This window comes from Vitis riparia, chromosome 19 (assembly GCF_004353265.1).
Source record: "Vitis riparia cultivar Riparia Gloire de Montpellier isolate 1030 chromosome 19, EGFV_Vit.rip_1.0, whole genome shotgun sequence".
Lineage (NCBI taxonomy): Eukaryota > Viridiplantae > Streptophyta > Magnoliopsida > Vitales > Vitaceae > Vitis > Vitis riparia.
In genome coordinates, this window is record NC_048449.1 from 7,644,715 (window position 1) to 7,767,238 (window position 122,524).

The 122,524-nt window shown below is 35.0% G+C and overlaps 13 protein-coding genes across 18 annotated transcripts; 9 read left to right on the plus strand and 4 right to left on the minus strand.

Annotated features, from left to right (window-relative positions):
• The first annotated feature begins 2,130 nt into the window (after window positions 1-2,130).
• LOC117908620 lies at window positions 2,131-4,531 on the plus strand. The gene is made up of 4 exons (XM_034822277.1): window positions 2,131-2,551; window positions 3,228-3,677; window positions 3,755-4,076; window positions 4,174-4,531. Exons 1-4 carry the CDS (start codon window positions 2,153-2,155, stop codon window positions 4,308-4,310), a joined length of 1,308 nt encoding a protein of 435 aa, XP_034678168.1. The 5' UTR covers window positions 2,131-2,152; the 3' UTR covers window positions 4,311-4,531.
• A 15,587-nt stretch (window positions 4,532-20,118) lies between these two features.
• LOC117909484 (EH domain-containing protein 1) lies at window positions 20,119-25,799 on the plus strand. Its single transcript, XM_034823525.1, has 16 exons — window positions 20,119-20,374; window positions 20,461-20,540; window positions 21,568-21,636; window positions 21,711-21,768; window positions 21,939-21,994; window positions 22,076-22,118; window positions 22,205-22,266; window positions 22,939-23,052; window positions 23,222-23,324; window positions 23,411-23,460; window positions 23,896-24,024; window positions 24,110-24,361; window positions 24,483-24,562; window positions 24,796-24,922; window positions 25,078-25,221; window positions 25,322-25,799. Exons 1-16 carry the CDS (start codon window positions 20,290-20,292, stop codon window positions 25,505-25,507), a joined length of 1,638 nt encoding a protein of 545 aa, XP_034679416.1. The 5' UTR covers window positions 20,119-20,289; the 3' UTR covers window positions 25,508-25,799.
• A 1,579-nt stretch (window positions 25,800-27,378) lies between these two features.
• Window positions 27,379-28,851, plus strand: LOC117909663 (cytochrome P450 714C2-like). The gene is made up of 4 exons (XM_034823761.1): window positions 27,379-27,557; window positions 27,665-27,912; window positions 28,023-28,374; window positions 28,461-28,851. Exons 1-4 carry the CDS (start codon window positions 27,543-27,545, stop codon window positions 28,743-28,745), a joined length of 900 nt encoding a protein of 299 aa, XP_034679652.1. The 5' UTR covers window positions 27,379-27,542; the 3' UTR covers window positions 28,746-28,851.
• A 774-nt stretch (window positions 28,852-29,625) lies between these two features.
• Window positions 29,626-31,964, plus strand: LOC117908647 (upstream activation factor subunit spp27). Its single transcript, XM_034822313.1, has 3 exons — window positions 29,626-29,825; window positions 30,701-30,902; window positions 31,573-31,964. The coding sequence occupies exons 2-3, from the start codon at window positions 30,729-30,731 to the stop codon at window positions 31,699-31,701; spliced, it is 303 nt and encodes a 100-aa protein (XP_034678204.1). The 5' UTR covers window positions 29,626-29,825; window positions 30,701-30,728; the 3' UTR covers window positions 31,702-31,964.
• Window positions 31,965-32,436: 472 nt separating this feature from the next.
• LOC117908727 (GDSL esterase/lipase At4g26790) lies at window positions 32,437-34,908 on the minus strand. The gene is made up of 3 exons (XM_034822415.1): window positions 34,439-34,908; window positions 33,349-33,838; window positions 32,437-32,715 (listed from the first exon to the last, which is right to left on the minus strand). The coding sequence occupies exons 1-3, from the start codon at window positions 34,802-34,804 to the stop codon at window positions 32,522-32,524; spliced, it is 1,050 nt and encodes a 349-aa protein (XP_034678306.1). The 5' UTR covers window positions 34,805-34,908; the 3' UTR covers window positions 32,437-32,521.
• A 2,166-nt stretch (window positions 34,909-37,074) lies between these two features.
• Window positions 37,075-40,022, plus strand: LOC117908687 (mitochondrial pyruvate carrier 4-like). Its single transcript, XM_034822364.1, has 5 exons — window positions 37,075-37,258; window positions 37,583-37,681; window positions 37,942-37,994; window positions 39,206-39,279; window positions 39,825-40,022. The coding sequence occupies exons 1-5, from the start codon at window positions 37,204-37,206 to the stop codon at window positions 39,883-39,885; spliced, it is 342 nt and encodes a 113-aa protein (XP_034678255.1). The 5' UTR covers window positions 37,075-37,203; the 3' UTR covers window positions 39,886-40,022.
• A 733-nt stretch (window positions 40,023-40,755) lies between these two features.
• Window positions 40,756-42,725, minus strand: LOC117908633 (mitochondrial pyruvate carrier 4-like). 2 transcript variants are annotated; one of them, XM_034822293.1, is made up of 5 exons: window positions 42,536-42,725; window positions 41,980-42,078; window positions 41,817-41,908; window positions 41,188-41,261; window positions 40,756-41,099 (listed from the first exon to the last, which is right to left on the minus strand). In XM_034822293.1, exons 1-5 carry the CDS (start codon window positions 42,588-42,590, stop codon window positions 41,054-41,056), a joined length of 366 nt encoding a protein of 121 aa, XP_034678184.1. In that variant the 5' UTR covers window positions 42,591-42,725; the 3' UTR covers window positions 40,756-41,053. The 2 variants fall into 2 exon arrangements, with proteins under 2 accessions (XP_034678184.1, XP_034678185.1); XM_034822294.1 differs by having other exon boundaries at window positions 41,817-41,869; window positions 42,536-42,724.
• An 8,648-nt stretch (window positions 42,726-51,373) lies between these two features.
• Window positions 51,374-55,477, plus strand: LOC117909652 (grpE protein homolog 2, mitochondrial-like). 2 transcript variants are annotated; one of them, XM_034823745.1, is made up of 6 exons: window positions 51,377-51,632; window positions 53,283-53,484; window positions 53,563-53,750; window positions 53,846-54,013; window positions 54,270-54,398; window positions 54,997-55,477. In XM_034823745.1, the coding sequence occupies exons 1-6, from the start codon at window positions 51,510-51,512 to the stop codon at window positions 55,081-55,083; spliced, it is 897 nt and encodes a 298-aa protein (XP_034679636.1). In that variant the 5' UTR covers window positions 51,377-51,509; the 3' UTR covers window positions 55,084-55,477. The 2 variants fall into 2 exon arrangements, with proteins under 2 accessions (XP_034679635.1, XP_034679636.1); XM_034823744.1 differs by having other exon boundaries at window positions 51,374-51,632; window positions 53,283-53,750.
• A 692-nt stretch (window positions 55,478-56,169) lies between these two features.
• On the minus strand, window positions 56,170-59,738 carry LOC117908461. The gene is made up of 3 exons (XM_034822056.1): window positions 59,397-59,738; window positions 57,561-57,716; window positions 56,170-56,645 (listed from the first exon to the last, which is right to left on the minus strand). The coding sequence occupies exons 1-3, from the start codon at window positions 59,673-59,675 to the stop codon at window positions 56,484-56,486; spliced, it is 597 nt and encodes a 198-aa protein (XP_034677947.1). The 5' UTR covers window positions 59,676-59,738; the 3' UTR covers window positions 56,170-56,483.
• A 692-nt stretch (window positions 59,739-60,430) lies between these two features.
• LOC117908931 (trigger factor-like protein TIG, Chloroplastic) lies at window positions 60,431-67,222 on the plus strand. The gene is made up of 13 exons (XM_034822787.1): window positions 60,431-60,793; window positions 61,396-61,479; window positions 61,952-62,080; window positions 62,593-62,681; window positions 62,872-63,055; window positions 63,585-63,675; window positions 64,550-64,704; window positions 65,399-65,491; window positions 65,594-65,686; window positions 66,138-66,218; window positions 66,415-66,564; window positions 66,720-66,815; window positions 66,971-67,222. The coding sequence occupies exons 1-13, from the start codon at window positions 60,506-60,508 to the stop codon at window positions 67,046-67,048; spliced, it is 1,611 nt and encodes a 536-aa protein (XP_034678678.1). The 5' UTR covers window positions 60,431-60,505; the 3' UTR covers window positions 67,049-67,222.
• A 118-nt stretch (window positions 67,223-67,340) lies between these two features.
• Window positions 67,341-80,341, minus strand: LOC117908933 (phosphatidate cytidylyltransferase 1-like). The gene is given in 13 exon segments (XM_034822788.1): window positions 67,341-67,599; window positions 68,043-68,126; window positions 68,893-68,949; window positions 69,063-69,191; window positions 69,692-69,702; window positions 69,705-69,777; window positions 69,868-69,915; window positions 70,880-71,036; window positions 77,202-77,343; window positions 77,679-77,830; window positions 77,905-78,158; window positions 78,679-78,809; window positions 80,165-80,341. Coding segments are annotated over 12 exon segments (1,299 nt in total). The 5' UTR covers window positions 78,754-78,809; window positions 80,165-80,341; the 3' UTR covers window positions 67,341-67,482.
• Window positions 80,342-102,964: 22,623 nt separating this feature from the next.
• LOC117908839 (65-kDa microtubule-associated protein 1-like) lies at window positions 102,965-111,283 on the plus strand. Of its 4 annotated transcripts, none has more exons than XM_034822626.1 (12): window positions 102,965-103,075; window positions 105,856-105,907; window positions 106,029-106,101; window positions 106,223-106,317; window positions 106,458-106,661; window positions 106,755-107,003; window positions 107,102-107,317; window positions 107,634-107,789; window positions 107,899-108,210; window positions 109,666-109,753; window positions 110,374-110,522; window positions 110,698-111,283. In XM_034822626.1, the coding sequence occupies exons 4-12, from the start codon at window positions 106,246-106,248 to the stop codon at window positions 110,998-111,000; spliced, it is 1,749 nt and encodes a 582-aa protein (XP_034678517.1). In that variant the 5' UTR covers window positions 102,965-103,075; window positions 105,856-105,907; window positions 106,029-106,101; window positions 106,223-106,245; the 3' UTR covers window positions 111,001-111,283. The 4 variants fall into 4 exon arrangements, with proteins under 4 accessions (XP_034678517.1, XP_034678519.1, XP_034678518.1 ...); XM_034822628.1 differs by having other exon boundaries at window positions 106,073-106,101; XM_034822627.1 differs by having other exon boundaries at window positions 105,879-105,907.
• Window positions 111,284-121,029: 9,746 nt separating this feature from the next.
• Window positions 121,030-122,433, plus strand: LOC117909376 (protein HOMOLOG OF MAMMALIAN LYST-INTERACTING PROTEIN 5-like). Its single transcript, XM_034823395.1, has 3 exons — window positions 121,030-121,158; window positions 121,284-121,384; window positions 122,053-122,433. The coding sequence occupies exons 1-3, from the start codon at window positions 121,065-121,067 to the stop codon at window positions 122,206-122,208; spliced, it is 351 nt and encodes a 116-aa protein (XP_034679286.1). The 5' UTR covers window positions 121,030-121,064; the 3' UTR covers window positions 122,209-122,433.
• Window positions 122,434-122,524: the final 91 nt, after the last annotated feature.

Consider the following 122,524-nt stretch of genomic DNA (forward strand, 5'->3'; position numbering starts at 1 on the left):
AAATAAATTTTCATTAGAGTCTCTCTTTTATAGGAAGTTACGAAAATATATAAATCATATAATTTATAAGTTTCTATAATGTTATAAATTCTCATATTTTGTGACATTTTAACTAATATTTTATATTTGATTTATAAAAATTAGGAAGATCTTCAAACAAGGGACGAGAGGACAAATTTCAAGTGAACCATTTTATATCATGGGGAATGGTACAATAAAAAAGTATCTTACAATTCCGGGAAAAAAAGAACCCAAAAAAATTCAAGGTACAATGCTGGTGCATTTTCACTCCAAGTTGGTAGGCATTTGGGTAGGATTTTAGTGGGTAATGCCAAAACCAAACCCACCTACCAATTTGGAGTGTGGCCAATCAATCACTTACAAGCCATGGGCTTGTACTAGCTGCATGACAATTCCGGGGCTCAAATCTTTTAACTAATGTTTTGTATTTGATTTATAAAAATTAGGAAGATCATCAAGTAAATGACGAGTGGACAAATTATTATACTTTACAGACTGGTGGTCGGCACCCCATGTGGCTGCGCCGTGCCCCCACGTCCGCAGTTAGCGGATCACTGCACACCTAGCATGGTGTCTGCTCCTTCACCATCTCCTTACTTCCATTTTTTTATCATTATTTTCTATTTACAATAATATGTGTTACCAAACAAACAAACTATTTATTAAATGAAATTGATTTCTGCCTTCATCATCCCGTGGTGAATTTTGAAAAATATATGATTTTATTCCTATGTCACTGTCTATAAAAGTACGAAAATTTGTAAAAATAAAATAAAATAAAATAAAATGGAATGAAGATTAAAAAAGAAAAAAAGAAGTGTCAACTCATCCACGGAGATAAACTCAAGTGTTTTAAAGGTATTAAGTAAGAGTGTTTTGATAGTGATTTTAATAAGCGTTTTTAATATTTCTAATACTTAAAAAAATTTATCGTTTAACTATTAAAAATGTTAAAAATATTATCTCGACGTACTCTGAGATTGTCTTAAATCTATTTTTATTATTTCATCTTAAAATGAATTAGTGTCTAACAAGGATAGATAGAATTTTTTGCAACCTTGCAAACCTATTCCAAGAACTATCATTTAGGTGACTATCTTTGATTTTGAGAGTTACATTATTATACCATGATAATAGAAATATAATGAGAATAGAAGTTGGTTAGAATATGTGATATTCCACGTTGAATATGAGAAAAAGTTATTAAGTCTATATATATATATATATATAGTTTTAAAGTCGAAAGAATTCTTTTAAGCTCAAAATGGACAACATCTACATGATTAGGTATGAATGTTACAAAATATCAAAGAGAAAAGATGAATTAAAATTTTAATAAAAAATAAATTTAATTTCTATACTAATAAATTTTTTTAATCTTAAAAAATAATCCAAACACAAATGGGAATTCATTCTCTACTTCAACCTTAATGTAATTACATTATTAATGAAAATATTTCAAATACTTTCTAAAATTTTAAGGTTATAGTTGGAAAAAATTATATCAAGCCAAACTTTTTTGTTTTTTCGTTCTTTTTTTAAATAAAAAATTAAATATACCATTTTCTTAAAATGTTTTTAATTTAAGAAATAAAAGTTGAATAAGAAAGTCGTCTATTGTTGTTGAAGTTTCTTTTTAACTTATATTAGAAGTTAGTTTATATTAATTAAATTTCCATTTTTATTTTTAATATGACTTTGTATTTAACCATACAACCAACAGACATAAATACAGTGTACAAGTATTAAAAGAGACACATCATAGATGTGGGCTTAATCTAAAAATCTTTGCAATCATGATGTCTAAAATATCACAAATCATATGCTTACATCTATTGGATTATTAAAAAAAAAAATAGTTACATCAAGGGATCAAAACAATTGACGGCCCAGATTTTACGATTTAAATAAATCCCACATATAGTAATATCTAACCAAGAAGAGCATCACATTTGGATGTGGACCCCACGCGCCGCACGTCAGAGTGAAGCCACCTCATCACGACCTCGCTATTTCCACGGCGGTACTATAAATACCCCGCCCGCATTACCTGCCAAATTGACAAAAACCATTAATTTTGCTTCTCTCTCCAGGAAGAAAAGGGCAAAAAAGACACGATTTTTTCTGAGAAATGGGCGATGAGAGAGAACGCTTGTTGAGGAAGAACAAGTTCCAACGAAGCATCTCATACGCGCAAGACGAGCTTCAGAGCTTCCGGTCGTGGCTCCGATGGATGTGCGTCGACCAATCCACGATCTCCACGGGGTGTCTCTCCTGGTCCGTCTTCATCCTCCTCGCCATCGCCGTGCCTGTAATGTCTCATTTCTTGCTTGCCTGTTCCAGCTGCGATGCCAAGCATCAGCGCCCCTACGATGCCGTTGTGCAGCTGTCGCTCAGCAGCGTCGCAGTGCTCTCCTTTTTGTGCCTCTCGCGGTTCATCAGGAATTATGGCCTTCGGAGGTTTCTCTTCTTTGATAAGCTTCGGGATGAAAGCGAGATGGTGAGGAAGAACTACACGGAACAGCTCAATGTGAGTTTTTCTAGCTCTATCAGGTGTGTTTTGGTCGGGAAGATAGAGGAAGACCCGGAGTTTTGCATATTTATATATTTTCTCTTCAGATTTCTTGGGAACCAAACAGAGGAGAATAGAGTATTTTTTTGTCGACATTAGGTCAAATTTGAAATGATAATATTAATCAATAAAACTTGTTTTCATTAATAGAAATTTTGAATAAACAATTAGACATTCCATCTCATAGATGGGATAAACAAGAAGAAAAAAAAAAAATAAAAATAAAAATTGGAAAGCAGAGGAAAGAAAATCCCATCTCCATTACCAGAGAGGGGAAAAAGAAATTACCAACAATTAATCTTTGAAATAAAAATTCCATTTGATGTTAATGGTTGAAAAGTAAGACAATGATTAACACTAAACAGACTGAAAAAGTCGTTAGTAGAAGCTATCATTTAACTCGCTAGTTGTCATCCATGAGAGTCCTCTTTGCTTCTAGTAATTTCATGGAAGATTTTCTTTCTGTATATTAAAAGAAGTAAAAAGTTAAGCCCAGCTTCTAGCTCATTTGGAATCCATCTTGATGGTTGTACTTGTCCATGTGATACTTCTCAGGAGCTGGGCTCCAGCCATATCCTAATGAGACGGTGAATATGAAACAGATCATAATCACATCTTCTCTTATTTCATCCAGAGATCAATGAAGATCCTCTCGCTCTTCGTCCTCCCATGCTTCGCTGCCGAGGCTACATACAAAATATGGTGGTACAGCAGCGGACGTAGCCGCATCCCATTCTTGGGAAACGTGTACGTGAGCGATGTCATTGCGTGCACCCTGGAGCTATGCTCCTGGCTCTACCGCACATCAGTCTTCTTCTTGGTGTGCGTCCTCTTCCGTCTCATCTGCCACCTCCAGATCCTACGTTTACAGGATTTCGCTCGGGTGTTCCAGGCGGAATCAGACGTGGAGTCGGTGTTGAAGGAGCACCTGCGCATCAGGAGGCATCTCCGAATCATCAGCCATAGGAACCGTGTGTTTATCCTATTTGCTCTTATGTTCGTCACCGCCAGTCAATTCGCTTCCCTCCTCAGTACCACTCGCTCTCGCGCCGACGTCAATATGTTCACCGCCGGTGAACTTGCGGTACGTACACTCTTACAGAAAATTGAGTGTGAGTGGTGCTTCTTTCATTCTGAATGGGGAATTTTGATTCTGTGCAGCTGTGCTCCATCACACTTGTCACAGGACTGCTGGTGTTGTTCCGGGGTGCAACGAAGATCACACACAAGGCGCAGGCCATCACGTGCCTTGCTGCCAAGTGGCACGTGTGCGCCACAATAGACTCATTTGAATCCAACGAACCCGAGAGTCCAAGGATCCAGATTCCCTGTCCACGACCCTTTCCTTCCAGAGCGAATAATGAGAACGATGCAGAATCAGACGGCGAAGACGCTGGTGATGAAGAAGATGACGTGGATAGTACCAAACTCATCCCGGCCTATGCCAGCAGTACCATCTCCTTCCAGAAAAGACAGGCTCTAGGTGAGTCACACATCTGCTTCAGTTCTTGTACAAATATTTTTGTAGTCGATGAGAGGAGCCTTTATTTACTTATGGGGATTTAATTCGTGAATGGCAGTGGTATATTTTGAGAACAACAGAGCAGGGATAACGGTGTACGGATTCATGCTGGACAGGACATCGCTGAACACCATATTCATGATAGAGATGTCCTTGGTCCTCTGGTTGCTTGGGAAGACCATTGGAATTTCCTGAGAGCGAGAGGGAGTGGTAGGTACCATACTACCATACCAGGTTCGCGTTTTGGGGCTTAGGAGAACATTGATTCAAATATTGTATTTTATCATTGTAAATTCCTTATCCTCTTTTTTGGTTTTTATCTTTGGAAGTTGGTTTTTTCAATCAAATTCGTTTTGTATAAGTTTTATTTTAGTGAGTTGATTTTTTCTGGTCTTATTATGCCTACAACTATTAAATTTGGCTACCATATATATTTAGAGATTATTATTATTATTATACTATCAAAGTTTCTAATAATCTTCTACTTTGGAAATAACTACTTGTTTGTTTGGGAATTGGGAGTGATTTTGGAATCATTTCCTTATAAAAATTACGGGTTTAGTAAAGTTTTAGAAGTCATTTTTGACAATTTTGTTTTGAATATTACTAATTCAGATGATATTTTGGTGAGTGTAATGACAATGTAAAAACTGCATGGCCATGCAAATGTTCTTTTTTGAAATTTGGATCAACAACATGCAAAAATGAAAAAAAAAAAAAAAAAAACAAGTGCTCAAGTGCCTTAGGAGCATGAAGGTTTTGCCTTTGTGTGTGTGTGTGTGTGTTTTTTTTATATGTTTGAGATTATATATTGTCTTGACCTCAACCATTAGGGTTTATTTTTCTACATTACTATTATCCTACTAAGACACCCCTAAACTTTTAGACTCGATTTTATATTTGAGTAGAGTTAATGATTAGTCACAACCAATCATAAACTTCTTATTCTCTGGACAATCCCAAATCATATGTCCATGCTTTCCACAACCAAAGCAAGCTACAAATTATTTATAGCAAGGCTTACCCCAATGTTTCTTACCACAAATAGAACAAATCAAATCTGGATTTTACATTGTTTCCCATTTTTTTTCACTCTTAATTGAAACAAACCTTTTTGGTTCTTGGTTATCACGGGCACCATCAATCCTACTCCTCTTCCTTTGTTGTTCTCTGTATTGTTGAAGCTCTTTATTATTCTTTTCCGCTATAAGAGCTTTATCTACAACCTCTAAATAGACACTAAGCTTCAAAATAGATATTTTGTTTTTTAGATAAGACTTCAATCCATCCTGAACTTTAATACCTTTTCCTCCTCTATAGTAATCAATTGTGGAGTAAAATGTGACAACTTTGTAAATTTAGCCTCATACTAGGTGTCACACCCTCTTGAATCACCCTAAAATTTTCACCTGGTGCGCGGTACTAAGAACCCTTCCTTAGCCAACCTTCTCTCCCAGCCTTCTCAAAACGCACACAAACAATAGCAAACCGAAGGAAACAGGAACACAACGAGGTTACAGGAAATCCTTCCCAACTTGTATTAATCTCAACTACAAGATACAAAATTGTTTCCCTGAATCAGAGAGCAATGCTTACATCCCAAGCATTCAGAGACTACTTTCTCTCTTCTCTCTCCTCCTACTCTCAAGGCTGCAGGAGCCCTTTTAAAAGACTCACCCTGCAGTTTTTCCCTTGGTGGTTATGCAACCGTCCAGAACCGCCTTGAACTGCTTGCACAACCACCCACTGTGGGATCCTCCCTAAAAAAGTGTCGCGTGGCTCCCTCTCTCTTGGACACGCAGACAGCCCATTGTGACACGTGGCATCGCTCATTCCACTAGGACGGGAATCCCTCATTCCACCCGGACAAGAATCCCTCATTCCACTCGGACAGGAATCACTCATTCCACTCGGATATCTCATATCCGGAATTCTGTCCGGCTAGCGTTCTACCTTATCCGGATGTCTCACAGCCGCCATTTTGTCCGACCGACATCCCATCTTCTCCGGATATCTCACATCCGGCGCCTGTTTGGCCAATGTTCCAACTTCTCTGGATAAGCATGTCCGAATCATTTGGTAACGCCTATCCGGAGTGCGCGCTTGACTTGTCCGCGATCCCCACACTTAGCTCCCGGGGTTTGAACCACCAAACCTCCGGGCTTTCCTTGCTTTCCGCCTAAGCTCTCATGGGTGCAAGGCCTACCCATGAGGCCTATTTCTTCGAGTCTGAATCAAGTGGCTAAGGGGCTGACAAACCCACCCCCGCCTGCTGAAGTCGACGCCCTCGTCGACTTAGACTGCCGGTATGCCTGGACTTCCTTCTCAAATTGCCATAAAGTAACATCTCTTTCCCATTAAGCTTCGGTTTCTGAAATCCCCTTCCACTGAACCAAGAAATAAGTTCGTCGGTTCTTTTTGCTGTGTCCCATGGTCCTGTGATCCAAGATCTTCTTTATCTCCCGATCAAATTGTTTCATGACCAAGAGAGGGGCTCGCTTTGTCTGCACCCTCTCTGCATCCAGATCCTTATGGTAAGGCTTCAGAAAGCTTACATGGAAGGTCAGGTGAAGCTTAAGCCTTTCAGGCAGCTTCAACATGTAGGCAACCTGTCCAACTCGTTTGATCACCTCGAATGGTCCGTCACCTCGAACTCCTGCCATCGCGCCTGTCTGAGACTCAGCTTCTTCTAGGTCTTGAAGAAGGTGTTGGCCACATTATCAGTGACCACTGTAAAGATACTTCCCAGCAAGAAATGTCTCCATTGCTGCAAGCAATGTACTATAGCAGCCATCTCCTTCTCGTGAGTGGAGTACCTCTGCTCTGCATTATTCAGCTTCCTGTTTTCAAATGCCATAGGGTGCCCTTTCTGCACCAAGACTCCACCCAAGGCTCTATCAGAGGCATCTATTTGGACTTCAAAGGGTAAGTCCAGGTCTGGCAACCGCAGCACAGGCTCAGTGGAAATGGCTTCCTTCAAGCCTTCAAAGGCCATCTGACACTGCATGCTCCAGTCCCATGAGTTGTCCTTCTTCAACAGGTCAGTAAGAGGAGACACCTTCTTGGAATACCCCTTAATGAACCTTCTGTAGTAGTTGACCAAGCCAAGGAATGACCGCAACTCCGTCACTTTGGTAGGGACTGTCCACTCCATTATAGCCTGCACCTTGCCCTTGTCCATCCTGATCAGTCCTGCACTGATTTTATGTCCTAGAAATGTAATCTCCTCCTGAGCAAACTCACATTTCTCTGGCTTCACATAAAGCCTATTCTCCCTCAATCTCTAAAACACCAATCTCAAGTGCTTCTCATGTTCTGTTAGAGTTTTATTGTAAACTACAATGTCATCCAGATACACCACCACAAAGGCATCCAAATAATCAAATAGAACATCATTTATCAAATTACAGAATGTAGCAGGAGCATTTGTCAAGCCAAAAGGCATTACCAGAAACTCATATGATCCATACCAAGTTACACAAGTGGTCTTCCCTTCATCTCCTGCTGCAATTCGAACCTGCCAGTAGCCCGATCTCAGGTCCAGCTTGGTGAAGTAAGAAGCTTTTGACAATCTGTCAAATAGCTCAGCAGCCAAGGGAATTGGGTACTTGTTCTTGATGGTCACCTTGTTGAGGGCTCTGTAGTCCACACACATGCGGAGTGAGCCATCCTGCTTCTTTTGGAATAGCATTGGTGCACCATATGGGGCCCTGGAGGGGTGGATCAGACCTGCATCTAGCAACTCCTTCAGTTGCTTACGTAACTCTAGCAACTCTGCAGGAGGCATCCGGTAAGGGGCTTGAACCGGGGCCTTTGTTCCAAGTAGCAGCTCGATCTTGTGGTCAATGGGTTGCCAGGGTAGCAACTCCTTGGGGAGTTTTGCAGACATCACATCTCTGAACTCCTTAAGGATTCTGACCACTGAATCAGAGACTTCCATTGACTATCCCTCCTTGATCTCGATCAAGGCTGCAACATAGGTCTCCTGGCCCTTCTTCAATCCTTTCTTTAGTTGAATAGCAGACAGCATCTCAGGCTATCTCTTACCACCACTTTCGTCCTCAAGGCCTTCACGAAGCAAGACTGCTTCTCTTCTAGCACCACCAGTCCACCAAGATGGGGAATCAAGGCCACCTTGGCCCTTAAGAGGAAGTCTACACCAAGGATCAAATCAAAATCGTCCAAAGGCACACAAAGTAAACTACACGTACCCTTTCAGTCATCGATCTGCATAGGGACGTTCTTGGCTACCCCTTGGATCTTTTGGGCTTTGCTATTAATTGTCTTGATCCGACTAGTGTCCTCCTCCAATTTAAGTCTCAACCTGGTTGCTTCTCTGGTGGCCACGAAATTGTGAGTGGCACCACCGTCCATTAAGGCCTTCACTTGCACACCATTCACCACTGCATGGATGTGCATCAGAGACTTCTGAACTGGAGTCTCACCATGAATCACGTTCAGAAGTTGTAGGGGATTGACTCTAGGAGGAGTGTCTGGGTCAGAGTCTCCCTTGTCATCTGCAGTCACCAGGGCTGAGAGCTTCTCTCTTTTGGGGTAGTCTTTGGCTCGATATGGGCCATTGCAGATGAAGCATCTTATCATCCGAGTGGTCTGCTGCACAACTTTTGTGGTTTTCTCCACTAGTTTTCCTCTTGGAGCAGGCTTTTTGTTCTGCTTCTTCCACCCAGACTCCTTAGTCTTGCCCTCAATCTTAGTCTTCTTGTCCCCTTCTGACCTGGGTCTCTGCGTGGTGGAGATGGCACCACCCATCTTGTAGTCCACCAAGCAGTCTGCTGCAGCCATGGCAGTAGGGAGATCACGAACTCCTTGCCTCCTGAGTTCCGTTTGAGCCCATCCTTGCAACCCAGACATGAAGTTGAACAGCTTGTCCTCCTTGAACATGTTCTTAACGTCCAACATCAAGGAACTGAATTCCTTGACGTATTCTCTCACAGATCTGGTGTGTCTGAGCCTTTTTAGTGCCTCCCTGGCCACCCAAGCCGTGTTGATGGGAAGGAACTGATCCTTCAATTCCTTCTTCAGAGTCTCCCAATAGGTGATTTGGGGTCTTCTAGACTCTGCATCGTCCTCCATCCTGGTTCGCCACCATAGCTTCGCATCACCAGTCAGATACATGCTGGTGATGGACACCTTCTCGTCATCAGGCACATGAGCAACTTTGAAGAACTGCTCTATGTTCCATAAGAAGTTCTCCAATTCCTTCGCGTTTCTGTTGCCATTGAAGCCTTTAGGCTCTGGGACTCGAACCTTAGAAGAAGAGGCTTCAGGGCCTAACGAGGACCCCTGCAACACAGCATTTTTAAGCACTACAACATCCTCTTCATAGGATTGCAAGGTGTCCTTGAACTCGTCCATTAGGGACTGCATCTCGGTTTTGATCTCAGCCAATTTCTCCTCAAAGAAATTGTCATGGGACTCCAACATGCTCCTCTGCACTTGGACTTCTCCCTTGGTGTGCTCTGCTCACGAAGCCACTATGCCATCCTCACGTGGCCATTCTCCCAGCGCCTCTTCTATTTGAGTCATCCTCTCCCGTAAGGCCTCCATTGCACTATCACCAGCCATCTCTAGTGCTTGCTCTGATACCAACTGTCACACCCTCTTGAATCACCCTAAAATTTTCACCTGGTGCGCGGTGCTAAGAACCCTTCCTTAACCAATCTTCTTTCCCAGCCTTCTCAAAACGCACACAAACAATAGCAAACCGAAGGAAACAGGGACACAACGAGGTTACAGGAAATCCTTCCCAACTTGTATTAATCTCAACTACAAGATACAAAATTGTTTCCCTGAGTCAGAGAGCAATGCTTACATCCCAAGCATTCAGAGACTACTTTCCCTCTTCTCTCTCCTCCTACTCTCAAGGTTGTAGGAGCCCTTTTAAAAGACTCACCCTGCAATTTTTCCCTTGGTGGTTATGCAACCGCCCAGAACCGCCCTGAATTGCTTGCACAACCACCCACTGTGGGATCCTCCCTAATAAAGTGTCGCGTGACTCCCTCTCCCTTGGACACGCAGACGGCCCATTGCGACACGTGGCATCGCTCATTCCACCCGGACGGGAATCCCTCATTCCACCCTGATATCTCATATTCGGAATTCTGTCTGGCCAGCGTTCTACCTTATCCGGATGTCTCACAGTCGCCATTCTGTCCGACCAACATCCCACCTTTTCCGGATATCTCACATCTGGTGCCTGTCTGGCCGACGTTCCAACTTCTCCGGATAGGCATGTCCGAATAATTCGGTAACGCCTATCCGGAGTGCGCACTTGACTTGTCCGCGATCCCCACACTTAGCTCATGGGGTTTGAATCACCAAACCTTCGGGCTTTCCTTGCTTTCCGCCTAAGCTCTCATGGGTGCAAGGCCTATCCATGAGGCCTATTTCTCCGGGTTTGAATCAAGTGGCTAAGGGGCTGACACTAGGCCACTGTCATATCTCCCTATTCCAAACAAACAAACTATCCTACTTTTTGCCATCTAACACTATCGGGGAAATACTTTTTGTAAAATGCCTCCTTAAACTGTCTCCAAACTATAGGTCCCTAATCCTCTAAAAGCCTTTTGGTTATACACCACCAATGATCTATTTTTTATCTAACATAAATGTTGCATAAGAGGTTTTTTGTTCCTCAAAGTAATCTATAACATCAAAGAATTTCTTTATCTTAAGAATCCAACCTTCTGCTTCCATTGGCTCTGAAGTATCAGAAAAGTAAGGAGGACCTAACTTCTTAAAGTCATCAAATGAGCTACCCTTAGAAGATGAGTGTTGTCCAAGAGCTCGAATCTCTATAGCTCTAACCTGATGCTCAACCAAACCAGTTAAAGTCTCAAGATACTTATAAAGCCCTTCTACATTCATGGGAGGCAAACCCTCAAGTGGAGAAGGTACATCATTATTAGCCTGACTGTTTTGGAGAGATGTTGTTCTTCTTGGTGCCATGTTGTCTTATAAAGCATTAGGTATACTTAAATTAGTCACTAAGAAACCAATTAGACAATTTAGATTCATAAGGAAGAATAAGAATTTATAGAAGATGAAACTGAAACTTAAACTAATGTGTCACTCATCTGTCTCCAAAGTAAATAAAATAAGTTCCCAACAAGATCATAACATAGTGCTCTAATACCACTCTGTCATGCCCCAAAACTCACTCCAAATGCATGATAGTCGTTTCACACCTCAAGACCAAAGGCTCAAAGTGAAAACAACACAAACATTTGTATTGTAACTGAAAAAATTTACCAATTACCAAATTCCTGTATAGAGTAGTATGGCAAAATTCTAAAATCTCCAAGTATCAACTTTAAAAAAACTACTATATCAACCAAAGTGTTATTGTCCAAATAACTCCAAACTCAAAATGATTCAAATGATAATTAAGTTTTAACATATAAACAATGTCCAAAATAAAGAGAGTTTAAACAAATGTCCTAATAAAGCCAAATTTCCCTTTTAATGGTAATTCCTTGCTTGAACTGAGGTTACTTGAAATATTATCAACAAAGGGCGATGAACTTAAAGCCCAATAAGGAACATTAATACAATTTCATGGATTAAACATTTTCAATCATGCTTGCAAATAGGAGATATAACATATGCTTATTTTCATAAAAAATTTTGAGTTCAAAATACTAATACATTCAAACTTTTCAACAAAACATTCTCATATCCATTTCAAAATAATTTCTCATCAAAACCAAATCAAATACCTTCAAAATATTTTTACTCTGGTTATCGTATGACAAATGATGCCGAATTAGGTGAGACTTCACAATTGAGTAACTAATTTCAAATTTGTTCCATTTAAAGTGAACAACACCAAATGTCAACAATTAACTAAACCCATAAGGTCAACTATTATAACCCGTTGACTAGGGTCATATAATATAAACTATTATAACTCGTTGACTAGGGCCGAAAATGTCAACAATTATAACTCGTTGACTAAGGTCATATAATCCAGAGTCAAACACTTTATTTCATTAATTCAAACTTACAAAACAAAATATCATATCTCCTCAATTTTTCATTTTTTTTCATAAACAAAGAAAATTCTCAAATATACTTTCCATACAAAACACTTATTTGATTCATACGTGAAAATAAAAAATAATATTTTTACACATTTTTATATAAAATATAAAAAGAAAATTATTTTCTTTTATAAAAATCTGCATTAATTTTCCTTACCTTGAAGAAGCACTTAAAAACTTGAAGTATTTAGCTTGACGAATTTACTCATCACCTAACATAATATCATACACAATTATCTAAAGGTTAAACTTTGACAATCTTAAAAATGTTTTATTTAGTATTAAGGATCCTAATTAATTTCTCATGCAGATATTATTACTACCGAATATTATTTTCAACTTCTTAAACAATAATAATATAATTTAATGAATTTTCAAATTTTTTATAAACTCATATTTCTTCCTAATCTTATTCTAATCATTTATTTCTTTTGTATACATAAACTAAATTAAAACTTTTATTAAAAACAATTACTATTATTATTACTATATTTTTCGATACCCAGTAACATCCAAGCAGCCCTATTGTATGTCACTCACAAGCATCCAAATCACACAATTCTTACTATTATTAATATCATTTCTTATTAATCTCAACTATCATTATTATTATTATTATTATTCTTATTATTCTTACGTCATTTACAAGCATCCAAATCACACCATTCTTCTTCTTATTATTATTAATATCATTATTATCATTATTCTTATTAATCCCAATGTCCCCTCTTACTTAACAAAATACCCCATATACTTTTAACAACTCCAATAATCCCACCAACTCTACTCATTATTATTATTTTAATTTATTCCACTACTACTATTTGCCTCTCACAGTTATTTTATTTTGTCACCCCAACACAGTGTCTTAAATCCAAAATTTAGAAACATGCAATTCTTCTTCTTATTATTTTTCAATCCCTTAAGCCACATATAATCATATATTTATTTACTTATTTAATTTTTAAAATTTCATTGTTTAGATCTATTCATCTAATTTTTTTTAATTTCCCTATTTTCATAAATGAAACAACCTATATTCATAATTTCAATTTTTTGATCTTAAAATAAATTAACTAAACTAACCCTAATCTAAATTAAAATTTTCTAAAGATTATCTAATGTGTTCAAAATTAACTAACGAATATAATTGAAAAAACTCTAGGTGCTTTTGGATCAATTTTCTTTTGTTCTTTTATTCTCATCGGTTGCAAATACATATATACAGATAAGAGATACATCAAGACTCCTAAACAAGGAAAACTCCTAAACAAGGTAAAACTAAACAAGGAAGAATATATGTACAAATTACAAACACAATATTTGCCTACTATGCCAATCAAGGCTTACCAAAAACTTGTCAATCAAGGCTTACCATAATCGGCTTGCCAATCAAGGCTTACCATAATCGCTAATACTCCCCCCACCCCCCAAGTTGGTGCATGAGGATTCCGAACGCCCAACTTGCGAAGAAGAAAGTCAAACTGTCATTTTCCCAAAGCTTTCGTAAAAATGTCTGCGAGCTGCATGGAAGTATAAACATACTTAGTGTGAATATCACCATTTTGTATCTCATCACATACAAAGTGGCAATCAACTTCAATATGCTTTGTTCATTCGTGAAAAACGGGATTAACTGCTATGTGTAAAGCCGTCTGACTATCACAGTACAAATGCATAGGGTCAGAATGCATCACACCAAGGGTAGACAACAATCCTTTCAACCATTTCCATTCACAAGTTGTGGTTGCCATGGACCTATATTCCATTTCAGTAGAAGAGCGAAACGTTGTATGTTGCTTCTTAGTCTTCCAAGAGATTGGCGAATTACCCAAAAGAATAAAATAACCAATCAAAGATCGTCGTGTTAAAGGACAACTAGCCCAATCTGAGTCACAATAAGCATACAATTTCAGGTCGCAATCAAAACGCAAAAGAATACCTTGTCCCGGATTGTCTTTCAAATATCGAACAACTCTCAAAGTTGCTTCTCAATGTTCATCCTTCGGTTGTTGCATGAACTGAGCAAGCATATGCACATAATAAGACAGTTCTGGTCGGGTAATCGTCAAGTAGATGAGCCGACCCACCAAGCGTCTGTATTATCCAGGATCATGTAAATCAGAATTCGCAGCAAGTGCTAATTTATGGTTTTGTTCAAGAGGAGTCCCAACCGGCTTGGCTCCCAACAGCCCAGCCTCAGAGATGATGTCCAGTGTATACTTGCGTTGACATAAGAAGATACCATCTGAGTTCCTCGCAACTTCAATCCCCAAAAAATATTTTAATTTTCCTAGATCCTTCATATGAAAACACCAACTCAAATAATCTTTGAACTATTGCACATCCGTTCCATCATTTCCAAATGTAATTAGATCATCAACATAGACAAGAACATTGAGTTGAATGTGTTGAGCTTCATAAGTAAATAATGAGTAATCAGAATACGACTGCTTAAATCCATAACCTGTTAGCGTTGCTGCTAACTTGGCAAACCAGCACCTGGGTGCCTTTCGCAGACCATATAATGACTTTCGAAGTCTACAAACTTTACCTAGTGTTGGAGACGCAAAACCAAGCGGCATCTACATATATACCTCTTCATCTAACTCACCGTGTAGGAAGGCATTATGTACATCCATTTGATGCAGTTCCCAACCCTTTGCAACTGTAATGGCAAGAAACGTTCGCATTGTGACCATCTTTGCTGTCGAGGCAAAAGTCTCATTGTAATCTATGCCTTTGACTTGTTTGTTTCCAAGAATCACTAAGCGCGCCTTGCATATCTCGATGCTTCCATCAGAATTATATTTAATCTTGTAGACCCATTTGCTCCCGATTGTTTTCTTCCCGTGAGGCAAGTCTTCTACTGTCTATGTTTCATTGTCTTCAAGAGCTTGTATCTCCTTTCTCATCGTCTCTCTCCAACATTCATCTTTTATTGCCTCAGCATAAGTGCTTAGTTCACACCCTGTGGTAACAGATGCTAGAAAGAACCGATGTTGTGTAGAAAATTTATCGCAATTCACATAATGTGCTAAATGATAGGGTGTACCTGAGGATTTTGACTGGAACGATGAACTCGCTGAGGGGCTTACTCGAATGGTATGTGTTTCATAGTCTTTCAACTAAACAGAAGATTGCTTAACCCTTTTTCTCTTGCCAAACTGTTCCTCAGACACCATAGGTCTTGACACGTCGGTGTCCCCCTTGTCTCCTACTTCAGTATTCCCATCAGTAGCCATCTCCATATTATGACCCATCTCAACATCAATCTCGTGCTCTACATCCGAGACAGAAGCCTGTTGCTCCTCCATGTCATTCTGCATATATGGGTCCTCATCATCTACAGAGAAATTCACGACTTTATTCTCAGTCAAGGAAGAGTTAACAACATTGTTGAAGTACGGAAATTCTGCTTTAACAAATATTACATCCCTTGAAATAAAATATTCACCGCTTTCCAAGTCATATAACCACCAACCTTTCTTTCCAAACGGATACCCAACAAAAATACATTTTCGGCTTCGATTAGCAAATTTGTCTTTATCACAATTCTGGTCATGGGCATAGCACAAACACCCAAAAGTTCGAATGTGCTAATAAGAGGGGGCTTGTCTGTATAAGATCTCATATGGTGTCTTACCATCCAATAAAACAGATGGTGTCCTGTTAATCAAATATCTAGTTGTAAGAACACATTCACCCCAAAACTCAATAGGTAAATGTGCCTAAAATCGCAGGGCTCTCGCTACATTGAGAATATGACTATGCTTTCTTTCTACACGCCTATTCTGTTGTGGCGTCCCGACACACGAAGTTTGATGTAAAATTCCATGTTTAGCAAAATATTTTTTCAAACACATAAACTCAGTACCATTATCACTTCTAACAATTTTCACATTTTTTTTTTTCAAATTGTCGTCTCACCATTACGATGAAATTTTTAAGAACACAAGCAACCTCATCTTTTCTATTCAACAAATATATCCACACTGTACGTGAACAGTCATCAACGATTGTCAAGAAATAAATACCTCTACAAGAAGTAGAAACCCTATAAGCTCCCCATAAATCATAATGAATCAGGTTAAAACATTCTTTAACTTTATTATCACTAGAAAAGAACACTTCTCTAGTTTGTTGAGCTCTAAAACAAATATCACAAAACTTATTATTCACACCATCATTTCTACCAATACTATCAACTTCATAAATTAAATCTACTACCCTAAAAGAAGAATGACCCATTCTTCTATGTCAGAGCTCATAAGATGTAATACTAGTTGTCTTGTAAGCACGAATAGGAGCCACTCCCTTCAGAAAATAAAGCCTCTTGCGTTGTTCACCCGCTCCAATCAGCATCATCCAATTACGGTCCTGTATATCACAAATTTTATTAGTGAATTGAACAACAAGATTGGAATCATCAAGAACCTGCGACACAGAAATCAAATTGCATTTCAATTTAGGTACAAACAAAACATGTCGTAGTTTCAATTTTTCTTCAAAAGTCACAGTTCTTTCTTTCAAAGCTTTGGTCTCTGCTCTATTTAGCAACCCAACCGGACAAGGCATAATATCACACACGTCATTCAAACATTCATATGTGTCGGTCATGTGATGCGAAGCCCCTATGTCAATAATCTAAGGCAAAATATTTTGCTTACCTGTCAACCTCTCATTAGCACCACCTTTGCGTGAGTTCAACATGGTAAGAAGTGTGGCCCATTGTTCGTCACTCAACCCACTAATTCTTGTTCTATCAGAATCAGTCACAACACTTATCCCACCATCAGTTCCTGACATTTGAACTGCATTGGCTCTAGCAGTCCCTCCACGTCCTTGATTTCCACCTGTACCCTGTTGAACGCCACGTCCACACCCACCACTACACCCACCTATGGTTGTGCGTGGCCTGTCACCCCATCATTCTGGATAACTAATCCATTGAAAGCAACTATCAACTTCAATTGTCCCTTCCGCTTGCAATTTGAGCAAATCACGGTCTTGTCTTTTCCATCCCCCTAGGTTTCGACCACCAACCTGCACTGCAAACTCATAGGGCTGCCTCTTTCTTCCTTTGTCCGAGTCATGGTCCGTACTCATTCTTGTTGTACGATCATAGCATAAACTCGATTTAGATTCGACAAAGGTTCGGTGCTCAGGATATTGGAACATATTGTCCCATATCCATCTTCATCTAATCCCATCAAGAATTGATGAACTCTTTCTTCTTCCTGCTTCTTCTCAAACTGAGTGGTAATGTTACATTTACACCCAGTACAAGTACATATTGGAATTGAGTCATAATTGTTCAGTTCGTCCCAAAGAGACTTGAGTCGACCATAATAGACAACTATGTCTTGCCCTTCCTGCTTGCAATTCACAAGATTTGATTTCAATTGTTGTACACGTGGACCATTCCCAATAGAAAATCGCTGCTTGATTTCTTCCTAAAGTTCATTTACGTTTTCCATGTAAGATATGGTTGATTGAAGTGTGGGTTCAATGGTGTTAAACACCCATGAGACAAGCATTGAATTGATGGTCCACCAATCTTCAAGTTCTTGTGAATCGTTGTCCAGTTGTTTGATGGATCCATCCACGAATCCATATTTCTTTTTGGCTCGCAAAGTTATACGCATAACACACACCCATTCATCATAGTTCTCACCTTTTAGTTGAACTTGGGTAATTATATTACCTGGATTATCATTGGAAGTCAATGCATAGGGGGTCAGTATTTTTCTATCAGAGTTGGACCCTCCATCATCTCTTTTCTTCCCATCACCAGCCATGTGTATGTTTAGCTCACAATGGCTCTAATACCATGAAAAAACTCTAGGTGATTTTGGATCAATTTTCTTTTGTCATTTTATTCTCATCGGTTGCAAATATATATACATAGATAAGAGATACATCAAGACTCCTAAACAAGGTAAAACTGAACAAGGAAGAAAATATGTACAAATTACAAACACATATTTGCCTATCATGCCAATCAAGGCTTACCATAATCGCTAATAATAATATATTAATCTAGGGTTAGAATCTTACCTGGAAAAATCTGAACTTCAAACTCTAGACCTTCAAACCATTAGCCTTATGTTCTCCAATTCTCAAATTTTTGGTTAATAGAGTTTTCTGAATAAAGAAAACAAAAGGAAAATCTAATTTACACCAAATATTATTAATTGTAAAAAGACTCTTTTACCTTTAATGAGTTTAATTAATTAATTAATTAATTTTTTATTTACTATTTTCTCCCTAAAGTTTATTTTGAGGTGTTACAAATTTACACTTCCAAACGGTTGACGATTCCTCTCTTATAAAGGCTGCTTTCATCAATCGACGCATGAAAACTTGGCCCAAAAGAAAGTCCAATCCAAAACTTAAATTTGATTCCAAGTGAAAGCCTTACGGTAAATAAAGCTAGGCCCAAAATAACATAAATCAAACCCATACAAAAAAGTAATCCAAAGAAAAAACGCAAGCCCAAGTCCAAGTTCAAACATTGTAATTGCCCAAAAGCCCATATTAAAATTTAAAAGGCCTAAATCCATGTCAACAATTAAGGAAACTTGAACAAGCCCATACAGATAAACTAAATCCAAGTTGGCCCGAAGCAATTATGTAAAGCCCATGTTAAAAATTAAAAGCCTAACCTAAAGCCCATGTCCGAACCTCATTAAAAACAAACCATGGCCTGACCCCGAGTCTCACATTCAAAATTGACAACCAAGCTCAAAGTCCTTACGAAATTAAAACTAGGACCAAAGCCCAACTGAAATTACTGAAGCCCAAATCAAATGTTCTCCAATGCACAAAAAGAAAAGTAGTGATGTCCTACACTTTGATAGAAACGAGGAAGAAGAAGGTTAAGTGGAATATGATTTCTTAGACAAAATGATATCCATGGAAATTGAAATTAATATCAAAGTTGAAGAAGGAGAAGAATATCTTAATAAGTTGATGAAACTTATGCTAATCATAAGAAATAAGTTTCTAAAAAGCTTATTCAAAAAGAATTTAGTTTCAAAAAAAGGATAAAAAATCATGATTATAAATTGAATGAAGTGATGGAAGAAGAAAACCTCAAGGGCATAATTTTGTCTTTTGTATTTTTGTTAAATGTAATCGGGAAGCCAATTTTGATGGGACGTGAAAAAATAATTTCAAATATTGTGAGAGGGATTTCAATTAAATTAATTGTTAGGGATCTTAAGCTCCATAATTATAATTTTTTCTTGTCATTATGATAACATACCTAATCAAACTATTATCCACTTTGTGATACCAAAACAAATTAATAAGTCGTGTCTTTAAGAACACGATTATCATTGTTCTTATAAACACGAACAATAAGTTGTTTTCATAAGAACATAATCATAAGTCCATGTTCTCATAAATATGATTACTAAATAACACGATCATTGTTCTTATAGACACGAATAATAGGTTGTTTTCATAATAACACAATCATAAGTCTATATTCTCATAAATATGATTACTAAATTACAAGCACTTAAAAATGAAATTGTATTCATATAAATATGATGATGAAGATTCCGATTATATTTTTTGTTAAGAATCATAAAAGTTTGTCACTTAAAAGGCAATATGTGGACTCATAGTGAAAGATAAAATTTGAAATGTTCTAGAAGAAATTAATTGAAAATTCAATGCGAAAACAAGCTTCACTTCGAAAAAATGATTTTCATACTTAAATTCTCGTAATTAAAAAGGTAGAGTGTGTTTAAAATCATGATTTAGAAAATACGTCGACACTTAGTGGCACGCGTGGCTTCCAACACACAGCGCAATGACAGGTGAGGCTCCATTAATACGACGCGTTTCAGTGGGTTGCCGCCTTCCCACTTAAAACGACGCGTTTCACGAATTGGACCTCCCGACAACGGCGTCGTTTTGCTAAACACTCTCCTGAGTTTCCTCAGTACGAAAGGAATCTCGTTTTCCTGAAAGTGCGAAAATACAGCAAAATCAAAACAAAAAACAATTTTAAATAAAAAAAAACGTTTTTTTGAATCTTTTTGTTCTCCGAAATTCCGAATCGCCCTACAACAAGCCGATCCGTTCGATCCTTTCCAATGGAGATCGACTCGGGTCAGATTAGTTCGTGTTCTAAACAGAACCAGATGATCTATCAGGAGTGGTTCAATTTCGCTGATTCAGGTTATCGTTTTTTCCAGTTCTTGTGATTTTTTTTTTTTTTGAATTTGCAAGGCTGAAATTTATCCTGAATTTTCGGTTTTGATCAGATTCCGATGGCCGCATTACTGGAAATGACGCCATAAAGTTCTTCTCCATGTCCAATTTGCCTCGCCCGGATCTCAAACAGGTTCTCTCTTATTGCTGTGTTTTTTTAGTTTGGGTTGGTAGAATCTGTCTTTAAAGAGAGTTATAGGCTTATATGAATGCTAATGCCGGAGAGGTGTGAGTTTTTGGGTTATTTGCGTGCAGTTTGCTGATTTGGTGGAGTGTTTAGATGATAGTAGCTTGGAAACTGATTTTATAATTCATATGAGGGTATAAGTGTGTGCTAGTCTGCATGGTGATTTGATGTCGAAAGAATGATAAAAGATGGAGTGAAGAAATCTATGTTTAATTAGTCAACTGCAGAAGTCATAGGCTGCTTCAAAAGAGTAGAAAGGCCTTTGAAAACAATCAGAATGAACCCTAAAATGGGATTTCCATAATTAATATAATTAAATTTTGTGCAAAAGGACTTACCTAATTGCACTCTTGGTGCCTAGTAAGCTAGGTAAGACTTAGTAAATTTTTGGACCTGATAGCATGGTTCTGGTTATTGGTATCCGGTAAGGTATTGGAATTCTGAATACAGTAGTCTTAATTAAACAGGGTCATGTGTTGCTAATTGTTTCAGAAGGATAAAATCCAGGAATGAAATTTCTTTTGTACCAGCATTTATAATTTTCTCTTTCTGTCTAGATGCTACTTTCTCTTGAAGTGATTGTTTTAGGAAAATCTTATATGAACTCTATTACATATTGAATCAAGAACTAGGGAAAAAGAAAGTTGGCACAAATGTTCAAACCAAGAAGGTGAACTTGCTTTTGTACCTTCTTTGGTAATTTCCATTCACCAAAAAGCAGGGATGTTACTAACTTTCCCTTCAGGGAGTTTGTGAGAAAACCCTACTTGTATAATTTGTATGATGAATATAGTTACTTGTCTCCACCCTTGGCTCTGGTTGTTTCATGTTAACATTTGGTGCATCTAGCTAACACTTGTGCTCTGTTTTCTAGTTAATTTTTTAACTTCTGTTTAATGGTTTTCTTTTGTTTATTCTGGGTTTCTTTTGCTGAGTGGATTGTGACTTGTTTTTTTTCCTCCTCTTCTCAAAGGTGTGGGCAATTGCAGATACCAAACGACAGGGTTTTCTTGGTTTAAAAGAGTTCATTACTGCCATGCAGGTGTGTTTAGATATTTTTATGTGTTTCTGTAGCAATTCATTTCTTAGAACCTGACCCTTCTTTATTTTATGTAGCTAGTTTCCCTGGCACAAGCTGGACATGCAATCACACAGGATCTCCTGCACAGTGAAGGTAAGCAGTTTATTTCAACTTTGTCTGTGTCTTTTTTTTTTGTATGCTTGGAATGGTTAAACTACATGTTTAAGTCGAAAACTAGAAGTTTGTTTCCTTATTGGCAAAGCATATCATCCAGTTATTTAGTTATTAATTTTTTAAGGTGTTTGTCTCTTAATGTGTTGCAGTTGACTTGGGAAACTTAAATCCCCCTCAAATGGAAGGCTTGGCTGCGTTACTAGCTGTAAGTCTTGTTTCTTCTTAATTTTATTTTCCATCTATTTCCTCCTCTGAAAGTTCTGACTTGTTTATTAAAAATATTTAGAAGAAAAAGCGTGCACACAAAACAAGTGATCCTGATATAAATGGTAAGAAGTTTCTTATTTTTAATAACAATAATACCATTATTGCTTTTATTCTTTTGGCACAAGTTCATTGTTTGGCAATGATGCAGGTAGTTCTCAACCACAGCCATCACCAACTGCTAGTTGGTTCACTTCAAAATCTTCGAAGAAGGTACTATTCTTTTGTGCTCTTGTTATGCTAGGAAAAGGAATCTTTTTTGTCACTCCTTATGGACTTGCTATCCACTGCTTACTTGTTTTATTTTTGTTAAATGTATTTTTATTCCAGCCTGGTTCATTAAGGCCTCTTTGGGCTATGGTTATATAACTGGATAGTTAATGATACTTCTGATTTGTGTATAGGATGAACTAATTCTTGTTACGTGATGCATGCTTGTCTATTTGTATCCTCTTTACACATAATTATACATTGCAGATAGAACTCACCCCAACTTAGATTTCATATTAATATAGTTATGTTTTACCAATTGAAAGAAGGCCCTCACCAATAATGATGTATCCTAGCATATTTGTCTTTCTGTACTATATAGTATGAAGGATTATGTGGCTGACCACCATTTTTTCTTGTAGGTCTTCCTTTTTATTTCTGGATATTTCTCTAATATCCCCAATTTCTTTTATTATGATATTATAATTGACTCAATTCATTTTATGTCCAGAGAAGATGTGTTGCATATTTCCTTCTGCTGTTGGTGTAATAATCATGACTATTCATGTGATCCTTGTCTTAACTTGCTCTTTCATTTCTAATGAGTTTCCTATGCACTTCTTCTAGTTTCTAGCCTGATCCGTTCTTTCCCTGTATTTCTTTGTATGTGCTCAGGTACCTCTATCTTCCGTTACATCAATAATTGATGGCTTGAAGAGGTTGTACATTCAGAAGCTAAAGCCATTAGAGGTTACATATCGTTTTAACGATTTTGCATCCCCCTTGTTGGTAAGTGAGAAATACACCCAGCTTTTAATTGCTTTCATCCTCAGAAATAGTAAAATAATCTTGATTCTAATAAATGTTTGTTTGATTTACATCTATTGCTATATTTTAAACCATGGACAATGATATATAATGAGCTTATCACTTGCTGTTGATGTGTTATTTGTTGCAGACAAATAGCGATTTTGATGCCAAACCTATGGTTATGCTTTTGGGTCAATACTCAACTGGAAAAACTACTTTCATTAAACATCTGCTGAAGAGTAGTTATCCAGGTGAATTATTGTTCTCTCACACCTTCCCTCCTTGTGCACGTGTGAAAAAGTCAGCTCTTGTTTATTATTTTCTTCATTTTGAACAGGAGCACACATTGGACCTGAACCTACTACTGACAGATTCGTTGTCGTTATGGTATCTACTGAACCATTATCTATTACCTTGTCATTCATATAGTCTTCAATTTTTTATTAATAAACAAAATAAAATAAAATAATTTTATGTTTTTAACTATTTATAAAAGCCATTCAATTTCCCTTGGTGAGCTCTTTAAGAAATGAAACCTAGTACCTTGCTTTCTGTTTCATATAACCTCGGTACAGAAATTAAAGTTCTGACGAAATAATTCCTTGCATTTGGTCAGCTAACTTGACCATTTTCTTGTTCTTACTGGAACCTCTAGCCATATTTTAGTATTAGAATGGCTGTCTGATGTTTTAATAGTTGGTGTGGTCTCCTAGTTTTGTTTGGCTTTTTTACTTTTTAGTTTGATTTTAAAAATTTTTTTTCTCTGTCCATCTTTCCCAATATTTTTTTTCATCTTCACTCACTAATCCTGCTTTTATACAGTCTGGACCTGATGAAAGAAGTATTCCTGGAAACACAATTGCTGTTCAAGCAGACATGCCTTACAGTGGTCTGACAACTTTTGGAACGGCATTTTTGTCCAAATTCGAGTGTTCTCAAATGCCGCATCCTGTGAGTTATTACTCTATAATTATCATGGAAATTTCTAGATTATCATTCTGTAGCACCTGAAACTTAATCTTTTATATGATCAAAGCTACTGGAGCACATCACGTTTGTGGATACTCCTGGAGTTCTATCAGGAGAAAAGCAACGAACACAGCGAGCCTACGATTTTACTGGTGTAACATCATGGTTTGCTGCAAAGTGTGACCTCATTCTACTGCTGTTTGATCCTCATAAACTTGATGTTAGTGATGAATTCAAGCGTGTGATTTCATCTCTTCATGGCCATGATGACAAGATACGTGTGGTTCTGAACAAGGCGGACCAAGTGGATACTCAGCAAGTAAGAATTTGTGCTGCTAATTAGTTTTATAGGTTATTTTTATAGATATTTCACTACATATTATTGTTTAGTGTCTTTTGACAGACATTTAACTTGCTTTCTGATTGGCTTTGTATTGTAGCTTATGAGGGTTTATGGAGCACTGATGTGGTCACTTGGGAAGGTTCTAAATACTCCTGAGGTTATGCGTGTTTATATTGGGTAGATTCTCTATCTATATAATAGTTCACTGCAATAGAAGCAGCTTCAATTTATTTGTTTGTTATATTGCATGCTTTTATTGCTATCCTATATTTCTTTAAGAATATATAAGATGAGACGTTTTCAAATCGATTGGTTCTCAACTTTACCTTTGCCCCTCATTTTACACATGAACCTACCATTATTGCATTGGTCTTATCCTGCCAAATTAATGTCTCTCTTGGCATTGTCAGCTCTTTCAACGACAAACCTGTAAAAGAAGCTGCTGTTGGTCCAATTGGGAAAGAACTTTTTGAAAAAGAGCAGGAAAACCTTCTTTCTGATTTAAAAGATATCCCCAAGAAGGCTTGTGATCGCCGAGTAAGTTCAGTAGTATTCACTTCTGCTTCTTTTCTTTTCCATAAATGGGATTTGTAGGATTCACTGGCAAAACACACTTGTTAGGGCATGAAAGGCAACCCAGGTTGAGAAATATTTAATCTCCAGGGGATTCTGATGACCATTGTTTTTCACAGATCAATGAATTTGTAAAACGGGCCCGAGCTGCCAAGATTCATGCCTACATCATCAGCCATCTAAAGAAGGAGATGCCTACTATGATGGGCAAAGCCAAGACTCAGCAGAGGCTTATTGACAATCTGGAAGATGAATTTGCAAAGGTTCCACATCTCTCTCCTGCAAATAACCTTGTAAACCAACACATTCAATTCACCATTCATACATTAATAGTACTCATCCTTGGTTAATATATATATACAGGTCCAGAGGGAGTTCCATCTGCCGGCGGGGGATTTCCCGAACGTTGACCATTTCAGGGAGGTACTGAGTGGTTACAGCATAGACAAATTTGAGAGGTTGAAGCCTAAAATGATACAAACCGTAGATGACATGTTGGGTTATGACATCCCGGAGCTCCTGAAGAGTTTCAGAAATCCATACGATTAAATGGATGCGGGCAGTTCTATGAGATACATATCTTGGATGAAGACCCAAGTGACTGGAGGCATGTACAGAGCCACCCTGCTTCCCTTCCATTGATATTTTGAAACTTGTCTGAGCAGTTCCTTGGCTCCTCCATGATGTCAGTCAGTATCATATGAATTATCACTCCTTTCCCTTTCATCAGAGGATTAAGTTGTAGTAGATATTGTTTTCTTTTATTTTGTCATACACAGGCAATGGAATAATGATCATCTTCATAATATCATGAATTCAAAGTCATTCTAAAAATTTGATTCATGGGTGCATCTGCAATATTAACCACCCGTTAGTGAAGATGAACGCAACTCTTCCTTAATACCACAATAAAATCCATGGATGAAGCCAACAATCATAGGGAAACAAAAAAGAGAGTACAATATAACACATACCCGAACACTCGTTCCTCAAATCAGATCATCGGAGACGCCTCTGCAATCTACTCTCCCTTCTACTTCTCCAGTCATTGGTAAGATTTTTAGGACATGGAAATTCAAGATGATGGGTGGAGAGTGCTAGTCACAGAGATTTGGGAATTCTCTCTCAAATCTCGACTTACAGATAATGGAATTCCTACTTTTTTAGGTTAACAATTTTGGAGTTTCTAAGATTTTAGGTTCAATTTCATAGATTTGGGGATTATTGAAACTAAACATATGAAAATTATTTTTCTGACTTTTTTTTTTCTTGGCACTTTCCAAGACCAAAGATAGCTTTCAAGTTTGCATTTACTCAAGAAACGAAACTAAGTGATTGAATAAACTCTTCAAGTAGGATGTGGAGAATAGTAAATGATCAAATAGAGGCTTCAAGTTTAAGAGTATTGAAAAAGAAACATAATGTGGATTAAATTTATTCAAGAAATAAAATAATATGATTAAGTAATCTTCTAGTTTAAGACTATGTTTGATTTCGTAAAATACTAAGGATAAAAATTGTTAAGAAAAACAATTTTTTCATGTTTCCTTTCACTAAGAAAAATAAGAGAAAATTAAATATAATTAAAATTAATTAAAAAATTATATATTTTAAAATAATATAATCAATAAAATGAATTTAAAGAAATATATGAAAATAATTTATTAATTTTAAATTTAATTTTTATGTTTCTTTATTTTCTTTTTGTTGTACTTTTCCTCAATTTAGGGTACTAAAAAAAAAAAGAAAGAGACCATGGATAGATTTTCTTCTTGAAATAAAGCGATAAGATTATTGAATAGACTTTTCTTCCCGGATGTTAATGACTTGTTTATCAGCTTTTCTTACTGGCTTGTGGGGCATTTTGTTCGTACGTGTTTTTAATGATATTTTGGTGAAGCCCAATGTGATCCCGTGGAAGCTTAGAAGGCAAGGAATTAGAGGTCTCCCTCCATCCTTTGTAACGGGTAATATTCCTGAGACGAGGAGGATAATGTCAATGGCAAAGGCTCCCTCCAGTGAATCACCACCGCCACTTGATTTTTCTTCGCCCGAATCTTCCCATATTTCAGTAAATGGACGAAGCAATATGGTATTTACAGTGAACTTAGTTGTTTTTTTCTGGCCTTTCAAATTTTCAGAAATAACCAAGATGGCCTGATCAATCACATTTGCACTCGGGGATGTGCAACTTCTATACGTGGCTGATCCTAAACTGGTGAAGGAAATGGGAAAATTGGTCGAACCGGGGAAACCACCTTATCTGCAGAAGGAGCGAGGGCCTTTACCGGAGAAGTGTGACATCCCACATCGGATAAGAGGAAAGTTTCTAACGCTATATAAGTATGGACTCCTCGTAATCCTGTATACACATTTTAAAGTCGTGAGAGCTCCTTTGGGTTCGTAAGGGGATGACGTTCGACATTGTGTGTCCTCCTAACCCTTAAACGCGTTTTAAACCCATTTGAGTCCAAAGCGGATAATATTTACACAGTTGGGAGCGAATTGTTACAGGAAGGGCATTCTAACCACGGATGGTGCAATTTGGTCGCACCAGAGAAAGACCATAGCCCCTCAGCTCTACATGGATGAAGTTAAGGTAAAATTCACACTTTTAGAAACTGCTCCTTCATAACATTTTAGACAAAGAAGGGGAAAAAAAATGATGGTCATTACATATATCCATCACACTATATATGATTGCAGGCTCGGGTGGAGATTATGTTGGAATCTGCAAACAAACTGGTGAGGTCATGGGAGAGTCTGATTGAAAATGGGGGTGGGAGTGCAGATATAGAAGTGAAAGAGTACGTAAGAGGCTACACCTCCAGTGTAATTTCAAGCGCTATTTTTGGAAGCAACAACTCCAAAGGGATTGAGTTATTTCCTAAGTTTAGGGCTGTCATGAAGGTCATGCATAGCTCAACATTACTCGAGGGGCTTTCCATCCACAGGCATGTGCTTTAATTTCCCACCTTGTTCCTGCACAAAACTTGACAATGAATATATGTCTTCATTTATCACAATCAAGTTTCATTTTCTTTTTTTCTCAATGAAATATTAGATATCTACCAACCAAGGATAATCGGTATGCGTGGGGATTAGATAAAGAGATTACCTCCTTCATCTTAGACATGACAAAGGAACATTCTGAAGCTGTATCTAAAGAACAGCCACAGGTCATCATGGAGAGCACCAAGACTGGTGAACTCGGGCCATTGACCCCGGAGCAATACATAGTTGATAACTGCAGAAACGTATACCTGCCAGGCTTTGAAGTGACCGCTGTGGCCTCAATGTGGGGTTTGATGCTGTTAGCTTCACATCCTGAATGGCAGGACCGAATTCGAGCTGAGGTTGCACAAGCATGCGCAGGCCGTCCCCTAGAGGCCAACATGCCTGGCAAGATGAAAGTGGTATGTGATTCACCAACTTGAAATAAATTAAATGTATTAGTTAGTGGGAAATTGACCTGGGTTTGATTTGCCATGGATGGATGCAGTTGAAAATGGTGATTCAGGAGGTACTGCGGCTTTACTCAGGAGTGGCCATTTTGACGAGGCATACATTGAAAGATGTTCAGCTTGGTGATGTTTCGGTTCCAGAGGGTGTCGGTATTTGGGTTTGGTTACCAGCATTGCACCAAGATTCTGAGTTCTGGGGACCTGATGGAGCCAAGTTCAACCCTGAGAGAGGTTTGCTAATCGTATTTCTGGGGCCTGCAACCCTTCCAGTGCCTACGTCCCGTTTGGTACTGGAAACAGAGCTTGTCCTGGCCAGGGCCTAGCCATTGCAGAAATAAAGGTCTTGAATCCTGGCACGAGCTTTGGCATGAATCATGACACTAGTTATGACACACGTCACAGGCTATGGCATGGGACATAATAGGGGTCATTGAGGTGAGGTCCACCAAAAAAAAAAAAAAAAAAAAAAAAGTGTTTTTATCAATTTATATTGAGATTACAATTACATTGAATAAAAATATATTAGGCAATATAAAAAATTTAGAAGTTATATCTAACATGTATTTTAGTTTTCACTATGAGATTGTAACAAATAGGCATGACTTGTAAAATTTAAAATAATAATAATAGAAAGACATTTGACAACAAGAAATATATTTATAGATTATATAAAAAAATTAGGAAAATAAAATATTATCTTTTAATCATAAAAATAATAATAATAACTTGTTTTTCAATAAAAAATTAATATTATCTTTTTACTCTAGATTGTTTATATATTTTTTTATTCTTAAAAATTATAAATTGAATATTTTAAAAAACTAAGAAACTTCAATTTTCTATGTATTGTATTTTATTCGATGATTATTTATATTATATATTATCATTTTTTGTGATTAATCCTGCTCAATAAAATAATTGAAATCAATAAATATGAATAAATATTTAATTAAAAAAGTTCTAAAAGGAAAATTGTGATGGTTTTGATATATTTTAAAAAATAAAAATAAATAAAAAATGGAAAAAAGTATTAAAAATAACTTATTTGAACAAATTTTTTTATTTTTTAAAAACAATTTATCATACATCTTTATTTTTTTTTAAATGCTTTTATTATTAAATTTATAAATAAGTAATGTTCATTTAAGTTTATTTTTGGTTTTTATTTATTTATATTCCTCTTCTTCTTCTGCTCCTCAGCATTTTTATTTTCCCCAACCAAGCATAACCAAAAGTAACCTTCAGCTTATGAAATTTACCTGTGGAGATCGTATGTGAAACTTCCCAAGATCAAAGGCCAATTTTGGATCGAAGGTGCATCTCAGGCAAGCGTGGTTCAGGTGAAAGCAGAGACTAGAGACCACGTATCCACCCATAGTCTCAACTTTTTCTTTGTGTCTGAGGTATGATTGTTTTTAAGCTATTTTCTTCAAAGCTTTGAGGTAGATTCATTACGTTCAACTCTGTAATATGTTATAACTGTTCTAATCTGCACTGTAAAAAAAACCCAGTGGAACAAAACTACTAATGATTATGGTAGGGGAGGTGAAGTTTAATAATGGATGGTGTATGCCAAATGTTTGGTGAAATGCCTCAAAGAGGTTATGTGTTTTTAGTATATTGAATGTTAGAGAAAGTGGCCCTTCTTGAACTGGGTGTTTAGGAATTGGTTGGAGCAACAAGGTTTTCCATACAATCAATGCAAGGTGGCACCTGGCTGGCTGCTAAAGTTTTTGGGAGGAGTGTTCTGGGTGGGGAATGATTAGGGTTTACGGTTTAGTCCAATATGTAGCACATTATTGAGTGGGACCCAAAAGGGAAAATCAATGAATATGTTTGTTCCTTAATGCAATTGTGTAGGCTGTGGTCGAACCACTTGATGCAAAAATGTTGGAAGTTAAGTTTAATGCTGGTCAGCTGAACTCGAATTTTTTTGCAAATTATTCTGTGGAATTAATGGCTAAATTCATTACGGTGAATTGGGTCGTGGGAGAAAATGGAAAATCTATACCATTGATGGTATACAGGACCATTTTGTTGAATGGAATTTGAAAACTAATACTGAGTGTAATCTTTGTTTGGAAAAGAGAGGGGACACGTGTTCTCATGCATCTGTCAATTATGCTATGACTGTCGGTCACAAAGTGAGGGGCCAGATAAGCACATTTCAGATGATTAAGAATTTATCTTTCTGTTATTCATATTGATATCAGTGTAATGAAGAAGAAGCGGCTAGTTTTCAAACTTTTCAGTAAGAACTTTATTGGACTGTAAACAGGAAGAAGTCAGAGACGAGAGTGAGAAGGATGCTGCCACAGCGTGTGAAGAGGGCCATCACAGAGAATCCAAAGAAGCTAGCAAATTTGATTGACCTTGCAAATCTGCCTTCAACACTTCGAGAATTTGTGGGTCAGTCTCAGATTTCACGTTTGGGCTGTTTCATGCGCGTCTGGTCATACATCAAGGCCAACAATCTTCAGGTTTTGTATCTCTCTTTCCATGTTTTTATAATTGATAATGAAGAGGAAGTTTGTCTTCCTTATTGTCTCTTTATAGGGATGTGTCTGTGTGCAAAAGTAATCTTTGATATGCATATTATTTTTGCATCTCCCTTCTTATCAGTTATCACATGGAACCTAACTATAATCATTGTTTGGAGTGAAAATGATTTATATAATCATTGTTTTTTCTTACCCCTAAGTATCTTTCTTCATTATTTTGTAGGCTGTATATGATTTTTTTTTTTTAAATATTTTGAATTTTGACGGAAGTTACACTATTTCCAGTTAAAGTTGTTTTTAGAGGGTGGATTAATTGGAATGAGGTTGGACCCGGTTAATTAAACAAAAGAGCAGCTTTCTAAGAGTTTCTAATAACAGTGACTCAGTTTTCCTTAGTGATGATGTAATCGTGTAAGGCACTGGTTGATGGTTAATAAGAGACAGTTACTATATTGTTTAACCACAAGCACACACATAGATGAAATACATTCATATTACCATGATTGCTAGAAGCAAATGGAAGACCATATAGTAGCTTTATTCTTTCCTTCATGCACTTAAAGTAATTAATGTTGCAAGAGTTTTTATTAATTTAGTGTATTTTCCTTATACCTGAATGGAACTGTGGGCTGCACTGTTTCTTGTTCAGGATCCAAACAACAAGAATGTGGTCATTTGTGATGACAAGCTCAGGAGTATTTTGTTGGGTAAGCCTCGTGTTGAGCTAGCTGAACTTCCTGCACTGATCAAACTGCATTTTCCCAAGGAGCGAAAGTGATTTGAGAATTTGAGGTTAAGGTGCCTATATTCCCTCAAAAAGTAGCCTCTCCCTTCAGCATACACTTCCTGAAATACAGCTGTTTCATGTTGTAGCAAATTGATTGTTAAATATTTGAATATTATGGAGTCCTAATCTGTTTGGATTCATTGAGCTTTTAAGTATTATCTATATGGACCCCCTAAAACCTAATGCTGAATCTATGTTCGTTGGCTATTTATCTGGCATTGGTTTATTAATATTAGAAGATAATTTTCTTCAAATCCTCCCTCTCTCGTGGTAAAGGAACTTACTTGTATAATGCTTCTGAGAATTTCAGCTTTTGATGGATATATTTTGTATTTCTTATAAAGGATGTTTCATATCCATGCAGAGATGGACAGTTGATAAATTATAAATATGCTTAGCTCTCTCTCTCTCTCACTCTCACTCAATTGTGATGAACTTGCAATTTCAGGAAGAAAACATGAATGCTAAATCTCATCCAATTAGAACTGGTGGTTTTAACCGAATGATTTTGTGAGACCTGCAATCATTACTGATTCCATAGATGAGTTCATGGCATCCCATCAACCTGTGCCACAAAGGGCATATCTAAATTCTCAAGGAATGTTTAAAGTCAAATAGAATGGTTTATTGGTCTTTAGAAATTGCACTTTGTTGAGAAACTTGTAGTTAGAAAACAAAACTTAGTTTGGATGATCCTTTATGATATTGGTTTTATGGAGAATTATCGATAATAATGATCCTAGTAACATCAATACAGAAACGCAAATGATGAGTGGGATTACTGATATTGTGCATTATATTACATGACTAATCATAGGAACTCTGCTAGGGAATGCTTAACCACATGATCAGCAACAATCCTGTTGGTTTTCTCTGTTGGGTGGAAAGCATCCCAAAATACATATTTATCCGCATCTGCACATGTGAGTGGGTTAAATTTATTACACATGTACCCCATTTCAACCAATCCAGTTGCGCAACATGCTACTGCTGCTTCCTCAAATCCTGCAAATTAGGAATTAGGTTACTTTGATTAACTTCAATCACAGGCATACAAAATGTAATTATGTATCAAGGAAATAAGGCCTATAAAAAATTGTACATAAAAATTAATTATGTATTAAGGCATTTTGATGTTGTCAAGATTAACCCTAAGAAAGAAAAAAAGAGAGAAAAGCCTGGAGTATGTCTGCATGCTCAAAAGATTGAGCAAATATGGAAAGGAAGTAGTTGAAAAAAATCTAATCATTTGCAAACTATTAGAAAAGTTAGCTTTGGTGCAATGGAATGGTAAAACAGTCTATGGGAAATCCAAGCAAGAAAAGCCAAAATAAAATAAAATAATAGGAAATAAAAATCCTCTGATCTAGATTATCACTAGCAAGCTAAGCACAATATATCTAACCTAAGCTACCTACAATCCTTCAACCTTAATAAATAGTTAAAAATGAATGCAGGTCATCTTGTCTATTAAAGATTTTAAACCACCCTAATATTGCCAATAATATTATGAGACATGTCAATTTTAGGATGCTCCACATGGCAACCGATGACCTAGGGCTTATGTTGCATGATCCTTTTTCATGCACAGTATGCCATGTTGCACCAGTTGTGGTAGTGGTCAGCCAGAAAATTTACCAAAAGAGTGTGGACTCTGAATGATCTCCAAGAGAATATCAAATGGGTTTGTTAGCACCAATCTGATTCCAGAAAGCTCATTTTTCAGCTTCACAACCAGTTCTTGCAGCTTCCCATTGAAATCCCAGGCCACAATATTGTACTTCTCCACACAATCCCTCCCAGATAAAATATTTGTGGTTCTTTCCAGTGGCAAACAACCCATAGGAGGAAGACCACTCAGAGAGATCTTTCTAGCTCCTAATTGGAAGAGCTCTGTAATGAAATTTCCAGCAATCCCTACAAGAAAACTCTGGTACTCCTCAACAGAGAACTTTAACCGCCTGCCTGGAAGTAGGTAGTAGTTTTCTAAGAAATCATTGGTTCCTAAGCTTATTAAATACAGTGATTCACTCAGAACCTCATTAGCTTTCTGATGGCCAAGATAATCTCTGAGCTGCTTCTGGTATTCCTTGTAGTATTCAAGTTCCTTCCAGAAAGGTATCACTGACTGCAAGTCCAAATCACATTGAAAATTAGTTATTTCGGTAACTTGAGTCAGTCACCATCTTTTGCAAAAAGAAATGGAAGAAAAAGAAAAATGGAAAACATAGTCAAACCAAGATAGCTAGGTGATTTTTCTTGTGGAAGGTAACCAACTTGAGATGATCTTTCTTGTGGAAGGTAACCAAATTGAGATGATCTTTCTTGTGGAAGGTAACTAAATTTAGATGATTTTCTGTTGGAAGGTAACCAAATTGAATTGAAATTAACTAAAGTTCTTAAAACTTTGTTGAATGAACTTACAACTCAATTTAGTTTTGTCTGCATCAAGTTTTACTGAGTTGAGTTAAACCATGAGTGAGATGGTTTCTGAAACAGTAATCAGACTAACACTTTGGCAAAGAATGGTAAGGGGTACAAGAATCCAAGGTTCTTGTCCTGGATCTGAGTTTCAGCTTGAGGGGCCCTATCTTCATGATTGATCCACTTAAAGATGATCTATGGGTCTGATCATGATGTGCAACAGGATTTCTATGTATCAATTAGTAAATAATTTGGCATATGTTAGAATACTAGGATCCAATGTAAGTTCTATTAAGGAACATACCAGCACGTTGGAGGTAGCATTATCATAACCAGTTCCAGCAGAAGCAAAGCAAACTCCAGTGGCAAAATCTGTAATACGATAAGTGGGATCCAAGTAAGCAGGTACCACTGGCTTGACCCCAAAAGCCTCAGAAATGAAGTCTGGTGGAACCCGACCATTAGAAAACCGTCCAGTGGGTTGGCCACCATTGAAATCACGCCCATAAGGCTCAAAATTGCTCTTTAGAATTGTTTGTACCTGGTTGTTGTTCCCTGAGTCCACAGAGGAGTCCCCAAAAACAATAATGGCTGGAACTTTTGCATGGATCCTTAGGATTTGGATCAGGAGCTGAGCTAAGAAGAGCCAAGCCATGACCTTATACATCATACTTTTATGTCCTTACTCTCCACTTATAAAGGGTTGGAGGGGGTAATTGGAAAGGGGTTGGGAATGCTAGCATGAATTATTATGAGGTTGTTGGGAGGGGGTTGGGAGTGCTAGTAGGAATGATTATGAGGAACTTAATTCAAGTTGGAACTGAAATAGGTTGGTTGGTTGGCTGTTTACTACTTGCATTAGTGGTAATCATGTGGAGGTTCAGGAAAATGGGGGATAGGTTGATGAGGACACTACAGAAGTTTACACAGCAAGTTATTCTCATTCAATTGAATTGACATCCTAACCATAGTTTTGCATGATTTTTGTAGTGAGAACAGAATGCTAGTAATTGTTCCTTCAAAAAGAAAACCAGGTAATGACACTGCTGTGTGAAGATTCCTTGTTATGAAATAAAAAATAGGAGCCATATTCATTCATGCTCCAGAATTGTTTATTTTGGAATAACATTGCTGCTAGTGAAAATCCCTGAAATGTTAATTCTTTCGTGATACTATGATTTAGATGTCCTAATTTACTTGAAACTGTCAGTGAGGTAAGTGATGGTAGTTGTTGTCTTGTTGAAATGTTCACTTCTATGTGCTCAAGATAGATTTGGATGGTTGTGTGTAAAGTCCATCACTGGTGAACAGAATCAAATTGCCTGAATTGACAAGCATTTCTGGAAGACTGATCTTTACAAACAAATGCTCCATGGATCAGAATGCTTGACTGGTATTTTCTTCAAGACATGTAATACTGTTATGTAAAATAGGGAGAAGGGCATATATAATATAACAGCCCAAAAGGACTTGGACAATTTTCTTGTTGTGTGGTGGTGAAATTAGGCATGGGGATGGTTGAACCACAATTTTCATGTGAGAAACCAAGTGATGCAGCTTCTTTATTTGACCATGCTTCCCATTAAGGGAGGTCTATCCCATCCTCTTGTCCTGTTCTTCGTCCTCTTCATGAGATGATGATGTACAGCAGATTTTCAATTTTATGATTTGGGAAGATGTTTATCAGCTATCACTTCTTTTCCATGCCATTCCATACTATCCCATATGGTGCTCCAAGTCTTAACTCTTAACTAACTGCATATTAGGAAAATGTTGCTCTTAATAGAAAATCCATGGCTATTGCCAAAAGACACTTCAAGAGAAAATGAATAAAAACAAAAAAATCTCAATCTAGATTTATTTTTAAAAATATTCTTCAAAGTAGTGTGTTTATGCCACATCAGCATTTATATATTATTTTTTATTTTTTATTTATATCAAAATGATAATTGATGACTATAATTTCCCCCCCTTTTTTTTTCTCTCCTTAGAAAGCTAAACCTAAACATCATTCCACTCCAAATCTGCCTAATTGGAACTTTTCAACTTCAAATTTGCATAATCACCATCACATTTATTAGCATTGATATATTTTATATACGATATATTCTTACTATGACATGAAATGATAATAAAATTTTTTTATATATATAATAGATAATAATAAAAATACAATCTTATATGATAAATAATACAATTGATAATTTACCATGATATTTAGGTGAATTTAAAAATTATGTTTTATGGTTTAAAGGTTTAAGACATGGGATTCAAGTTAACAGTGAATTTTTTATTTTGTAGATTAATACTAAATAAAACATTTATTTATTTTTATGATTTCATCACATATTTCTTTTTTTCTTTTAAATACAATCATTTGAACTACTATAAAAAATAAAAATAATAAATAATAAACAAAAATTTATTTGAAGACCTTAAGTATTTTTAATCTATTTTTAATATTTTTAAATATATTTTAAAAATAATTTTTATATTTATTTTTAATCATTTTACATTTTTTATATAATTATTTTTTAAAATAATTATAAAAAAACAACTAAAAACTAAAAATCATTTTTAATAATAGATCAAACATTTTTTTTTTCTTTTTGTTTTGAAGAGTAGAAAACATCTTTTCAAAACAGTAGTCAAACAAGATTTTTAATGATTTCTTTTCCAATCGAATATCCCGAAACAATGAGGCATACCCGTCAAGTGAGTGGGACTAGGACATGAACCGATAGGCATGGAGTTCCCAAGAATCCCGATTCCCAACCCACCACGTTTCTTTATTTCTCTTATTTTTTATTTTCATTTTATGGAAATTTAAATCTAGATCATTGATGTGCATGGATATATGAAGTTGAAGAATCGTTCAAAAAAAGTGTACAATCCACAACCATTCCGGGTGAGTGGGACGTGAAAGGCCTGACAATGGAGTTGCCGGCCCACCAGCCTCACCTGTGTCTGCTATCAATGTATATCTACATAATATTATTAAAACCGAAAAACAAAAGGAAGCCAAAGACAATAGTGTTATTGTAATTTGTAAGGACCAGGGAGATATTCATGGCAGCTTCAAAATTCCAAGCTTTGTGGAACCACCCTGTTGGCCCCAAAACCAGTGAGTTCTCTCTAAGCAAATCAACCCTCTGCTGTTTCATCACTACTCTTCTTTTCCCAGGTTTTCTTGTCGATCAAACATGGGACCTCTTTGATATTGTTAGAATTCATATTCAAAGTTGTTGATTCCGATGAAGGGGCTTTTGGTTTCACTTCCATGGGCAGAATCTGAAAATCTTGATTCTGTTGAGAAATTTGTTTTTGGGGATTTGGGGTTGAAGGGTTTCCTCTGTAAATCCAAACAGTCGAATAGGTTGTATTTTTGCATAATATTTTCTTGTCAATAATAATGTTTGGTGTGTGGTGAATCTACTAATAATTGCAGTTCACTTCTGGGCCCCGACATTTAAATGGGGTCTCAGCATAGCAAATGCTGCTGACTTCTCAAAACCACCAGAAGAACTCTCATATCCTCTGCAATTTGGTATGCCCATGGTTCTCTGTCATTTTTTTTTTCTTTTTCTTATTTGATTTAACCCAATATTTAGAATTTGGTTTGGTAGTGATTACAGGGAGCATTATTTTCAAGTGCTAGGAAGGTTGGAGACGCTTTTAAAATCACTACCAAAAAAACTTTTGTTTTGACAAGTCAACTGTTAGTATCAGTTTTGGTAGGACTATTGTTGAGGGCCTAGTTCATCAGATTTTAATAAATTTTTCCTTGTACTACACTATGGTTTGCAGCTGTTGCTTGCAGTGGCCTCATCTGGTCTCGCTATTGCACAGTTATTACCCCGGTAAGAAGGATGATTTCCAGCTTTTGAGATGTGTTCAGGTCTAAATGCTTATTGAATGTTTCTTAGAGTTCCATTGTGTAATTAGCTTGTTTTGTGCCCTCCTCACTCTAATTTCTCATCCTGTGATTGGAAGTTACTTGATTGCTTGATCATATCTCCAGCTTTATGGAGAGATTGATCAAGTTTGGATTTCTCAGTTTGCCTTTCAACTTGTCTTGAATCTCTAGTTCCACTTTCCCAGCTAACCAAGAGAACATAGGATGTTTAAGACGAATTTCCATGTTGCTGGTGAAGTCTTAGATTCTCTTGCAACATCTATGAAATAGAAATTACGTATCTCTCTCTCTCTCTCTCTCTCTCTCTCTCTCTCTCTCTGTATATATATATATAGACAGAGTAGACCTTTGAGGGCATTAATGCTAAATTTTCTTATATAAGAAGGGATAAATTTTATTAAGAGGGAGGTGCCTTGCCAAGGAAAAAAAGAGAAACAAGGCTTCTCCAAAGGGCCAATCTGAGATTGAGTCATGGTGTAATGGAAGTTACCAATACGGGAAGTCGGGTTATGAGTTCCCTATGTAACCAAGAGCCCCTCTAGTGAGAGGGCAATATCGACAGATCCCACTGAGATGAAAATATATCTCAATGGGTAGGTCAATAGAGGTATTGATGCTTACCAAACCTCATTTGTCAAATCTTAGTTGTGATTGTGATCATTTCTCCACATAAAATAGAAAGAATCTCAGCCTTCTTCTATAAGAGATGGATTACTGCTGACCTTTGATAGGTACTCATCTATTGAATATGATTAAGCTGGCAATCATTGAAACCATGAGTATATAATTTACCTTAGTGGGGGAAAATTTTCTGGCATGGGCTTCTGTAGTTTCATTACAGATTATGTTCGGTTTTAGTTGAAAATCATTCTCAAATCGAATTTATGTTGCCTAATTGTCCAAAAGGGAAACCATGAAGCTTAATTATGCAGTTACCTAGACATAGTTGTGCTTTTTTCTGCAAAATCAAGTCCCTCAAGAGGCATTAAAGATCTGTGCATAGTTTTGTTAGTAAACTTATTATTTAGGAAGTTCCACTGTTCCACCTTCTTTACCATTTGATTTGCCTCTCTCTCTGCCCTGCAGAGGTTTTCTTTTTGGGCTGTCTTGGAGCTTACTCTTACATTTCCGTTTATAATCATTTCGGGATTGCAGAGAAACTGGAATCTTCTCGGCGTTAATGCTGCAATGGCTGGAACAGGCGTGTATCAACTGTCACGCAAAATTTGGTAAGTCGGTTCAGATTCGATACTTCCATTTGCAGTTTACTAAGGTTTTAGACATTTTTACCATACCAAATCTTCCACCCTGGAGACAAGATTGGAAAAGTCTCTGGTTGGAGAAATCTAGAGCTGTTGGGTTACCAACTGATACTACGCTTTTCAAAAGTTAAGAAGAATTATGGTTCACCAAACTAGGTTGAACCGTTGTTTGAACCAACCAAGCAGCTTTCACAATCGTACTTAGCAAAATAACAGCACCATAACCTGTAACTTGGCCTAGGAGCCAAGGCAAGTCCATAAGCATCATGCTTATGTCCTGGCTGACATGAATTTGACTAGTCTCACTGGTCGGATTTTTTTATATGCTATGATGGTATGATAACGATTGGCCTGGACAAGCTGTTTCCTTCATATTAGAAGTTTGAGCCGTACAAGCAATTTGTCATCCAAAAATTTGAGCAAGACAAGAATGCTGTCATTTGTCACTTAAAGCTACACATTAGGAGTTCATGTATCTTACGTTTTTGTCACCTCTTCCTTGCATTTTTCAGGCATGACTACTCTTCCAAGACAGAAGCAGAAATAGCAAATGAACAAGTACAGGTCAAATAATAACAACCACTTGGTGAAGACAATTGTGATGTATGTGAGTAAATAATCTCACCAAACAAATAATACCCTTTATCCAAATTCGTATATAATTTATTGCTAGGTGCATCCAAATGCAATAATTGAAATTATCGACTAAATTCAATTCTACTCGAAGAGAAATAAAAATCAAAACAAAATATTCATTCTTATGAACCAAACATAACCTAACCCATCGGATTTGGAGTCTGTTTCGAAGAGCAATTTGCAATTTTGTGCCTTCTAGAATTAAATTGGCGCCATCAAACTCGATATTCTCTTCCCTTTCCAAATTATTGGGAGTCCACTGACTATCACAACTGGCGTGATGCCGCAAGACATGCACATGGAAGTCTGGCTCATTGCTTGCCTTGTGCAACTTTTAATTGATTTAATTTTAGTTATTAAACCCATTTGATATATTTAATATAATAATTTAATATTATAACTTAACCCGAACCCTTGGGTTTAAAAAAAAAAATCTCAAACACGATTTGAAATTATTTATTTTTATATAGTGAGACAAGTACTCAAAAAAACCCATCAGCCATTCGGACCAATGAAAAGAAGACAAGAATTTAAGACTAGCGTGTGAGATCCTTGCCATTAGTTAATAAATGAATTCAAAAGCTTTCAAAAAGTTTAGGACAAAAATCAAACTATCAAATTTTATTAAAATTGAATGAAATTCTAGTTGAATTCATGGGGTTGGAGTATCCATTAAATTAGAGTACCATTTCTCTATGAAAAGACAATCGAAGTATAAGAAATCATTTAGGTTTTGATCAATGGTGGATCTGGTTTAACTTTTCAAAACAATTTTATTGACATATTTTAGAGATACAAGCAATAACATAAACCAAAACAACAAACCAAATTTGGCCCCAAAAAAGCTTCGTGGTGATCATCAAATGTGTGGTTGGACAAAGGATCTTAGTAGTTGGGTGCAATTATCTACTCTGTACTGACCAGATGGGGGTAGAATTTGGTCAAGGTTTGAATTCAGAGTGATATATGCACCTTCAGTTCATCAAACCAGTAGAATGGAAAATATGCAAATCAACAACAAATTAACCAAACCATCTACAATCCAAAGCCATATTCAAATTCTAGAGGAATTCATAAGACATAAACCCCTGTAACATATTTGTAGTCATTCGTTTGTGATTTCTGCTTCTGTTTTGGAATGGTAGTCATGCCTGAAAAATACAAGAATGAGGTGTCAGAAATGTTGTTCTTGGGCTGGGAGATTTGGCATGAATGGATGGTATCTGAACCTTCACTTACTGAATTTTGCGTGACAGTTGATACATCCCTGTTCCAGCCATTGCCAGATTAACACTGAAAAGATTCCAGTTTCGCTGCAATCTCAGCATGATATAGCAGAAAATTCAAGAGTCAACTGCTAGACATGCATGGCCCAATGAAAAAAGTACATCAAATATCAGTAAATAAGTATGTATTAAGGGTTTTTTCCTTGTTATATATAAGAAACCATGTCGGCATATCCTCAACTTTTATCTCAAAGGTTGTTGCCAATAGTTAGGCTTTTGAAGTACTCAATACTTTATCGATCGTTTCCAACCGTGTAGATATTATCCATGCTCGAGGCTGTAACATGAAGATATCGTTCACTCTAAACCCAAAAGACCCTCAAACTTTTTCCTCTTATGTGATGTAGGATATCATAAACATTTTTATGTAGACATGAAAACCCTTACACGAACGCAACGTTCTAATTGTGTCTTATGAAATTATCCGCTCTAGAACCGAAAAGGCCTTATGCCTATATATATCTTCAAGAACATTTTTTTCCCTATCCTATTTGGGCTATTACATCACCAATAGCATGGATTTCTTAGACATCACCAATAGATTGAAGACTAGCTAAAAAGCTGGAAATTAATAGACCTTACCGGCGTGATCACCATGCCATATCGACTCCAAATAAGCCCACTGCATGCAACAACTGCAGACCATATTCTCAACAAAGGCCTCCATTGCAGAACTGATACTAAAAATTAACTATTTGCTTAAAAAAAAGAGAAGAAAATGACAGAAAAGAGTGAGCATATGTACCTATTTGCAGAGGATATGAGAGCGTTTCGGGTGGTTTTGAGAAGTCTGCAACATTTGCTATGCTCAGACCCCATTTAAATGTCGGAGCCCAGAAGTGAACTGCAGTCATCAGTAGATTCACCACTCAGTATTATAATTCAAAAGAAAAAGATCATATAACCTATTCCTATCTTCAGCAGATTCATCTGTTTGGATTATGAACCAGTGGAAATCCTTCAAGCCCAGATCCTAAAAACCAATTTCTCAACAGAATCAATATTTTCAGAAAATCCAATCCAATTCTGTGGAACCAAACGCCCCTTCAGTCTGACTGCTGATAGAATATCATTGATTTTTTCCTTCTTTTTTTTTCCTTTCTTTTTTTTCTATGTGAACTAGCCACTATGGTTGACTTTATCCGACCAGAAAATGAATCTAAGAATATCCACCAAGCCCCAGGATTCCAAGAAATTTTAAAAAAAAAATTATCTGCCTCAATAATTTTCCGTTTGATTGCCCAGAAAAAAAACAGAGAGTTGGATTTCATTGGGCATGGGATTAAGAAGAGAAAACTCACTGGTTTTAGGGCCAGCGGGGTGGTTCCACAAAGCTTGGAGTTTTGAAGCTCCCATGGAATTGGTCTCCAATCTTCCTGCAAACCCACAGTGTCTCTCTTTGGTTCACAAAGCTTGGAGTTTTGAAGCTCCCATGGAATTAGTCTCCAATCTCCCTGCAAACCCAGAGTCTCTCTTTGGTTCATGTGTAGATTTGGACATATATTTAACGGTCAAGCTGGTTCGTTAGATTAGAACTCCCTTTCTTATCTCATGTATTACTCAGCTGAGCAAATTAGGATTTGGCTTCTTTTCTATAATAATATTTGGTAGCCTGCATTTTTGGAAGAAAATTATTTAATAATTAACTTTTTGGATAAAGATAAAAGCATTTTTTACAAATGGGTGACATGTAAAGATAAACTTTGCCTTTATTTTTTATGGAAATAAATCATAAAAAGTAAGCATAATAGCATTTTTTTTTATGAAGGGTGACCTAATGACATGAACAATTTTTTTTTTAAATATATATATTACAGACACAAAATTATTAAAAATACTTAGAAGTTAAGACAATTTTGATTGATTTGAAAAAAAAAATTCGGGTGTTGAACAACCAATTCAACACGTGACTCCTAAACATGGAATGAAAGGTGGTTCGAACTCATTGCATCGAGCAAACTAAATTATGATTATGTTGAATTACCAAATTTCTTAACTGGTTTTTTAAAAAATTGAAAGAAAATATAAGGGAAAAAAATAAAGAAGAAAACTAGAAGAAAAGAAAAAGTGAATGAAAGTAAAAATTATATTTAAAGTTAATAAATTATTTTCATAAGTTTAGTATATTTATTTTAACTCTTCAATATAAAGATTATATGATTTGAAAATGCACTCATTCTAATCATATTTGATTTTCTTCTTTTTTTATATAGTACAGTCAAACATGAGAAACTAATTTTTCTTAATCCTTTTTTTCTTTCTTTAGTACTTTTTGGAAACCAAACATAGCCTTAAGGTTATGTTTGGCTTTCTCATATTTGATTTCATCATAGAAAATACAAAAAAAAAAAAAATCAAATATAACTAAAATTTGTAAAAAATGTATATATTTTAAAATTATTTAATCTTTATATAATAGTAAGGAATAAGTAAAATGAGTCTGAAGAAACATATAAAAATAATTTATTGAGTTTATACCTATTTTTTATTTTCTTTTACTTTTCCTTTCCTTCGACTTTTCCTCTATTTTCTCTTTCCCTTACATTTTCTCTAAATTTTTTAGAAACCAAATATAAAATAAAGTTTAAACTTGTAGGATTTAGGTTCAATATGTAAATCATACTCCTTAACACACCAATCTACACAACTCGGAAGTTTGATTCCCTGTTTTTAACCATAAGTGCATTTAATAAAAATATTTTATGAAAATTGGGATGAGGGTAATAAAATAAAAATATTTTAAAAAAAGAGATTAATTTTTTATTCTTTTCAACCAAAAAATATTAAAATTCATTTTATTTAATGTAAAGAGTTTAATTGATATTTTAAAATAAAAAGTTAAAATACTTTATTTTAATATTTTTATAAATTTTTTAAAAAATAAGTGACCTATACTTGAAAATAATGCATATACATCCTTTTTCCCACTTTAAGTTATTTAGCTTTGAGAAAGTATCGAAAAAATAATAATAATAATAAGAAAATATCATTTTTGATATATCATAAAAAAGTATAAAAGAAAATGAAATAAGCTTAAAATTAATTAAATATTATATATTTTAAAATTATTTAATTTTTGTATAAAAGAGTTAAAATAAAGAAAATAAATTTAAAATACCATATAAAAATAATTCATTAACCTTTTTTTTTTCATTTTTTTCACATTTTATTTTAATTTTTTTTAACCCTTTTTTTTCTTCTTCTTTTTAGTATTACAATCAAAGTAAATGTAATTTATTCGATTTTAAGAGATAAAAAGAGAAAACATTTTTTTGACATTTTTGAATTCTATACGTTATTTTGTATATTAATTGATTTTTGTTGTAAAACAAAGTGAAAGAAGAAGAAAGCAAGAAAGAGAATATTAGAATGTAAGAAGAGAATATAATCAATTTTCATTAGAGGTATCTCCCTTTTATAGGGAGTCACAAAGAGATATACATCAATATAGATGATCATCCACAAGTTCTCATAATCTAATAAATTCTCATATTTTATAACACTCCCCCTTTGATAATAATAAGAATATGTCTCATTAAAACCTTACTAGGAAAACTCTATGGGAAAAACTCTAGTGATGGGAAAAACTCTAGTGAAGGAAAAAGAGTATAATATTCTTTTAAATTACTACAACCACCTTATTAAAAACCTTGTCAGTAAAACCCAATGGGACAAAACTTGAACGAAGGAAAAAAGAGTGCAGTGTAATGATATTCTTATCAATTAGCACCCTCCCACCCCCCTCATGTTGACATGATTATATTTTCTCTAGTAGCACAGTATGAAGATATTTGAGTCCGTGTATTCCAATGAACTTCTAGAGTATTGCAGTTGACAGTACCTTTGTGAATAGATTTACTAAATTGTCACTTAATCTTATTCGTCGAATAGCAATTTCATCACTCTTCTAGAGTTAATGAAAGTAAAAGACTTGGACAATATATACTTAATTCTATCACCATGAATGTATCATTATTTAATCTGTGCAATGCACGCAATATTATCTTCAAATAATATTGTCGGGTGACCTTTGATAGAGAAGAGTCCACCTGATTCCCGAATATGTTGGATCATAGATCTTGGCTATATACATTCACGACTTGCTTCATGAATTGCTAGTAGTTCTGAATGATTTGATGATGTGGTCATCATTGTTTGTTTGACAAATCTTCATGAAATAGCAATACCATTGTAATTAAACACATACCTTGTTTGTGACCTACTTTTATGTGGATCTGAAATATATCCTACATCTGCATATCCAAGCAATTATTGTTTTGATTCTCTTAAGTATAATAGACTCATATTAGTAGTTCTGCGAAGATAACGCATTATATGTTTGATATCATTCCAATGTCTTTGAGTTGGAGCGGAATTGTATTTTGCTAATAAATTGACAAAAAAAACAATGTCTGAATGTGTACAATTGGCAAGATACATAAGTGCACCAATAACACTAAGATATGGTACTTCAGGACCAAGTAATTCTTCATCTTTTTCGCAATGATGAAATGGGTCTTTTTTCACATCAAGTGATCTGACAACCATTGAAGAACTTAAAGAATGTGTTTTATCCATATAAAAACGCTTCAAAAACTTTCTTAATGTATGTTAATTGATGTACTAAAACTTCATTTGAAAATGCTCAATCTGCAGGCCGAGATAAAATTTTGTTTTTCCAAGATCTTTTATCTCAAATTCCCCTTTTCAAGTAATTTATTATTCTTATGGGCTCTTCAGGAGTTTCAACAAGATTTAAGTCATCAACATACACTGCAATAATTGTAAATCCGGTCTCTGATTTCTTAATGAAGATGCATGGGCATATAGGGTTATTCATATACTCTTCTTTTAGCAAGTATTCACTAAGATGATTGTGCCACATGCGTCTAGATTGCTTTAATCCATATAAGGATCGTTATAACTTGATTGAGTACATTCTATGAGGCTTTGTACAATTTGTTTTAGGCAATTTAAATCCTTCAGGGATTTTCATGTATATATCATTATCCATGGATCCGTATAAATATGTTGTAATAACATCCATGAGACGCATATCTAGTCCTTCTAGGACTGTCAAACTAATTAAGAAATGAAATGTGATTGCGTCTATGACGAGAGAGTATGTTTCCTCGTAGTTAATACTAGGTCTCTGCAAGAAACCTTGTGCTACTAATCACACTTTATATCTTATGATCTCATTATTCTCAATGTGTTTTCGTACAAATACCCATTTGTACCCAACAGACTTTACATTTTCAGGTGTTTGGACTACAAGTCCAAAAACTTCTCGTTTTGTTAATGAGTTTAACTTTGCCTGCATAGCTTCTTTCCATTTTGACCAATCATTTCTATGTCGACATTCTCCCACATTTCATGGTTCAGGATCTTCATCATTTCTTATGATATCGGAGGTCACTTGGAAAGTGAAAATATTGTTAATAATAATATTATTTCGATCCCATTTTTCTCCTGTGTATATATAACTTACTGAGATATCACAATTTTCAGGTACATGTGCCTCTTCAGGGGCTTCTCGTTCAATATGTGCCACTTCAAGGGCTTCTTGTTCAATATGTGCCTCTTCAGGGGTTTTCTGCATTACTTATGCCTCTTCTAGAGCTATAGATTTATCAATTTTAAACTGATCAATCATTTTGATGGTCTCTTTTAGAGTATCAAGTTTTTCTTGGGTTCTCATCTTCTGGGGAGTTACATCCTTTGAGCCAACAAGTCTACCACGCTTCAAGCGTATCTTAGATTCATTTGTTAACTATCCTATAGGAACATCAATCCGTGTTGAAGTATTTGCAGCCAAGATATATGACTTTGTCACTTTCTTTATATCAATGAATGCATTTGATAATTGATTTGCAAGATTTTGCAAATAAATAATCTTTTAAACTTCCAGTTCACATTGATTGGTACGAAGATCAAGATAAGTCAAAGTCAATGCATTCCAAATAATTTCACGTCATTCTTCTAGAATTGTCTCATTAAAATGATAATCTACACAACATGTCATTCTACATTTTAAGTGTATAGGTAGACTAGTCACTAAATAAAAACTTTTGGTTTTAAAATGTACATCCATACGACTTTTTACCCCGGGGAACCAAGTTGGTCTTACAAGATTCTTCTGGATCTAGTATCGTATAAAGTGTCATTCACATGGAATCAAATACTATTAGTGACATGGTATAAGCTCTTCTGGAGCCTTTAATCAGGTTTCTATCACCTGATATAGTATTAACATTGTCTATCATCAATGTTGTGTAATTAATGAGACAAAAGTTTCATCAAAATAACAAGTCATAAAACATTGTCATAAAGACCTCGACTTTATAGAATTGAAGAAATATTATTATAGAGAAATAGTTAAAATCAATGGAAAAATATTAGTCATTGATGATGACTTAACTTAATAAGTTGTGTAAAAACAATGAGAGTATATATAACACAATAAAACAAATATGAAAAGATAATTTATAGTTATATATTTCTTAAATATCTCACATATTTGATTTTGTAAGTGTGAAGCAATTTATACATGAAATAACTAGGAAGTATTTTCATAATCAAACTAATTGTAGTGATAGATTAATAATTTTATTCAAAATATTATTATGATCTAAATCAATGTGCAAAAATTAATTCATAAATCAAAATTTAAAGAGAACATATCATGATTTAAAGCATCTTATTGTCTCAAAATTTTAATTGAAATACTACAAATCCATCTGAACATATATGTAAAGATATAACATAATATATTGAGAACAATAGTTAAACCTATTGTAATTTCAAAATTATTTTGGATAATGAAATTATTGCATTAATAAAAATATCATATGTGGCAACATGCAATAATATATGTTATTTTATATAACTCAAAATTTTTCAATCATAAAGACATGCTATAAAGAAAATTGACATGCAAAATCAATTTATTAATCATATGACCAAGTTATAAATTTCACATGTATCCAAAGAATCTCAATTTTCTAAATCAAAATATTATTGTGTATTAAACAACTAGAATAAAAAAATATATTCCATACTATATCACCTTTAATACAAAAATATCATGCAATCCAAAAGTTCACATCTATATCTAAATTTTTCTACTAACGACAGTATAACTTCTAATAATATAAATTTATAAAAACTATTAAACACTTACCTATTTGTATAACTTGATGTACAAAATATTAATCCTTTATAATATGTAAATATTATCTATATGCTTGTTATCATAGCTTCAAGTTATAATATATTCCATTATAACTTTTGCTTATATAAATTTCATAAAGTTGTACAAAATTGTTAGTTAACAATTTTGTTCTTTATAGCATCTAGCTATAAGAAAGTACATATTAGCAACTTTGACATAACCTTTGATTAGCACAAAAAATATTAATTTTCTTATTTTCATAACTTTGAGTTATGAATAATGATATTTATATAATTTCTGGTTATATAAAAAAATTATGTAACTTCTAGGTACATAATTGTTCATTGACAATTTTGTTTTGTATAACTTTTGGTTATACAAGAGAATTAGAAATTGTATGCATAACTTCTGGTTATAAAACAATTGTTAATAAAAATTGTTTTCCATAATTCCTATTGTGAAAAATGAGTGAGTATGAAATAAAAATTAAAAGCCAATATTTTTAGAAAATATTCAAATTTGTACATGGCTTCAGGCTATGAACTATTTATGTATAACTTCTAGTTACACAATATAATTAAAAGAAATTAAATAAATTAAAAGTTAATATCTTTCATAACTTCAAGCCATGGTTATTTTGTCAGAACAAGAAAATATTTAAATTTGTACATAACTTCAAGTTATAAACTGTTTATATATATATATATATATAAATAAATTTGTGCATTACTTCGAGTTATAAACTTTCATTATATAGATTTATACATAACTTCAGGTTATGAACATTTATTTATTTATTTATTTTATAACTTTTGGCTATATAATATTGTTTAGTAAAAATAAATAATTAGGGATCATATGCATAACTTTTGGTCATATTTTGTAATTTTGTAATTTTTCCCATAATTTTTAGATATAGGAATTGCACATATTTTTTCATAACTTCTGGTTATAGGGATTGTACATATTTTTCATAACTTCTTATTATGAAATTACTCTATAATTTATAATTTATCCCATAACTTCTAATTATAAGGATTGTACATATTTTTCATAACTTCTGGTTATAAATTTACTTTATAATTTATAATTTATCTCATAACTTTTTGTTATAGGAATTATGTATATTTTTGTATTCAAATAAAATAAGTGAAAATAGAGAGTCAAATGGTAATAAAATAGAAAATCATGATAAAAGTTTAACACATACCTTTTTGTGAGAAAGAAGAGAGAAAAATCTTTCTATTTCTATTAAAGGAAGAACGTCTTTCTATTTCTCTAAAGAGAATAACGTCTTTTTATTTTTCTAAAGAGAAGAACGTCTTTCTTTTTCTCTGAATAGAGAAAAATCTTTATATTTCTTTTGTAGAGACTATTCGTGCTGATAACGTGTTGTAAAACAAAGGAAGAGAAGAAGAAAGTAAGAAAGAGAATATTAGCATGTAGGAAGAAAATATAATCAATTTTCATTAGATGTATTTCCCTTTTATAGGGAGTTGCAAAGAGATACATGAATATGCATGATCATCCACAAGTTTCCATAATCAGATAAATTCTCATATTTTATAACAGTTTTTCATTTTTTAGTTAATTTTTTTCCAAACCCTAAATAATTTTTTAAGCATATTGATTTTGTGGTAGTTGTTTTGTATTTTATAAAATAAATTACCTTTTATTTGGTCAATAAAAAAATAAAAAAAAAATTATTTTGATCATATCTTCTCTTTGTCTATTGTTATTATTAGTAAAAATACGAAATAATGAGTTTTTATTTGACAATTGTTTTTTAAAATGATTTTCTATTATCAAAAAAAAAAAAAAAAACATATTTGATAACTAGAAAACATTTGTTGTTTTCTATTCTTAAATCAATAATTGTGATGTTTTACATCTTTTAGTTGTTTTCATTTATTTTCTTTAAATTGTTTTAAAAACTAATTATACAAATGGAGAATAAATACAAATAAATCATTAAATATAAAAATTATTTTAAAAATATTCAAAACAAGTTAAAAATATTTCAAAATTTTAAATTAATTTTTTTTATAAAACATCAAATAATAATATATATATAAAAAAAAGCTATCTTTCAGAACTGTTTTCCAAAATAGTTACCATGACTTAAGATTGCCCATATGATTTATTTTCTCAATACTATCATTAAATAAAAATATTTAAAAAAACACTAGCTAAAAAACCAAATTAAAACAATTTTTTTTTTAAAAAAAAAGAATAATCCCAATAATTTATTGATTAAAACAAAAAAAAGTTTCTTAAAATAATTTTATGTTCTTCAAAAAAAAAAAAACATATTTAACATTTTTCTGTTCTTAAAATATAAAACATACCAATTTATGAGAATATATTTTAATTATTTTTATTTATATTTTGGTGATTGTTTTAAAAATAATTACATCAATATAAAAATTAATTACAAATAAAAAAAAAATACAGGAATCAGTTTTTTAAAAATTTCAAGTTTGCAATGGAATTTATGTTTTATAAATATTATAAAACAATTTCAAAAACCATTTTCATAACTACTTTTGAAAAAAAAAGACTTCTCAAAGGAGCCTAATAATTTGGATATAAAAAATCAAATCAAAACATAAAAAAAATTATTAGGGAAAAGCTAAGATATAATCTCACAGCAATAGTCTACTTTCACCGAAGAAAAGCTGGTAGTGCGAAATTCGCAGCAGATATTTCCTAATAATTAACGAATTTTTTTAGTATATACAAAACAAATCTCTAATAGAAAATGTTAAAATTTAAGAAATTCATTTGACTAGTGGGCCGAGTGATGGTTCCAGAGGCTTCTGAAGCCACACAATGGAAATGGACTATATTACCCTTCTAATTTTCTCAAACATTCTCCATGGAAAACTCAGAAAAGTATCTAAGAACGACACCGTTTAGACAGAAGACAATACGACAAGCTTCTATTGCGCAATAATTTTCCTACCCTTTCCCAACTTTCCACTGGGTTTCTTTCTTTCCAAGCACCCGCCTCACTCTCCTTTTTTTCTTTCTCCTTAAAAACCTCTCTTTCTCTCTCTAGATTCCTATTGCTGCCTCTGTAAACCCTTCTTCTTTCAGAAATGTTTGCATCTAGGGTTTTGTTTCGCTCGACGAGGACCCTGCTGGCACAGGGTCGCACGTCCTCCCTTCTGGCTCCTCAGAGCCACCTCAATACCTTCCTGATCGGCGAATCCACTGACAAGGTACCAAACCCTTGTTTTTCGTTTCTTGTTATGAATAGGGTTTTGTTAGGGTTTTAGGGTTTCTATTATTTCCATCTGTTTTTATTGTCAAAGAGTTTATTTTTCGTGTTCTAATGATCTCTGTAATATTTTTTTTTCTTTTTTGGAATTATTTTGAGTTTCTTTTAATTCCTTGTATTTTCAGAGTTCCATTTTTATTTTTATTTTTTGTGTGGGGTGGGGGGAAAGGATAGAGAGGGTGGAACTTTTTCAAATGGGTTAGATGTGATGTGATTTCAAGTTGTGCAAGTGAAAAAAATAATTTTTGTATTTCTAATAGCCTTTGAAACAAGTTCATTGTGGTTCTGAAATTATATGGGAGCTTAGTTTTGTGTACTATGTGATGAATTTACAATTGATGAGTGGAGGTGCGGTTTTTCCCACTCTTTCACCCCGTTTTGTAATTAGAATGAGGAAGAAACTGGACGTGAAATAGATAACAATGGAGTTTGTAATTTTACTTGAAACATTGGAAATGTGGCTTCAAGCTGGTGTTGAGATATTTGGATTTGTGGTTCTAATTGTATGTAAGATTCAAATTTAGGGTGTCTTTGTTACCGGAGACCACAACCTTTTTAAGTAGTTATTTGATTTGACACTGTGGTTCATATCATGAATCGTATATTACGGGGAACATCAGTTTAATCATGAACACCTGTTAGTACTTGGCATTTTTGTTTGTATAGTGGGCAGTGCATTTATTTATTTATTTTTTTCGGTTCTGGGAAGCTCTTTGTATGCTTGGGTGGCGGATGTTTTGGATGATCTGGGTGAGGAGGGTTCACTGGAATCCATGTTTCATTAGACATTAATGATTGGAAGCAGGATTTCTTCTCAAGCTTCAAGGAAAGTCTATGAAGAGGGAAGTTAAGGATAAAGTGGTAGGGATGGATTTTAGGAATGGAGTTTTATCTCTCAATTACAATTCCCTTCCCTATGGCCATCATTTGGATTTCATGGGTCCCTTCAAAAGCGTGTTTTTTTTTTCTTTTAGCATACGAATCTAGTTGGAGCAAAGTGTTGATCATGGATCAGATTCAGAAGAGAGGGTAGGTGTTGGCAAAGAGATGTGTTCTTTGCAATTGCAAAGATGAATCAATAGATCACATTCGCATTCATTGCGTCATAGTAAAGGCGCTAGGGCAACTTCTATTCTCTTTGTTTGGCATTGCTTGGGTCCTTTTTCCTATGGTTAGAAACACTCTTTTAGGTTGACATGTTTTTTCTGTGGGGACGAATCGTAAGACAGTTTGGAAAGCTCCTCCCCTTTGCATTTTTGTGGACAATGTGGATGGAAAGAAATCAAAGAGTGTTAAAAAATAGGGAGCAGCAGATGCAAGCAATGAAACGCTAATTTTTTTATAGCAATCTTGTGCCATTGGTTAACTTGTACATAAAAAGAAGGTTCAATATCTCTTATTTATTTTGTAGATTGGGTTGGTTCTAGTTGAGGGCGATAGTGGTTGTTTTTTGTATCCTCTCTTTCTGTGGCAACGCCTTTTGGTACCCATTGTATATGTCCTATATACCCTCATTTATAACATCCTTTTTTCATATCTATCATATTTATTGATTTAATTATAAAAAATACTTATGCTTTTCTATTTCTAGGTGGTTGCAACCCAGGTGTCTCTGTTGCATCACCTGGTCCACAATGCCTCCATCTTTCAAAGATTTGGAATCTCTTCATCTGCATCTCCTCAAACTAATGAAAAGGAGACAACCCAGTCTGGAAATGAACAAGGCACTGTAGAGAATGATGGTGCTCCTGCTGATGCTGAGCCTGCAAAAACAAATCAAGCAGAAGAATCAGGTTCTAATTCAAAACCTCAATCTGAATCTGTGAAAAGAAGGGGAAGGGGTACTAAACGAACTGCGTTTTCTGATTCAGATTCAGAGGGTGACCTGTCAATGGATGATCTGATGAAACTTGTGGTGGAGAAGGAAGAACTTCTGAAGATGAAGAACAAAGAGATTGAAAAAATGCAAGATAAAGTTCTCCGTAGTTATGCAGAAATGGAAAATGTCATGGAGAGGGCAAGACGCGAAGCAGAGAACTCCAAGAAGTTTGCCATACAGGTTTGTTTGTTGATCTTTTTCAGATAACTGTTACTTTGTTCCTCGTGGGAAAGTTTGTCTTACCCTTTTTTTTTTACTTGCAAATTATGCTGCAGAATTTTGCAAAAAGCTTATTGGATGTTGCAGACAATCTGGGAAGAGCCTCTTTGGTAGTCAAAGAAAGTTTTTCAAAGATTGATGAATCTAAAGATACTGCTGGAGCTGTTCCACTTTTAAAAACACTTCTGGAGGGTGTTGAAATGACTGAAAAACAGCTTGGAGAGGTAAACACATTATTTTTCATTTGTCATCTGTAAGTGCTCAGCCTTATTACCACCTTTACAAGTCATTGATTAATGGTTAAACAGAGGTTCATATACACACACATGCACATGTCAGCCAATTCAATTTCAGCCTATCAAGTGTGTTATATTTGCTAAGTTCACAATCTACCATTCATTTAAATATGCGCTAAAAGTTCTAAGATTTGTCATGTGATTTGGAAGTGTGCTTATGATTTATGGTTATTTTTTATTTCAGGTTTTTAGAAAGTTTGGCATGGAAAAGTTTGATCCAACAAATGAACAATTTGATCCACATAGACATAATGCAGCATTCCAAATCCCAGATCCTTCTAAGCCTTCTGGTACTGTTGCTGTGGTTCTGAAGGTAATAATAGCTAACAGCTTAGTTGTTTTCTAAATGATTAAAAAAACTAAAGATTCTTGCATGCTCTTTTAAAGAGAAGCAGCGCTAGTGTCGTGTGTGTGCTCATTTTTTTGTTTTCCTTTTTTTTCTTTCTATATTGTTGTGGTGGTAGGGGGTGGAGTTTTGTGTGTGCATATTGGGTTTGGTGGGGTGTTGAGGTAGTTGATTTGGTTGCGATGCTTTTTATTTTGTATAGGGGGGTGTCAATTCAGTGGTTGTTTTCTGTTCAAAGAAAACACGAGTATTAAATATAGTGGCATTTCTTAGAAGGGTGCATTTGGATTTTGAACATAACGTAAAATTAACCTCGTCATTTTTGTTTCACATTGTGATTAGAACAATTAGGTTGTTTCGCTTATGTGTGTTGTAAGCAGTTGGGATGGTATTTTGGTTATTGATGAATGATTGATACTGTTGACTTAATTTCGTATCAATTTCCAGTATCATTTTTAGTGACTTTTCAGAGGTGTTTGATTTTTGTTTCAAAGAAATGTCCAGATGGCTAATTATGTATTATAAGCAACATGACTAAAGTACTCTCTTTTGGTCTGGGATGCAGGCGGGATACATGCTCCATGATCGGGTTATTCGGCCAGCTGAAGTTGGCGTGACCCAAGCGGTGGACAACAATGTAACGGAGGCATAAAATGGCACAGTAGAGTTTTTTACTCATAATCCATCTACAGTTTTGCACCTCTTTGTGGAAGTACTGATTCAATATTTTCCCCTATTAAGATTAGCTTTAGAAACTGTCTCATAGAACAATTTTTTTTCCCCAATCTGAGTCGTTATTGATTGTTCATCGATATAAACGGAGGGCAGGCGTCACTTATGGTTGTCCCAATCTGAGCTAGATGTGGGCTAATATCATGGAAAGTGCACCGCATGAATCGAGTAATTATTGGTAGTGCTGGGTAGTTAGCCCTGCAAGTAACACTGATTTTTGGAGTAGACACCATCAATGGCCTGTTTTCTAGTTCTATGGAATAATGGAAGCTAACATCATTGTGTTCTAAATTTCTTACGAGTCTCTCTCATGTCATCTTAGCTATGCATTTTGGATACTAATTCTTGTTGATGGTGCAACATATTTGAACATAGCCCAACATCTAGTTCCGTTTTAATTAATGTGCATGACTTCCCTTTAACTAATGAAGATGGTTTAAGGGGTTATTTTTAAAATTCTGTTAATTCCATTCATACCCATTTAAGTTACTAAGTCATCATTGATCTAAAATCTTGCACGATATTTAAGACCAATGTTGAATTCTTTTTAAAATTTCGTAAATTGGTAAAATTTAAAACCAATGGTAGTGATTAATAAACAAACTAAATTCAGAAAATAAATTTATTTTCAACAAAAAACTAAAAAAACAAACATTTAGAAAAAATAAAAAATTTATATATTTTAAAATTATTTATCTTTACATATAAAAATTAAATAAATGAAATTAATTTAAAATTAACCTTTTTATTTTTATTTTTACTTTTACATTTTTTTTCTATTTTTTTTCCTTCATATTTTTCCCTGTACTTTCCCACAACCAAACATAGCCTGAAGTGGCATCATAGGATTGGTATTACAGAGTACAGACTGCACAAGAAACTGTTATTTCTCACTTAGAAATAATAAATCAATAAGCTTCCAGGTCCAATACCTTATTTGCCAACTACTGGAGCTCTGTTCCCATGGCTGAAATTGTATACTTGACAAACTTCTTCTACCGCCCTATCGCAAGAAAGTGCCAAAATATGAATAAATAATGACCCTCATGGTGCACTAGAGGCCTGACTGCTGCGCAGAATAATTTACATACATAAAGCAGTAAAATAATGTAACTGCGTTACATCCTTCTTTCCCTGTGTACCGGTGGCAATATCAAAGCCTAAGCTATAAATTAAGAGAAACCATAAACCAACCCTATAATTTAATTACAAGATGAAGATACATTCCAATCCCCTATTTCCCAAAGCAAGATTGTAGGATATGCATTGGGCACCATTACATGTTGCCAAATGATGTTAGTGCATGACAACTTCTGTGTATCAACCCATTTTTTCCCTTAGCCCACCTTTGTCCATTTTCTCCAACACCCCCTCCTTGTTTTCATCTTTAGAATCATTGCTGTCATTATGGCCTATCAAGCACAAACCCAAGTCTAAGCCGCCTTCCGATTCTTGTGGGGAAAGAACATTTCTGTCTGATGCCTGCATTGCAAAACAATCGATCAGATCCTGGAACTATTTGCCTGATTGTCATGAACAATATTAAATACAACAATCTTCCAATGGAGTTAACAACATAGACCCCCGTAATTTCCTAGTTGTCGGAAGGGGGAATGACATGTGGGAAGAAATTTCCTTTTTTATATTAACTGGTCAGCTTAATTCCAACACTTCAGTAAAACTAGATCATTTTAAGCAAAATCAGAATCAATAACCAAGCACATGCAAACAGTCCGGCAATCCAGGAAACCTAATGTAGTTTGTTTCTCATTCGTTTTTGTTTTTGTTTTACTGTTAACTTGCACCATATTTGGTAGGAGAGGAGAAGAGAAAGGAAATATTTTTTATAAAAAAAAAAAAAAAAATCCCTTTTATGTGGTTTGATTTGGTTCACCGAGTCATAGAGAGAAAGAGGAGAAAGGGATAAAAGAAATACCAATATAAAAAATTTTCCTCCCAGGCACCTAAATTTCCAACTTAGAAGAGTATGAGAGAGTTCAGAACAGAAGCTATGGTATGACATTTGATATGATGTCCTGAAGGGTTTGGATATCTTCCTGTCTCCATTATCTCTTAAACAAAGGAAAATACCAAAGTGCTCTCTTCTGATTCTCCTCATATTTTTTGTTTTCCTCTATTTTTCATGACCAACCAAATGCTACCATTAAAAAAACAAATTAAGGTGCGAAAGACGAATCTAGAAGATGAGAACATTCTCAACTATAGGCAAAGGAAACAATAACCAGCACCACGTAGAGAAGAGAGAAAAATATAAACAAAATAAAGATGAAAGGTGGGAAAAAAAAGGGAATCTGAGGACTGTTGTAAAAAGGATGACACCAATTGCTGGAACTGAGACTTGCGGACGAAAAAGGAAAATTAGTGTAAGCGTGTTACCTCAGATTCTTCCATTAAAATATTGTTGATGTTAAACTTCCCATCAAAACCATCAATCTTGGATGTTGGCCTTGTTGTAGATTGGTTATTGCTGGCTTGAACTCCACCTTCAGCCTTTCTTGCAGCCTCCTTTTTCTGTTCCTCTAGCACAGAAACCTGTACAATGAAATTTATAAACTTGCTAGTAATATTCATACTAGCCAAGAGAAAATGACAGCTATTATATAAAATATGCCTTTTATTTCCAGCCTTACAATACCCTGCCCTCAGTTGGATATACAGACCAGGTCTGCAACTTGAGCAGGTTGAACCTGACCTGATCCCCAAAATGTACAACTCTGGGTTGATAAATCTCAACATGTCCTAATGTTGGCTTGGGTTTGCTTGGGGCCTTATCAATCCAAGCTCAACCCCAAATCAACCAGAAATGTACATCTATTATCATTTTATATATGCATTATTCATATGATTTTTTTTATATAAATATTGAAAGCGTGTCAATGGGGAGCAGCAACCCTATTGCAAGTTCTTATGTTGTTCTTAAAACAGATTTTAACTTCTATCTATGAAGGCATTACTATGGTAAAAACAACATTCTTTTTACGTATATTTAATTCTTTGATTATGTTTTAATTGACACAATAAGGAATGCAAAGGACATAATCTTTAAAAAGGAGAGTTTTTTTTTTTTTTTTTGTTTAGTCAAATCAAGTACTGGAAAACCCACTCGAACCCAACCAAACCTGATCATGTGTTGAGAATCTCCAACATGAGGTGAGATTGGGTATGCTTCCAATTTATCCCAGTTGCAGCCCTAATAAATACATCAAGTTTTCTTTGTCTTACATATAAAACTTTCCTTGGCCTTCCAGAACATATGGCCACACTGGCAATCAACATCCATTGTGGCCAACCCTCCCACATCACTTGGCTTCAGTCAGTAACTAGGTATCACTTCCTACCACAGTGGTTTCATGGACCTCTGTTTGTTTCAGCAGAAAGTAGTTCTAGCTTGGACAGCAGTCAGTGTCTCTTCTAGGTTAGCTTTGGAAAAGGCTTCTTTTAAATCCCCGTTTTCCCCCTTTTGATAGCTCAAGAAAATAAAAATAACACAAAATTTAGGGTTCCATTTATCCTGATGATCACTTGATCATGAACCCTTGTGGAAATTCTTCATGGTAGTCTGGTTACCTTCACAGAAAAACATTCTCTCTTCTCAGGCTCCTTTCCCTTTGCAGGAACTGAGGGGATAAAAAAAAGGAAGAAGAAGTTCACAAATTTACCTGAATTCATTGTAGGAACTATTTTCCATGGAAACAAACAAACAGGAAAATTTTTGCGCAGATATTATAATGCCACGTTTTTCACTCATAAGTTCATCCTGATCCATTTTTCACTCAGAGGTGCCAAAACCCAAACCCTACCTAAACCTTAAACCCTAAAGCCCTAACTCAGAAAAAAAAAAAAACCCAGAGGGCCGTAATCAAACTAACAAAATCATAAACTCTTCATTAAATGCTTAGCTATGAACACAAAGCACGTTTCTTTTCTTTTGAAAGCAAAACTTGCATTAAAATTTGCCTCCAAAAACAAAGAAAAAAAAGTCCAATCTGTCGTATATCAAAAACCCGTAAAATCCAAACACGTAAAGAAAAAAAATACAAAATAATTGTACATTTAAAAAAAAAAAAAATTCTCTTACTCAGGAGAACTATAACTCACATCTCAAGCACTAAACCCTACCCAAACCCTAAGCCCTAAACCCCAGAAGAAAATACCAAAAACTAGAAACGATTAAAACGATTAATTCTGGAGTTTTGGAGAACGAAAGCTTACCGGAGTGTACCGGAACTTCCTTCTTGGCGGCTCCTCCGGCTTGCCGAAGCTCCTCTCGGCGTCGCCGGAGGTCAGTGGGGTCCATTTACAGAGCAGGAGGCGAGAGCCGGTGTTGCTGTTGTGGCCATTGGATTGAGAGTTGTGATAAGACACGGTGGACGATGACGACGATGACACGTGGACCCACTTCTTCTTCCATCTTCTCACCGGACCGTTGAACACGGTAGCGGGGCTGTAACGGGACGATGCCCGGCCTAGTCGGGACCCGACTCCTTCCATGTACCCCCGAAATATCGGGTTTTCGGCTGTTTATGAGTATCGTTGGGGTGAGAGATCGAGCACCAAGCCAGATTTTTGGTGTCGATTGGATTTGTAGTGGGAGTTGAGTAATTTGAAACCACGTGGCACTTGACTACTATTCCACGTATAAAAGCATTAATATTTTAAGGTTTCTTTAACATACAAAATATTCCTTGGTATGATATCTTCATCAAAGTTTTCCACGTTATTTAATTTTCATATCCTTCCTTCTTATTCTATTCTATTCTTATGCTTATTTCCACGTATCAAACACGTATTCAAAAGTTTTTTTTTTCAAAAAAAAAAAAAAAAAACCTTAAAAAATACAAAGCTAACAATAACAAAGAGAATAAAAAATGTAAGATGATGATTCCACGAGATAATTGTTTTTAAGATAGTTTTCTATTCTGTAAAATAAAAATCAAGAAGACACGTTAAATTATTAAAATTTATTTTATATTTTTTTGTTCTTAAATATAAAATATGATGTTCTTAAATAATGTTTTTTATGATTATTTTAAAAAATGATTATATAAATATGTTAAAATAAAATATTTAATGTAAAAATTTAAAATATTTTAAATTTGTAAATATATTATTATAAAATAATTTTTAAAAATTATTCTCCAAAATTGTTTTTGAAAATACAAATTGTTTCCTTCTACATCCGAAACGCACCGTTTTCGATATATAAACTAAGCCCCACTTCATCAAACAAACGGTGTCGTTTCATCCCTATCACATTCTTCTTCAAGCCTCCCTATCTTCAATACACCAGACAGCCATTGCCATCTCAGAAGCCAACGACAATGGAGCTCCACTTCTCCACAACGCTCCTCAAATTCAGACCACCTCTCTCTCTCCTCTCTCCCATCACCTCTCTCTCCCTTACAACCCCTCTTCTCCTTCAACCCAAAAAAAAACTCTCCAATCTTCACACACTCTCTTATTCTCGCCAATTCTTTCATCCCCAACACCCATCTCACAGAAATTCAATCCATTTCACAGCTTTTTCATCTCCTGCTTCCGTAGCTTCCGCAAAAGACCGCTTACCGGCTGATGTTGAGGTCACGGAAACTGAAGAACCCAATTCAAGAGTGAGTCTCCAATGATAATTATCACTGTGTTCCCATTAATTTTCTGTCCCATATTTCTTTGAGTAGTATGCTTTACCATAAATTTTTGTTTTAAGGATTCAACATGGTCGTTTTTTTTTTTTTTTTTTTTTTTTTTGCTCAATTTTCATTATGATGAACTATTCAGTCTGTCATTATCTTTTTCTCTGAACTTTAGCTAACCCTTATTTTTTAAGTTTTCTTCTGCAACAATTCAAAATTTGTGTTTTCCATGTTATTGAATTTTTATAAACCAATCCAACTGCTTTTTTTTTTTTTTTTTTCCCTTCTTGTTTTTTTTAGTATAGGTTTTTTAAATCTTGTGCCCAAATCAAGATGTATATTTCCTCTTTATTTTTCATTAGCTCTTGAGTATACTTGTTGATTTGGAAGGACACCTATGCATATGTTTGTCAATTGTCATTGAAAATGGTTGAATCACCAACTCCCCCAACAACCCCCTTGGTATATCTATGGCTGAAAAAATGCAAATAAAAGTTTGAACTTAAAGATGCTCTGGTATTGCAATTGGATCTGATGGGTGTTTTCAAGATCCATAAATTCACATGGATTTCTCTGTGCAGGTTAGGTTGAGTGTAGAAGTTCCGGCAGTTGTTTGTGAGGATTGTTACCAAAGGGTCATACGTGAATTTACAAAGCTGGCAAAGGTGTTTCTCAGCTACACCAATTAAGTTTCCACTTCATATAAATTGGTTTAAGATCACATGGAGTAATGAGAAACAACACCACTAGGAATTACATTGTTTAATCAAGCAACCTTTCATCAAATTTTTGGTCCTCATCAATTTTCTGAATCAGTGCAGCAGTACTCATGAGTCATGAGTAAGCCTATATAGTGACTTTTTTTTTTTTTGAAGTATAAAGTCAAATGTTTCAATTGTGAAAGTTTGAAATGCAACTTTCTTGTAACAATAACCTTTGAAATTTAGCGTCATTTGTCATTGCAGATCTTGTATTAAGCTCTCAATATCATTCATCTTTACAACTTGTGGGATCACTGTTTTACTCTATATAAAATGTAAAATGGAGTGCTAGGATATGTCAATTTATTTGGTCGTGGTTTCTGGATTCTGAAAAAGAGAGAGTGATTCATGCCACAAATTTGTTTCATGTACACAGATCCCTGGATTTCGCCCTGGGAAGAAAGTTCCAGAGACTGTTCTTATAAATCATATTGGGAAGAAAAATGTTCAAAAGGCTACAATTGAATCTATATTGAAGAGGACCTTTCCACATGCCATGTCTTCGGTACGTTGTTCTAACAGTTCGTTACACCTTTTTTCTTTTGTTTATACTTTTTGGCTATGTTATGAAGAGAGCATCTTCTAGGCGTGCTAATTTGAATCTAACCCTTGAGATTGTCTTGGGTTCTGCTTCACTAGTTGCATTTATGTCTGTAGATGCTGACATGTTCAAAGTTTGTTTCCCATAAAAACAAAAATTGCCTCATATTAGTTTAATTGTGCACACTCCAAAGAAGGAAAATAATCATGCATTTACCATTAACAGTTTTTAGACCTGTTAAACTGGCATTAGCTGTCTAGACGAAAACCAGAAACCTTTTAGCATTGAAATGCTTTTTTCGGTTGGTAACTGTTCTAACTTCTAAGAACTTTAGCATGCTTTCTTTCATGAGAAACAGTGCAACGAGTCTTCCAACTTATACTTCTTTTTTTTTTCAAGAACTTCAATACTGAGATATTGAGTCATATTTTGATTTGAGTTGTTAACTGTGGTCTTTTGAGCGTTTTCAACAATAGGTGACTGGGAGGGCTCTGAATGACTCCATCCGCATTGTAACCAAATTTTCAGATATGGAAGAAACCTATTCTTCACAAAAATCTCTGAGGTATGTTAGATATGCATCTTTTATGGCACTATTCATTTGCAAGCTGATATCAGTTTCTTATTACAGCAATACACACAATTGCTACCCGTCACTGTCTTCTATCTCTGTAGCATTGAACAGAGAGGAGACAGCATATCTATTTGCAGTATACATGCATAAATATTTGGATCTGATTTGATTTGTGGTCTAGATATGATATCATTGTTGATGTGGCACCTGAAGTCAAATGGGTTCCTGAAAATGGATACAAGAACTTGAAGATTGTTGTTGAGATAGACAGTGACATAGATGCTCAGAGAGCTTCTGAACAAGAGTTAAAACGTCGTTACAAGTCTGTCGGTTTGCTGAGAATTATAACTGACAGGGGACTACAGGTAAAGCATGTTTAAGCTAGTTTATTATTTTTATTGTTAGTCTGATATATATTACAGGTCTATATTGTAACAACTTAAGCTTTTGGGAAAGTTGGTAACTTAAGATGGTGTCAAAGTGATGGTTAACTATTTAATTAAGGATTGTCTGAACTATTAAGATTTGGAAGAAAATGTGTTTAAATAGGTTTCCAAATATGGTTTTCAAATTTCCGAATATGAAAACATGTCTAAACTTCCGTATGTCTTCCCAGTTGCAAAACACAGGAAGTTATTAAGTTGCATCTTTTATGTGTTAGTTTGGCAAAGATTGTGATATGTATTGTGAGTTAGAGGCTTTATTATTCTATGGGTGGTAAAGTTTCTTCCTATTTTATCCTGAATTTAGATGTGCTTTGCATTGTATTGATCAGAATATATTTCATATTCACTGAGGTTCAGTAAAGCAGCTGAACTAAATTGATCGCATATGAAGCCCTTTTGTATTTATGATATGAAGTTTGAAATTTATAACAACTTGAAACTTTCACAGATTGGTGATGTTGTTGTCCTTGATATATCAGCAACAACAATAGACCAAGATGAATCAAATGTTCAGAAAATTCCATCTGCAGAGAGTAAAGGTTTGCCCATACTCATTTAAGGTTGCCTTTCATATTACATCATGTTCTCCTTCCTCAACTATATTTTCCATTGGTCTTTCTTGATATTTACCTTATATGTAATCTTGGCTGCAATTCCTACCAACATTGATGCCTAAAGTTTCCTAGGAAAACACAGACACAGTTGTCCATGAATGGCATGGATGTCAGGTGTCTAAACCTCAGAAAGAAAAGGAAAAAACAAAAACCCAAAAGTACTAAGTTACAGACAAGTAAATGAAAATAATGAGGTTGATGTATGAAGAAGCCATCAAAATGCTCAATTTCAGTTTTGGAGAGATATTAACCTAATTGATATGTAACTCCTGGCCACATGATATATCTTTTTTCTGTCATGATAAGTGCTGAAAAAGAGAATCATGTATTGAATGACCATGTGTTTCAAATTGGACTACTTGGCCTATTGGTCACCTGAGGAACCTATCAAGTGATTGGTCCAAGGAATAATTGATATATCTGGGCTGCATGGCATCCAATCTGCTATAACTCTACTTGCTGATAATAATTTTTTATCAATGAGACATAGAGTAAGAAAATGTATTTCACTTGTATGACAGGCCAACATTATATCAGTTGGTGAATACTATTGCGTTGCACAATTAAAAGCCTCAATTGTTCTGCTGCATTTTTCCTCTATTGCTGTTTATATTCTTACTAATTAAAAGTTGGTTCAACAAAGTTCCATGTTAATATCAAGGATTTATTTCTGTGAGTTTAAACATTATCTAACATGTAAGGAAGTTGTTTCACCTCCAAAATGCATCAATGATTATTTATTCTATGGGGTCTAGCTCCCAATGAAGTGTCCGTTACCTCATTGCTGTTCTTTTTGCAGGTTTTCACTTTGATACAGAAGATGGTGATAAAGTCCTTCCAGGCTTCCTTGACTCAATAATTGGCATTCGACAAGGTGAAACAAAGTCCTTTCCACTAGTATTTCCTGAATCATGGAGACAAGAAAATCTCCGTGGTGTTCATGCTCAGTTTACTGTGAGTTCCTTTTGGCTATATTTTGTCTATATTTCTATGTACAACTAGGCATTTTAGTTTGTGAAATTGTGGCAAAGTATTTTCTTGCATCGAGCTGTTATTTTTCCTTGAATTGCTGAGTTTCAGGAAAATGTGTGTTTCAAGCAGTTAATTTTTTCTATCCTACTTTTCCCAATTATGGATGAGCCACATACCCAAATTATTAGGTACAGTTTTGCAAATTAATGAATTTTTTTTTTCCAAAATTGGTAAATTTCATTAAGAAAAGGCTGAAAATAGGTAAGTTCTAAGGCTTTGTTTGGGATGCAGTATTGCTAAAAGCTCTTTTTGAAGCCCAATAAGAGCTTCTAGATATGTTGAGATGATTTCACGGAAAGGGCTTTTGGCTTGGAAAGAGTTCAATATGGTAGTTAGAGCAATGTTGCTTATTGGAAACGCTTTTTTTTAAAAAAAAAAACTTGTGTAGAAAGCAGCATACCAAAATGACTCCTTTGAAATTATTGCTTTCACTTCTACTCCAACTTTTAATTAAAGTTAAAAACAAGAAGCTATCCCAAAAGGAGGCCTAAGTATTTCAACTTTGGCTTTGAGCTTTGATTCAAGACGTGATACAAATCCAAATTTACTTCATTTTCAATTGAAGTCAAAATTTTGAAACCATGATGTTAACTGTTATTTTCTTTTCTTTTTTTAGGTTGAATGCAAGGAATTATTTTATAGAGAGTTACCTGAATTAAACGACTCCCTTGCTGAGAAGCTTCTTCCTGGATGCACCACCTTGGAGCAGGTAACCCTGTACACTCTCACACGGTCTTCTTATACATTTCTGGTTTAAATTTCATATCGGCTTTGACCCTGCAATGAAAACTTCTGCTGTGTGAATCTGCAGGTCAAGGAATCATTGTTGCAAAGATGCCTAGAGGTGGAGCAAACAGCTAAAGAACAAGCAACAGATAACGCAATTCTAGACCAGCTTCACAAGGTAATCTTTTTTGTTCTGAAAGAGAGGCACTCAGATTTGATATATCTCATGGGTTTCAGTTAGTTTTTCCCCCTTAATAAAGCTTTATGCCACTTTTTCCCTCTTCTCAGTTGGTTATGGAGAAATTTTATTTGCGAGGGTTTATTATTTCCTGATAAAACCCAAGAATTTGTAAAGAATAACTCAATTTGACATTCATGATTGACAAATATAATGTTCCTTTGTGTGCTAAGAAAAATGCTAGAAACCATTGCATGAAATTCATTTGACACTGTTTTGTTTCTTTCCATGTATGTGTGGCATAGAGATGTACCTGGTTCCTTGTCCATAGACTCTTTATGGATCGCATTTGGAAGATTTATCTGGATGATATCCTCCCCGTATTTGTGTATAATATTTTCTCTTTTACATCATCATGATGGTTTTTTTTTTTTTTTTTGGTTATTTTCAGATGATTGAAGTAGATATTCCTCAATCCTTGTTTGAGGAACAGGGCAGGCAGCTCTATGGAGCCCAGCTTTTACAGATACAGGTGGGCTCTTATAAAATTACAGTTTCCTTAAGGAGAACAAATTTGCCAGCCATCGCTAATCTCCAATAGTATAGATTTCAGGCTAGTTATTTTTGTCATGAGCTCATTTCGGTAGCTCATGGTCCAAAAAATCCACAATGTCTCCCAGAAATCAACATTATCTATACGGATTTATGACTGTTTCTGTGTGACACAGGCAAATATGAAGCTTAATGAACAGCAGTTGGCATCTCTGTCAAGTCCGAAGGCCGTGAATGAATACCTGGAAAGCCAGAAGGAGAATATAACAAGTGTGATCAAACAGAATCTAGCAGTGGGAGACATATTTAGACGTGAAAATTTGCAGGTCAGCTTTCCTTTGTAAATATACCCACTAGTCTCTGCTCAATGCTCATCAGTGGGCTGCTTCATGTTGTGTTGTTTCCATTTAATATGAACAGGATCTCATTTACAAGTTACCCATATACAAACAATGAAGGATATGTTTGCTTTGTGTTGCAGTTTCCAACAGAGGAGCTTGTCAAAGAGGTGGAGAACTCCATTTCAGAATTCAAACGTCATAAACAAGAATACGATGAAGAGCGTATTAGAGAACAGGTTCGTCTGTTCTACCCTGTTAAAGTTTGGGCATGCTGTTGTCATTTCTCATTTGGGTTATTGGCTTATTCCTAGCTGTAAGAAACTGATCATCATTGAACAAAAAGGAATGGAAAGCATGTATAACTTTTTTCTTTTTCTTCCACATTGTATAGGTTCAGGAGGTGCTGGAAGGGGCGAAGGTCCTTGAATGGTTAAAAGAACATGCAGAGATTCAGTACAAAACCAGGTGAAAGAAAGCTGGGTTAGAAGATCAGGGAGAATGCAATGATTTTATTTGAATTTAAAAAATAACAATTTTGGAAATTTTGTCATCCCAGCCTAATGTTGTAAATACCATCGGACTTGTAGTCTTCACCATTGTAAAAGATACTCTTAGATCATATATGTTCTGATTTTTCCATGAACTCTTGAAGAGCACTTGGGTTTTAAATTGAAATGCTTAAAACAAATAAAACAAAAGCTGTAGCGCCTGCCTTCTGAAAAGATTGAACCTTGGACCTCACCTAGTTAGGAGCCAAGAAATAAGAATAACTAAGTTTTCTACCATATGTTAAACGGGTTTGGGTCAACCATTTAGTAAACATAAAAAATGGATTGTCACTATACATTTCAAATGGGTTGCTCTTGGGAAGACACAATACCAGATGCACGGGATGCTGGATGATTACATTACATAAGAGGACATGCTGCTAGAAGAAAGCCCTAACTGCCTCTCCTGGAATATCTGCCCAAGCTTCATGTACAGCGCGTGCTGCTCCTCGAAAGTAAGGTTCCTTAATATCTACACCACAAAAATCACATGTTTAGGGACATGAAATGACAAACATTTGTTCCCTTCACTTATTGGAGGGTTCAAGACCACAAAAAAGACTGTTCAATTATGTTTTTCTAGGCATCCTGTTATCCTCAGCATTCCAAATGACTAAATTTCAATTTCTTGGCAACTCCTTGGAAGCTACTGGAGTTGGCTTTCTATGGAAAAGAAGAATAGTCATCCATCTGGCTTTGAGATTATTTTACAACCAGATCAGATTATGAATCCTGTATCGGTTGATACAAGGCAGTTGGTCACAAAGTGGGCTTCAATAACCTTGGTGAGACCAATTGGCATATAGGAAAACCCTCCCCCTTGTTTATGGGATTAGACCCATGTAGGTGATAGCAATTTTCTCGTTCCCTGAGGTTACAGGTGGCCCCTATAGTTATCAACAATGCAAAATTTACCTGGTTCAAAATCATCTCAACCGAATAGCTTTGAGGAACAACAAATGACTGGTGGTAGATGTAAGCAAACACGGCCATCACCATCTGCAGAAATACATAGCCTTATGCTCACATACGTGTAAATCAACTAGCATTATATGCACAATAAATATAGAATTTAGATTTCTTAGTGAAAAGGCAATCTAGATCTGACATGCGGCCAGAGTGAAGGTGTTATGGTGGCAGAGAAGGGCTAAAATAGACAGCACAGAAAATAGTGAGGAGAGAGATGACAGCCAATGATTTGAAGAAAACATGAGCTTTCAATGCATCAGAATGGCAAAACAGGATCCATCTAGCCAATCCCAAATTATTTGGGTAAGGCAGTAAGCTGCATCTAGCTGGCCATTTTCAGCTAAAATATGCTAATGCACAAGTGTTTTTGTCTTGTCTCATGCCTATACCTTTATAATGCAGCATTCAAACGCTATAATGCTAATGACATATGCACAGCCAGCATCGGTTATAACATTTTCCCTTCAAGGCAAACAGTGCCTTAGTGTGTAACCAAACCCACCCCCTATTTGAATAAGGCTGGAAAGAATGTCCGCCAAGTTCTGATAAGGGAATGCTTCCCCCAACCAATAAAGGAAAGGTTATATATATATTCTTATAAGGCTGCACAAAACAAGGATTCAGAAAATACATCTCAGAGGCAACATAAACTAAAAATAAAATCAGGTCATGCCTGCAAACTATATTTCTTAGTTAATGACATGGTTTTTTGTGGGAATGTCAAGAATAACATTAAACAATGATGATAAAAAACATGATTACTATGAATAAATCAGTATAAAATTTTCTATCTTACCTGACAATCCATTCTGTCTGTAATTCCACCGTGTCCAGGAATACTATCTCCAAAATCCTGTAAAAATTCAGAGAAATCCTTATTTTTAATTTATTGTTGTGAGGTGGAGATAGGGAGCTCATTTCACATTAGTATAACTTTAAGCAACTGTGTTTAAAACAAGGGTGGACCTTGATTTTGAAAGCTCTCTTGAAACCACTAGCAAAAAAGCCACCAAAGGGTGCTATAATTGATGCAAACAAACCCAAGCATAAAGCATGCCACTGCACCGGCAAAACTGAAATCTCTTTCCAAGGAAACTGCAAGTTATCACCAAACATAGTTAATTTTCTGATAAACACCATGCATAAATTAAAGGTTAAAAAGAGGGAGTGAAACCTACCTGCATATTTACACAAGTTACACTAATAGAGAAACAAATAGAAGAGAGGGACAACTAAAAGGGCCCCAAACTTCATACCTTGCATGCACTATGCAAGCAGCCAAATTAATATAATAGTTTTAGGTATTCATGAGACAAAAAGGCTACATAAAAAAAAATAAAAAATAAAAAGTACAGAATTTTAGACACCAAGAGGAATTCAAATAGCAACTCTATATAAAAAGACCATGTGACCCAAAATATGGATTCTGGACAGAGTCACAGTGTTACTAATTTACCATCTAATATTCAAATAAACATTGTGTATTGCAAACAGAGTAAGACAGCTTAAAATTATTTTTCTCCCTTGCTCACTCATTTCAGTTAAAGAGTATAAGCAAAAATTTTAGTATAAAAATCTCTAGATAACTGACTCACCCATTGTGGAACCATTCTAGTAAAGGATAATGCTCTGGCTTAAAAAGTGGGTCAGGATCACATCGAAGCCAACCAGTTGATAAATCCTGCATCCATTTCCACCATAAGAGCATTGTTTGAAATAGTACAGGCATATTTCTTCAAACATGATGAATTTACCCTGTCAAAAGAATTACCTTCCTCGGACATGTCAGCCACGGGAAATGGCCCAGAATGTTTGCGAGCTGCATACAAATATACAAGTATCATGTTGATGGATTCCCAATCTCATAAAACCAATATCCGCCAAGCTAAAAAAGAATCCTAAAAACTCATCCTAGATCCACACTAGTTGATCTATGTACTTCCAGTACCAATCAAATATACCCAAAGAATGCATTATGAGTGATTGCAAAAACACCAAGCATTATGAGTGATTTAAACACAAAAATAACAAAAATTTAACAAAATCCAGATAAAACAAAATCATAGGGCTCTAGCATACAAGGCTATCAATAAAGGAACAAAATCCTCTGTGCAGAACAGAGGAGAATCCCAAGCGCATGCTGCTATTCCCTAATATAAGTTCATCTGCTTGAAAATAACAGTAAAGTCAGGCCACAGGAATTCCTAAACAATTGACTGAGGGAGAGGAAAACATATTTTACCTTCTAAAATCAATAGGAAATTCCAACATAAAAGAATGAAATTAGGATATATTAAGGCAAAATATGAATGCAATAGAAGTAATAAATCGGGACATACTAAGGCAAAAAGGGAATGCAATTGTGAAAATGAATATTCTGCTAATGATTTGGCAATCATCAGAACACATTCATTATCATACCACCAATCATATTTTAGGGAAAAAGAAGGAAAGATATAATTCCTCCTCATTAACCGATCAGTAATTATTATACAGAGTCTACAGCATGACACTACAGAATGTACAGATTCAACAAATCACTCTTTGTGATTACATAAGTACTTGGGAAGGTGCAATCAGTATAATAACTTCATATGATAAAAGAAAAACCAAAACCAAACTGCCCAAGTAATGCTTCCTCAAGATTGCTAACTCAGCTGCCCCCTTCCCCCAGTAAAAAATGATAATTAAATAAATAAATAAAAGGAAGCGGGGGCCTGGAAGGAGGAGCAGAAGGAGAAGCTCAAATATCGACTTCAAAGGAGTCAGTGAACAATACTCACCACAAATGCTGAGATCACAGTTGCAACTGATCCTCCAATAAAACCTTCCCATGTTTTCTTTGGAGAGAGTTTGATCAAAGGCGTTTTTCCAAAGAAGAAACCAAAGAAATATGCAGCAATGTCATTAATAACAATAAGTGATGCCGGGAGAAGGAACCTGCATCACTATCCAACCATGTTAGATCCAACAACAAAAACAGTTGCCAAAAAAAAAAAAACTCAATAATGCAATATTAATAGGAAGTGAGAAACAACTCATACTTAAAGTTAATTCAATTAGATTGAGAGAGGATGTGGGAGGTTCCAGTTCCCACAAGGAGGAAATTGTGACCCATCCAAAAAAAAAAACCTTAATGCAATTAATCTCAAGCAAAATTTTCAAACTGTTCTACTGATCAAAAAGAAAAACTGAGATCTTGAATTCAAATTATGCCATTTGAATTTTTATACAAATATAATGAGTTTTAGGATAGAACCCTTAAAGCATGACATGATGTAATGGATTTAAAATTAATTATTCATTTAATGATATTTCAATTTCACTTTTATCTATTCTTATTCCATGCATTATACTTTTTTCTTTTATAAGTAAATGAAAAGGGAAAATGTAAATATTCCATGCATTATACTTTATGAGCATTCTGGCTTAACATCTCTTACATTATACATGACTTGGGTGCATTAAGAGTTGCACGGAAGAACCAAGTTATGGGTTCCTTGCAAGTAAATAATTTGTTTACAGTCAATTCATGGACTTAGGCAATTCATTTGAGGTTTTAGTACACCATCTCCTAATTGTAGGGATGGCTCGTCTTGGTCATTAGAATGGGGTTCCAAATGTGAGTGCACTAATATATATAGTTATACATTGAACAAGACCTATGGTGAGTTATGACATAAGGCTATTGGATAATCATGACTTCACCAAGCTGATATGTTGTATTGTCGTTTAACTTTGAGAGAATACTGAGCTTATGCCAAGTTAGTGGTGACTTTGACCTATGGGTGAAATCCTAAAGTAATCATATATTCCCTATAAATTGGATCACTATTTATGGAAGTTGGTAATAATAAGTATTCTCAATAGAGGCACCATAATATCTCATGAACTTTGAGACAATGTGTTCCCTTGGGTGATCCTAGGGACATGTGATCATGAAAGATGTGGGCTCATAGTAATTCCTTTAGTTGAATTTGACATATGCTCTTAATGAGCAAGAGTATATCATTTAATCATATAATATGAAGATTTATAACTCAAGAATGGTTGAAGTAATCTTGAAAGGTTGATAACTTTCACCTTGCTAGAAATTCCCTCTTCAGATCACTGTAACAAGAGATTTGGAGAGGGAGAAATCCCCTTGGGTGAATAAAAAATTTCTTTGGTTCTACAAGTCTGTGGGGGTTTCAATTGAAGGCTTCAAAGATGATATTTTGAGAATCCTTATGGAGATTGAGAATAGGAGGTGCTCTACCAATAAGCCGAAAGGAAGCAAAAGGGGAACAATGTAGTGCTCAAGGAAGGACAGAGAGTTGAAGAAGCTCGTTAGCACCATTAATTATGACGGCTTGGCTAGAAGAGAAGCAGAATGATGGGGAATTAGGAAGGCAAGTTACTATGGTCCCTTTTGAAGCTTAGGATTTTATCTTGGAATGTTATAGGATTGCATGACCCAGATAAAAGGATGGTCATTAAGTCGATGGTTAGAAAACATAAGCCAGATTTGGTGAGTTTTCAGGAGACAAAAATGAAGGAGATGTCTGATAGGTTTGTTAGAAGCTTAGGGGTTGGTATGAACTTGGGTTGGGTGTCATTAAATGCAAGAGGCACGGCGGGAGGGGTGTTATTACTATGGGATAAGAGAGTTTTGGAAAGGTTGGAGGTTGAAGTGGATTCTTTTGCTATTTCTTGTCGCTTTAGAAATTGCGAGGAGGGGTTTGTTTGAGTGTTCTCTGGGTTATATAGTCTGCTTAAAGGAAGGGAGAGGAGGGAGTTGTGGGAGGAGCTAGCCGCTATCAAGCGGCTTTGGAATGAGCCTTGGTACATAGTAGGGAACTTTAATCTGGTGCAGTTTCCTAGAGAAACGAGTAATGATAGGCAGATGTCAACTGCTATGAGAGAATTCTCCAGCTTTATTGATGAATTCAAACTAATAGACCCGCAATTGGGTGGTGGTGCCTACACTTGGAGTAGAGGGGAAGAAGGTTCGCTAAAGGCTTGGTTGGATTGCATTTTGTTTTCAAGAGACTGGGAGGATATTGTTTCGGGGGCAATGCAAATTCTTTTACCATGACCAGTTTTTTATCATTGCCTCATTTTGTTAGATTGCGAAGGGGTGAGAAAAGGTAAAAGCTTTTTTAGGTTTGAAAACATGTGGTTAAGGGTGGAAGGTTTTATGGATAAATTAAAAGAGTGATGGCAATCTTACAATTTTAGGGGAAAGTCGAGCTTTGTGCTTGCTAAGAAATTACAGACTTTGAAATGTGACATGAACAACAAGGTCTTTGGTAATGTGTCAACTAGGAAGGATGTTACCTTGGAGCAATTAAACCATTGGAACAATTTAGAAGGGCTAAGACCTTTCTCATGGGAAGAGACGAATACGGTCACTTCGCCATCCTTGAAGAAACTTCCTAGAGGCAGAAATCAAGGGCTTAATGGTCGAAAGAAGGAGAAAAAAATACAAAGTTCTTTCATCACATGACTAATGCAGGGAAAAGGGGAAATTTTATCAATAGCCTTACAGTTAAGGGTGTACGGTTGAATAAAGAGGAGCTTAAAAAGGGGATTGGGTCCTACTTCAAATCCATGTTTGAAGAAACTCAAGTGAGAAGACCTGTTGTGGTTTCAAGGCTTTTTAGAAATCTTGACTCCTTGGACAATGAGACCTTGGAGGGGTCGTTTTAGAGGAGGAGGTAACTAAAGCTCTCTCAGATTTGAGGGGTGACAAGGCGCTACGGCCGGATGGTTTTAAGCTAGCTTTTTGGAAATTTTGTTGGCCTACAGTTGGGGTGTAAGTGATGCAAGTGTTTTGAGGAACTCCATTCGCAGAACGCCGTTTTTCATAAACTGGTTTAATGTGCAAATTGGACATTGAAAAAGCATACAATCACGTAAACTAGAATTTCCTTTTATCAGTTTTGGAGAAAATGGGATTTGGCCCTAAATGGAGAAAGTGGATTTTTTTTCTGCATTTCAACTATGAGAATGGCAGCCTTAGTCAACGGCACTCCTACAAATTTCTTCTCAACATCTAGAGGCCTAAGACAGGAGGACCAACTCTCACCTTATTTGTTTGTGCTGATTATGGAAGTGTTCAACGGTCTAATTGCAAAAGCTAAGGAGAAAGGTTTCATTAGGGGTTTTAAGGTGATGGGGAGAGGTGGAGAAGAGGTTAATGTCTCTCATTTATTGACGACACCCTTCTTTTTTGCGAGGATAATTGTGATCAATTGAAATTTTGGAAATGAGTTGTTACTTGTTTTGAAGTGGTGTCAGGCCTAAAAATAAACCTGCAAAAAAACGAAATTATACCAATGGGGGGCACAGAGGATGTGGTTAGAGCAGTTACGTTATTTGGATGTAAAGTAGCGAAGCTCCTTACTACTTATCTAGGTTTACCCCTTGGAGCACCCTTATAAATCAAGTAGAGTTTGGGACGTTGTAGAAAAGAGATTCAAGAGGAAATTGGCTGCTTGGAAAAAACAATACTTGTCAAAAGGAGGAAGACTTACCCTTATTAAGTGCACTCTTTCAAACCTCCCAATCTATTTTGTGTCGCTTTTTGTAATCCCAAAGAAAGTGAGAATCAAATTGGAGAGAATTCAAAGGGAGTTTTTGTGGGGAGATTTGGAGAAAAGAAGAAAGATCCATTTGGTAAGTTGGTTATTTGTAAAGATAAGAAGCATGGGGGGTTGGGGTTAAGGCACTTGGAGGGTTTCAATCAAGCTTTGCTAGGAAAATGGCTTTGGAGATTTCCCCTAGAAAATGAGAGTTTTTGGAGGAAACCCATTGTTGGAAAATTTGGAGAGGTGGAAGGGGGCTAGACCACTAGAGAAGTAAGGGATTCTTATGGGGTGAGTCTTTAGAAAGACATTAGAAAAGGATGGGAGGATTTCTTTCTTAGAACTAGTATCTGTATTGGAAATGGTAGACACACAAGATTTTGTTGGGACATTTGGGTTAAGGATTCTAAGTTGAAGGATCTTTTCCTTACACTGTTCAGAATTGCAGCCCATAAAACTGCTTCAATGGCTGACCTATGGGGGAGGCAAGGAGGTGAAGGCAGATGTTGGGAGGTGCACTTTAGAAGATCCTTCCAAGATTGGGAATTGAAGGAGGTGACTCATTTTTTGGAATATATTTCTGCGGTAAAGGTTCAAGAATTGGAGGATTCCTTAGTTTGGAAGAACGATGGGAAGGGAAAATTTAATGTCAAATCGTATTATAGGTCTTTAAGGGTTGAGAATAGCCTTTTATTTCCAGCCAAAGAGATTTGGGGTTCGTATACCCCTCTTAGAACTCGTTTTTTTGCTTGGGAAGCAGTTTGGGGAAAATTTTTAACAATGGACTTTGTAAAGACAGTAAGGAATTGGCGGACCGTGTTCTGATTCATTGTGGTAAGATGAGAGAACTATGGACTCTACTGCTATCATCTTTTGAACTAGTGTGGGTGTTCCCGGCTTCAATGAGAAATCTTTTTCTGGAATGGAAAGTTACGGGACTAGGGAAGAAGAGGAAAGCAGTTTGGAGATTGGCGCCTATTTGTCTTTTTTAGTGTATTTGGGGAAAGCGAAACCGAAGAACATTCCAAAAGGAAGAGTTGTCAGACCAAAGCTTGGGGAACCTCTTTTTCAATTCACTTCTAGAGTGGTCTCATTAGTTTTTGGATTTAGATTTTCCCTCTTTTCTGAATTTTTTAGGCGATTGGCATGGTAGCTAGCTTTATTTCTCTCTAGTTTCTTTCTTTCTTTTTGCAGCCTAGTTTTGGCTCTTTTTATATACTACCTGTATACATAAGGTCCGCCCCCTGTTTTGGCGTCTTCTTAATTCAATCTACCTTTGTCTAAAAACTTTCACCTTGCTAGACTACGAACAACTAGTTCATGGAGAGACTATATACAATAAATAGCAAATCACGGATCCAAGCACTTGGTGTCTTATTGTATTAAAGTGACTCTCCGTAATAGGATGTTGAGTCAACTTCATAATTGGATTCTAAAGGAGTCGGTACTGTCTTATGGGTCCAATGGTCCCCGCTTGGGCTCAAATTCCTTGATGGTACAGTTTACAAGGGTTAGATGGGTTTTTACTTCACTTATATGCATAAGAGCGTTTTGGTAATTATACAAGATTGCATAAAGGCAAGTGAACAATATCTCTGGACTGGGTTAATTGATTAATTGGAGCCTTATTGGGTTAATTAATCAATTAATAACCTTTTTGGGTTAGATTAAGTGACCCAAGCCCATAGTGGACTTAAGTCACTAAAGCCTCTCCCTTCAGTCCAAAGAGAGTCGTAGCCTCTAACCTAGAGATCTCTACAATCTTAGCACCTAGACTCAAGGAGAAGCCATAAGGTGGAAGGCTATTGCATTTACAAGATCGTCTACAAATTTAGAGCATTCTACTATGGCAAGAATCAATCTGGAAACATCTAGATCACAAGAATCGTACTATTCTTTGGATCTATGGTATTTTTATTGGGTTTTGAATGTTTAGTTTTTGTTGTGTGATAGATCTAGAGAGCCTAGGATAAAGTTGCATGCCCCCTAATGATTCTAAGGCTTAGGAACAAAGTAATCCGGGTATCCCTACAATGAAGGCCATGTGTATTCACATAAATTGAACAACAACTCAACAAAGCTTTATCTAATTAGGGGCTAACCTCGCAAAATCCTTAGTCATCTTCCAATTCCTTACTAAAGCAATAGTCTTTGGATTTATTTTTATTTTATGTTATGCACCAATATAAATAGAGACCTTCATATTGAATATGAGACGTAAATCATATGTTAATAAAATCTCTAGGCCTTTGCCAGCACCACTCTTCTTAATAGTGAGAATAAAAGGAAAAAACTGAAAAGAAACTGAATTACTAGAATCTGGAAATCAGAGAACCATAAATAGATTATCAAAGTTCAGGTCAATGTGCAACACTACGTCTTTGTTGAAACAAAAGAACACAGGATGGAATTATAAAAGACAAGAGAAAGGGTAGGCAGGCACCAAAAAGAAAGAGTAATGACATTAATAATTGGAATTATATAATCATAGATCACATTAACATGAAAAATAAAATTATCTCAAAAGTCGTTTTACCAGAAAATCCCTTCAAAGATATTGCCTACAATAAATGAGGACTGTGTGAACACCACAATAAGAATCATGTGTGTCCATGCATACTGGCCAAATTGATACTTGTACATCTTCTTCTTTAATGTAAGAATAAACCACATGAAACCTGAAATAACACAAAAAGAGTAACCATACCTTCAGTAATAATATGTTATAAAAAAAAAATTGGTAGATCCGTGAACTAACTGAACAAAAATCACCAAACCATGACAACCAAAAGACAGCATGAAGAAATAGATAGAAAGGTACAACTCCTCTTATTCTCGAGGGGCTAGAAAAGCACAAGAAATGGAAAACTAGAGGCAAGCTTGATGGATATATCTACTGCATTTGAAAGCACAGACATACAACTATGTTTTATATATATATATATATAGATAAAAGATATCATGATGTCTTCCTTAATTAAAAAAGAAAAAAAAATAAAGGCAGTGAACAAACCTGCAATATATAAGAAATAACAAATAACCATCTGATACTTGAGAAGGCCGCTCACGAGCTTATAGAAGAATTTATCCGTACTCATAGTATTCACAAGCTGTTGACTGAGAATACGGCCATATACGAACAGCATTGCTGTGAAGAAAAAATGCCTGGAATAACATGTAAAGCAATCATCTAAATGTATCAGTCACTTGAAGAGAACATGTAGAGACCTAGTCGTTACCAATTCAAGAGCCTGAATCCTGGAAGATGCTTATCTTCATGTGCTCTTCTTAGCAGATTGAATAGTTCTCTTGCCATAAATATTTGGATAACAACAACCATGGCCCAAATATAAAGATGACCCAAGTAGATAATAGCTATGAAGCCCCCAATCATCCACATGGATGAATAGGCCCGAATCCCCAAAGATTTGTATTTGTTGTGATCATTAACAAGTAAATGGCTTCCATTTGATTTGCCAAATTCAGAAGGAACCTGACACCAAAGAACAACCATTAAACTCCTAACTTTCCCAAAGAAAGCTAAGCAATCCACAATCAATAACATTTTGCTTTCTTCAATTGAAGAAAGAGAAGAATTCCAATAACTGAAGACATATTGGCATAGGAAGGCCCTAGAAATGAAGGAAATTTATCTAGCACCAGTGAGCAGAATATCAATGATCTTAGGAGGAACAATTAATTTTGACGGGTTTGATTCTCAAAATTTAAATTGACCCATGCACATGCAGACACATCTGTGTTTGCAAGTGAAAAGGATAAAATATTTATAAACCCCAAAACCTCAGCCCAAATTGGACCAATAAGTATTTTCCATGCAGTAGCATGATGATCCTTTTGAATTGCACATAATTTACTCTTTATCCCCAAGAAAATTGTTCATGCAAGCACCATCCAAGCTCACATCTGTGCGGTACATATGCTTTTGACATGCACATGCACAATAGAAAGGGAAAGAGTGAGAGCATATATTCATAATTTCATTCATTACCAACCTCATTGGAACGTCTACGATGTCGAATTCGAGCAGTAGGTGTTGGTGACACACTTATATTCTGATCCTTTTGCATTGCACTTGAGTTTATTCTCTACTCCAAATAATATACAATATGCATGAAAACACACCCTGTGACATTGAATCAGCAAAACCTTGTCATCCTCAGGAAGAAAAGATGTGTGCCTCAAACAAATTATAATTCAAAGAATTGCTGAAAGGAAAATGCAATGCTTAAACTGAATGAAGTAAAACTAAAACCACCATATTCAAGTATTTGTAGACATGACATGGACTAGCGTTTACAAAGTTGAATAGCTCTTTAGATGAATATATAACAAGTCACCATTTTAACATTGCACAACCAAGCTAAACCAGTTTAGCCCATGAATAACCTCATCCACTGGAACTCCTAGAGCTTGCCTTGGGCCTTAGGGTCTAAACAGGCATTGTTTGCAGGCAAAAACTAAGTGATGTTGCCTTCTGACATCTGGGCAATATAGTCATTGAAACCTGGCACCTATGTTGTAGCCATTGACACCGGGTCACCTTGGTTGTTAAGCAACAACACAAGCTTTCACCAAGGCTATTTAGCTATAGAAGCACGTAAGAACCATGGTCAGACGATGAATAGAGCACACCTGCAAGTCATCAGGCCTCCTCAACTCAACAAACCCTAATCCCAACTACCCCAGCCACTGGCCAGACTCAACATTTATTGTTAAAGAAATTGGGCAGGCGATGGAAAAGAACATCCCAATTATTGTCCTGAAACAACAAAAATGGATAAACATAATTTATGCTCCATGGGCCACATGTTATTAACTATCCTCCCACATGCTCACTCCGAAATTTTTCTCAGTACCTGTTAAAAATTTGCCCTATCTAGCTCATATTCTATAACCATAACCAAACCATTAGATTTAGAGATTTAATACATACATATATATAAACACATAGAAGACAGAGAAACCCTTCGATATGCTATAAGAAGAAGGACAAGGAGGAGCCTAGATGTATAGTAGTCTGAAAAAAGCAATGTATCTGCTTCATATATGAAATTAGAATTTGATTTTTCTCAGGAAATGGAAGAAAAATGTAGTCTTGAATCTTTGTTTAATTTGTTTTTTCACTTCCAAAAAAAATGGAAACTTAACAAAACCGGATAGTTGTATCGTGCTAAACACAACCTCTTAACTTTTCCAAGCTACCAAACAAGATTCAAACATCAGTTTTTTCCCCCACATTCTCCAGCAACCAAACAGGACAAAAACGTGTTTTTGAACAACATCAACCAGTACTGGGCATGATTAACAAACACCCCAGCTCCCAAACAATGAAAATCCAAGATTCAAAATCTCAGTTTATTTTCCCATCCACGTGCTTTATATAAGTCCTCAAAGCGCTCAATCACAAAAACCAAAATGAAATCACAACAAATCAACAAGATTTAAATAATTTTACTAAAAAAACAAAAACACTCTTACTGTTGAATCTGGAATTGACGAGAGATTCTTTGGCGGTGAAACCCAAAGCTGAGTCCGTAGGATAGGTGTACGAAGAGAGCGACGGAGAGAGAGAGTTGGGTAGACCTATTTGAGATTCGGTAGAAAACGAACTGGGAAGAGGTAAGTGGAAAAGTGTTTTTGTTTTTGTTTTTTCTGTTTCTGGAATCAAATTTGTATACCAGATATCATGCCAGAAAACCACCTCTTGAACCACCTTGGAGCCCCCGGAGCGCCACGTGGACTCTCTTTTTCTATTCCACGTGTGTTACTTTTTTAGCTGCCCAGATCTGAATATTTATTCGAACATTTCATATCGAGGTATTTCCAATTTAAATTTATTTTGCAGATTAATTTTTAAAACTATTATTCAGGAATTTGAAATTTTTAATTTTGATATTTAAAAAATGCATATTATTTATGATATTTTTATAAAATAGACAATACTTAAGCAATTAAAAAGACGTGTATTTCTTTTTCTAAAAAAATTGGGTATTTATTTTTTTAATTATTTGCTAAAAATAATTTATTTTTAGATTTTAAATTGATTTTTTTTTACTTTTTAATAACTTATTATAATTTTTTGGTTGAATAAAAATATTAATTTCTTTTTAAATAAAAATAATAATAAGTTGGTTTTTTTATTTTTTAATATTTAATAAAAATAAAATATTATAAAAACAAACAAATTAATACTTAATATTACCAAAGCATTATTTAGTTTTTAGTTCTATTTATAATTAATTAAAAAATAAATAAACACTTAAAATATTTTTTTCATATTTGTAAATGGATTTAATAATAATATTTAATGATAATGAAAATGTCAAATGGTTATTTAATAAATATTATTAATAATATAAATTACCATCCATTAAATATCAATTTTCAAGATTTTTTTTTATTGATAACTATTTTTTTAACTTTAATATTTATATCATTAGACATTGATAATTAATTTAAGATTGTGTGATGTTGTTGTTAGAGTGGACTTCATTAAATTAAGTCCTTATTATTAAAATAATCAATCATAAGTTCATAACCACCCTTTAACAAATATATTTCCTTTTAAATTTATTAATGTGTGGATCCAAGTTATTTTTTTAATATGGTGAATGTGAATATTTTTAATTACTATAATCATTATTATTTTAATAGTAAAAGACCGTGACTTTCTTAAATGATCACATGTTAGTTTATTTCATTATAATTTCATTTATTTAATTTATGGCAACAATTAGTTTAATCAATATTAAGAAATTAATGATGTTTGATGATGTTTTTTAAAATATAGAAAACTATTTTTAAAATTTTTGTCAAACAGACTTGAACTTCAGACATTATTAAAGGATATATTATTACTAATTGAGGGCATCTTTGTCTTTTTGCATACTACTTTTCTTTCCACTTAGACATAAAATATTTTTCAGGGTGTGTTTGATTGTACCCTCCAATATATATAAGAGCAATAAATATTTAAAACTATAGAATTTTGTAAAATGTGGAATGTTTTGATAATTTTTATTTTTTAAAGCATAGTTTCACAAAATGCTCCAAATGACCCTTCTCATGGGTTTATATAGGGGTAGATGCCGCACGAGCTTAGGAAAATACTAAGGTAGTGTTTGTTTTTTTACTTAATTTTAAATAGAAATTTAATGCTTAATAATGTTAAGTATTAGATTGTTTGTTTTTTTAATATTTTATTTCTATTAAATATTAAAAAGTAAAAAAAAAAAATAACATGTTACTTTTTTCATTTAGAAGAAGTCAAATATTTCTATTTTTTCTATTAAACAAAAAGTTTATAATAAGTCGTGAAAAAATAGAAAAACGAAAATACCTAAAGTTTAAAGACAAATTACTTTCAATAAAAAGTTGAAAAACAAACCTTGTTTACATTTATGACAATAGTTTCTCAAGTGAAAAAATCTCATTTGATTATCAAGTGTTTAATAATAATTTAGCATATACCTTTTTAACAATCTAATACTTCTAATTAAATCACTATGGACCCCGTATTTTGCTCCATGCGTTCCCACTCAATGACGCAACTCGCTTTTTTTTTATTTATTTGTAAAAATTTGATTTTTTGAAAAAGACTTTGAGTCGCTATTTTTAAAAGGAAAAAAAAAATAAGAAAGAAAAACTTTAAGTGTGACTCCTAAAGGAAAAATAGGTCTGTGAAAAACCAAAGTCTAGTCTGAAGGTCAAGTTACCTATTGGAAAAGTACGGTGGTAAGCCATATAACCCCTTTAAGTCCTATAAAAGGTTTCTACTAAATAAGGTGAAGCAAGAGTGACAATTGATAAAGAAATCAATGGATACCAGTGAAATGATCAAATAATAAAACGAATCACGCATAAGAATAAGCAAAGTGAGATTGAGATTATACTTTAGTAGCAAGTAATAGTGTGTTATCATGGAAACAAGGTTATCTCAAATATAAAATTATCATATGCATATCAAAGAGTAAGACAAAAATAAAACATTATTCATTAAGTATAACAGTTGACAATCAGAAGAGATAACTCATATGTAGAGCCCCCAACAAAGCCCAATTGATTTTGCATGAATGAATCTCACAAGTTCTATTGCTTTGGAATTCTGAAAATTGTCTTCATGGTTATTTAAAATCAAGAGAAACAAAAGATTATTTGAAAATCAAGAAAAAATTATGAAAGTGCTTACTTGAAAGAAAAAGTAGCAAGTTTATTAAAAACAAGATTTTTGGTGACCCTAACCTTAAGGAAATATGGAAAATTGAGGATTTAAAATTATTTGAAAACTGAAGTGGATTTAAAATTATTTAAAAAAAAACTGGAGTTTTGAAAATTAACATCTTAAAAAAAAAAATTAAAAAAAACTTAAAAATTGGAATTTTAGAAAAGTATTTGGAAATGGAAATTTTGAAAATTTGGAATTTTGGATAATTAAATTTAGAAATTGAAGTTTTGAAAATTGAAAATTTAAAGATTAAATCTGAAAATTGGAATTTTGAAGAAAAAAAATTGAAAACGGGATTTTTTTTTTAAAATATATATATTTTTTGGAAATTGGAATTTTTGAGAATTATTTGGAAATTAGAGTTTTGAAAATGGAATTTTTTAAAAAAATGAAATTTTGTTGATTAAAAGATGAAGAATTACAAAAGGAAAAAAAAAAAAAAATGAGATATGGTAGTTGGGATTGTATGGCAAAAATGGTCATGCATGAGTGTGGGCCTGATATGCAATTGTGAGATATTTTCCTTGCTGCAATCATCAGTTCTATTGGAAAGGTAGCCCCTAAGTCCTTGATGGCTAAGGTTTTGTCATTTGAACAGAACTTTGGCAGCTCAGCTAGATAAAAAAATAAAAAACCTTTGCCAAACAGGGCTTGGACATCCATCACCTACGAGGCGTTCATCACTCCATTCAACATCAAATCTGAGAAAACAAAGGTTATGCTTAGTTAAGAAAAACACCCAAAAGGTGGGGGGAGGTGAATTGGGTTTTTAAAATCTTTTCAATCACAAAAAATTCAAACACAATATAAGCAAAGTAAAGAGATAGAGTTTAGAGAATTCAAACTCGGGTTTATAGTGGTTCGGCACTTCCTTGCCTACATCCACTCTCCTCAACCTCCTAACCGAGTGAGGGTTCCACTAACTTGAAGCTTCAACCAAGCTTCCAATCTTCTTACACTTGGATTCCGGCTCCAATGGGCTCTTACACAACCTCTTCAAGATTCAACCCTCTTGATGGCTTTAACACTCAGATTTTTATAAGATATAGTCACTCAACCTAACTTAAGGATGGCTCAAATACAAGACAAAGCTAGGATGACACACAAGAGTGCACTAAAGGATATGCAAATGGTGATTTAATGCACTATGAAAGAAATGAGAGCTTTTTGATCAAGAACAGGTAGATAGGCTATTGAATGCAAGTGTTCTCTTGTCAATAAATGAAGTGGAGCTCTCAATTTATAGGTTTCTAAGCTCGGGAGTAAAAAACAAGGTAACCTCATCCAGTCGAGCTAGGGGTCGACTGGTTCACTAGCCGTTGGAGCATTTAATGCATGATAGGTTACCGTTGCCTCAATCGGACCTCGATCGGTAAGAGAAACACCTCGACCGGGAAGAGAAAGCTACTGGGAAAAAGAGAAGGGTTTTGACCTTCCTCAACCGGTTGAGCCGGTTGGCCATAGCCTCGACCGGTTGAGCCCTTTTTGCCCCGAAAACCTTTTTTTTTTTATTCATTTGTTTTCTAACACTTAGGCAAGGTCTTTAGGTAAATTATTAAGTCAATTATAAAACATTTTGCCTAAGGTACATTAGTTAGAAACTCGGGTTTTAATGAAATCGAAGTTTTAAAGAATAAACCGAGTTTTCTAAGATGCATGAAACGTATGAAAATCCTAAGTGCACTCATGCATTCATCTTACATTAGTTTCCTATGATCACAAGTCTTCCAAGAGTCTCGATCTTGTATCCATTTGGTCATTTGATGAATTTTCGAGTTTATACTTGAAATTCTTAAACATTTAAACCAATTTGTCACTTAACCATGGTTTGTTATCATTAAAACCCGATTAGGAGAACCCTTGGGCTAACAATTTCCCCCTTTTTTATGATGACAAACCTTGGTTATCTAGGAGAGAAAAAAAATCTTCCCCTCAAACCAATCATGAATCAATCAAACGATTTTTAATAGGAAGCAATGTAAAACACGAAAACGAACAAGGGATCATAAAAATATCATATCATATATATATGGAAACCTCACATGTACAACAAAATAGACATGACAATGATAACAATGACATGCATAAGGGTCTCCTAGATCTTATAAATTTCTCCCCAGCCTCTCTAGGCTCAAATCCCGGCACAGTGGGCCACGCTTTGGCCTCATACACTCGGAGTCTAACCGAAGGGATGTCGAGAATGCGGTAGATACTCTCAAGACTCAATCTGATCTCAACTCCCCTCACAGTAGACAATACGAGTCCTCCAAGCCCATAGGTCGTCCGGGAATAAAAAACCCGCACCAGAGTTGGGAAAATCGGCTCAGAAATCGTCACAACTGGCAGTCATCCCATTCGACCGAATAGTCCCTCAAACCCGAAGTGCTGAAGTTGGGAGAAATTGACACTTCTCCTTAGGACGACTTTCCTTTGGGCGAACTTTTACTTGTAGTGCTGATAGTCTTCAATCGAACTAAAGAGGGTCATGTCATACCTCGCCTTTCGGCGAGCCTCCGTCTGCTCGGGCTGAGATGGCTTAGCAAGGCGCTTACCCTGAGCCCTGGAGGTGCCCGTCTCTCGCCTTGGTGCCATCCAATGAAACGGAAAGGAGAAGGAGAAGGCCAAAACGAGAATGGAAACAAATAGAAAGGAGCAACCACCAACCCGAAGCCCTAGGTGCAAGGAGATGAAGCTGAACAGACCTTAAGGCACGCGGTGCAGAGAGAAGACGCTCCCAAAAGCTGAAACCCTGGGTTTCAAATCAAAACCCTAGCTCAAATGCGTCCCAAAATCCACTCAAAGTTTTCAATCAGTCCAAAATCCAACCCAAAATGGCCTCTAGAATCAGGTATGTGAAATGGATGCAAGCTATGAAGGAGAAAATGTGAGAAATGAAGCGCGCGCGCGCGGGAGAGGGGGGCTTTTTAAATTCCCAGCCCCGACGAACCGGTTGACCGCCTGGTCAACGGTCATGGTCAACGGTCAATTTTTCCAAATTTTGTTGCATTTTCTTGTCTCGTGATCCTCCCACTACCCTTTTTAGTTGAAATCCCCAATTTTTTATGTCCAATGCCACGGGAATTTTGATTTTTGGTCAAAATTTGACCTATTTCCTAGAATTATTTCTATATGATGCATATGATATGAATTTCACGCAATCATAGGGTATATTCAAGTGTAATATCAACAAGAATTCATCAAGCAATCATTTGATCATAAAGAAATCACCCCTAGTTGTCTTCTAATATCAACAAATTGCTCTTCACTTAGGGGTTTTGTACAAATATCGACAAGTTGATCTTTTGTGTTTACAAATTCAAGTGTAATGTCACCCTTTTGTGCATGGTCTCTAAGAAAATGATGTTTTATCTCTATATGCTTAGTCCTAGAGTATTATACCGGATTTTTTGAAATGTGTATGGCACTAGTGTTATCACATTTTATAGGAACATACTCAAAAATCAAATTGAAATCACTAAGTGTTTGTTTCATCCAAAGGATTTGTGCACAACATAAACCGGCTCCTGTGTATTCGGCTTCCGTCGTAGACAAAGCTACCGAATTTTGCTTCTTACTATGCCATGAAACAAGTGAGTGTCCTAGGAAATGACAAATGCCACTAGTGTTTTTCCTCTCAACTTTACAACCGGCAAAGTCGGCATCCGAGTATCCAATTAACTCAAAGTTATCACCCTTAGGATACCATAGGCCTATGTCCATAGTCCCTTTTAAATATCTAAGAATTTGTTTTACAACACTTAAATGAGATTCCTTATGACAAGATTGAAATCTAGCACATAAGTATACACTATACATGATGTCAGGTCTACTAGCGGTCAAATATAGCAAAGAACCTATCATGCCTCTATACATAGTTGAGTTGACGGGCTTACGTTTCTCATCCATGTCAAGCTTGATGGATGAACTCATTGGAGTCTTCATTGTTTTGGCTTTCTCCACATTGAACTTTTTGAGGAGATTTCTTATAACTTTGCTTGATTGATGAAGGTTCCTTCCTTTAGTTGCTTGATTTGAAGTCCAAGGAAGAAGTTAAGTTCTCCCATCATGCTCATTTCGAACTCACTATGCATGCATTTAGAGAATTCTTCACAAAGAGAGACATTAGTAGCTCCAAAAATGATATCATCAACGTATATTTGTACTAAGAGCATGTCATTTTCTTTGGTTTTTATAAAAAGAGTTGTGTCAATTTTTCCCATTTTAAAACCTTTTTTCAAAAGAAATTTACTCAATCTTTCATACCATACTCTAGGTGCTTGTTTCAAACCATAAATTGTCTTTTTAAGTCTAAAAACATGATTAGGAAAGTTAAAACTTTGAAAACCGGGTGGTTGTTCAACATATATCTCTTCATTTATAAAGCCATTTAAGAAGGCACTTTTCACATCCATTTGATATAAAACAAAGTCTTTAAAACATGCAAAGGCAAGTAGCATCCTAATGGCTTCCAATCTAGCTACGGGAGCAAAGGTTTCTTCATAATCTATCCTTTTTTCTTGATTAAAACCTTGGGCTACCAATCTTGCTTTGTTCCTTATAATTATGTCATTTTCATCCATTTTGTTTCTAAAGACCCATCTAGTTCCAATAACACTTTGATTTTGAGGTCTTGGCACTAATTCTCATACTTCACTTCTTTCAAATTGGTTTAACTCTTCTTGCATGGCAATCATCCAATTTTCATCAACTAGAGCATCTTTTATATTTTTAGGTTCAATTTGAGAGATAAAAGCAAGATTATTGCAAATATTTCTAAGAGATGATCTAGTTCTTACCCCACTAGATGGATTACCTATAATTTGATTTTGTGCGTGGTTGATGACAAACTTCCAATCTTTAGGGAGGTCTTGGCTTGATTCACCTTGCACTTGTTGAGGAGAAGGTAGTGTCAAAGGTGATTCTTCTTTCTTGGGATCCTCTACAACTTCTTCTTGTTGCCTTCTATCTTCAATTTGTAATTTTCTCATGGAAGTCTCCAAGCCTAAATCATCAGCAAAGTTCTCTTTTTCTTGGAGAGAATTGTTAGATTCATAAAAAATAACATGGATGGACTCCTCAACTACCATGGTTCTTTTGTTAAAAACTCTAAAGGCTTTACTTGAAGTTGAGTAACCAAGAAAAATTCCAACATCCGATTTTGCATCAAATTTTTCAAGATTGTCTTTAGTGTTTAATATAAAGCATTTGCACCAAAAGATTTTGAAATAACTAATGTTGGGTTTTTTGTTTTTCCAAAACTCATAGGGAGTTTTCTTAAGAATAGACCTTAATAAAATTTTATTTAAAACATAACAAGAAGTATTAACTGCTTCGGCCCAAAAGTATTTTGGTAAATTGTTTTCATTTAGCATGGTTCTAGCCATTTCTTGAAGAATTCTATTTTTCCTTTCAACTACCCCATTTTGTTGAGGAGTTCTAGGAGCCGAAAAGTTGTGGTTAATACCATGCTCATTGCAATAGTCTTCAAAATTAATATTTTCAAATTTTCTCACATGATCATTTCTTATACAAGTAATTGTAAAACCTTTTTCATTTTGAACCTTGTTGCAAAACTTTGAAAACTCATAAAAGGCCTCATTCTTTTGACTTAAAAATAAGACCCAAGTGTATCTAGAGAAGTCATCCACAATAACAAAAGCATATGTTTTTCCTCCAAGGCTTGGTGTCCTAGAGGGACCAAATAAATTCATATGCAACAATTCAAGAGGCCTAGTTGTTAAAATGAAATTTTTGTTTTTAAAAGAGTTTTTGATTTGCTTTCCCATTTGACAAGCTTCACAAACTTTGTCTTTTTTAAAATTTATTTTGGGAAGGCTTCTAACAAGTTCATCTTTGTTGAGTTGGGAAATGAGGTCCATGTTAGCATGTCCCAACCTCCTATGCCACAACCAACTTTGATCATGCATACTTGAAAAGCATCTATCATGGTCATCATATTTTGAAATATTTATTACATAAACATTATCACATCTATGACCCATGAAGATGGTTTTATCATTTTGAATATCTTTGATGATGCAATGAGATGCTTCAAAAATCACTTTAAAACCTTTGTCACAAAGTTGACTTATGCTCAAGACATTATGTTTTAAACCATCTACTAATAAAACACTTTCAATAAGAGAGGATGTGTCATTACCAATGTTGCCTTGACTAATGATCCTTCCTTTTGAATTGTCTCCAAAGGTAACGTATCCTCCCTTTCTCTTTGTAAGGAAAGCAAACTTGGATTCATCCCCGGTCATGTGTTTTGAGCATCCACTATCCAAGAACCACTTATCCTTCTTTGATCCCTACAAAATAAAATTAAGTTGATTTAGGTACCCATATCTTTTTGGGTCCTTGAGGGTTAGTGACCTTGGATTTCTCAACCCAAATCTTTTTAGCTTTAGCATTTGAGTTTTTTTCAGAACCATTTCTTAAGGGACATGTACTACTAATGTGCCCTCCTCTTCCACAAAAATTGCAAGTGGTAGAAGGACTTGCACTTGCAGATTCTTTTACAAAGTAGTTTTTAAAATACTTTTGATTTTTTGAAGATTTGAATCCTAGCCCTTGTTTGTCAAAGACACATTTTTGGCTAGCCAAGATCATTTCAAAATATTTTTGTCCACAAGAGAAAATTGAAAGAGAGGAGGTTAACCATTCATTTTTCTTTTTCAAAATCTCATTTTCTTTTTTAAGATGAGTTTTAGATATTTCAACAATTGAAAATTTTTCTTTCACTTCTTCAAGTTCCTTTTCAAGTTCTTGAATTTTCTTTTTAAGAGAATTATTTTTCAAACTAAGTTTTTCAAAATCCTCATATAATTCTTCAAAAACATCATGCATATCTTCATCACTAAGGTTAGAGCTTACCTCATCAAGATCATCTATTGCCATGAAGCACATGTTTGCCACTTCCTTCTCATTTTCTTCTTCGGAGGATTCTTCACTTTCACTCCAAGTGGCCATCATTATCTTTTTCATTCTTCTCTTGGCTTCACTCTTGTAGAGAGGACAACCATATTTAATGTGTCCCAATTTTTTGCACTTGAAGCATGTCAAATCTCTTTTCTCATCCCATTTCTCCTTGTCACCATGGGATGAAGATTCCTTTTTAGAAGGATCCCTTCTAGAGGCGAATTTCCTTCCTCTAAACCTTTCACATCTCATGTATTTGTTGAGCTTTCTTGTGATGAGGGCTAAGTCATCATCTTCATCACTTGGCTTTTCTTCTTCAACATCTTTTTCTTCCTTGGTTGTGGCTTTGAGGGCTATCTTTTTGTCTTCACCCTCTTGTAGCTTCTTTGTCAAATTGATCTCATATGTTATTAATGACCCTATGAGCTCTTCCATAGGTAGCTTAGTAAAGTCTTTTGCTTCTTGAATTGCGGTGACCTTGGTATGCCACTTTGATGGGAGAAACCTCAATATCTTCATCACCTTCTCGGATTCTTTGTAGGTTTTTCCCAAAGCTTCAAGACCATTGACAATGTCGGTAAACCTAGTAATCATCTCAACAATAGTCTCAGTTTCTTTTATAGAAAACAATTCATAGTTATGAACAAGTAAATTGATTTTTTACTTTTTCACTTGATTAGTTCCTTCATGAGTTATTTCAAGCAACCTCCAAATTTCTTTAGCCGATTTGCATTGACATATTCTATTATATTCATTTTTATCCACAGCACATTGCAAAGTAAAAACGGTTTTAGCATTTAATTGAAAGTTTCTTCTATCAAGCTCATTCCATTCTTACTTGGGTTTTAGAACCAAAACTCCATCAACTAGTTTAGTGGGAAAAGTTGGGTCATCTTCAATGACATCCCATACATCTAAATCAGTAGATTGCAAATACCAAGTCATTCTAGTTTTCCAATAGGAATAGGCGGTTCCCGTAAAGAATGGAGCTCTATGTTTTGAAAAAATTTCAGCTTGGGATGAGCTTGATGGAATAGCCATTTTCTCTTAGACAATTAAGTCTTTAAAAAACAAGAGGTCTAGCTCTGATACCAATTGAGAAAACAAAAGTTATCCTTAGTTAAGAAAAACACCCAAAAGGGGGAGGGGGAGGGAGAGGGGAGGGGGGGTGAATTGGGTTTTTAAAATCTTTTCAATCACAACAAATTCAAACACAATATAAGCAAAGTAAAGAGATAGAGTTTAGAGAATTCAAACTCGGGTTTATAGTGGTTTGGCACTTCCTTGCCTACGTCCACTCTCCTCAACATCCTAACCGAGTGAGGGTTCCACTAACTTGAAGCTTCAACCAAGCTTCCAATCTTCTTACACTTGGATTCCGGCTTCAATGGGCTCTTACACAACCTCTTCAAGATTCAACCCTCTTGAAGGCTTTAACACTCAGATTTTTATAAGATATAGTCACTCAACCTAGCTTAAGGATGGTTTAAATACAAGACAAAGCTATGATGACATACAAGAGTGCACTAAAGGATATGCAAATGGTGGTTTAATGCACTATGAAAGAAATGAGAGCTTTTTGATCAAGAACAGGTAGATAGGCTATTGAATGCAAGTGTTCTCTTGTCAATAAATGAAGTGAAGCTCTCAATTTATAGGTTTCTAAGCTCGGGAGTCAAAAACAGCAAAAGGTAACCTCATCCGGTCAAGTTAGGGGTCGATCGGTTCACTAGCCGTTGGAACATTTAATGCATGACAGGTTACCGTTGCCTCAACCGGACCTCGACCGATCCTCGACCGGACCTCGACTGGTCCTCGACCGGACAACCACAACCGGTCGACCGGTTCCTCAACCAGTTGAGCCGGTTGGCCATAGCCTCGACCGGTTGAGCCCTTTTGGCCTCGAAAACCTATTTTTTTTATTCATTTCTTTTCTAACACTTAGGCAAAGTCTTTAGGTAAATTATTAAGTCAATTATAAAACATTTTGCCTAAGGTACATTAGTTAGAAACTCGGGTTTTAATGAAATCGAAGTTTTAAAGAATAAACCGAGTTTTCTAAGATGCATGAAACGTATGAAAATCCAAAGTGCACTCATGCATTCATCTTACATTAGTTTCCTATGATCACAAGTCTTCCAAGCATCTCGATCTTGTATCCATTTGGTCATTTGATGAATTTTCGAGTTTATACCTGAGATTCTTAAATATTTAAACCAATTTGTCACTTAACCATGGTTTGTTATCATCAAAACCCGATTAGGAGAACCCTTGGGCTAACAAAATCCATCATCATTCTCAGGCAAGCTAAACTTGACGGCTTTAGGAGCCTGACTTGGGTCTTTGAAATGAGACAATTTCAGATCTTAGAAGCTTTTCATCTCCTGCTGGAGTTGCTAGAGCTGCTGCTGTGGGTTGGGTTGCTTTCCTTTCGGCTAGTTGCCACCATTGTTGCTTCCGCTTTGCAAATATGCTGCTAAAGGCTCAGAAGCAAGAGATGAAACTTCTGAAATGGGAATTCCGATGGCCTTGACTGTTGCGATGACGTACAATGGTGGGTGATCCGCCAGAAATGAGAGCTTGACCTCCATCCTAAGAATCATCATATTTAAGCTTTGGATCCGTGCCTGAGATGTTTAGTCTAATCGCCATTCTCCAGATTTATCCAACAAGAAACTTCTATCTCTAGCTCACTTAGACTGGTATTGACGACAAGGCTCCCCAATCATACAAGAAACCAGTATGAGCAGGTCCAAGTCTTACAAGATATCTCACCTCATACCTTTCATCTAAAGTCTTTCTCACCACCTACCTCCTATTCATTGGACCCTTTTGATCACCTCCAAATCCGTAAGAACAAAACCAAAATTATTCCCTTTCCCATTGGTAGCATCGATGATAGCTGAGAACAAATAAGCAGACCACTGAAGCCATAAAATAAGCATCAGGCACGACCAGACATTATCTTAAAAAATAATGAAACTAAGAGAGGATTGGAAGACCAGGTGCAGAGAGCTAAAGGTTCCAAAACAGAGCATCCATTATCACAATCCAATTAACATCCATGTTTCCTTCAAGCTGATGGTAGACTCCATTTGTTTTATCAATTACAAGAAGCCAATCTACATTTTTGGGTTTTCACTCACAGAAAGAATCTCAAGTGTGGAAGCCAAAACAGAGACCCGGATTAGAACACCCATGTACAAAATAGAGAGAAACATAGGATATAATGGAATGGAGCTTTAAAAGAGAATGAACAAAGACCAAACACCCAACAAATATGAAGAAACCCGATTCATTTTTCTTTATATTTGGGTTTAAAGGTCGGTGGATTAAACCAGGAAAATATCTTAAGAGAAAAATTCATTGATACAAGAAGGTTTTCAAATATGAAATAACCAATCAAAGCACAGTTAGATTATTCTAGAATGAAACCAAAGAAACATAAGCTAGCCACCATAACCAAACCAATGCGACCTCACAAACAATGCAAAATAATCACATGAAAAAAAAATAAGAGAAGTGTGATGATGTAATAATCCATGAACCTGATCAATATTACCAGGTAATGCCCTCCTCCGGCAGGAGTTTGCTTGGCTTCTACCAAACTTCTTCTCCTAGCTTCTTCAAACTTAGCCAAAAGTCATCATCTCTTTTTTCCATTCTCTTTTCTCACACCTAAAAAACCTCTCCTTCCCCTTTGCTCTCTCTCTTCCTTTCTTCTTTTTCTCCGCGTCCTCCCACCCGTTCCACTACTCCTACCATCATCCTTTGAAGCTCACTATGCCAGTCATCATCCTCTATTCAGAGACGTCTCTCTCTCAACCACCACCATGGCAAGATGGTTTGTTTTTTAATGCTTAATAGCGTTAAGTATTAGATTGTTTGTTTTTTCAATATTTTATTTATATTAATTATTAAAAAGTAAAAAAAAAAAAATTAACATGTTAGTTTTTCTATTTAGAAAAATCCAAATATTTTTATTTTTTATATTCAGCAAAAATTTTATAATAAGTCATGAAAAAATAGAAAAATAAAAAACCTAAAGTTTGAAAGCAAATTACTTTCAGTAAAAAGTTGAAAAACAAACCCCAAGTCTATGACAAAAGTTTTTCAAGTAAAAAAATCTCCTTTGATTATCAAGTGTTTAATAATAATTTAGCATATACCCTTTTAACAATCTAATACTTCTAATTAAACCACTTAATCACTTTATTTCGTGGTATAATAATTTAAGGAAGATTGTGTTAATTATGTTAAATAAAAAATAAATTAAATTAAAAACATAATCTAATAAAAAAATGCTATGTGCTTATTTGGATACCATTCTTATTTTTTATTTTTAAAAATAGAAATGAGAAGTAACTTATATATATATATATATATATATATATATATATATATATAATATAATAACTTTTATTTCAACAAATCACATCCACTTAGCTTTCCGTTCATTCACTTAAAAAAATTAAAATTAAAATACTTGTTTCTTCCTAAATAAAACAAAAAATGAATATTTATTACTTTCATAAATATCATATCTTAGTGCAATTGGTGCATGTACTGAAATTCCTCGAACTTGTATAAACATATCAAAGCCTAAATACATAACAATCTTGTCTAGCAAAACTAGAGAAATGACCACTATGATAAGTTGTATTCAAGTTGTCATCTTTTGATATTAATATTAATGTGTTTAGTTATTTAAGTTAAAAATAGTAATTATCTATTAAATTTGAATAAAGTTTAATCTAAAAAAGAAAAAATATATAAATGAATAAAATTTTTCTAAAATATCTAATTATATCTAGACCAAATAAAAGAAACCAAAAAAAAAAAAAAAATCACCCGTTCAATTTCAAATCTACTAAAAGAAAGTAGAGGTTCTCTTACTTGACTAAAAGTTCATTTAGTAATAATTTTAGGAAACATTTCTAACCTTTAAGTTACAAATACTTCCAAAAATCAATGCTAAACATACTCTAAAAGTATGTTTATCAGTGTTTTATTCGAAATATTTTTAGTAAAAGTGTTTTCTCTAAAATTGTTTTTAAGATAATCACATTTCAAGTATTTCTTTAAGAAATATTATAAATATTTTTCAACATTATAAATGATTTTGCAAAATTTTAACTGTTTCATAAATTTGTCATAACACCTGAATTTTTTTCAAAAACATTGTCAAACCAATTCCAAATTATATATTAGTGTAACCAAGTTAAGCATTGATCACTCTTAATAGAGAAAAATTATTTATAGAATATATTTCATAATAATGGACACGTAAAAATGAAGATTTTAGGCATAAAATTTACTTAGATGGGTTGTCCATCTCCCTTGCTCCTTTCTCTAGATCACATAAGATTAGTTAAACATAGTAGAAGGTCTCTTCTCACAACTCATACTTAGACAACAAGAAAATAAAAAAGAAAATAACAAAAAATTAAAGTTTATTGAAAAGAAATTTGAAAACACAAGCCACTTATTATAAAATAACAATAAAAATCTCAAAATTACATCGGAAAAGTTTGATTTTGAAATTCTAAGATGAATTCAAACTTAGAAGTTTGATTTAAAAATATGAATGTTGATTTCAAAATGGTTATTCTCATTTGAAATTAACTACTAAGCTTTATCATAATATTACAATTTTGAAAGGGCTCTCCTTACTTCGAAGTTTTGAAGTAAGGCATTAGTTGTCCTTTTTCTCATTACCACTACTTTATTTTTGAATGTTTTGACTTTGGAATTTTGAATTCATGCATTGACTTCCATGTTTTTGGTTTATTTAGCCACCATTTGCTTCTTCTTGTCAACTTGAGTTGATTTTCATGTCTATTTCTACTTCCATCAACCTCATGAAATACTTTTTTTTTTTCCTTGGAAATCATCTAAATTGGGCTTTTTATTATCTTTTTACTATATTTTCACTAGATTGAAATATTATTACTCAAATGGAAACTTAGCACATGTTTAAGTTAAGATGAACTAACACACACTCAAAATACAATATAAAATCTTTGTTTTAAATATTAAAAAACCTCAATTTTGAATGTTAATAAGATGTATCTTACAAATGTTACATATAGTCCAAATTTAGTGTCTCTATTAATTTGCCAGTAAGATATAATTTTACACCAATGTTCAAGCATTTAAAGTAATACTACACTAATTTAAAGATATTAAAATAAAGTTAATATAACATTTTTGTGAGATAACTAATATGACTTTATTTATTAAAGAGGATAAAAAATGCAATTGCTTTGATATGCAAATATTGATTATCTTTCAAATTTCGAAAAATTTCAATCTCAAACAAGCTATGTGTCTATCCATGGCAATGTTATGGTATCATGGGAATCGACAGAACAAAAAATGATAATAATTTCTTTGAATCATTAAAAAGTATTTGTAATTCATAGAGTAAGTTGAAAACACATATCATTAATACTTGTAATCTAACATATTTGAAAATCATGTGGATTATCCTCCATCAAAGATAGTTTGACATGATACATGAAGATAATGCGTTGTTTATTGCGTGAATAAAAAAAGATATATTAAAAGTGATTGGAATAAGCATATATACTCACAAGTTTTAAAAGAATTGTGTAACTGATGTTTTACAAATAAAATTATGTAACTATCTAACGAATTTATGTGAAGTTCACAAATAGTAAATTTGTGATAATGACTCCAAAGGATGGCGAATTGGGTTATTGTAACTTTTTGAAATTTTTATCAAATTACAATATAATATGTAATAATAACATAAAGCATAATCAATACACTATCAGGAAAATTAAGAGAGATGATGAAAGGGAATGCAAACAATATTTTATCATGGTTTGACAAATCCTACCTATATTTATACTTCCAAGCTTCTTCCCAGCCTTGAGATTTTTCACTATGTCTTCAAGAGCCTTCTAATCGAGATTCAAATACACATACATGGTTTCTTGGTATCAAAGGACCTCTACATTTTCTTGGTGCAATCCTCACACTTTAAAGCTTTCTACAACCTTTGCAAGGTTCTCACAAGATTCTTCCAATTATAAGAAGAGATAGAAGCGAAGAACTCTTTCTTAAGAGTAGACATACATAGTGAAGTATTTGGACTTATGTACAATTAATAAGGTTGCAAGTTGAGGTTTGATACATTATAAAATATACTAAAGTAATAATGATTTGCAAGTTGTTGATCTAATATAAATGAGTTATATTTGTGTTGTGCCCGTTGAAGCGTCAATGTAAGTATATTAATATAAGAACACAAAAAATAAAAAAACCACACAAAAGGTACACAAGGTTTTTATGCAGTTCGACCAATCATGTTTACCTCCATAAATGAGAGAGAACATAAGCCATTTGTATCTCTACCCTTAACCATGAACCCTTTTACTCCACTAGATATTTCTCACTTTCCATCACTTCTATATCCTAGTAAGCTCTTTTGCTCCAGAAGGTGTCTATTGCTCTTCCTTATATCTCTATTTTATCTCTCTCTAATAACTTTACCTAGAATGTTTAAAAAGATATTCTAACTAACTAACTTTCCTTATTCTATAAGGACTCTAATTACAATCACATATTAATTTAGGGAATATTTTATGTAATATTTTTAAATATATATATATATATTCTAAATAAAAATTTGAGATACCTCCCTAACAATCTTCACCTTGAATCAAATTTCATTAAGTTAATTTTCAATCTCTCCATGATTTACAATTTCCTTATGTGCATCGCTCTCCTCGTGTGTCACTGTTCCCTTTGTGCACCACATATTGTTGCACATTATAATCTTCTTGTTTCTTGTATCGCATTTTGATAAGAGAATAATTGATTTCACCCTAACTAAAATTCATTTTTGTAATCATCTTTTGTGTTAAGTTATTCCTTACTCTTCTAAGACTCTTTTAGACATCTTTAACCAAAGTTCTTCCAAACATCTTCAATTCCTTCAGACATCTTCAACTAAGACTCTCCCTTACATCTTTAACCAATACCTTGATATCACTTGTTGAGCCAGCGAAATGTAAACATATTAAAGGAAAATCACTAAAAAATAGTCAATTGGCCAATCAATTCATCGATTACTAATCCGGTAGACATTGACAAGGTGAACCAACCGCCCACTTTGGTCAAATTGTTTTAGTCAACAATACAAAAACTAAAAAATTATTACATAAATGACCTTTAATGACTTGGATCGGCTTTGAAAGTTAAGATTAAAAAAAGCTTTTTTTTAATGATGAAAATGCATATCAAAATATGAGTTTGTATCATTTAAAGTATCGATATCATTTTTCATAAAAAGCATCAATAATGCACAAATGAGTTACTTTAAAAAGTTTACTCTTTTCTACTTAGGGATGCTTACTTTTTATAAAGGTCAATGTTAAGACATATTTATTGTTATTTGAGTACACAAATCCTATCTTAACATGCTTAAGACCATCAAAATCTGATTTATATCTTCAAAAAATCTTCTCTTACTTTCCCTAAGACCTTTTAAATCCTAACTTGACACGCCTAAGATTTTTTTTTTTTTAATAAAACTTGTATTTGTTAATTTTCTTATAAATATTATTTTTATAAAATATTAACAATTTATTTTTACTAAAACATTTAGATATTTTAGTTATTTTGGATCTTCATTTAGTAATGCTATTAATTTAGCATTGTATTTAGATGCATTTCTTTTTCTTAAAAAAAAAAAAAAAAAAAAAGTTAACCTCAATACAAAAAATATAAATTTACCTGATATCCTTATAAAAATTTAAATTCAAGGCAATAAATTTTTTTTTATGCCTTGAATTTTATAAACAATTTTTAAAACCATTATTATTTTTTAACATAAACCTTTAAAAATATCTTGTAAAAAAGTTATTACTCTTTTTTATTTTAAAAACAAAAAATAAGAAATGTATTGAAACAATTGTAAGTTAATTTTTTTTATTATTTGTATATATTTATCCATATTAGGTGATTTGAGCTAACCCTATCAATAATCAACAAGAATATTCACTTTTATTTAATTTAAAATATTATAATTCAAACTATTCATTTTCTTATTTTACAACATTATTATTGTAACAATCTGTATTCATCATATAAATATTATCCGTTTTCGATCATTTTTTTCATGATTTTAAAACACGTTTATATGGTAAAGAAAAACTCATACATATGCAATATTAGGAATTTTTTTTTGGATATCACAATTATTATTATAAAATGAATTTGGAAAAAGACGGGATATAATAAGTGTAAGTGGGTAAGTGGCACTTGAGACATAAAATTTAGTTAGTTAAATAATGATTGAACAGGTGGACCGTTGGACTAATGAATCCCACTGCCTTGGCTCCAACCACTGACCACTAAGCACTAATCAAAAAAGTAGGCTGACTGCTGCAAACATGCATGGGCCTTGTAAAATAGCTGTCCACTCCAAGAAACTCAGAAAAACACATTGATCTTTATCCTAGTTGCCGAGAGTCAAGGTCCGTATAAGCAAGAAGACACCCTGTCCTAACACGTAGGCCACCACCCACCGTCCCACCCTTCACCTATTCATTCCTGCTTGCTCACGTTATGCCCAAAATTCCGGAAATGGCCATAAAGGAAATGCCCACATCAACCTACCACGCAAAAAAGGAAAAAACAAGGAAAACGATTTGATTTTAATTTCCATTTAAAAGGTTTAGAAAAGTAAAATGTTGTTTGTTTTTTTAGAACTTAAAACTGTGTTTAACAAGGTTAAGTATTAAGTATTTTTTGTTTTTTTTTTTAAAGCAAATGATTATTCATTTGCTTCGAAAAAAATTAAGGAATTTTTTGGAAATCCTACAAGATTTATTCGTTCTTTTTTTTTCTTTGATAGATGACCAGAGTTTCATTTCGGCTTGAATCCTATCAAGAGTTCCATTAGAGATTATAAATTGTTGAAAAACAACGAAGTGTTGTCACTTCCTTACGAGAAAACAAAGAAATAGTTAATATATTCAAGATGATTACATTAAAAAAAAACTTATATATTATTTTAGTGTTCAAAAAAATATATATAAAAAACATTTAAAAAATCAGTAATAATTTAACAAAAAGTAAAAAAAAGAAAAAAAAACAGATAATTTAAAATTTGAAAATAAATGACTTTCAGCAAATTGTTAACAAATCTTAAAAAATCATAATTTTTTTAAAACTATCTAAAAAAAAATTAAATTTTTAAAAATTTGAAGATATAAAATAAATTCATGTTTTTATATAAAAGTTATTATATTTTATATACAAATTATTATTATTTTATATTTTTTAAAATAAAAAATAAACAATGTATCCAAATAAACATTAAAATTTTTATTTTACATTCAAGTATTAAAAATAAGATTTAAAATGGATGAGAATTGAATATTTTTTTAAAAAAAAATAAAGAAACCTAAATGAAGCTTGAGAAAATCCCATAACTCAACCCATTAAGACCATGTTAGGGCTTGAAGATTCCAATACAAGAAATCATGTATATGATTGGCCAATGAAAGAAGAAAAGAAAAAAAAAAAAAAAAAGACAGAAAAGGAAAGAGTAGTCCAAAATGCATGTGGGGAGGTTTTTGGCTGGTTCAATGCACCCAAAGAAGCCACCATACATTCCCTGTCTAGCCCACATGAAGCAAACCCTACAAAAGTGTTCCCATGGCCATATGATTTTTCATTAATTTTTATTTTTATTTTTATTTTATTTATTTATATTGCTGGGGCACCATATGATTACTTGCCAAACCCATCCACATGGGGAGTCAAATCATTTGTCAACTGTCATTGCTCAAATTTTCAGCATGGCCCATTAATAATCTTGGAAAGAATTCATGTTTTTTTTTTTTGTTAAATATTTCCCTAATTTACTGTTTTTTCCTCCATTAATATTCACTATATTACTTTAGTAAGTCTTCCCAATTTCTACCCTTTCCCACCGTAATAATAGAAATATTTTACTAATTTACTATTTTTTTTTCTCATTATTTCTGTTTCACATCGATTCTATAAAACCCTCTTAGTCTAAGAAAATGCTTTTGAAAAAAAAATAAAGATGTTGGGATAAATTTTAAAAAACACTTTTAAATATTTAAAAGATTACTTATATTATTAGAAAATCATTTATAACCTTTTTTTTTTATATATAAACACTTGAATTTTGTTAATTGTGAATTTAAAAAGTATTTTTAGCCTAAAAAGTATTTTTGAAAAAAAAAATGTTTTGTTAAAAATCGCTTTGAAATATCTATAGACTTATTTATAGTGTTGAAAAATAACTTGTAATGATGTTGAATAAGAGTGCATTTAACAGTTATTTTAAAAAGTGTTTTTAATTTTTTTAATATTTGAAATTTTTATTTTTTAAGTATCAGAAATGTTAAAAATATTTTTCAAAATTATTACCAAATGCATTTTAAGATAGCGTTTAGTATTGAATTTATGAAGTGTTTTTAACTTTTTTAATATTTGTAAAATACAAATTTTCAAGCCTTATAGTGTTTGAAAACACTTCCTAAAATCACTATCAAACATTTGACAGTAATTTTAGTATTTCTAACACTTAAAAATAATTATTTTTTAAATATTAAAAATATTAAAAACACTTCTTAAAATTACTGTCAAACACACTTTAATGATTCTTTTAAAAACACTTTTTAAAAAATTATTTTCACTAAAAATATTATCAAATACACTTTGATTTTCCTTCAAACGAAACATTCCAAGTAAAAACACTATAAAAAACATTCTAATATTTCCCATATTACTTTAATAAGTTTCCTGATTTCTAGCCCTTTCCTCCGTAATTATGATCCTTGACGTTGGCAAAAAAATATGAAAAAGTATACCAAGGACAAATTATATAGTTATGATTATTTCTTTTGTCTTCATTGATTATATGTTTTTTTTTTTATCTCATTCAAATCTCAAATCCAATCTCATGACCTTTTAATATTTGGATTGTTACTCATGATTTAATATATATATTAATTTACAAGATTAAATCCAATCCTAAATCAACCAACTCATCCATGCCCATCATTATTTAACCCACCAACTCCACCTAGACTCATGGTTTGCTTTCGATGTTCTTCATCGATGTGTACGGACAAAGACTCCTAAAAACCCAAAAAAGAAAAGGCATTTGGCAAAAGTTGGGTTGATCAAAAAATAATAAGATGCCGATTATTTTATGCATCATCCAATTATAAGATAAGATCCAAAATTAAACAAGATAGATATCACTATTGTCATCAAATTTGTGACATTCCATGCTAGCTGATGGATGAAGATGTGGACTCAATAGATTTTTTATGCCACCTAGCAATGACCATGACCCATTGGGCCCAAAATCTTGTTTTGCTTTTCATTGGCAAATGTTTCTTTAATGTGTAGGATTTGCCCACCTTTTTGCCACCAAGTATATGCCTTTCTTCACCAACTCATCTACAAAAATGCCCCTTCTTCTTTATTACTTTTGTTTGAGATTTTTTTAGAGAAACAAATGCTTTCATATTTAGTAGGGATTTGCTCATGCGGGTATTTGAAATTTAAGAGCTTATTTCAAGGTCTTAAGTTTCTCATAAAAACTTAATTTTGACTTATATAATTAGTTTTTTTTAAATTATAATTTTGGGTTTAATTTTTACTTTAAGTTGAAACAAAAATTAAAAATAAAATTAATTTTCAATATGTACTATTAATAGGGCCTAAATTCAATTAATAATATGAAGTGTAGAATGATCGGGGCCTTAAAAATTAAGGGTGAGAAGACATCCATACTTTGAAAATCACCATTTAGTGCAGCTATGGTGTTTGGTGAAATGCTTAAAAGAGGGTAAATTCCAAAAAGTTAAAAATTTTGCATGCTTAAATAAAAATAGTTGCGGACTAAAGTCTAAAACCCAAAAATGAAATCATTTCATTTTAAAGGTACATTAAAAGCCAGACCTCTCTATCATCCGGTCAAACTCCACAAACAGCGACAGTGTCATATCCGTAAATAAATCCTGAAACACGGGCACTAGAAATGCCATATTTTCAGACAATAGATACAGTGACAGGAGTGATATATAAGTCTTCACTCTCCATTTTCGCTCTGCTTTCTCTCCCCTGTCCACTCCACACACAAATCACCGTCTCTGAAACTCTAACGCTTAGATCTGAGCGCACAAACCCCACAAACCCTAACTCCAACCACGATCTGGGTCAGCATTATCTGCTTCGTCTCTGATTTTATCATTTAGTTGCAACTCCTCATTCTTTACTCTTTAGAGTGACTGTTTCTGGGTTCTTTTGTTCAATGCTGTTTGGTTACTGGGTCAGGCTTGTTCAGGGGAGATCCTGTGTGTTTTTTTTGAAGTTGTTCATTTTTTGGTTGTGGTTTATGTAGGGTTAGGGGTAGTATTGGTGTGGATTTTTTCTTACTGCGGGTTTACAGATGTAATTTGATTTGTTTGTCGGGGTTGAGTGGGATGGTTGGGTGGTAGGTTGTTTGTTGATGAGAAAATGGTGAAAGTGTGCGGAAATTGGGAGTTTGGATTTGTTGTTACCGGGATCTGAGAGAACAAAACCTCCCTGGACTTGGTGTTATGAGTTTGTGATTCTGTTTTTAATGACCTAATTTGGTGTATTAATTGGGTTTCAGTGGGATGATCTAGTAGTACTCTGTTTGGTTCCTGAGAAAATGGCGGAAATATAAAGAAATTGGGAGTTCGGATTTTTTGTTGTTAGGATCTGAGAGAAAAAACTTCATATCTTGGGGTTTGGGGTTGTTGTGCTTCTTGACGGTGATGGATGGATGATTTAGGGTTGGTAATTGTGATAAGTACAGAAGGTTGATGATAGTGACTGATGGACATCTTTATAAAATTAAGGGGTGGGTTTTTGTGTTTTGCTTGATTGAGGAGTTTGTGATTTTGTTTACTGCTATATTTTGGTCAGTCAATTGCCTTCTGAGTAAAGTGATCTAGTAGGCGTCTACTTGGCTGCTAACAAAATGCGGGAAATGAAAAGAAATTAGAAATTTGTTAGTTGGGATCGGAAGACTAAAACCTCCTGACATTGGGATTTCGAGGTTGTTGTGCTTCTTGATTATGATTGATATAAAGCTTACAGGTAGTGAGTGTGATAAGTATATGACAGTGATTGATAGACCTTTTTTGATATTAAAAGGGTGGGTTTTTTTATCTTTAGTTCTATAAGATGGTTAGTTTATTGGTTGAGTAGAGTGATCTAGTAAAGGTCTATTTGGTTGCTGAGAAAATGCAGGAAATGAAAGGAAATTACATTTTTGTTTATTTTTATTGTTTGGGGTCTGAGAAAACAGAATCTACAGCTGAATTGGAGTTTTGAGGTTCTTTGTGATTCTTGATTGTGATGGATTTAAGGCTTAGGACTGGGGATTGTGATAAGTGAAGGAGGTAATGAAAGTCATTGACAGATATTTGTGTGAAATTAAGGGCTTGGGGTTGGGTTTGGGTTTCTTGAAGAAGATTGTGCTTGTGTTTTTAGTGCTATAATTTGGTTAGTTAGTTGATTTTGAGTAGAGTGATCTAATAATGGTTGGTTTTGTTGCTGAAAAAGTGTAGGAATGAAAATAAATTAGAATTTTGGATTTTTTTAAAATGATCTGGGATACAAGAGAACAGAATACACATCTTTGGGTTTTCACTCTGTTGTGGCACCTGATTTGATGGATTTATGGTATGTGGGTAGTGGTTGTGGTAATGTAGGGGTCAATGACATTGATTGATGGGCATTTTTTGCGAGAATGAGGGGTTCAGATTATCATTGATCAAGTAGCGTGGTTTGGGTGGAGTGATCTAGTAATGATCTGTTTGGCTGCTGAGAAAATGTGGGAAATGAAAAAAGGAAGTAGAAATTTGAAATTTTTTTGAAGTTCCATTTGAGAGAACATTACGTCTTCTGATGGGTTTTGAGTTTGTCTTGCTTCTTGATTGTGATGACTGTACGGATCCTGGGTAGTGATTGATGCATATTCTAGTAATGGGGTGGTTTTATTTGATTCTCATTTAGTGGTTACAAAGTTTATAGCTTTTTTGTTCTTAGTTCTATAATTTGGTAAATTGAGTAGGTTTTAGTAGAATGAATTACTATCCCCTGTTTGATTGCTGGGTAATGCTGGAAAAGAAAGGCATTAAAATTTTGAATTGGCTTTATTTTTTTTATTACCTTTCTTTCCAGAATCTCAGAAAACATGCTTTTGTTTTGGGACAACCAAAACCTCATTAAAAGATGAGTGTTAAATCCAGTCTTCTTGGTTACCAAAGAAAATTTCAGGTTAAACTGTTTTGAAACTTACAATCTAATAATACTGTTTTCCATTTCTTTTATTATTGATAAGAAATGCTTGGTGAAATCTGATTTGGAACTAATTCATGTGCCAGATTTAGTATCAATTTGATAAGATGAAGTACTTGTTAATTAATTTATTTTGGGCTATCATTTTTTTTTCTCAAAGAAATGATATTGACAAATAGTCTGCCCTCTGGTGGATTTTGATTCCATTATGCAACCAGAGAGGTTCTGCAGTAGATCTGCTTTAAGCCTATATTGACACATTGACACTCAACTGTATCTTATATATATATATATATTTTCACTCATGTTTCAGCTATAAGGGGGTGAGTGTCTCTTTCCTGTACATCTTTGGGTCTATTTTAGCACCTCGTTGTAATATAATATTTTTACTTATTTATAAAATATATATATATGTATTTTTTTTTTCAACAAGCTCTGTGTCTAGGTGAGATTGAGCTTTGAATACAGGGCCCACCAATTTTATCTCATCTTTCCTTTTTCGATTTTCTGGATGCACTGTTAGTATTGTTATTATGCGACTTCTTGGTCATTGTCCTGACTGTTTGTTTGGTCTTATTCTATCAACACACTGACAGGAGTTTATGTTATGTGGTCATTTGTACTGACTATTTGTTTGGTCTTATGTTATGGATGGTACTGACAGGTGTTTATATTATGCTTGTGTAGTGGAGTGCTGTTTCTTGCTGGTTAGTAAGGTAAGCATAGTTCTGTGTTTATGACATGCATGTCATATCTGTTATGTAGTTAGAAATGCTTTGGGTATGTAAATATGTACATACATGTATATAATGAATGTCTTTCGAACGCTATTTGCAGGTTGGATTGTAGTACTGGCAGGTGTTTATATTATGCTTGTGTAGTGGAGTGCTGTTTCTTGCTGGTTAGTAAGGTAAGCATGGTTCTGTGTTTATGACATGCATGTCATATCTGTTATGTAGTTAGAAATGCTTTGGGTATGTAAATGCGTACATACATGTATATAATGAATGTCTTTCGAATGCTATTTGCAGGTTGGATTGTAGTATTAACGTAAATGGCAGTGGCAGATGCTGAAAATCCTCTCCTTGGAGAAACTACTTGTGGTTCATTGCTGCAGAAATTGCAGGCAATTCATACTCAAAAACTTATTCGACTTTCATTCTTTGGTCATTGTTTACTTTGTGATATATTAGTGTTATAAGTAGACCTTGCATACTGAGGAACAGGGCAAATACGCTAAATGCTGTAAACCATGGTTTAATGCAGCAAATCTGGGATGAGGTTGGTGAAAGCGATGAGGAACGTGATAAAATGCTCCTTCAGTTAGAGCAAGAGTGCTTGGACGTTTATAAGAGGAAGGTTGATCAGGCTGTGAAATCGAGAGCACACCTTCTTCAGGCCTTGGCAGATGCCCAACTTGAACTCTCCCGTCTTCTATCAGCACTTGGAGAGAAAAGTTTTGTTGGAATTGTAAATAATTTTACACTTATCATATTGAATGGGTTGTATGCTTGATGGCTGTAAAGCTTGGTTGCTGATGGATTTCTTTGCTTTGGTTTACAGCCTGATAAAACTTCTGGCACAATCAAGGAACAGCTTGCAGCTATAGCACCGACGCTCGAACAGCTGTGGAAACAGAAAGAAGAGAGAGTGAAGGAGTTTTCTGATGTACAGACACAGATTCAAAAGATATGTGGAGAAATTGCTGGGAACTCAAATCTTAGTGAGGTTCCTGTGGTTGATGAGGCTGACCTATCCTTGAAGAAGCTGGATGAATTTCAGGGCCAACTCCAAGAACTCCAGAAAGAAAAGGTAAAATTATAGATCAGTTCACACTATATTAGTTATGGACTTTTATGCTAGCCCATATGTCTTCAGGATCACCACCAATTAATTATTTGATCTGCCAGAGTGACAGGTTGCACAAGGTCCTCGAGTTTGTGAGCACTGTTCATGATCTATGTGCTGTCCTTGGGATGGACTTCTTTAGTACTGTTACTGAAGTTCATCCTAGCTTAAATGACTCAACTGGTGTGCAATCCAAAAGCATTAGCAATGACACCCTTTCTAGGCTGGCTAAGACAGTCTTAGCACTAAAGGAAGACAAGAAGCAGAGGCTACAGAAGGTAAAATTTTTAGTGTTCCTGCTTTACCTGGTTAGTATTGTGTGAAGAGTTAATCGGTAGTTCATCATTTTGCTTTAGATTTTTCATACATGGATGCTCTGGGAGCCAATGTCCTGGAGATTTTGCATCTCATCTCATTGTTCTCTTAAATTAATCTATAATTCTTATCCTTTCAATGTCTTGTTGTCTATATATTTCAGCCTCTTTGTCCCCTATTCATATGAGATCTATATATGTTTTTTCGCTTTGAAAATCACTGCACCTGTTGGTTGCTACGACAAAATGAATTATTCTTTGATGTGTCTCCTCTCCACAGCTTCAAGAGTTAGCCACTCAGCTAATTGATCTGTGGAATCTGATGGATACCCCAGAGGAGGAGCGGAGTTTGTTTGATCATGTTACCTGTAACATATCTGCTTCAGTTGATGAAGTGACCATCCCTGGTGCCCTTGCTCTGGATCTGATTGAGCAGGTATTTGGCTTCAGAACAGTAATGCTTAATTTTGGCTTCAGAATAGTAATGTTTAATGGATAATGCTGGCAGTTTATTCATTTTACTTTGTTTTCCTTTTGTTGCTAAGGCTGAGGTGGAAGTTGAAAGGCTTGATCAACTGAAAGCCAGCAGGATGAAGGAAATTGCTTTCAAGAGGCAAGCTGAGCTCGAAGAGATATTTGCCCGTGCTCACATAGAAATAGATCCAGAGGCTGCTCGAGCAAAGATTATGTCACTTATTGATTCTGGGGATGTTGAGCCTTCTGAGTTACTGGCCGATATGGACAATCAAATAGCAAAAGCAAAGGAAGAGGCTTTCAGCAGAAAAGATATATTAGACAAGGTTGAGAAATGGATGTCAGCTTGTGAAGAAGAGAGTTGGCTTGAAGACTACAATCGGGTATCCTCTCTCTCCCCCTCCCTCCCTGGATTCGTTGTGGATTAGATCCACCTTGATTAGGAATGCTCATTTGTGCTCTCTGCAATGTTGTTGCACTCCTATTCAAGCCATTAGCCTAACAGCAAATAGAGCTTTGTCAGCATCAATGTGGTCGTGCAACTTGCTTGTCTGTCCCAATCCTGAACTAATTGTTTATCATGCATTTTGATTGGCCTTATTGTTGCAAACCACTGATCCTTGTTTCTTGCTAAAACAATATTTTTGGATCATGACCACAACCACAATTTGGGCTTTATCAAATACTGATGTTCTGTGCAAAAAGTTTCTTCTAGTCATCTAATCTATTTTCTATGAAGGTTGACTGCCAAAATATGGTTGCATGGTTGGAATAACACTGTTGGACCAATAATTAGTCTGTTAAATGCTATGGATGCCAGTGTGGATTATGATATTCCTAACCTATGGATTAAAACATGTACGATTAGAGGTGGATTATGATGTTCCACAGCCGGTATGGATTATGATATTCCTAACCTGTGGATTAAAACAGCTATGATTAGAGCTAGATTTGAAACTGACTCCCTTCTAAAGAAGGGAAATGGACTATACCACCAAACTAAGTTTGTTGTTTTAGTTGGATTTTGCCCCTGCCTCTACTTTCTGGCTCTGCTACTGTTCCTAACCTTCCAATGTAATTCAGGTATAGTTGCAATTAGGTTCAATATTGAGTTTCGATCTAAATATTTATCTTGCCCAATTGGATGACTTTGAGTTCCAAATCGAAACATTTCTCATGCCTAATCTAGGCCTTTTATGCACAGTGCCCTCCCTAGTCAAGAATGATGAAAATAGAGAATAGCTCCTTTGGTTTTGTGTGAATTTATAAAAAAGGAAAGAAAATTTAGTAATCCCATTACTTTGTCCTAAAATCATGTAAATTCTACTGGAAAAAATAATATATGTTGAAGAAGAGGAAAGAACGAAAAGAAAAAAAAATGCACACTCCTGGTTAACTCGTTCTGACTTTCATGTCAAAAGACACCAATCTACTGCAAAAACAGTTGGTGATGATCATCTTTAATGCCTCTGATTTGCTATGATGACTGGCAGCTATGAATGATAATTATTTCTCTTAAATAAATTCTACTTTCAGGACCTTAATGATTTTCTTCAATTCTATTACGTCGACAACTCAAAAGGACATCCTCCTTTTTTCGTTGTTATTGGAGTACTTTTTCCCTGATACTCTATAGCAACCAGCAGTCTCCTGGCAATACATCTCTTCTTAATATTTATTGAGAGTGCTCATTCCTCTGTTGCCTAGTCAAGTTGACATATTCCTCTCATCCCATCTTTTATGAAAAATTATGGGAGTGAGTTTCCCATGTACATGGCTTGAACTTAATTTAATTCTTGGTATTTTTAGCTCAACTTGATATTGCCTTGCCGAAACAGGATGAAAACAGGTATAACTCAAGCAGAGGTGCACACTTAAATCTCAAGCGTGCTGAAAAAGCTCGGATTTTAGTCAACAAAATTCCAGGTATGTAAAGAAATCACACAGTACAAAGATTATATTTTGAATAACATGATATTCATCACAAATGGAGTGTTTGTGTTTATTCATGTTTGTAGGATCTTCACTACCACAACTTTGGACAAATATGAGTATAAAGTTGACTTAAGTGGGATTCTTTACCCATCAAGAAGCCTTAGTGCCCTTCTTAATATATTGGAGCCAAGGAACTTTAAGATTTTGCCTATCAAAAAACTTAACATTAAGATTTAATGGAAGAGTTCAAAAAAGAATGAATTGCTTGTGTAGAAACTCTTCATAATATAAGACTTCAAAGACTGGTTAGGTTCTTAGGGCATGGTTGTTGGTTTTAGTGTATTCTCGCTTTTGGCCGCTTTGTATATGTTGTGTATTCCTTTTTCTATTAATACAGTCTTCATTTACCTATAAAAGAAGGAAAAAAAAAACAAAACTCTAAACAATAGAAGTTTCCTTTATCCATGAGTGTGTTTTTGAGATTTTGTTGTGTGTATGGTAGATGAAAGATGAAAACTGATAATTTCATTAAAAAGAAAGAAGATAATCCATGCTGTTATGTTAGCTTGGCTTGATGTGCTTATTATTGGATGGTTTTCTTGGCTCTGTAGCTCTTGTTGACACATTGGTTGCCAAAACTCGGGCATGGGAAGAAGATCATGGTATACCATTTACTTACGACGGTGTTCCTCTCCTTGCCATGCTAGATGAATATGCTATGCTCAGGCATGATAGAGAAGAAGAGAAGCGGAGAATGAGGGTAAGGCTAACTAGATTGCTTTGTGAAGGTCAGATGGGCTCAAGCATGTTTCCACATTGGACCCAATTAATTCTGACATGACCTCAATCCTACATGAGCTTTTGGTGTTTATTTGTCACCATTCTAGGCTATTTGTTTCTTGTACTAAATTGGGTATAACATCTATAAATGACAGGATCAGAAAAAGTTCCATGAGCTGCTAAACACGGAACAGGAAGCCATTTTTGGTTCGCGGCCAAGTCCTGGTCGCCCACTTGGTCCAAAGAAGGTGGTGGGACCACGAGCAAATGGAGGTGCGAATGGAACTCCTAGCAGGCGGCTCTCTCTGAATGCAAATCAAAATGGTGCGAGGTCTACATCTAAAGATGGGAAGAGGGATAATACCAGGCCGGTTGCCCCTGTCAACTATGTTGCCATATCAAAAGAAGATGCTGCCTCACATGTTTCTGGTACAGAACCAGTTCCAGCTTCACCTTGATGAAACAAGAGACGAGAGACGAGAGAGCTGTGATTTTACACCCCTGTGATATTAGTGTTGTTATTAGTAGTTTTCTGCTGTAGGGATATATCTTTGAAACGATGAGGGAGTAAGTGGCAGTAAGGGAGTAGGGACTGTTTTTTAGCTGTGTATGTCAAATTTAGCATCTGGAAGCTTTTAAAATTCATGCAGCAGTTTCATTTGTATTGTAGGATATGCTTTTGGATGCCTGCCTCTGGCAATAAAAATCTTGGTCTAGCTCAGATAGCTGCATGGTTCTTTTTTTCCCCCAAGTTTCTTATCCGGGCAGGGATTCTTGTGGTTCCAAATCATCCCACCAGGCCTTAGCAAGAACACCCATAAGTGTATTTGTGGAGGAAGTTGGGGAACTTATAAAGACGTGCAGCTCCAGGCATCCTTGCCTAGGGAAAACCCTGTTTGCAAATAAGCAGTGAATCTATTACAAAAGCTATTCAAGCATTTTTCACTGCAGGAAAACCTCTGGGCCTCATACCTTGTCACCTCTCTTTTTATTTTTTCACTGTTTACCTTTCTCCTGGTTTTAGGATTTGTTTGGTAATGGCAATCAAATTAGTTTTTCAAAACTGTTTTCATTTCCATTTATGGAAATGAGAGCAATGAATAGACTAGGTGATGAATAATTAATTAGGACTTTTCTTTGGAAATATATTTTTTAAAAAAATAAAAAATTGGAGTAATTTTTACATAAAATATATAACTTTTAGGGTGTGTTTGGTATCAGGAATGAAGAGTACATCTCATTCTATATTTGAATAACTTAAATGATGATGGAAATGAAATTAAAATTGATTTTAATGGACATCCTAATTAAAAGGTATTTTGATTTCATAATACAAATAATTTTAAAAAAATTTAAAAACTAAAGACTTTATTAGATAAATTGTTTTTTAAAGTAATTTTTTATTTTGATTTTGTAAAAAACACAAATTGTAAATTCAAAATTTTAATTAAAAATAAATAATTTTTATAAAATATAAATATTGATAATATAATAAAATAATAAATTATATTCTTTTATAAATATTATCCAAATATAGATATTAACCATTTCTAATACTGTTAAGAGAGAGAGAAGAAAACCTTAATTCTCATTCATATGATTGACAACTTACAATTGAGAAGGTATATATATATATATATATATATATATACAAGCTAGGAGAACTAACTACCATACATGTAACTTATATTAAAAAGGAAAGACTGTACACTATATATATATTATATTCAACACTCCCCTCAAGCTGGAGCATATATGTCATATGCACCAAGCTTGTTACAAATGTATTTAATCCTAGGACCTCTGAGAGATTTAGTGAAGATGTCTGCTAGTTGATCATTTGAATTAACAAAACTTGTAGCAACACATCCTGATGCGATCTTCTCTCTAATGAAGTGACAGTCAACTTCAATATGCTTAGTCCTTTCATGAAAGACTGGATTGGATGCAATATGTAATGCGGCCTGGTTATCACAGATGAGTTTCATCTATTCATCCTTTCCAAATCTCAACTCTTGAAGAAGATGTCTCAACCATATGAGTTCACATGTTGCCAGAGCCATAGCTCGATACTCGGCTTCAGCGCTAGATCTGGCCACTACATCTTGTTTCTTACTCTTCCAAGATATTAGATTACCTCCAATAAAAACACAGTACCTTGAAGTGGAACGTCTATCTGTGGGTGAGCTAACCCAATCTGCATCTGTGTAACCAACAACCTGAGTATGACCTCTGTTCCGTACAACACACCTTGACTTGGTGTGTTTTTGATATATCGAAGAATGCGGATTACAACATCCCAATGGCTATCACATGGTGACTGTAGGAATTGACTAACAACACTCACATGAAAAGAAATGTCTGGACGAGTAATGGTGAGGTAGTTCAATTTACCTACGAGTCGTCGATATCTCCAGGGTCTCCAAAGGCTCCCCTGTCCTGGTACAAGTTTGACATTCGAATCCATAGGTGTGTCTACCAGTTTACAGTCTAACATACCGGTTTCTTCCAAATGTCTAAAGCATACTCCTTTGGGAAAGGACCACACCGGAACTGGATTGAGCTATCTCAATTCCCAAGAAATACTTGAGTTTCCCCAAGTCTTTAGTCTGAAAGTGGGTAAAAAGATGTTGCTTTAGTTTTTGAATACCATCCTGATCACTACCTGTAATGACGATGTCGTCCATATAAACAACCAGATAAATACACTGCCCCAAGGAGTTATGATGATAGAAAACTGAATGGTCTGATGTACTGCGAAGCATGCCAAACTCTTGAACAACAGAGCTAAAACGCCAACCATGCTCGAGGAGATTGTTTCAAGCCATATAGAGAACAACGTAACCTGCACACTAAACCAGACTCCCCTGAGCAACAAAACCAGGAGGTTGCTCCATATAAACTTCCTTGGCAAGATCACCATGAAGGAAGGCATTTTTAATATCCAACGATAAAAGGCAAATAACACATAGCAGCCATGAGAGAAGCAGACGGACAGAAGCAATCTTGGCAACAGGGGAGAATGTGTCACCATAATCAGAACCATAAACCTGAGTATAGCCTTTAGCAACTAAGCGGGCCTTAAGGCGATCAACCTGACCATCAGGACCAACCTTAATTACGTAGACCCAACGACAACCAACTGTAGATTTACCAGAGGGTAAAACAACAAGATCCCAAGTGCCATTAGAGTGCAGAGCACCATTTCATCCACCATTGCCTGTCGCCAGCCTAGATGGGAAAGAGCTTCATGGGTGCTCTTTGAAAGAGAAACAGAGGATATAGCAGAAACAAAAGCAAATAGGGTGAAGATAATCGATGATAACTCAAAAAATTGTAAATAGGATGATGATTACGAGTAGAGCGAGTACCTTTTCGAATAGCAATGAGTAAATCATTAGGAGAAGGAGAGCCGGGGTAGGAGAACTGAAGGGGTAGGAAGTGAGTCAACAGGTGCCTCAGCAAAAGGGAGAGGAGCAGCGACACGAGGGCGACGATGATAAACCTGAACAAGTACAACCAAAGACACGAGGAGGAAGGAAATAAAGTGGTTGGTCAGGAAGAGAAGAGAGTGATGAATCTGATCGTGTAAGACAAGGAGGCATACGATTAATCAAATAACAAGCGTAAGAACAACGTCCCCCAAAAACGAAAAGGAACATTACTATGGAGGAGGATAGTACGAGCTGTCTCAACAAGATGTCGATTCTTGCGTTCAGCTACCCCATTTTGTTGAGGAGTATGAGCACAAGAAGACTGATGAAGAATCCCATGATAAGACATAAACGAAGTAAATGAGGCTGAAAAATATTCTCTGGCATTGTCACTGCGTAACACACGAATAGAAATATTGAACTGGGTTTGGATTTCAGCATAAAATTTCTGGAAAATAGAGAATAACTCAGCTCGATTTTTCATTAAAATAACCAAGTACATCGAGAATAGTCATCAATGAAAGTGACAAAATATGAAATCCTAAAGTAGACGCAGTCTGACAAGGACCCAAACATCAGTGTGGACAAGCTCAAAAGGAGACTTTACCCGATTATTCAAATGCTTTGGGAACGAGACACGAGTATGTTTTCCAAGCTGACATGACTCACACGGAAGCGACGACAAAGTGGAAAAAGAGGGACCATCTTCTGGAACTTGGAGAAACTAGGATGACCCAGACGATTGTGAATGAGGAGAGAGCATCAGTGGAATGCAAACTGCAGAGATGAATCTGAGGTGAGGTGATAGAGGCCTTGAGACTCACGTCCTATGCCAATCGTCTTCCCCGTACTCCGGTCCTGCAAGGTCACAAATTTATCAGAAAAGGTAATAGAGCAATTAAGAGTACGAATGATTTTGCTGATGGAAATAAGATTAAAAGGACATTCAGGAATATAAAGGACAGAAGTGAGAGGTAGAAAGGAGAGGAAGGGTCAAACCAATACCTTTACCACAGTTTGAGAACCATTAGCTAAGGTAACAGTAGGTAAAGTAGAGGTAGTAGTAATAGAGGAGAAAGATCCTTATTACCAGATAGGTGATCAGAAGCTCTAGAATCTAGAATCCAGGGTCCAAGAGAAGATGTGTGGGTAAGGCAGGCAGAGACATTACCAGGCTGGGCAACAAATGCAATAGAAGCCTGAGATGTCTGAGATGCGGAGGAGCTCGGAGGCTGAGGCAGCGGAGAATCAGAGGATTGGGCCATATGGGCAGTGCGAGGAGGCGTCCATGTAACTGATAGCAACGATCACGAGTGTGACCAAGTTTATTGCAATATGTGCAATGAGGACGTTGGCCTCTACCTTGGGTACCACTGCATCCTCCTCGAGAGGTAGTTTGAGAAACTAACACAGAAGAATCTGAAGTGCTATCAGATGGCAAAGTTTGAGTGGACAAGATATGGAGGAGGCGACAAACACATCATCCAAGGACGAACTGATGAACTACCAAGAATCTGATCACGGATAGGCTCAAGATCCGACGGAGGCCAATAAGAGTAAGGACCATGAAGAACTTATCAGCTGTGTTTGTTGAGCCCCAACTTCAGGAGTAAGAGGCATCACAGTCAAGAACTCCTCCTTGAGAGAGGCAATCTGACCAATATAAGTAGATAGATCCAAGTCCTGTTGGTGATATGGACAATAGTAGAAGCCACCTTATAAAGACGCTGGATATCATTCGTGTATAATCTTTGGCCTGAGTCCAAAATTTAAAACAAGTTTTGTAGGCCCGAAGATGAAGAAGAACCCTGGGATCAACCGATTGCCATAATACACTATATAACTGTGCATCTATCTTCCTCCACTGTACGCGATCAACCTCAGGATATCTGCTCCTAGGTAACCAAGTGATCTCATATCCTTGACCATAAACCAAAGTTCAACAGAGGCAGACCAGGAAAGATAATTTCACGCCAACCAATTCTCCGAAGTAATCATAGGAGATCCAGATATGATAGAGGAAAAAATGGAAGTTTTAGTAGCCATATCCACTTATCTGGATAATGAAGTATGTTTGGATCGAAGAGAGCCCTAATACGGCTTCAGATTGGACGTGGCACCATGAAAAAATGGAGACGGCCTCAAATCGCGGCGTGGTACCACCAGAGAGGTAGAAGAACACTTCCCAAGGCACGTGCAGGATTGGGTGGAGAAAAAGTAGTTGGAGCTTTGCCGGAAAGACTGTTTGGAGGGCGACGGAGACAAAATCCCAAAAGAGGTACGTGAGGGCTCGAATGGGAAAACCAGGGATATAGGAGGCTGGTCAGCGTTAGGCGAAGCTGGAGGAGGAGGTGCGTCACCGAAAAGGCCTCACGTGCCCTCACGCGCGGGGCGTGAGATTCAGTCGTCGGCCGTAAAAGTGCGCGTGGCGGCGCGGGACTGTTTTCTGGCTCCGATGCTTGGGAAAAGTTGGAGATCTCCTCCATGCGCTTCTCTTGGTGTGGTCAGTGTCGGAAATGATATCGCCGGAAAGTTACCGGCGGTGAGTGTTTTCTGACGACTATTCGACTAATCGGAAAGTTTGGGAGATGGGGAAGGTGATCCGAATGAAACACGGTCACGGAAGGTTCCCGGAATTGATGACACGGGGAAACTGGAAAGAATTAGGTTTTCTCCCTTGGCTCTGATACCATGTTAAGAGAGAGAGAAAAAACATTAATTCTCATTCATATGATTGACAACTACAATTGAGAAGATATATATATAATATATACAAGCCTAGGAGAACTAACTACCATACATGTAACTATATTAAAAAGGAAAGACTGTACACTATATATACATTATATTCAACACTATTCATATGATTTATATATTTTATAAATATATAAAAATAAGAATATTAATATCTTGTAGACCCCTATTTAGGCATGGGTCACTTTTCTCTATTGTTTTTGCAGATCACATTTTTAGCTAGGTGTCACTATTCCAGCGGGCCATGTGTCACATCCTTAGTGGCCATAAGGAATCAACCTCGCATTTTGAAGCTGCAGTAGGACTTTGACACGTGAAGGAACTTTCTAGAAGGGGTCCCGCAGGCCGTCAGGGGGCGTGGATGAGAGAGAAGGAAAGGTGGCTATAGAAGGAGTGGTGCAGGAAAGGTGGCTGCGGCAGAGATCGTTGGGAAGACAAAAATCTGGGAAACGAGATGAGGTTTTCTGAAAGGTGAGGGACAACATTGTGGAAAGACGAAGGAGTTTTTCTAAGAGTTTTGAGAGAAAGAGTATTGGGGGGAACTTGAGGAGAAAACTAAGAACAGAGGAGCGTAGAGTTGTTGGAAGAGTCCAGGACATAGAGCTGAGAAGGGAGATTCCCAGGTATGACCATTTTTTTTTCTATATTTTCCATTTTTTTTTCATACTGTCCAGGTCTGATTCTCAGTGATTTTCATTTTTGCTTGTTGGTTTGTTCTGTTTTGGTGATTACTGATTAAATATTGGAAGAGTTTGCTGTGTTTTATGCCCTACTCTGACGAGTATTTTCCATCTCAACTCACTGGATGTTGGGCCCATGGATGAAATGATGAAATGGGTCTGATATGCTGGTTAAAATCTTCATGTTCTTCTTGTTGCTATCCTGTTATCTCCTTGCTTTCTTTTCCTCCCTGAGTGCATACTCAAGGCTCCAAAGTCGAGAGAAAGTTTGGGTTGAAGCGGAACCTGACATTTGATGGTGTGGTGGTCTGTGGGCAAGATCTTCAGGTCCGAGTCGAAGTGCAAGGTGAATTCATCAGAATAAGAGGAGCGCATCTTATGATGAATGGTAGCCCTTACTATGCAAATGACTTCAATGCCTACTTGGTTGATGTATTTGGTTCCTAACCCATCTCAGCATGCCAAAGTCTCAGTTGCTTTTCGTGAAGCTTCAAGCCATGGCCCCCTTGTGGCTAGAATTTGGGTTTTCAGTGATGATGAGAACAGATCTTTTCAGTTTTCTCCAGGCTTTCACAACCAGCAAATACCCAAGGTCGCATACTACCAGACATATTCGTCGGCTAGACGTGGGGGCACATCTGCTGGTGGCCTGCCCATTGTGTTTATGTCCATGCACATGTCTTTACTCTGCATGACCCTTGTCTCTATTCCCATGCAGGCGTGTCATCATCTCATCCCCATGTTTTTTTCCCTTATCCACCATACCCATCGTTCATCTATCCACCTCTCTCTCTAGGTCGTCATACCCATTTCCTCACTCAAGCTTGCAGGAATCAAGCATCCTCCACCACCCATTTTCCTCTCATTCATTCTCCATCCCACTCCCTCACTTACATGGAGTCTCACGGGTGCATGCTCCTTCACTTCTTCACATACCCATTGAAACCACTCACCCAAGCTTCCATATCCATACAACCCATACCCATCCTTCATGCTACTCATAACCATGTTCTACCATACCCATGTGTACACCCATTTGACCATACCACCAAACCCGTTTCTCTCTCTAAACCTTCACCTACCTGTGGATCCTCCCTAAAAAATACCACGTGGCTCTCTCTCCCTTGCACATGCAGACGGTCCCCTTGCAACGCGCTGCATATCTCATTCCACCCGGGGAAGAATTCTGTCCGACCGACGTTCAACCTTTTCCGGATATCTCACATCCGGAATTCTGTCTGGCCGACGTTTCACCTTCTTCGGATATCTCACATCCGGAATTCTGCCCCGACCGACGTTCAACCTTCCCCGGATATCTCACATCCGGAATTCTGTCCTGTCGACGTTCAACTTCTCCGGATATCTCACATCCAAAATTTTGTCCGGCCGACGTTCCACCTTCTCCGGATATCTCACATTCGGCGCCTGACGCCGGATGGGAGAAGAGGACGACTCAACTTCCCCGATCAGACATGTCCGGATCCTCTGATAGCGCTTACTCGAAGAGCATCCGCAGCCGACAATTCAGATTCCTCGGACAGCTTGGCTCGTCAGACACTCGCGATTCGCCGGATCCATTTCCGCCCACAATCTTCTACTCCTCTTGATTTTAATAGGCATGAATGTTTTTTTTCATAATTCCGAAATTATGGAATCTGTGATATTAATTCATGTAAAATAAACGGGTTTTTGGTGGGAGCCCGACATATGTGACTTTATGATTGATTGATTGATTGTTTGCTTTGATTATCATACATGATTGATTTACCCTACTCTCTAACATATATGCGATTATTCCTAAATTGCGCACTAACCCTCTCTATTGATAGTGCATGGTGGCTCGTTGCCCAGGTATGTACCCATTTTCCTCTAATCGTTGTCTATGCATGTCTCGACTTTTATGTGTGCATGATCATTCAGGATATTCATTTATTTACTCGTCAATTGTCGCGTCAGCTTCATTTTATTAGTAGAGACCCGACTTTAGGGACTTAGAAGGGTGTTACGGTCTTTATCGTACCTTCCGATAAGTAACCTGACCCCTGAACCCGATCTGGTTTTTCGTAGACCACCTTTTCTAAATAAGGAGTCACACTTAGAGTTTTTCTTTCTTATTTTGTTTACCCTTTAAAAATAAAACGCGCGACTCCAAGTCTTTTTCTAAAAATTATTTTTCAAATTTAAAAGCGAGTTTCGCCATCGAGTGGGAAACGCATGAGCCGAAATGCGGGGTCCACAATCTTATAAAAGCATAATTAATTTATTTTGTTAAAAATAAGGAATAATGATTCAAAATTAATAATTGCTAATACTATTCTATTTTCAATGAATATAAAATAAATAAAATTTAATTTTTTCAAGTATAAATGGATCAAAATTTTCATTATATGCATGCATTTATAATTATGAAGATAACATTTTGAATTATTCTATTTAGTCTATAATTAATTAATTGGTTTTTTTAATTTCATATTGTTCTCAAAAACTACAAGATTTATTAAAAGAAGGGAAAAGTGGGTTTTGACTCATTAATATGAAAATAAAAAATTATTTTAAACTATATGCAAACTGAGATTTTTTTTTTTTAAAAAAAAAAAAAATTAAGTCAAACGTATAAATATTATAGGTAATTTTTTTTTCGTTTTTAATCTTATTTTTATTTAATATTGAAATGACAACAAATTATCGTTCTAACTTTAGATTTTAGTATCATCTAAACACAAGATTGGAATTACCAAATTCAATTCTATTTAATGGAAAATGAACGAAAACAAAATATTCATTCTCATTCTTCATTCCCATGTACCAAGACGTTCTTAAATTTTTGAATATAGAAAGTAAGTGTTTGCCTTTTATATAAGTATCTTTTATATGAAGTTTTTAGTTAAAAAGAAAAAAAGAAAACATATGAAATATATCTTGACTCGATTATGTTTCTATTTTTAAAAAATAGGAAAAGTTATTATGTTTTTATTTTTAAAAATAGAAAAAGATGAAAAGAAACTATATCAAAAGAATAATGATTATGATAACTTGTCTAAAAAGCATAAATATTTATTTTTTATTACATTGTATTTTTAAAAACATAAATAAGTCTATTATTTTTTTATAAGAGTTCTTATATTTTATAGAAGGACTATTATTATTTTTAATTCTTGAAAATTGAAATTTCACTCCGAAGACAAAATTTGTAAGGGCACGTATGATAACTATTTTTGAAAATAATTATCAAAAATAATTTTTAAGATGATTTTTATAGAATAAAAGCTAGATTAAAAAGCTAAAATATTTTTAACATGTTTATAATATTTTTAAATATAATTTTTATATCTAACATTTTATTAATAAAAACAATAAAATACAATATAAAGATGTTCACTAATAACAATATAGAAAACGATTTTTGATTTCCAAACATATTTTTTATATTTTTTATTCTAGCAAACTAAAAACTGTTGTAAAAAGGAGTTTCCAAATAAATCCTAAATCTATTTTCATATTTTATCTCCCTTTTTTTTGGGTTGGGGCAAAGGATCCGTACAAAAACGACGTCGTGTTGAAGTAATGGACAATTTAAAAAGAGGAGGCTGTGATCAATAAGGAAAGATCAACTCAAAATTCCTTAAAGCGGAAGCAGTCTTTGAAAGCAGGGTGATGGCCAGCGAAAACGAGCCTGCCAAACTCCTTCTACCCTACCTTCAACGCGCCGATGAGTTGCAGAAACACGAACCCCTCGTCGCCTACTACTGTATTTCCCTCAGCTTCTTCCCTTTTTCTCTCTCCCTATAAACCCTAGCCTTTAATTCTTCAATTCCTTCTCTCTGTTTTTTTTTTTTTTTTTTTTTAATTACAAATCTTTTGCAATTTTTTCAGGTCGATTATATGCGATGGAAAGAGGGCTGAAAATTCCTCAAGGCGAGCGTACCAAGACCACCAACTCCCTCCTCATTTCCCTCATGAAACAGCTAGAAAAGGTCTATTTTTTCTATATCATATTTCTAGGATGCCTTTTTTTTTTTTTGGGTGATGATTTTGGAATTTTCTTGCTCTTTTTTTGAATTTTCAGGGATGCGTTATTTTTCTTACTCTGTTTGATGAAATGTGTTTGTTTGGTAGCTGGGAAACTCGAGGGAAAGAGATTGAAAATTGGAATTTAGACAAATTTTGACTAATCGTGTTATAAATATTTGAATGCTTTGACTTCTTTGTTGGGGAAATTTCGTGAGTTTCTTTCAATTTCAACGATTCCCAAGATTTGTGGTTAATACTTTAGCCGGTCCATGTATTAAAGCTGTTTAGACTAGTTTCTTGAGACCTCTTTCGATGCTCAAATGTAACCTGTTTTGAAATATTTTGCGTTGTTGATTATAGTAAGTATGTCTGCAATGAGAAACGCCTACCATTTGATGATTTGTTCTCTTTTTATTTTGTGATGGTTCTGGTTAGGTGCAAATTTGGCATCTTTGTAGTTGGAATTTCTGATATTTGCAATTAATAATTTTCTTGCAAAATTGTATTTCCACTATGGTAAATGCCAAGGCATCATATATATGGAGCCCAAAGGTACTAGTCATTAGTGATTACTTGAAATCTGTATAGCCTTTGCACCTTACTTCTGTCTACTGTTATTGGTCTTTTACAGGATAAGAAGGCATTGAACTTGGGGCCTGACGACCACTTGCACTTGGAAGGATTTGCCTCAAATGTTTTTGCAAGAGCAGACAAGCAGGATCGAGCTGGACGAGCAGATTTGTATGTAACTTTTTACCTTATGTATGATGGTTTTAAAATTGCTTGAAGGTTGTGCCTTGAGGCTCACCTCTAATATAACTGTTGAGGCTTCAATTCCTTGAGGCACATGGCTCAAGGTGTGAGGTGCTGATTGAGGATCCATTTATGATTTTCCTTATTTATTTTATTTATTTATTTTTTATAATTTCATTTTTTACGTGTTTTGTATGTTACCCAAATATTCAAATTTGACAATCTGGCACAAAGCCATAAATCATAAACAAATTTTGGAGAAATAACTTGCAGGAAGGGGCTTTTATTTGTCGGATTGTTTGTTGTTGTAAGTGGTGTAACATAGGATGTATTTAGTTTGCTCTTAGAGG

Excerpts from the sequence above, each read along its gene's own strand:
- LOC117908620 (XM_034822277.1), top strand. The coding sequence starts at position 2,153 with ATGGGCGATGAGAGAGAACGCTTGTTGAGGAAGAACAAGTTCCAACGA. Across the intron at positions 2,552-3,227 it reads ACTACACGGAACAGCTCAAT|AGATCAATGAAGATCCTCTC; the intron begins GTGAGTTTTTCT and ends TATTTCATCCAG. Across the intron at positions 4,077-4,173 it reads CCAGAAAAGACAGGCTCTAG|TGGTATATTTTGAGAACAAC; the intron begins GTGAGTCACACA and ends CGTGAATGGCAG.
- LOC117909484 (XM_034823525.1), top strand. The coding sequence starts at position 20,290 with ATGGAGATCGACTCGGGTCAGATTAGTTCGTGTTCTAAACAGAACCAG. Across the intron at positions 20,541-21,567 it reads CTCGCCCGGATCTCAAACAG|GTGTGGGCAATTGCAGATAC; the intron begins GTTCTCTCTTAT and ends CTCTTCTCAAAG. Across the intron at positions 24,362-24,482 it reads ACCAAGTGGATACTCAGCAA|CTTATGAGGGTTTATGGAGC; the intron begins GTAAGAATTTGT and ends TTTGTATTGTAG.
- LOC117909663 (XM_034823761.1), top strand. Across the intron at positions 27,913-28,022 it reads GAGGGGCTTTCCATCCACAG|ATATCTACCAACCAAGGATA; the intron begins GCATGTGCTTTA and ends ATGAAATATTAG. Across the intron at positions 28,375-28,460 it reads TGCCTGGCAAGATGAAAGTG|TTGAAAATGGTGATTCAGGA; the intron begins GTATGTGATTCA and ends GGATGGATGCAG.
- LOC117908647 (XM_034822313.1), top strand. The coding sequence starts at position 30,729 with ATGCTGCCACAGCGTGTGAAGAGGGCCATCACAGAGAATCCAAAGAAG. Across the intron at positions 30,903-31,572 it reads TCAAGGCCAACAATCTTCAG|GATCCAAACAACAAGAATGT; the intron begins GTTTTGTATCTC and ends TTTCTTGTTCAG.
- LOC117908727 (XM_034822415.1), bottom strand. The coding sequence starts at position 34,804 with ATGATGTATAAGGTCATGGCTTGGCTCTTCTTAGCTCAGCTCCTGATC. Across the intron at positions 33,839-34,438 it reads ATGCTACCTCCAACGTGCTG|TCAGTGATACCTTTCTGGAA; the intron begins GTATGTTCCTTA and ends TTGGACTTGCAG. Across the intron at positions 32,716-33,348 it reads TCAGAGTCCACACTCTTTTG|GATTTGAGGAAGCAGCAGTA; the intron begins GTAAATTTTCTG and ends CCTAATTTGCAG.
- LOC117908687 (XM_034822364.1), top strand. The coding sequence starts at position 37,204 with ATGGCAGCTTCAAAATTCCAAGCTTTGTGGAACCACCCTGTTGGCCCC. Across the intron at positions 37,682-37,941 it reads CTCATATCCTCTGCAATTTG|CTGTTGCTTGCAGTGGCCTC; the intron begins GTATGCCCATGG and ends TATGGTTTGCAG. Across the intron at positions 37,995-39,205 it reads ATTGCACAGTTATTACCCCG|AGAAACTGGAATCTTCTCGG; the intron begins GTAAGAAGGATG and ends TCGGGATTGCAG.
- LOC117908633 (XM_034822293.1), bottom strand. The coding sequence starts at position 42,590 with ATGGGAGCTTCAAAACTCCAAGCTTTGTGGAACCACCCCGCTGGCCCT. Across the intron at positions 42,079-42,535 it reads CCCCGCTGGCCCTAAAACCA|TTCACTTCTGGGCTCCGACA; the intron begins GTGAGTTTTCTC and ends TGATGACTGCAG. Across the intron at positions 41,909-41,979 it reads CTCATATCCTCTGCAAATAG|TTCTGCAATGGAGGCCTTTG; the intron begins GTACATATGCTC and ends TTTTAGTATCAG.
- LOC117909652 (XM_034823744.1), top strand. The coding sequence starts at position 51,510 with ATGTTTGCATCTAGGGTTTTGTTTCGCTCGACGAGGACCCTGCTGGCA. Across the intron at positions 51,633-53,282 it reads TCGGCGAATCCACTGACAAG|GTGGTTGCAACCCAGGTGTC; the intron begins GTACCAAACCCT and ends TTCTATTTCTAG. Across the intron at positions 53,751-53,845 it reads CCAAGAAGTTTGCCATACAG|AATTTTGCAAAAAGCTTATT; the intron begins GTTTGTTTGTTG and ends ATTATGCTGCAG.
- LOC117908461 (XM_034822056.1), bottom strand. The coding sequence starts at position 59,675 with ATGGAAGGAGTCGGGTCCCGACTAGGCCGGGCATCGTCCCGTTACAGC. Across the intron at positions 57,717-59,396 it reads GGAAGTTCCGGTACACTCCG|GTTTCTGTGCTAGAGGAACA; the intron begins GTAAGCTTTCGT and ends TTCATTGTACAG. Across the intron at positions 56,646-57,560 it reads TTTTAATGGAAGAATCTGAG|GCATCAGACAGAAATGTTCT; the intron begins GTAACACGCTTA and ends TTTGCAATGCAG.
- LOC117908931 (XM_034822787.1), top strand. The coding sequence starts at position 60,506 with ATGGAGCTCCACTTCTCCACAACGCTCCTCAAATTCAGACCACCTCTC. Across the intron at positions 60,794-61,395 it reads CTGAAGAACCCAATTCAAGA|GTTAGGTTGAGTGTAGAAGT; the intron begins GTGAGTCTCCAA and ends TTCTCTGTGCAG. Across the intron at positions 63,676-64,549 it reads TCCATCTGCAGAGAGTAAAG|GTTTTCACTTTGATACAGAA; the intron begins GTTTGCCCATAC and ends TTCTTTTTGCAG.
- LOC117908839 (XM_034822626.1), top strand. The coding sequence starts at position 106,246 with ATGGCAGTGGCAGATGCTGAAAATCCTCTCCTTGGAGAAACTACTTGT. Across the intron at positions 107,790-107,898 it reads CTCTGGATCTGATTGAGCAG|GCTGAGGTGGAAGTTGAAAG; the intron begins GTATTTGGCTTC and ends TTTGTTGCTAAG. Across the intron at positions 109,754-110,373 it reads TTTAGTCAACAAAATTCCAG|CTCTTGTTGACACATTGGTT; the intron begins GTATGTAAAGAA and ends TTGGCTCTGTAG.
- LOC117909376 (XM_034823395.1), top strand. The coding sequence starts at position 121,065 with ATGGCCAGCGAAAACGAGCCTGCCAAACTCCTTCTACCCTACCTTCAA. Across the intron at positions 121,159-121,283 it reads ACCCCTCGTCGCCTACTACT|GTCGATTATATGCGATGGAA; the intron begins GTATTTCCCTCA and ends CAATTTTTTCAG. Across the intron at positions 121,385-122,052 it reads TCATGAAACAGCTAGAAAAG|GATAAGAAGGCATTGAACTT; the intron begins GTCTATTTTTTC and ends GGTCTTTTACAG.